Here is a 144,179-nt window from a genome sequence, read left to right as displayed (position 1 = left end):
TCCAAAAAGACAAATTTTAATGTGTTTTTTTCTCTCCAATTTATTCAGAATTAAATATTTACTCTGACTGTTTGGCTAGCGTTAGGCTAATGCCCAACTCTGATTGTATTCAGCTGCTCTCTCAATGTCTCTCTCTCTCTCTCTCTCTCTCTCTCTCTCTCTCTCTCTCTCTCTCACTCCCCCCTCTCTCTCTCTCTCAATGGCTCTCTCTCTCTCACACTCCCCCTCTCTCTCTCAATGGCTCTCTCTCTCTCAATTGCGCTCTCTCTCTCTCTCTCTCTCTCTCTCTCTCTCAATGTCTCTCTCTCTCTCACTCCCCCTCTCATTCTCTCAATGGCTCTCTCTCTCACTCCTCCCCTCTCTCTCAATGGCTCTCTCTCTCTCACTCCCCCCCTCTCTCTCAATGGCTCTCTCTCTCTCAATGGCTCTCTCTCTCTCATCCCCCCTCTCTCTCTCTCTCTCTCTCTCTCTCTCTCTCTCTCTCTCTCTCTCTCTCTCAATGGCTCTCTCTCTCACTCCCCCCCTCTCACTCTCACTCCCCCCCTCTCCTCTCTCTCTCTCTCTCTCTCTCTCTCTCTCTCTCTCTCTCTCTCTCTCTCTCTCTCTCTCTCTCTCTCAGGCCTGATCTGTTTTCACACCTTTGACTCTGTTTTCACACCTTTGACTCTGTTTTCACACCTTTTACCCTGTTTTCACACATTTCACTAAAAGATGGAGGAGAGGATGGAGAGGTTGGATGAGATGCACTGTAAAAACAACAACTACGCTTTATTCAGTAGAGTTAGTATTCTGAATTGTTCAGACAGGAGGAATCAGAGGAATGGAATGGACCCCAATAAGTTCTAAACATACAATTGTGAATAAACTGAAATTGCAATTCGTTGTTGGCACATCTGGTTCGTTGGTATAACAGCAGCGCATGCGCACAAGGCAGCTCAGACCTCAACGCATTTTTTGATTGGCCGCTTGGCCACAACTGATTTGCATATTAGTGGCCCCAAAGGATTATGGCTGGGCAAATTCTATGTAAGTTTTATGGGTTAAACCGTAGATGTGTCATACAGGGGGAAGTATGGGGTAGTTCGAGTTCCAGGGGATATACCAAGCTATGACTGTGCCTCGAATTGTGACTGTGTCAGTGTTTGATGGCGTGCAATGGTCAATAAAAGCTTGGAACAACAAATTCAAAATTCTTAGTGCATAAGGTTGCCTTGAATTTTTTAATATTCTCAACTAATCTTTTTTAGAGTGTGGAGGATGAATAGGACGCAAGAGGATGAGAAAAAGATGGAGGAGAGGAGGGAAGAGGATGAGAAGAAGATGGTGGAGAGGATGGTAGAGGATCTGAAGAAGATGGTGGAGAGGATGGTAGAGGATGAGAAGAAGGAAGAGGAGAGGGAGGAAGAGGATGAGAAGAAGGAAGAGGAGATGGAGGAAGAAGATGAGAAAAAGATGGAGGAGAGGAGGGAAGAGGATGAGAAAAAGATGGAGGAGAGGAGGGAAGAGGATGTTTTTTATTTATTTATTTTTTTATTTTTTTATTCAACCAGAGTGTGGAGGATGAATAGGACGCAAGAGGATGAAGAGGGAAGAGGATGTTTTATTATTATTATTATTATTATTATTTTTCTTTATTTAGAGTGTAAAGTCAGAGTGTGGAGGATGGAAGAGGATGAGAAGAAGGAAGATGAGAGGGAGGAAGAGGATGAGAAAAGGGAGGAGGAGAGGAGGGAAGAGGATGAGAAAAAGATGGAGGAGAGGACGGAAGAGGATGAGAAAAAGATGGAGGAGAGGATGGAAGAGGATGAGGAGAAGATGGAGGAGAGGGAGGAAGAGGATGAGAAAAAGAAGATGGGGAGGATGGAGGAAATTATTTAAAAGATGCAGGAAGAGAAGATAAGAAGGATGGAAGAGTTAGAGAATTTGATTTGATTTGATTTATAATATATATAGTAAGGGCATTTTACCAGATATTTGACCAATCTGCGAAGTAAATCGTTACCAAGAAATGTCTTTCATCGAATTTATTCAATGCTTCCACCTCTACTACCACCTCCACTACCACCCCCACTACCACCTCCACTACCACCTCCACTACCACCCCCACTACCACCTCCACTACCACCTCCACTACCACCTCCACTACCACCTCTACTACCACCTCTACTACCACCTCCACTACCTACCACCCCCACTACCACCTCCACTACCACCTCCACTACCACCTCCACTACCACCTCCACTACCACCTCCACTACCACCTCCACTACCACCTCTACTACCACCTCTACTACCACCTCCACTACCTACCACCCCCACTACCACCTCCACTACCACCTCCACTACCACCTCCACTACCACCTCCACTACCACCTCCACTACCACCTCTACTACCACCTCTACTACCACCTCTACTACCACCTCTACTACCATCTCCACTACCACCTCTACTACCACCTCTACTACCACCTCTACTACCACCTCTACTACCACCTCTACTACCACCTCTACTACCACCTCTACTACCACCTCTACTACCACCTCCACTACCACCTCTACTACCACCTCTACTACCACCTCTACTACCACCTCTACTACCACCTCTACTACCACCTCCACTACCTACCACCCCCACTACCACCTCCACTACCACCTCCACTACCACCTCCACTACCACCTCCACTACCACCTCCACTACCACCTCCACTACCACCTCTACTACCACCTCTACTACCACCCCCACTACCACCTCTACTACCACCTCTACTACCACCTCCACTACCACCTCCACTACCACCTCCACTACCACCCCCACTACCACCTCTACTACCACCTCCACTACCACCTCCACTACCACCTCCACTACCACCTCCACTACCTACCATCTCCACTACCACCTCTACTACCACCTCTACTACCACCTCCACTACCACCTCCACTACCACCTCCACTACCACCTCCACTACCACCTCCACTACCACCTCCACTACCACCTCTACTACCACCTCCACTACCACCTCCACTACCACCTCCACTACCACCCCCACTACCACCTCAGCTACCACCTCCACTACCACCTCCACTACCACCTCCACTACCACCTCCACTACCACCTCCACTACCACCTCCACTACCACCTCCACTACCACCTCCACTACCACCTCCACTACCACCTCCACTACCACCTCTACTACCACCTCTACTACCACCTCCACTACCACCTCCACTACCACCTCCACTACCACCCCCACTACCACCTCCACTACCACCTCCACTACCACCTCCACTACCACCTCCACTACCACCTCCACTACCTACCATCTCCACTACCACCTCCACTACCACCCCCACTACCACCTCCACTACCACCTCCACTACCACCCCCACTACCACCTCCACTACCACCTCTACTACCACCTCTACTACCACCTCTAATACCACCTCCACTACCACCTCCACTACCACCTCCACTACCACCTCTACTACCACCTCCACTACCACCTCTACTACCACCCCCACTACCACCTCCACTACCACCTCTACTACCACCTCCACTACCACCTCCACTACCACCTCCACTACCACCTCCACTACCACCTCTACTACCACCTCCACTACCACCTCCACTACCACCTCTACTACCACCTCCACTACCACCTCCACTACCACCTCTACTACCACCTCTACTACCACCCCCACTACCATCTCCACTACCACCTCTACTACCACTCCCACTACCACCCCCACTACCACCTCTACTACCACCTCTACTACCACCTCTACTACCACCTCCACTACCATCTCCACTACCACCTCCACTACCACCTCCACTACCACCTCCACTACCACCTCTACTACCACCTCTACTACCACCTCTACTACCACCTCCACTACCTACCACCTCCACTACCACCTCCACTACCTACCTTTTGTGGATGACCTTCTGGGTCATCCAAGTTAGTGTTTGCACTGTATATCCATTTATTTATGTGGTGCTGTAGTTGATTGTTGATAAGCTCATCTATATTTCATGTTAGTCAATGTGTATGTAGTTCATTGCACATTTGTTACATTACATGTACAATGTGAAACAAGAGAAGGATACTGTTCCATGAATATGTATGAAAGTCAATTGTAAATAAAATGTGTTCTAGTACTGTACTTCTGTGTAAATAAACCTCTAATGAATGTTCTTCCTTGAGAAAGGGCTTCTAATAAAAACACTATTATCAAATATCCCTTGAGAAGTCTTGAATTGCTCTATCAGTAGTTGGTTCTGGGTGAGTGTTTTCTTAAATAATGATGTATCTTGCAGACCATTTGTGAATGAATAGGTAAATATGTAATTGTAAGCCGGGCTTATAGTATAATATTCTTCTGCCAACCGAAAACACTGTTACTTTCTTCACTCCCACCTATATTAAAGATTGCACTCCTTTGCAGTGTCCTGGATAATCCTAATTTCACAAGCCTTACTGGGGTCAAATTTAAAAAGTGAGTTTCTATTAATAGAAATATCTGGTAAATGTCTATCTTGGACTAGAAACTCTTCACTGTATACGCTGTTGGATCATTTTGGCATACTCTACTTTTAAAAAGGGATGCATTTGTAATGGCAGGAAAGTATCTTTAACATTACTTATGAAATACAGTACATTGCATTGACAGCACAATATCCTTTCCAGGATCTTTATAGAATCCATGTAAATTAGTCCTCACCTCATGCCCATATCATGTTGGCATGTAGCCAGTGAATGTACCAAAGAGTGACATTGTTCATATGAATATGCATAGTTGATTGATTGAGTTGTTCCTCTTAGTGAACACTTTGTTGTTTAATGTCACATTCAAGTCATTATCTATGAATCACTCAGTTTATACAAGGCAATTCGGATGTTGACCTACAGATACTGTGTTGATACTATCTTATACTCTTGGAATATGTATGTTTTCGTGTATGTCACTTTACATGACATATCCCCCAACATCTGTTGTTGTTGATGATACAATATAACTGTCCGCTCGTCTAGTCATGCCTGTAGAGACATCTGTGATCATTCAGTCTGTTGTTATGGCTCAGTGCTGATGGTAGAGGGAAATGGAGGGTTCAGCAGAGAGTCACATTACTCATAAATCAGCAGCAGGATTCAGTATACAGTATACCTATTCATCACACATGTAAGTGTGCCACAGGTATGCATGTAGACCTACTGCATAGTGTACTCACCAAACATGATCAATTGTTCACAAAGGCTTGGTGTTATGTGAGGGATCTTAATTCATATATTGGCTCAGCACTCCTCATGAAGGGAGGTGTTGGATGGATTTTCAAAGAAAGAAAGAGAGCCACACACTCTTGCTCTGATGCTAATTATTTATTGGACCAACATTTTGGCAGCAAGCTGCCTTCTTCAGCGTTTCAATCGATGATGGCATTTCAAAACCTCAGATTAATAATCAAGTCAAATATGTCAGGAAGAATGAGGAATTTATTGTATTATTGTATGTACATATCAAGTTGATGATTTGCCTTTGGGTGTTGTCTGTGGCTTCATCAGGAAAAAGGAAAGACAACATTGCAATAAGAGCTCTGAATATAGTGGGACCTTACAGAAAACAAACCACAGCGAGACCTTATCAGTTCTTTAAAGTGTCCTAAGCAATACACACTATCAACAATATTATACACTGTCATTATCATGGTCAGAATGATCATGGAGCTCATCCGTAATCGCAGCTTTACCCTCACCACCGGTTGCGGACAGCTAAGCAGGCTTCGACGCCTCAAGAACGGTGTCCCTCAGGGATCGGTCCTGGCCCCCCTCCTCTATAATATCTACACCTATGACCTGGCCAACACACTCTCGCGGAAGTACGCCTATGCAGACGACCTCGCAGTGGTGTACTCTGCTGGAAATTGGCAGTCTGTGGAGGGGATTCTGAGCCAGGACATGCAGACACTAGTGGCATATTTCCGGAAATGGAGATTGAAGCTTAGCGAGGCAAAGGCGGTGTCGGCTGCCTTCCACCTTAACAACAGGGAGGCTAAACTCTGGAACTCTGGAACTCTCCTGCCAAGTTCCGCTGAGCCAGTCTATCTCGGCGTGACATTGGACAGGAGTGGAGCGACCCAAAACTGTGCACGTTTTGGCAGCGGTGGCCCCTCTCTCCTTCACAATTATTTGTGCTAGTTTCCTGCAATTTTACATGTTGTTCATAATAAACCAGCACAAGAAATAAAAATAATTGGAACATTTGATAAAACAAGACAAATTCAGACAATATATCATATTTATGTAAGTCTTAATAAACAAATACAGTAGCCTACAGAGTCTAAAAGAAAATTGGGCCCCATCAACAGGACTCAGCCCCTTGGTCAGCAGCAGAAAATCTTATACAGTGCATTGCTCATCATGTTATACAGGACATACCAGGGTTTTTCCTGGGTCCGAATGAGGCCTTTGGGAAGGATGTTAGCGGCAAAAAAATTTTTTGGAGGGACCCCCAATTGTTGTATTTGTATTGTACATTGTAATTAATAATAATGATAATAATAATAATAACAAATACAACAATTGGGGGTCCCTCAAAAAAACATAGTGTTAATGTTACAGTAGAGAAAGAAAAAACAGTTACCAAAACTGTAAAGTTGCAAAGTAGGCCTATCATCTCACCCAAATTAAGTGAGTAGGCCTATTTAAGAAACGGTAGTGTCTCTGAGATAAAGGATACAATCCGTTTTCACAGTCGTGTTGAATAACAGAAGATTAATGGAGGTGGGGAAAACATGAGTGTGAGGACGGAGGATGATGAGCAAAGTCCCATCATGGATTTTATCTGGAATTACACTGACAATCTCTCCTCCATCACCACCCCGAAAAAGAGAACAGAGGATGAAACAACTTGCGATTTGAAAGTACCAGTAGGCTACCAGATACATATGTGACAGGGTTTCATTAAAAGGTCCCCATCTCGGCAATTGTGAAACCTCGCAATCGAGCCAAACAAGTCTTGTTGTGAAAAAAAATGTTTTCCGCTTTTTGGCATAGGACGACAAACGAAGCGATGAAGAACCCACTCGATGTCATATCCAACAGTTTTACATTCACTAAATACCTACATTTAGTTAGCAAAGTCGGGTGGGGGGTATTATTCGTATTATTGTGGCAGTGTGTGTAGCCACGCCCACTTCAGCTGAATTTAAGTAGCCATCTGGACCTGTTGACAAATTTACAAGACGGATGCGGATGCTCTAGCTAATGCTAGAAACCGAATTTATGAAGCCGCTAGAAATATCGACAGTGGGCAATTAATGAACTCCTTCATATTGGACTATACATAACGGGAACTCCGAACTCCGAATCTGATGATGACAAGAAGACAACAGGATTTCAGACATTGATCTCCACATCAGTTCACTTTCATGGGACAGTCGTCTGCAGACAGACCTTCTGCTGTGTTCTTGGGTAAGTTTTAGTGAGTTACATGTGTTGTATACTAGGATTTTGTGTTGTTTACTTAAGGGCTCTGCACACAGCGTGCGATTTCTGTTGCGCGTCAACATTCCATTTTGAAGTTTGAATGGAAGTCTATGAGAACATCGCATTTCAACACACACGGCCCCGATTTTAATCGCATGGCGAAAATTCGATTCCATTCAATTTGAATGGGAAAAAGCACAAATTTGACAGTGCGACAAAACTCGCACGCCGTGTGCTTTGTCCCATTCAAAATGAATGGAATCGAATTTTCGCCGTGCGATTCAAATCGGGGCCGTGTGTTGAAATGCGATGTTCTCATAGACTTCCATTCAAACTTCAAAATGGAATGTTGACGTGCAACAGAAATCGCACGCTGTGTGCAGAGCCCTTTAGGATAGCCAAACAGTTATTTGTTGTTTTGTGAGTATGAATGAATGGAATGAATGGTCTTTATTGTCATTGCTACAGTACAGGTACCAAACAACGAAATTTAGGAGGGGTACCGTAGTAAGGTACCGTAGATAGCGCCGTTGTTAGCATCAGTTATCAGACCACTGAAACTGCTCACCACAATGATGCCACCCCTCTACAAAACTAATGAGATGGTGGGAGGAAGAAATAGGTTGTCAAAGATAAAACATAATGAATAAATACATTTGTTGCAGACCTACTAAACATGCAACATACTGTACAGTATGAGTATGTTTCATGCACCATTTTAGTGTGTTTGTGTGTACCAGCTAGCCAAACAAGTGTTAGCTTGTTAGCTAGATAGGTAGCTTTGTTAGAGATGTAATAGATTATAGAAAAAGTAAATGCTTTTGTAATGAACGCTAATCAGGGTTTTTCCTGCATAGAGAATTTTGAGGCGGCCGCCTCCGTCATATTTCTAGCCGCCTCCAGCTCTCGACAAAACTCTGACGGTTGTATTTTCTACGGTGGATTTCTGTCATTTCTAACTGCAATTGCGGCACTGAGCCGACGTGGTGGCGGGGGCGCTGTTTCGCAAATAAGTTGAAAGTACAGAATGCCTGAGAGCCTTATATTGCATTATATTACATTATATTTTGATTGGTCATCTGGTGCCTGAATATTGTGTTTTCCTTTACATAAATAATGACATTTCCACCATAAGTTGATGCAGAAAGGTCACAAATTGGTGCATATCAATTCACCAGAATGCAAGAAATTAACTGTTTGATGCTCGTTTAAGGACCCCCAGACAGCCCTGCTTCATGGGTCCCCCCCCCCGATGTCAAACACCACTGGTACCACCTCCGCCTCATTTTGAGCCAGGAAAAACCCTGGTAATGTTATGTGGAATCAAAAAGAATGATGAATTCATTGATATGTAGATTTGCTGTAGAATAATACTGTGAATTGAAATGATTTAACTAGCCTACTTCAGTACAAGTACAGTACTCTGAGTCTATGGAAAACCTACACTAGAGAAGTGTCCACACCTCTGACCTGACATTTGTGTTACAGAATGAGGAGGTGAGAGGTTCTGAGAGATGACACCTTGATGAGTCACCAGCACTTCAGGTATTTGTCATTGTCCTTGTATAAAACCTGGTGAGCACGGTGAGCTGCCTAAACGACTACCGCCCGGTGGCACTCACACCAATCATCATGAAGTGCTTCGAGAAACTAGTCCGGGCCCACATACTCACACGCCTCCCGCCCAACCTGGATCCATACCAGTTCGCCTACAGAGCCCACAGGTCCACAGAGGACGCCATAGCGACGACTCTCCACGCCACTCTATCCCACCTGGAGAGGGGAAACAGCTACGCGAGACTGCTCTTCGTGGACTTCAGCTCCGCCTTCAACACCATCCTTCCAGACAGGCTAGTGACCAAACTACTAGACCTGGGTCTATCACTCTCTATATGTGCGTGGATCAAGGACTTCCTGACCGACCGCCCCCAGAGGGTGCGGGTGGGCCCCCACACCTCCACAGCCCTCAGCCTCAGCACTGGGTCCCCCCAGGGCTGCGTGCTAAGCCCCATCCTCTACAACCTCTACACCCACGACTTCACCCCCGTCCACCCCAGCAACTACATCGTAAAGTTTGCAGACGACACCACCGTGGTGGGATGTATCTCGGGGGGGGACGAGACGGCGTACAGGGATGAGGTAGAGCAACTGAGCAAGCTGTGCAAGGTTAACAACCTGCTGCTAAACAAGTCAAAGACCCAGGAATTCATCGTAGACTTCAGGAGGAAAAAGTCAGAGATCCAGCCCCTGCTCATCAACGGAGAGAGCGTGGAGAGAGTCTCAACCCTCCGATTCCTGGGACATCACATGCGGGATGACCTGGCCTGGAAGGACAACACAAAAGGCACCATCAAGAGGGCACAACAGCGGCTATACACCCTGAGATGCCTCAGGAAAGAACACAACAAGCAGGAGATACTGGTGGCCTTCTACCGCGGCGCAGTGGAGAGCATCCTCACCTACGGCATCTGCAACTGGTTCCACAGCTGCACAACAGCGGAGAGAAACGCGCTTCAGAGAGTCGTGAGAACAGCACAGAAGATCACCGGCGCCCCCCTCCCCGCTGTACAACACACGCTGTCTCAGGAAGGCCTCCAAGATCTCCAGGGACCCGACCCACCCTGGGCACGTACACTTTATCAGGCTGCCCTCGAAAAGGAGGTACAGGACCCCGGCCGCTAAGACAAACAGACTGAAGAACTGCTTCTACCACAGGGCCGTCAAGGCCCTGAACACAGCAAAGGCCTAAGTTCTGGGCCCAGGACAGTCCGGACGGATTGTATGGCAGCTAGTGCTGAGGCACAAACATGTACATTTCAAGCCTGCAAACTGTGACACTTTAAAATAACGTGAAAAAATACTTTTGTGCAATATGACAACCCTAGTTGACTATCTGTGCAGTATAGTACAGCGGATTGTGTACATAGCCTTTATTTATGTAAACCAGCTCCTTACCTTCTTGTGATTTTATTATTTTTCTAAATGTGTTTTTTTTCCCCTTTCCTAACACCAGGGGAGCCACCCCTCCTAAATTTCGTTGTTTGGTACCTGTACTGTAGCATTGACAAATAAAGTCCATTCCATTCCATTCCATAAGCAATTCTATTTTATGAAGATAGTAGTAGGCTATTTCGTAAAAGTGGTGTTGGTAACAGTGGGCAATCATTTGAAATGTACTGTCTTCTTTTTTTATTACAGCTTTGATGCCCAGATGGGATGGGAAGGAACTACGCCGAAGTCCCACTAGATTCTTTATGGACTATAATGATAAATGCATGCACACGGACAACATTATTATTTTTTACCATTCTATTATTGTATTGCTCAATTGTATCTTGCCTAATTTTTTCCATTGCCATGAAATCTACTCTCTTGTACTTGTAATGGGACGTAATAAACGTTTGGCACACATGGCAATAAAATGATGATGAATCATGAATCTTGAATTATTATTATTATTATTATTATTATTATTATTATTATTTAGCTATTTAAACGTGTCAGCCCTGCAATTTTGCTTCCTGAGGGTTAGCTGACAACCCCACTGACAGATGACAGGTAGGTAATGACAGGTAGTGTAATGGGGGAGTGGTTGTCTTGAGGGTGTGGTTGTCTTGAGGGAGTGATTAGGGTGGAGTTAACCAGCTATTGTTCCCACCCATTACCTCTGTGAAAAACGTCTCTGAAGAAGTTTGAGGCTAGATATCTCAGTACGGTGGTTCAGGGAGTATCATCATTAAACTATCCATGACTTCTTCAACTTGTTTCAGATTTCAATGTATGACACATCATTTTAAAGCTTACAATCTACCCTTTCATAATCCGGAAAAAACAGAAAAAAGATTTTGCCCTAGTTGAGGACTTTTTAACCATGCCCTGTCACATATCATATGCACATATTTTGCTACCAGGGTTGCCAGACGGAATTGACCATTTCCAGCCCAACCAGTCTAAAAGCTGCCGAATCCACCCGTCCAGTGTGACCAAAAGTAGCCCAATCTGGCAACACTGCTTGCTCCGACTTTCCATGCAGCTCGCGTGAAGCTGTATTGGTTCAAAACGCGACGCATCTTACCAACGGACAAAAACTGGAGAGACCACGAACTGAGAACTCTCTGAACTGAAACTGAACTGAGACTGAAAAAGTGAGTTTTCCATAATATCACCCCTTTATATCTTAGCGATGTTTTCTCTTTAGCTCCTAGCTAGTTACTAGCCTTTATAATTCAGATTTTTTTCTACGATTCTGTGCGATTCAAAGAGGTGTGTTGCTGTGGGAACAAGTCAGTAAGTGTCTTAAGTGTCCGTTGGAAAAGTGGTTCAATGCAAAACAACCGACTAAACCTGCAAATAAACGTATTCATTGCTTATAATTTAGCTACTATTAACGTTACTCGTAGCTGGCAAGCCCATGGTTTATGGAGCAGTTTGGTTTTGTTTGTCAAGTAGCTAGCTAGATAGCCCCATGGTTAAAGCTTGGTGTCAGTTCTGGGGCTAGTAGCTAGCTAACACTGTAACGGTGCGGTTAACTACTTCACTGGTTAAAACTGCTAATCAATATACTTTTCTCCACATTATATTCCTCCAACATACGTTTTCAGCAGAAGAAAATGTCGTTTATCTCTCATATCTTCCGACGCTAGGTGTAGCTGTTTCGGCTGTCATGTTTTTTCAAGTGTCTTATTTGACCGAGAAAGCATTGCGTGACAGGCTATTTAAGTTGCCAAAAGTCGCCAAGTTGGCAACACTGCCTGTAGCCTAACCACAATTGTGTCTGTAAGCATATATCTCACAGTTTAACTGGTCTGAAGAAAGAGTATGAAAACTGAACCTCTGTCTCACCCTTCAGGGCTTCAGTACAAACTGACACGTTAGACAACAATGAACCTCCCCCTTTTCTCTCCTCCCTGAGTTTTCTCTTCCTCTCCTCCATTTTTCTCTCCTCCTCCACCCTTCCCTCTCCCTCCCTCCCTCCTTCTCCACTCCTCCCTCCCTCTCCACCCTTCCCTCTCCCTCCCTCCCTCCTTCTCCACTCCTCCCTCCCTCTCCACCCTTGCCTCCCTCCCTCCCCTTCCCTCCCTCTCCACCATTCCCTCACCCTCCCTCCCTCCTTCTCCACCCTTCCCTCCCTCTCCACCCTTGCCTCCCTCCCTCCCTCTCCACCCTTCCCTCCCTCCCTCCCTCTCCACCCTTCCCTCCCTCTCCACCCTTGCCTCCCCCCCTCCCTCTCCACCCTTCACTCCCTCTCCACCCTTGCCCCCCTCCCTCCCTCTCCACACTCCCTCCTGCCTAGGATTTCATTAAACTCATTCAATACAGTATACCCCCCCCCCCCTTGACAATATTGTATTTGAGAAGGAGATGGATGGGGGAAGTGAGGGAGAGAGAGAGAGAGAGAGAGAGAGAGGGAGAGAGAGAGAGAAAAGAGAGAGAGAGAGATAATAATGATAATAATAATAACTTTATTTGTATAGCGCTTTTCCTGCAAACGTTGCAGCTCAAAGTGCTTTAATCATTATATAATCTTAATTTAATTATTTTGTAACTTAAATGCGATATTAAAAGGATGGGTTCTTATAATCTTAATTTAATTATTTAGTCATTTGAACGCAATATTAAAAAGATGGGTTTTTAGTCTTGACATGAACATAATATGTGCTGAGGTTGCATCCCTAATGTAAACTGGCAGTGCATTCCATAAAATGAGAATGCAGCCTCACCAAATCTTTTCTTTTGTACATGTGGTACACAGAGAAAACCAGCGTCAGAAGACCTGAGAGCTCTATTGGGCTGATATGCTAGCAAAAGGTCTTTCAAATATTCTGGTGCTATGCCAGTGAGAGCTTTATAAACAAGCAGAAGGATCTTGAAATCTATGCAGATGCAGTGAGAGAGAGGGAAACATGGAGAGGTAGAGAGAGAGAGATGGAGAAAGATGGAGAGTGAGTGAGAGGAGGAGAGAGATTTCACCCCTTCTGGCAGTTACATCACCCTTGTTAGATAAGACACTGGAAATGGAAATTCCAAAAAGACAAATTTTAATGTGTTTTTTTCTCTCCAATTTATTCAGAATTAAATATTTACTCTGACTGTTTGGCTAGCGTTAGGCTAATGCCCAACTCTGATTGTATTCAGCTGCTCTCTCAATGTCTCTCTCTCTCTCTCTCTCTCTCTCTCTCACTCCCCCCTCTCTCTCTCTCTCAATGGCTCTCTCTCTCTCACACTCCCCCTCTCTCTCAATGGCTCTCTCTCTCTCAATGGCGCTCTCTCTCTCTCTCTCTCTCTCAATGTCTCTCTCTCTCTCACTCCCCCTCTCATTCTCTCAATGGCTCTCTCTCTCACTCCTCCCCTCTCTCTCAATGGCTCTCTCTCTCTCACTCCCCCCCTCTCTCTCAATGGCTCTCTCTCTCTCAATGGCTCTCTCTCTCTCATCCCCCCTCTCTCTCTCTCTCTCTCTCTCTCTCTCTCAATGGCTCTCTCTCTCACTCCCCCCCTCTCACTCTCACTCCCCCCCTCTCTCTCTCTCTCTCTCTCTCTCTCTCTCTCTCTCTCTCTCTCTCTCTCTCTCAGGCCTGATCTGTTTTCACACCTTTGACTCTGTTTTCACACCTTTGACTCTGTTTTCACACCTTTTACCCTGTTTTCACACATTTCACTAAAAGATGGAGGAGAGGATGGAGAGGTTGGATGAGATGCACTGTAAAAACAACAACTACGCTTTATTCAGTAGAGTTAGTATTCTGAATTGTTCAGACAGGAGGAATCAGAGGAATGGAATGGACCCCAATAAGTTCTAAACATACAATTGTGAATAAACTGAAATTGCAATTCGTTGTTGGCACATCTGGTTCGTTGGTATAACAGCAGCGCATGCGCACAAGGCAGCTCAGACCTCAACGCATTTTTTGATTGGCCGCTTGGCCACAACTGATTTGCATATTAGTGGCCCCAAAGGATTATGGCTGGGCAAATTCTATGTAAGTTTTATGGGTTAAACCGTAGATGTGTCATACAGGGGGAAGTATGGGGTAGTTCGAGTTCCAGGGGATATACCAAGCTATGACTGTGCCTCGAATTGTGACTGTGTCAGTGTTTGATGGCGTGCAATGGTCAATAAAAGCTTGGAACAACAAATTCAAAATTCTTAGTGCATAAGGTTGCCTTGAATTTTTTAATATTCTCAACTAATCTTTTTTAGAGTGTGGAGGATGAATAGGACGCAAGAGGATGAGAAAAAGATGGAGGAGAGGAGGGAAGAGGATGAGAAGAAGATGGTGGAGAGGATGGTAGAGGATGAGAAGAAGGAAGAGGAGAGGGAGGAAGAGGATGAGAAGAAGGAAGAGGAGAGGGAGGAAGAAGATGAGAAAAAGGAAGAGGAGAGGGAGGAAGAGGATGAGAAAAAGGAAGAGGAGAGGGAGGAAGAGGATGAGGAGAAGATGGAGGAGAGGATGGAAGAGGATGAGGAGAAGATGGAGGAGAGGAGGGAAGAGGATGAGGAGAAGATGGAGGAGAGGAGGAAAGAGGATGAGGAGAAGATGGAGGAGAGGAGGGAAGAAGATGAGAAAAAGGAGGAGGAGAGGATGGAAGAGGATGAGGAGAAGATGGAGGAGAGGAGGGAAGAGGATGAGGAGAAGATGGAGGAGAGGAGGAAAGAGGATGAGAAAAAGGAAGAGGAGAGGAGGGAAGAGGATTTATTTTAATTTTTAAATTTATTTAACCAGAGTGTGGAGGATGAATAGGACGCAAGAGGATGAAGAGGGAAGAGGATGTTTTATTATTATTATTATTTTTCTTTCTTTAACCACCTCTACTACCACCTCTACTACCACCCCCACTACCACCTTTACTACCACCTCTACTACCACCTCCACTACCACCTCCACTACCACCTCCACTACCACCTCCACTACCACCTCTACTACCACCTCTACTACCACCTCCACTACCACCTCCACTACCACCTCTACTACCACCTCTACTACCACCTCCACTACCACCTCCACTACCACTTCCACTACCTACCACCTCTACTACCACCTCCACTACCACCTCTACTACCACCTCCACTACCACCTCTACTACCACCTCTACTACCACCTCCACTACCACCTCCACTACCACCTCTACTACCACCTCTACTACCACCTCCACTACCACCTCCACTACCACCTTTACTACCTAACACCTCCACTACCACCTCTACTACCACCTCCACTACCACCTCTAATACCATCTCCACTACCACCTCTAATACCACCTCCACTACCACCTTTACTACCTAACACCTCCACTACCACCTCCACTACCACCTCTACTACCACCTCTACTACCACCTCCACTAACACCTCCACTAACACCTCCACTACCTACCACCTCCACTACCACCTCCACTACCACCTCCACTACCACCTCCACTACCACCTCTACTACCACCCCCACTACCACCTCCACTACCACCTCCACTACCACCTCCACTACCACCTCCGCTACCACCTCCACTACCACCTACACTACCACCTCTACTACCACCTCCACTACCACCTCCACTACCACCTCTACTACCACCTCTACTACCACCCCCACTACCACCTCCACTACCACCTCCACTACCTACCACCTCCACTACCACCTCCACTACCACCTCCACTACCACCTCCACTACCACCTCCACTACCACCTCCACTACCACCTCCACTACCACCTCCACTACCACCTCCACTACCACCTCCACTACCACCTCCACTACCACCCCCACTACCACCTCCACTACCACCTCTACTACCACCCCCACTACCTACCACCTCCACTACCACCTCCACTACCACCTCCACTACCACCTCCACTACCACCTCCACTACCTACCACCTCCACTACCTACCACCTCCACTACCACCTCCACTACCACCTCCACTCCGAGTATTATGCAGCTAATTTAAATAAATGTATATGTAAATTGAAAAAAAGGGCGTGGCAGTTTCTCTACCAGGAAGTGGTCTTGGTGACAAATAAATGCTTGCAATCAACTCAGAATCATGAAAAATGCCTAGTTTGACCCCTCAAAAGTTACTCAAGTCCAATTTAAGCATTTTCGAATTTTCGAAAATCGGTTATCGGTACCCCAACTTTGAGCAGTTTTTTATGAGGTTTCCCACAGGAGTTGAATTTCAACCTTTTAGTACATGTTATTACACACCTTTAGAAACACATTGGTGAAGAACATTTTTGGTAACGATTTACTTCGCAGATTTTCATATGTTTCCCTTACTATTATTAATAATAAAGTGTTCCATTTAATTGGCAACCATTGTTTTTTTCGTTTTTATTTCCAATTGAATATTCTTAGATGATACTGTAGTGGAGGTGCAGTCTATAGTGACTAGTCTGTAGGCCACATTCTGTCCATTACAGCCAAATGACTTAAATATGACGATGTCCCGCATATTTAATTTTGATTGGCTAAAACACTTTTCTAAAATCAGATTTATCCAATGGCTGTGGAGAAAGCAGGGAAGGCTATCATCACGGGGCCAGTGTCCATCTAAGCGCCGCAACAAAGCACCGCAACAAAGCACCGCAACCAAGCGCAGCGATTTGACATGTTCAGTTGCAGCAGAACGTCCAGATTCTATGGAACGTCTTCAGCCTATCAGGAAACAGCATTAATGTTCCCATGGCAACGGACATTGCCCCACGTGGACATAGGGAGCTGGCTGAATGTGCGAACCACCCGCTGACTCAAAGGGGTCGTAAAGTGAAACTTATTGTGTCAACAATATCTAGTTTTTTTTTCTCACAACACCAACTTGAAGTTTTAAAGTACCCACTCGATATAATAAACAATAGTTTAACTATCACTAAATACTTATAATTTCGGATTGGATTCACTGTTCTCGTTTGCCGTAGGCTACTGCCAGTGACCACTTTCGTTTTAGGACGTGTTCAAAAGCAAGGACTACAGTGTTCAGTGGCGGACTCAGGCTGTTTGAAGGGCAGGGGCGAAAAGAAAAAAAGGGCATCTACTGCACAACATGGGACCCCATCAGTGCACATGGTCAAGTTTAGACCATTGGAAGGGCAGCCAATAGGGCACATCCTCTAATTTTGCCACTCAAAAGGGCACTTAAGTGTGACGTTTTTCAACCGTGGGGGCACATGGTCAAGTTTAGACCATTGGAGGGGCACCAATAGGGCACATCCTCTCGTTTTTGCCACTCAAAAGGGCGTTTTTGCCACTCAAAAGGGCACTTAAGCTAGATGTTTCTCAACCGTGGGGGCACCAGGAGGGGCGGTCGCCCCCCCCCATCTGAGTCCGCCAGTGACAGTGTTCATCTATGTTTGTGTTTTCAGCATGTTCATGTTCTATCAGCATGTTGTGTGATGTTATAAAAACGTAGTTAGACGTTCGTAGCGATGTACCACTGTTAGCCGCTAGCTGTTAACAGCATTTGTTGCTGCAGCAGAGTGATTTTTCTCCCAGTCTCTGTCTGAGGTGTACCAACATTCAAATACTCGTGTCGTCTTCAATTCTTTTCCAATTTCAATGTATGACACATCATTTGAAAGCTTACAATCTGTAGTTTCAGGCTATCTAAAACTGAAAAATGACTTGGGCAATTGGTTTATCCTTTGACTAGCTGTTATCACTGTCATTGTGTGTTGTTTTCGTTGTTGTTTTCGTCTAGTGTCATAGTGACACCTATGTCAATGCATTTGTGTTGCAAATGGGACGCAGGTTAGCTAGCTAGATAGCATACATACTCAATCATCTACAGGCCTAACACTGTCATGCTACTTTTCTTTATTAATATACTAAATTAATACTGCACTTTGACCTCACTTTCTGCTCCATGCAGATACTTGTGAGGTTCACATTCAAATAAGATATATTTGTTTTTATCTGCATAGTCTATTGGATGCTACTGAATAAACCAAACAGAATAGGAAACAGAATGGAAATGCACATATATAAAAATAAAAATAAAGTTTGATAGACATAGCTCTCTCGGCGGGGGGGGGGATGCTACCAGGGGCACCTAAAGTTCGATCCAGGCCTGTTGAGAGGGTGTCCCACATTGTCTCACACAAACATACTCCTTGTCGCACATTTGGTTTGTTGGGACCTGGTCACCCTAGGTGAGAGAGTGAGAGAGAGTTATAGTACTACCACGAGCAGGTGATGCACTCAGGAGTAAGAGACACCAGTGTTTCCCCTACCATTGCCTTGGGGGGGGCGGCCCCCCCAAGAAAGAGGAATTATTACAGACGTAGACACCAAACATCTGACAAGTAGGCTAAAATATCCGCTTTTTAAAAATGCACCCAACCCGAATCTGGCGAGTGGCAAGCCCACGGGCTCGTTGGTAACGTCAGTCCGCCAGTAGTCTCGCATAGCCAAACCTATCTCCACACTTCACATAGCCAGACCTATCTCCACACTTCACATAGCCAGACCTATCTCCACACTTCACATAGCCAGACCTATCTCCACACTTCGCTTCGCGCTGGACACACTCGCGTACAAGATTGTGTGCGTGCGCGACGCGAGAGGTTTTGCAGGGTGAGATGTCTGCAGATGGAAAGTAAGCAAGTTGAAACGTTAGCAAATATAATTGCCGAGTGTTCTAACAGAGCAAGTTGGTTCAAATTGGTCGTTATTATTGTGACTAGAAAGTGTCTGATTTTAGTTCCATGGTGTGTAAAATAGTGTCAAAGAACTAGCAAGCTAGCTAGCTAGCTCAGAGGTGATTAGATGAGCTAGTCTGCTGCACACATGCCAGCTAAAGAGCTAACTGGATGCACTTTATTATTTTACTTAAAGTAGATATACTATCTTTCTTATTCTGCTAGAATTGGGCTTCATGTTAATACCATAATGGTATATTTACAGTACATGGACAGTGGATTGAAGGCACACAAAGATATATTTTCACACCTAACTTGCTAACGCTATTTAAAGACTTTGTTAATTTATTCATGGAGAACTTTGATATTGCCTTTCGTGAGATACCAGGTATTCCTTATGTGTCCCATTTCCCTTGTCAGTCGATCGCTTGCTCTCAGTGTGAGAATGATCTCGTTCATTTTGATCTGCACCGCACCTGGGTTCAACATCTTTATAACGCAACAGAAACATATAAATTCATAACTAACTAGTGTGTAGTGTATAAGATAACACGTTCTCTAAAGAACATTGACAGTCTCTGCTGGTGTCCTACTGTGTCTGGGAACTCTGGAGGTAGAATATCTTTTTCACCCTGTTCTCCTCACCCTGGACCTGTGAGTCAATTTCCAAATATCAATACATTGTTGGTTTCAAAGGGGTTGGAAGCAAGTGCAAGAGTGTATTGCTGCAGCCTCGAGCCGGGCCATTTAACCACATTTCAACCAGATCCCAATTGTAGCTAATTATAAAAGCTTTCAGCCGTTGCTACCGATGGCGCACCGTCAATGCAAGGAAGACGCGCAAGATTCGCCGGGCTCCTCCAACAGAGCGGCACTGACTGTCCAACACAGGTGGGTAACATTATTGCTAGCTAACTATTATGTTATTTAGATATGTTATTTAGATGGCTTCCGTTTACGTCATCTGTTTACGTTAGATGGCTACGTCATCTGTAGTGGCAGGACCCCGCCACTACTTCTGTACCCGCACTCCTTCAGTACCTACACCGGCTGTCTGTTTACTTTAGTTTCCGGTAACCCAACCCTCATGTACGCATGCTGGTTTTTTCAAGTGTTAAGAAAGTGTAAGCAAATGTAAACACAGATATCGGATATGGGTGTTTTTTTAAAAGTAGATGTAAGCAGGCGTTCAGATATAGACAAAAAAAATCTGAAATAGGCATTACGACCTGCAGTGTAAATGCGGCCTTATAGAAGCGCTTCAAAATAGAATGATGATACTTTGCTTTGTGACAACCTTGATTTCATCCATGCATCTTCTTACTAGAAAATGCTGATGCTAAGGTTTATTAACTGATGGGAGCCCCCGTTGTGACTAGTTTGTAATAAGCAGCCCTCTTAGCCATGAGCTCCTCATGAGTCCCCTTCTCTATGACAGAGCCCTGAGCCATGACAGCTATGACGTCAGCCGTCTGGATGGTAGACAATCTGTGGGCAATGACAATGCAGGTGCGTCCTCGTCTGGCTTCATCCAGAGCAGCCTGAACTGTCTGTAGAAGGACAGACAACGCAATGTCAGAAATAAACACCTCAAGAGCTGAGAGTCTGTCAAAATCACTCACTATTCTAGCTATTCTAGTCAATTATTACGAATGGTACCTTTTCACTCTCTGTGTCTAGAGCAGAGGTAGCTTCATCCAGTAGCAGGATCTTGGGGTTCCTGACGATCGCCCGAGCGATGGCAATGCGTTGTTTCTGTCCCCTGGATAGCTGGGAGCCCTGGGCACCAACCTGAGTCTCATATTTCTGTCAGAAAGAAAAGCAATGGTTTAAAATAGGGGGCGGCGGTAGCCTAGAGTTTAAAGAGGCTGGGTAGCAATTGGAAGGTCACTGGTTCGATCCCTGCCTCAAGAGCAAGGCACTTAACCCCTAAAGGCTCCAGGGGCACCGAATATGGCTGACCCTGTGCGTAGAGCAAAAATAAAAAATTCCAACAATTGCCTGATAAGTTCATTGCATGGCAATAAATTAGTAAAATGTGCAAGGAATGTTACTAGAAAGTAAGCCAGACATTCGAGTATGATTTCAGTTAAACTATGAGAATGATTTCAGTTACTGTACTCACATCTGGCAGAGTCATCACAAAGTCATGGAGATAAGCCTTCTTCGCGGCCTCAACTATCTCCTCCATGGTCATGTTTCTAGTGTTATCGCCATACTGGATATTCTCAGAGATGCTACAGTCAAACAGCACTGGCTCCTGGGACACAATGCCAATCTGAGCCCTCAGGAAGGGCACGTTGACATTATGGGATGGATGGCCATCGATTAACTAGAATGAGATGGGAATAAAGACATGATAGTGAATATATTGACTTTAAAAGGCTACTACAGTCATAAAACGGCATGTTCACTTGAGTTACACCAATGATTACATCTAATAGTAGAAAGTTGACTGAATGGAAGAGCTGTAATGTAATGGTTATGGTTGTGGGTGTGTGGGGACTCACAACTCTGCCTGCATCTGGGTCATAGAATCTCTCCAGCAGCTGCACACTCGTACTCTTTCCACAGCCACTGCTGCCTACGAAGGCCAGAGTCTGGCCAGGTTTCACCGACACCATCAGCCCGTTCAACACCTGGGTATCTGGCCGTGTCGGGTAGGTGAATTTACAGTTGATGAACTCTACCTCTCCTTTGAAATTGTCCTGGAGAGAAAGGGGACATGGCGCAATCAGACCAATGTCAAAATGAAATCAAGTTTGTTCATTGTCACAATGTGAGATTTAATATAAGGGACAGATGAACAGATTTTCCCTCACCCATTTCTCTCCCTCTATCTGACTCATGCTGATTGTAGGGACGCGGTCCAGTAGTTTGAAGAATTGAGCAGCTGCAGTCTTGGCTTTAGCGTAATCTGGGGTGAATGATGAGGCTTTTCCCAGTGCTGTCCCACTGATCACAATGGCTGAGATCACTCTGGAGGACAATGGCATTAGGTTTAACAGGTTGTTGGTTAATATCAGCAAACATGATATTGACCCAGTATTGTGATACATTGTTTTGTGTAACAAATTGCCTCAACTGAAATTGTATTTCCAGACATCACAACCAAACAGTATCATAAAGACATGTAACAACTATATTCACCAAAACAAATAAACAAACCTGAAAACCACAATGTAATGTAACCCCTCCGAGCTGACCAGATGACCTCCATATCTAAATGAGGCTGCGTAGGCCATAAAGATAACACACTGGGCAAAGGCAAAACAAATTCCATAGATGTTGGCCTTCTTCTTGGCCGATTTGTACGGAGCTTCCAACTGTTGTTCATATGAAGCCACAAATGTACTCTCCTTGGCCAGCCCTGCGATGGTACGGATGTTGGCTAGAGCCTCACTTGACACCTGCAGAAGAGGAGACAAATGGTGAAGTCCTTCATTTAAAGTACCGTACCAAAATACAATAACCCTCTTTAGACACTTCTTAGAGGCTCCTTAAACATAGCAGAATGTTCGACAAACTTGTCCCGGGACTTTCATTGAAACACAAGTGTTATGTTTGGCTTACTTGTCCTGCTCCCTCCATTGCCTTTGTGTCCTCGTTTGCGAAACCTGTCAGCATTTTGGCTTGGAAGGCCCCCGCCAATCCAATCAGTGGTAAGAAACACATGATAACCAAGCTTAACTTCCAGCTGAAGTAGAATGCTATGATGAAAGACGCTCCAATGTTGGTCAGGGAGTTGACAATCATCCCGATCTGAGCTCCCGTTGCCTGTTGGTGTTAGATCATATTGTTTGTATTGTATTTATTGTCTATATTGTTTAGTATTGTTTGTGTTGTGAAGCACTTTACGACATGGAAAAAGTGCTATACAAATACATTTGATTGATTGATTGGCTGATTCATTGACTATTGAATGAACACAGAATCTGACACTCACCCCCTGGACCATGGAAGCGTCACTGGCCAGCCTGGTGGTCAGAGCTCCTGGACTGTTCCTGGGGTCGTCAAACCAGCCCACCTCCTGTTTCAACATGGCCTGGAAGCCCACCTTCCTGAGTCTGCGTGTCAGCAGCTCCCCAGACTTCCCAAAGGCATAGCCCTGAAACATACAGCAACAAAAGTGTTTATGCACATCACTAAAGGGGCCTCTCGGTATAAACATGTTTGCTTCTCAGTATGGCCTGTAACAGCACAATTCATCTAATTCATACCTGTATGAACTGAGCGAAGAAACTTATCACAGCCACAATGCAAAACAAGACACATATTCCATTGATCTGCTTCCTCTGTTCATCCAGGTCACGCATAGAAAATGTCTGCAAGTCACATTACGCGAGTATGAGAGAGTAAAATTCTTAGACTTTGGTTCCTGACATTAACAGTTCCTGCAGATCAAAACAATCTTACAAATTCCATTGAACAACACAAATTACAAATCTAATAACAAACCAGATAACAAACAGTGTACTAAACTATACAGAATGGATAAATAAATACATATCTTTTTTATTATTATTATTATTATTATTATTATTGTCTTGCACCCCAAGAATCTGGCTGAAGAGGATAGCGTAGATAGGGTTGACAGAGCCGTTGATGGCGGCTCCCAGCGAGCCCACGAGCATGTAGGGCCACTCGGGTTTGTTGTATTTCAGAATGCGAGCCACAGGCGCTGGTTCTGTATGTTCCTTGGCCTCATCCTTTGATTTCTGTCGAAAAATATGTGGGCTATTTAATTTCTCTTTTAGGCACCACAGAGGGAACATTAGAATGAGATGTAGTCCTATAAATTATAATGCAAGATTACGATAGAACGACCTCCATACCGTTGAAGATTCCATCTGACTGTCCATAATGGTTCTGAATTGGTCTGATTTCATTTTGAGACTGGCAGATATAGCATCAGGGACAGATTGAATTGACAGTTGGCTTTGAGATCGCAGCCGGAGAGATCGCCTTCAAGAAAAAAAGGATAAATGTTTGACCAGTATTTTACCATTAGCTTTGCTGAGCAAGTAAGTGTTTTGTTTTGTAGGTCTTATCATAAGCAATGCCACAAACTCATCTTCTCAGGGTTATTCGATTTACCTCAACCCAGATTCATAGCTGGCCCGACTGAAACTCTGCACTCGCTGATGGAATTCTTCTTCAATGGTTTCATTGTCAGCACCTGTGGTAGAAAATAATGTATTTTTTCCCATACAGACTCTTTCAACACTATGGAATCAGTATGACAGGGCTCGGAATCCTACCCTTGGTTGCGTCGTCATTTCCTTGATTCTGAAGGGTGACCAGGGTAAAATAAACACCCTTCTTCTCTAGCAGCTCATTATGAGTTCCCCTCTCCACAGCCTGTCCATGCTCAAAGCCAACTATCATATTAGCATTTCGAATGGTGGAGAGGCGGTGGGCGATGCTAATGGTTGTCCTACCCATGCGAGCCTAGAGATGGACAGACATGGATTCAACCACAGGTCCATTAGGTAATCTAGATTAATAAATGTCCACTCTTATGGTTGTGTAACACTGTAATAATTGTAGTTACAACCCTCTAACATGCTATTACATAGTATTAGTTCATTGTTATAGAGTTGAGGTTTTAGTTATTACACGTTATTACAAGTTCCTACTTCTAGTTGTGTAAATAAAAAACAGCTCCAGTCTTATTATTATGTCTTGACAAGTGTATTGCTAGATAGACAGACTATGTGCTTCGAGTCACCCACCTTATCAAGGGCTTCTTGTACAACAGCCTCACTCTCATTGTCCAGAGCAGAAGTAGCCATGTCCAGCAGCAGGATCCTGGGGTTGCGAATCAGAGCTCGGGCAATAGCAATCCTCTGCTTCTGCCCTCCACTCATCTGACCTCCGCCCTCACCCACCAGGGTGTCAAATCTCTGAATCAACACAGGCCAACACTTTCTCTCACTGATGTTTCATGAGGTAGTATGCTATTATTCAATTAATCTGCATAATATATATATGCTTTATTGTATGACATTCCATTAGATTATTCATTACATTAGATTATACACTGTGGATAATACACATACAATAGTAGTATGCTATTATGCTTTATTGTATGAAATTCCATAAGGTTATAGGCCTAATGTTGCTCTGTGAATAAATGATCTGCCGTACCTGTGGCAGGTCCATGATGAAGTTGTAAGCGTTGGCCTCTTTAGTGGCCTGTATGATGTCTTCCATGGTGACCCCAGGTCGACCATACCGAATGTTCTCAGCGATGGTTGTGGAAAACAGTACAGGCTCCTGCTCCACAATACCTATCAGAGAGCGAAGCCACTGGATGTTCAGGCTGCGGATATCATGGCCATCCAAAGTCACCTGTGAGTGAGAAAGATTATATATCATCATCACAATCACTTCAATAACATTAGCTTCTGGTCTTGAGCTTTGACATCCTATGGGTAAAACCAAAAACACAAGTGTTTGTCCCTGTCGAGATATATAAAGTTAGGGTTAGGGTTAGTCACAGTTTCCCTAGCATACATGGAAATGCCTAATGAGTGTTACAGTACTGTACCATTCCTTCCTTGGGGTTGTAGAATCTCTGGATGAGTTGGATAGTGGTGCTCTTTCCTGATCCACTTGGGCCAACGAAAGCAGTGGTTTCACCTGCTTTGATCAGCATGCTCAAATCATCTAAAATCTGAACAAACAGATGGAATTACATTTTGGAGGAAATTAAGAATAACATGGAAAACATTTAAAAAGTAAGCGAACTGGATTACCTTCACTTCTGGTCGGGAGGGGTAATTGAATGTCACATCATGGAATTCAATGTCACCTTTGACCTTGTCTAATTTGTGACCCTCCTCTGAGAAACAATCGATTTCTGGCTCCTGGAAGTCAACCGATGTTTATTGTAAGACTTTTTTCAATTTGAGATTGTATTGCTCTTTAGTTTGTATATTCACTGAAACTCTGGCCTTACTCTGTCAATGGTATCGAAGATAGTCTTTGCTGCAGCTCGACCAGAGGCAAATGCTTCAAGGCAGGGTGAAGCCTGGCCCAGGTGCATAGCTGCCATCAGAACACCAAAGAATACCTGGAGACACACATGGCTTTTACCTCTTTTATGAGGACATTTTGGGCACATACTGTATTTTACAATGAGTTTTCATACCTGAATCAGAGTGCCTGGGGAGAGCTCCTTAGTGTCAATGACCAGTCGAGATCCATACCAGAATGCCAAAGCATAGCAGAGAAAGATGATACACCACAGGTACCCTTGGAACAGACCAATGATCATTCCCTTCTTCACACCCCAGGTCTGTGCCTCGATAAGGTTTTTGTCATACCTGTAATTGGTTTAGATTAGGTTAGATTCAACTTTACTGTCATTGACAGAGTACAACAGTACTAAGGCAACGAAATGTAGTTTGGCATCTAAACTACATTTTGTTGTCTTAGTACTTGTACTCTGTTAATAAACATTTAAAAACTTTAATCTAATCTAATGCATATTATATCATGCATTTTTCATTCAACATATTTAAAATGCCAGTCAGCCAGCAGTAGGATGGAACATGTCAATCAAATGTATCAATCATCAGTATAACATTTCCAAATACCTTTCGGCCTCTTTGTCCTCCCCTCCAAAGGCTGCCACAGTTCTGATGGATGACAGCACCTCATCAGCCACGGCCCCTGCCTTAGCATAGGCCCTCAGTTCCCGACCCGTCAGTCGAGCTACTGCCTAGGGGGGGAATGAGAGGAGAGGGCTGAACAAGGCTCTCACACTCAGATCAAACCAAACTTCAACTAGTGCATTTCACAAGTCCCATCACCCTTCACGAATCAATTAAGGAAGGAATAAGGAATTATTGACCATAAAGTGTTTGATTCAAGTTGTGAATTCCCCTTGATATCAAACTCATCTCTGAATCACAGTTCAAGAAAGCAAAACATGTATGTACTGTACAGTGTGTAATTGCTCTTACCATGGCCATTAGTCCAGCAGCTAGCCCAATAAGAGGGCTCACAGCGACAACCACCAGAGTCAGTTTCCATCCACCAATGAAGCCCACCATGAAGCCAAAAACAAAGGTAGAGAGCCTCTCTATGAAGATGGATACCTGATCAGCTATGGCGTTGTTGATCTTGTTGATATCACTGAGGGGGAGGTTCAAATAGCATGATTAGAATGACCTCACCTGTTGCCTAATAGTCCCATTGTCTCTAAAAAAAAATGCCATAGAAAAACGGCTGAAGGATTACAGACATACTCTGATATCCTTGTGTTTAGTTCACCAACAGAATTACAGTCAAACCAGCCTATCTCCATGCACATGATCTTCCTAAAATATGTCTTCCTGATTCTCTGTATCTGTCTGGCAGCAGTCGACACCCAGAGGGCAATCTACAGAGAGCACAAAGAGCAGGTTTGGATAGATGTACATAGCATGTCCTGTCCACAGCAAGACAATAATATTGTGTGTATATACTATATAACAATAAATAATTATATATATAATGTATATAATAATATTTATTTATTATGATCAACTTTGGATGGAATAATGACCCATTATGTGGGTGACCATTACCTTACTTTCATAGCAGAAGCACTGTTTAACTGTTCAGTACGTCTTAGACTGTTAATGTTATGAAAATGGTCACAAGTCTGTTTTCCATCATCATTGATTAAGATAGGTTTGGGTAATTCTTATGACAAAGATATATCGACACTTTTAGTATCAACCCACTTACTTGAAAGTAACTAACAATCAGAACTACTAATCCAATACCAACATAGTAATATGCAAACATAGTCATCTGTGCCGCGATATCCACCCTGTAAAAAATAAAATACACATATAGCACACCTATTATATAAACAAGTTATCCATGAACATATTCCATTTTAATCAGAACCATCAATGGACCATGGCTTCAACTCACCCACAAAAGACAGTTGTGTTCTCTGCTGTTTCAAATATTGATCCGTTGGTCCAGGTGATAGTGTTATTCACACAGATTTTATTGGGGTCTGCCAGTTCTTGAACCTCCAGCTCGTATGCTACGAAAGTGTTGGTCATCATTCCATAGACCAGGAGCATGAGGGGGGAGGCTGCTCCATGGACCAGAGCACACAAGCCCCCCACCACCATCATCAACATGTCCTTGCTAGTGGCAAATCGAAACTGGGTAACAGAGGAACAGTGCATTACAATGCTGAAGAATGAACTGATGTGTTTGTTTGGATATTAAATTATTAATTTTCTCTCATCCTTGTGTAGCTAATCATAACATACAGTAATTAATTGTTATTGCCAACAGGTCAGACAGTAAGGCAATTACCAGTTGAAAGTATCCAACCCCCAATGGGTTTTCTTTTTTCTTTTCATCTCTGCAAAAACAATCATGAAAGAGAAATGCCGTTGTCTTCTTTGATGATGAGTAAATCTGTATGATAGATACTGTCTGTAATAGGATGATTCTGTTATTTCAATCCCAATCAAAAACAATGACTTACCCTTTTTCAATCTCTGTTCAAAAAAGAGAGGTTGAAATTAGAATAGAATATAAAATACGACTTGATTGACTTGAACATGACGATGATTTTGACTTTTAACAATGCAAAGTTATTATGGTATTTGTGGGCTTAAAGAAAGAAATGATTCACTTACTTATATCTTCTGGTTTTGTACCCAAATATTCTTTGCCCGTGTCCTCTTGCAGAGTCACCTTTTTAAGGTAAACAGGCTCCTTCATTGTTGTGGCTCAACCCTGATTGGCAGTATTCACTAGGCCTTGAGAAAGGAAAATAATACTTACACATGTATGATTCTTCACAAAATAGGTATCGGTATTGTACTGTAGATAAGTCTGTAAAGCATAGATGCCTTCCCAATATTTAAAACATAGAAATCTCTGTAATCCTCCTGGTCATAACCATGATGTACCTTGGGACTTGATTATAAGTCAGTAACCTTGACGATACTAAAAGAGCCATGTGTGCGCCATTACATAATACAAAACATTTGATTATTGAAACTTCAAAAATGTCAATGGATTCCATCTATGCATTTTATGAGGAGCTACCCTCACCAACTGTTGAAACATATTTGCCATATTCATATTTTCAAACATATGAATACAATAGATAATTGGAAACATAATGGTCAAAGATGCGCGCACACACACACACAAACACACACACACACACTGTTCTGATTCTTTGTTGTAATAAAGAATATATTAATGTAGCATAATACACACACACAAATTACATAATAAGACTATAGAAACTGAAATATCCAGTAGACCATCAAGATCCACCACAGAGACAGAGAGTAGTAATGATTTCTCATGTAAACTTTCCTCACAATCTTATAATGAAACGAGTAGCAACTGTACTGTACCTGTTTTGTTCCCATCTCAAGGACTGTCTGCTCTGCTTAAAGCTTTTGGTCACCACCAATAAACAAAGAATCCCTCCTACCAGAAGAAATTACTTATCTTTTTCTCAAGTGGACGCCCCTTCATTATCTCTCCCTCTATTAGACTGATAACAGTTCTGTCCACATTATGACTTTAACTGGAATGCCTTTGTGAGGCAAAGGTCTGCGTTTTAGGAATCCTTTACTTGTGTGTCAGCAGAGCAAGTCCATGCTCTGGATCCAGCAGAGTGGTCTGAACCAAGAACTGAGTTTTACATCAGCTCCTGTAGTATTTTATCTCTTTGTCTTATACTAAATAATGTTAGCATCAGTCACCATCAATAGGTGGAGTAAAACCAGTTACAAAGTATTGACCTAATTGGTCTGTTTCCAAACAGTCTATGTTGGTATTTTCGGGAATTGGGTGTGGGAGCTAAACTATGCAGTGACCCAGCCCTACCACTGTCTGAGACAATACGTACGGTGAATTTGGATAATGTGGGACACTGGATAATGTGGGACACCTGTATTTATTTCCTGTTCTAACAAAATCTAGTCAACAGGACTTTTACTGTACAGTGTTGTGGTTTAACATGGATGTCTTGTGACTGAAAACACAACACTTCATGGGGGTAATGTCACAGAAAGGGATTGGAGCTTAGGTGTCCCACATTACCCAATGTCCCAGGTTACCTGAATTCACCCTATGTTTTAGGTATTTTGAGAAAAATGTAAAAAGCTAATGTTCAATTTTACGTCTACATGTCCTTGTTATGTTTCCCTCCCTTCTGTTCTCCTCTCTATCATTATACATTCCGGTGTCCGTCAAATCAGACGGCTGCCCATCTGCCAATCAGAGGGCTGTCCGTCTGTTAAAATGTTCCTTATTGTTCCTCATTGTCAGGTTTTGTCCGGCTTGTTTTGTGTTTGGTTGTTTTGTTTGTTGTCGACTCTTAGGCCCAATCCGTTTCCCTTCCTTACCCCTACAGCTCGTTTTGGAGTGCCACTCACTTTCTTTGGAGCCAAGGCCTCTGAACAGAGCCACAAGGTGTAGTGGTTGTACTATTCCCCCATGAAATGGGACAACCCTTCAAGACCCTGATACGTCATCATTAGTGTCATAGAAAAACGCAGACACTCGCGATTCATTCACAACTTGTGTTTCACCCAACCATCAATCAAACACGTCATCAAATAAAAAGAACAATGCTTCATTACCAGGCCAGTTCATGACAGAATAACAGTGTTCTGTAAGCTAGAAACCGGTGCTCCTACCCTGCCAGTCTGCACTGATATAGGACAACAGGGGACAACAACTTCATGGCTGAACTTAAGTTACATTTTGGGCGTCATATGCCATCAAAGGGGGTAAATGCGACATGGAAATATGTCTAAATGCATGACTATCATGCACAAATCAGCCTTAAAATATGTAACGTTAGATTGATAATGCTAGTAGACACAGAGCACAGTTTTGGTTTAATAAGTACCACAGCTAGAGTCATATGCCATCAATGGGGGGAAATGCAACATGAAATATGTTAAAATGCACCACTATCATGCACAGATCAGCCTTAAAACATGTAATGTTAGATAGATAACGTTAGCCATCTGCACAGATTTATTTTTATGGCGTTATGATATCCGATGTGACAGGAACGCTGGAGAAACAGCCATTGTCCACGGCGTTAGTCCGCTACATGATAAACCCCATCACTGCTATCATGCACCGAGTCTGGTGTCGCTCACTGCTCACATCCAGTCTCCATAATTTTTTATTTCTCTGAGTTGACACCGCTCATAGTCTACTTGTTGTCCTATGGCTTGTGTAATATAACCTCACAACTATTATTGGTAATAAATGATTGCACTTTAGTTCTGTTGGTTGTGACTCTGTTGGTTGAGTTTTCCCCCACAGTAAGCTGGGGTACATGCACCTTTTTGTTTCAGCTCCCCCTAGATGTAGAGCAATAAGATCTGGGAGTCGTAACATGAATAGGAAAATATAAATGCAAAGGTTAATGCTGTGTCAATAAAAACTAATGCTGATAATACATAAGAACCTCTCCCTTTTCGGTGATACATGTAGGTGTGTGCATCACCTGGGTACCTCCATTGTAAAATAGGTGCAATGACCTGAAGGGCATTAGTCTGATCAGCTAATTCACACAGACACAATAACATCGCATTATGGATTGAGTAATTAGTAATTGAGTGCAATGACCTTGTGGCCATGCCAGTTCCTGACATAAGACAATAGGCATAATTCAAGAAAAAAAAAAGTGACAGCAGTACAGGACATAACTGACAAAAAATTATAAGACAGGACATGACATGACATGACAAAATTAAACAAGGTGACAAGAAACTTGGAGGAGTATCAACCTATGGTGCTGAAGTGCCACAGGACATGTTATCATGATATTTGTCACTTTAATCTAATCTAAAATGATGAAAAGAAAACTGAGTAAATAAATGAATAAATAAACAAGTTACTACATAAACAATCAGGCCTGTTTAACAAGTGTAACAAGTTTGTTAAACATATTGAGTTTCTGGGGAGAGAGAGAGAGAGAGAGAGAGAGAGAGAGAGAGAGAGAGAGAGAGAGAGAGAGAGAGAGAGAGAGAGAGAGAGAGAGAGAGAGAGAGAGAGAGAGAGAGAGAGAGAGAGAGAGAGAGAGAGAGAGAGAGAGAGTGTTCTATTCTCTTATTTTATTAAACCATGGGAATAGGAATGGCGTCAGTAAATATCAATTGTGGGATTAATTGAATTAGATGGTTTGAGGTCAATGCCTGCCGGGACAACTGTGTGGTTGCGCAGGAATTTGTACCTCTTTTACAGCCGGTTATTAATCACCACATGCAACTAATGACATAATGACGTGTGCACGCTTAAGACACCCTCGTAAGATTTACACTATTGGGAAACAGGCAAATCAGGCCATTCAAGTTTCAGTAGGCTAGAACACCGTGTAATAAGAACAGAACAACAATGGAGATATAACCTTATAATTCTAACGTCACGAAGTCATAATACGATCATTTTTTTCTGGGATATCGTATTAAAACAGAGAGTAAGCATCAGATCGTATAAGTATAAGATCATATCTCCGTGTGTAGGAACGTTTATCGTTGATCATTTCAAATGTGTTATGAAGGTCAAGAATAAGAACTTGATCAAGTAGGGTGTTTTGACTGAGTAGTGGGCAGTGGCAGTGGTCATCATCTAATTTTCTAAAATATTTAGGCGTTTACGTCATCTAGGCTATCATATTCAAACAGAGAGTAAGTAAGCCTAGTAGGCTATCATTCTTATAAGATCGTAGCCTATCTAAGTATGTAGGAGAGGGTTTGTCGTTGATAATTTCAACTTTGTCATGATGAACAAGTTCTCATTGTGATGTTAATAAATACAAGCTCTCACAGTGGACCCACACAGATACTGTATCATTGCAAAATTGTGAAAACACAAGACCGGTTTCACAAGACGTAAGAACGCAAGAACGCAGTAGCCTAGTCTAATTGGAATGCAATGCCCAGCAGATGGAGCAGGGGGGTATTCCATCAACGTCGCTAAAAGACAATCCAGGTTTATGTTGATAGATCTCGCGAGAGTTACCAAAAAACCCAGCCTTATTCTGATAACTCTCGCGAGATTTATCAAAATAAGCCTGGATTTTTCCTTTATCAACGTTGATGGAGTATCCTCCAGGCTACGTTGAAATAATGAAACACACCTTGTCCCAAACCACCCCCTAGGTTGGCCTCACGCCTATGCACTCCTAGTAGAATCTGAGAGGTTTCGACAGGTGTAAGCATTGGTTATAGCTTCAAGTCGCCCTCATATCTTATTGGATCGGTGAAATTGCAGCCATGTTACTAACACCGGTCCAATCCTTTCAGATCGCTAAAAGTACACAGGGCTAGAGCTGGTTTCGGACGCGAGTGACACGAAACTGGGAGGAGAGGAGGGCTCGATTCCGAACCGGAAGGTGGAAAAAACAACAAACACTTAACTTGTTAACACTACTGTCAGGTAACTACCAGTTTCTCAAGGAAGCCTGCGCTAGTGGAACACTTTTATTGTAAGGCAAGTAAGTAATTCCGCGTAATGTTTATTATATATTGAGTAAAGGATATCCAATTAGAAACATTAGACAGCGTTAATTGTCATCAGATGCACGTGTATGCTTAATGACAGGTGACTTCATTAAGCTTTGATTAAGTTGCTCCTTCCTTCGTGTATTTAATTTTTTTTGCGTTAAACTTAAAGTAGTTTTTCTCCGGAATCACCTGACAATAGATTGGTCGTAAGTGGGTCACGTAGACCCAACACAGATCGACCATTGTGTTCAAAGATCACTAGATTACATTATTAAGGAAAAGGCCAATGAAGAGCGCAAAGCAGCCTAAATTAATTCCAAAAATAATGACCTACAAGGGGAGTTTGCAGTAAGTAACAGGGACTCTGAATTTTGGGACGGATGTAAATGTATGCTCATTAAACAAGAAACATTCTTTATTCATTAATTAGGCTACATATCCAAAATAACAACTCCGGCTTCAGCAGTGTTAAGGAATCTACTCTGTATTTAACTAAAAATACCAATTACTTTACAAGGGAACTTGAGTTGAAGTTGAACTACACTAAAGCTACCATTGAGAGAAATATAGTTTGGCAAACTCGTTTGAAAAAGTAATTCATTTCGTCCAGTCGCGAGACCAGTGCTCTGGAATCACTGATAAAAAAAGACCGTGTTTGAGAGGCTCACTTTGAGCACTTGCCGACCAGCCTTTCAATACCTGCATGATGGAGATACAATCTGTCGGTTCGGTTCACACGTGTGAAGACTGGTAGGATATCAATCATAATGGAATTTGAGAGATCTAGGCCTGTTGATTGCACATAAGTTCAGTTAGTTGTGTTATGTGGTGATTATTCAAAGAGAATTCTTAGGACGTTTTTATTGAGGATTTCATTGTCGCCACCATTTTTTCAAGCCGTGCTGTCAGAATTGCACTTACGTATCCAACTTGAACTGCACAGACACACTGCCCCCACCTGTTCGGCTAGTCTCACCTGAATTCTAGGTTCTATTTTCAAGTCAAGTAGCCTAAACCCCAAAACAGGTGAGGTGGATGAGACAGTAAGCAGCGAGGGGACGATGCAGTAGAAGATCAAAGGCAGGAATAAGAGTTAAATTCCTTTTTTGTGTGTTTTGGGGGGAGACTATTGTGACAAAACAGTAATTGACTTACTGGAAACACTACTAAGATGGAAATGTAGTTGAACAAAAAACAAAATGTAGTTAAACTAGTTGAGCTACATTGTGGAACGTACTCCCCAACAATGGGCTTTTTCTGATCATTTGAACATTTGGAGTTCAGTGGGTTGAAACCCTCAAAGTTGGATAAACTGATGCGGGGACAGGCCAAAATGAGCCATGCATTTATTTAATTATCCAAATGCATTCCAAATATAGACTTTTCGAGGACATTCTCAAAATGACAGACATATTTCTATTCAGGTCCAGCCTGGGGATAATAGCCAGTTTGTGGAGGTATTCGATCTAAACTCATGACTTACACATCAAAGTAGAAGTTGTCTCTTTCTCTTTATTATTATCCATAAACTACTCAAGATTTGCTCAGTACATGACGAGATTTAAAAAATATTCCATAGCACTGATTTTCTTAGTAGAAATGGCTCCCCAGTCTGATTTGGTTGAGATCCCTGACAGTTTGACGATTAAACAGCATATCTCACCATAATGTTATTATTATTACAGCTATTTGTTTTGTTCTTTGGTCTTAGAAATGTTCCTGTATATCCTTGGACTGGTGGTCTTATGGTTTCTGTACCGCTGGGTTAAGGAACTCAAAAGAGTTCCTGATAAATCAGAGAAGCACGTCTTCATCACTGGCTGTGACACTGGGTTTGGGAACCTTCTGGCGAGGCACCTGGACAAGCTGGGGTTCTGTGTGATTGCAGCCTGTTACACTGACAAGGGGGAGGATGAGCTGAAGAAGGTCTGCTCTACAAGGCTAAAAACCGTCCATCTAGATGTCATCAACACTGACAGTGTTAAAAAGGCAACAGAATTTATAAAGACTTTGGTTGGAGAGAAGGGTGAGAAGTCCAATTCAGCTGAATGTAGATATGCCACATTCACAATGTTATTCCCTGTGTTTGATGAGTTCACTTATCATGTCTATCAATTACTCTGTGGGAGAAATGAATTGTTATGAATTGTTTATGTAAGAAAACAAAAAGCAAGGATTTGGAATGAGAAAGTATTAAAACAAAAGGAATTAGCCAGTATGACTTCTGACCCACTCCTGCTGGTGTATTCTACATTGCCAACAGCTATTGAATTTTGAACCTTTTTAGTTCAATGTCAAGTAATAACACAAGCCTAATTAAACACACCTACTACGCCTATTGAAAGTAAGCTAATCACCATGTGTAAGTCACCGGCATGTAAGCACTTGTAGTTGTGGAATGTTACCCTCCCTTCTTGGAGAGACCTGTTGTTTGTTTGTTCTGATGGGGGATGTCATCTTTCAGGTCTGTGGGCTGTGGTGAACAATGCTGGAGTCTCCGTTCCTTCCGCTCCCTGTGACTGGCTCACTGTAGATGACTACAAGTCCATGCTGGAGGTCAATCTGAATGGGGTTATCAGTGTGACCCTGAGTGTCCTGCCTCTCATCAAGAAAGCTAGAGGCAGGGTAGTGAACATTGCCAGTGTGTTTGGAAGGATAAGTCCATTTGGTGGACCCTACTGTGTGTCTAAATATGGAGTTGAGGCCTTTAATGACAGCCTGCGGTGAGAGGCCCTGCTTTGTGTTTAATTATCCATGAGTGCTTTGTCATCTATTGAATAGTGATATTTGCAGAGATTCGTCATATGTTTGTTGTGGCTAATTTTGCTGTTGATTTTCAGGTTGAACATGAGACCATTTGGAGTTAAAGTCCTGTGTATCGAACCAGGATTTTTCAAGACAAGTGTGACTGATGTAGATATCTTGAAAAGTCAAACGAAGAAATTGTGGGCAAAATTGCCCGAGGATGTCAAAGATGCCTATGGAAGCGATTACCCAGGCAAAGGTACGTTTATAAAAAAGATAGGAATTAATATTCCTCAGTCAGAATTACAAAGTATTTTCCATGCAAAATGACATGCTTACAAGAGACAAATCTGGTATAATGATGTGAGCACAGTAACTTGAATTACAATGTAAAGGGGTTTCATTTTGATGCAAGATGTGAGTCAGAATTACCTCATTGATAGAGGCATACTTCTCTTCCAGTGGATTTGTTGTTTCGAGACAGGTTTTCAAAGATGTTGGATGGAGACCTGATGAAGGTAGTGAATTGCATGGAGCACGCCGTCTCTGCTGTCCATCCTCGTACCCGCTACTCTCCTGGATGGGATGCCAAGTTCTTCTGGCTGCCAGTGTCCTATTTGCCAAGTTGCATTGCTGACCCACTACTCTCAAGAGAAGTTGTCGTACCAGAGGTTCCCCACGTGTAGAAGGAAGGTCTTTAAATCGTACAGGTTGAGTAAGATCAAGAAACATGATAGACGGTGCCTTTTTCACTCTAGTAAAGATGCCTTGTGTTGTAATTCAATGTATACATTACAATGACTACACATTTGTGTACAAACCTGTATTTTCTGTCACATTCACTGTTGTTTAATGGTTCTTAGCCAGAAATGAGTGTATTTTCTACTGTACTATATGTCCTACATTGTTCTGTTCATGCAAGCACTCATTGAACTCTGATGCATAATTTCAAATAAACACAAGTAATCTCTTTAACCTAATAGTATTGTGGTAGAAAAACCCCATGTCTGTTCATCATATTTCTGTCAATTCTCTTATGTAAATGATGAAACATGTATCCATTTATTGTCGAGCATTGAGAAAACACCATCCCAGCACAAAAACATTTCAAAGTCCATCTTCCACATATTAGACTACAGTATCAATAAATTACACAGGTGTGGCCCACTCCATGGTATATTACAATGAGAATCAATCTTCAGCCTTGTGACAAACCAGACCTATGAAAATGTAAAAACTCCAGGTTTTTGCCATCAATAAATACCTGTACCGTATCTGACAACTCTGGTCTCTGTGGATCCTTGAATTTAACGACAGTATCTTTAACTACAGTATCTTTATTTAGAATTTAAGAAATACAGTAGGTCTATGCTCAGTGTCTGAATACAAAACACACGACAGGTATCAACGCCATTCACCACAGTCTAAGACCATCCATTCTGCATACAGTGGGGCGGCTGTGGCGCCCTGTGGCGCAGGAGGTAGAGCCGCGGTCTAATGATCACAAGGTTGGTAGCTCGGCGGTTCGAGCCCCGGCTGGCCACATGTCGAAGTGTCCTTGGGCAAGACACTGAACCCCACATTGCTCCCAGTGAGCGGGCCAGCGCCTTGCATGGCAGCTTGCCGCCATTGGTGTGTGAATGTGTGTGTGAATGGGTGAATGAGAGGCTGTTGTAAAGCGCTTTGGAGCAGCAAAAAAGGCGCTATATAAGTGCAGTCCATTTACCATTTTACCATTTATACAGTGGCAGCAACCCCATCTCATGTAAAGCTAGTCAAAAGGAATACAAATCAAAATGTGATAGTCTACCCATAATGCAGGGCTAATGGCTGAGATTACAGACCTGTAGGGTGTATTCTACCTGCACCAGTTCTCTGCCTGTCATTTATTGTTGTTCGCACAACTCTGTTCTTTGGTCTAAGACTTCATAACAGAGTGCAGCACGAAAAGGCTAGGACTTGACTTACTTGACTTATGCCGTTGAATCTCTTGCAGAGCAAAGGCCATCAACGACTCTTCTCCATCCATCACGGCTCTGGGCTTTCTTTTCCACCTCTCCCCAGCTGGTACCCTGCCTCTTCAACTCCGCCTCAGAGTCCCGCCTCCAGCTGTTTCTGGGCCTTCCTCTTTTCCGCTTTCCCTGTGGGTTCCATGTCAGGGCCTGTCGTGTGATGGTAGCTGCTGGTTTGCGCAGGGTGTGATCCATCCCCACTTCCGTCTCCTGATCTGGCTCTCTACTGGCTCCTGGCTAACTCTCTGCCACAGTTCCTTATTACTGATTTTATCTGGCCACCTGATTTTGAAGATGCGCCTCAGACAGATGTTGATGAAAGTCTGGATTTTCTGCAATGTTTTCTTTGTCATTCTCCATGTTTCTGAGCCATAGAGAAGGACACTTTTGACATTAGAGTTAAAGATGCGCACCTTCGTTGGAGTAACTATTTCCCTTGAGGCCCAGATGTTCTTCAGGATGATAAAGGCTGCTCTGGCTTTGCCTACCCTAGCAGTGACATCACTGTCTGTGCCACCCTGCTTGTCAATGACGCTGCCAAGGTAGGTGAAGGAGTCGACTTCTCTGATGGGTCTGTCGTCTATGATGACGGGGGTGGTGTTCGGGGTGTTAATCCTCATCAGTTTGGTCTTTTCCTTGTTCATCCTGAGGCCTGCTGCAAGGGATGTGATTGAAAGCTGGGTGGTCTTGTCCTGCATGTGGTTATAGCTGTGTGACAGGAGTGCCAGGTCGTCAGCAAAATCAAGGTCATCAAGCTGTGACCAGAGGGTCCACTGTATGCCTTCCTTCTTGCCCGCTGTGATGGTCTTCATTATCCAGGCTATTACCAGGAGGAACAAGAAGGGTGACAGTAGACATACGAAAAGGCTAGGGGTCTCGTTTAAATCTCTTTATGATAAACAGACTTGGTAGAAAGAAAGGGTGGCATTGCTCTAGAAGCATTTAGGGTTATCTAATCCTTCGGATGTCCAGGTTACACAATCAACTGCTTAGTTGGGAAATGTTTATATACATAATCAGTATCCAGAAGACCTTTGGCCAACCTGCAGCCACATAGTTAACTGTCAGTAGAACATGCACGTTTGATTTGCGAATAATCCAACTGCTTTACTCCATTTTTATCCTAGATGAGAAGGAAACCAGCAATTAGTTATGGTAGGTTCAATTTATAATCCATGTTGATACAGTAGATATAGACAGTAACAATAAATAATGGTTCACCTCTTTAATGCAACTTAATTAGTGAGCTGACTACTTCAATGAAACATTTCCTTAAAGCATTTGTGTATTCATATATATATGTATCTGTAGTCACATTACAATACAATAGCAATACATAATTGACTTTTCCCTTGTTTACAGTATGGACTCAATCCACAATTATTTTTCATTAAGTGTGTTTATACATTTGGGAGATGCCAAGATGCCATCTGGTGGCCAGGAAAACACTGTCACTGTGGTTTGCCCTGAGAATGTACTGGTGTCGTGAACAAAATATTCTTGATAAAAAGATTTCTATTATCATTGGATACGTAACTTGCCGTTTATTCTAGCCAAGAAATCTGAATAGCTTTTTTTCTGTTTAATTATGATGTGGGCCCATTGAGTTCCACAGTATGTAGAGCAGGCATGCTAAGATGCAGTGCCCAGCAGATGGAGCAGGGGGGTATTCCATCAACGTCGCTAAAAGACAATCCAGGTTTATGTTGATAGATCTCGCGAGAGTTACCAAAAACCCAGCCTTATTCTGATAACTCTCGCGAGATTTATCAAAATAAGCCTGGATTTTTCCTTTATCAACGTTGATGGAATATCCTCCAGGCTACGTTGAAATATGCAACACACCTTGTCCCAAACCCACCCCCTAGGTTGGCCTCACGCCTATGCACTCCTAGTAGAATCTGAGAGGCTTCGACAGGTGTAAGTAAGCATTGTGGTTATAGCTTCAAGTCGCCCTCTAATTGGATCGGTGAAATTGCAGCCATGATGTTACTAACACCGGTCCAATCCTTTCAGATCGCTAAAAGTACATAGGGCTACTCAGGGGCGCCGCTAGGGGGTAGTAAGTTAGGACGATTCTAAGGGCCCAGCACTGACAGGGGCCCATGAGAATCTTTTTTTAAAATACATTATATTTATAAATATTATTATTATTATTATTATCATAAGGACGTTAATGTAGCCGACTTCAAATTATAATTCTATGTATTAAAAAAAGTCACAAAAGAAACAAACTGGAGTTTTGTTTCTCTATGTTTAACAAAATTGAGCCTTATTATTTACCCCTCTATTTATTCATTGCATGGTTCAGTCCACCGCGCGCGAGCTGCTAGACTAGAGGAACGTTACCGCAAATAGTCTAACAAGGAGAGAGACGATGTCGTGAAAGCCAAAGCCAAAGTCAGGGTCTCAAAAGAGAAAAGTAAAAGTAAAGAACGAGGAGAGTGACAAAAAAGGGCGACAGCTAGTCACAAAGTGAAAAAAAAGAAGAAGAAGAAGGGTATTCATTCACAGACCTTCTTTTGGGGCCCATAACATGTAGGCTATCTAGACAACAGTGGTTTAGTGATCTAATCACTGCGTGGATGATCTAGTTAGCTCGCTATAGCTAATTAACATTAACTTCAAGTAAAGTTAACTTACAGTGCACTGTCAGTATAATTTCAGTTAAATGTATGAGATGAGGGCAATTTTGGTCCAAATATAGATTATTAGAGCTCAGTGAATTTGTATCCAGCAGCTATGCACTCTTGCTATAGCTAGCTAGCTAGTATAATGTTACATGCTAATCACGTCATGCACAGATGCAGCTCCAGGATCAGGACTCCTTCCCTCAGCCCACCTCCCAGTTGAAGGAGAAGGAGGTGAGCAGTAGGATTTTGGGGTTAACATTAAGATTTTGAATATTTTAATGTATGCTGCATTACCATGCAAGCATTGAATACAACTTTAGCTAATATTCATATTTAGTTAATAGTTCTTCCAGTAATTGCAATAACATTGACCACTGGCATCTTAATAATATTGTTAGCTAGCTAGATAACATTTAAGTTAGCTAATCTGGTGTAATGTATGTATTACTATGTTAATACTATTATAGGACATAATGTACATAATTATGTACCTATGGATACTCCATGCCAGAGCCCTCTTCAAGCAAGGCAGCCAGAGAGGAGAGCAGAGGTAAAGAGGCAGAAGAAGAAGAGCAAGAAGTAACAAAGGACAATGACAGCCGCACAGCAAGTTGGCTTTATCACTAGATTTCAAGGATCTTATTGAAGATTTTGCTACTAAGAAGGCCCAGCGTTTAGCTTTGATTTGATCTCTTTACTCCTATCTTGAATCGTTGTGCATTACTCTAGATATAGTTTTTAGCTCTCCAGGTATACTATTCCACAGTACTGCCGCAGTGTAAAAATGACATTTCTCCCATTTCACATTCAATTTCGCTGGCACCATGTCTGTGTTGCTCCCTCTTGTATAAGATACGTTTGTCTTTGTGTGAAACAAGCAATGCTGAGTCAGTAAATATCTCTCTGCTGTAATTCTTCATTGATCTAATCCTGACAGTATTATGGCCAACTGATCTTTACAAGATCTACATTTATTTAGACACAATACCACCCCATTAAAATTATATTTTTACTTTTTGTGTGATTTATACTTTTATAATTGGGTTCAAATCTTCATTTAATTATACTTTAGTCCTTGTGTTGTTCAAGTCTTAATTTAATAAGTTAAAGAATGTTGAGATTTCTTTGCTGAATTGTTGATTCCTGTATTAACTGTAATTTTAAATTACATTTACAAAATATGTCCATCATTGGATTTCTTGCAGTACATCAATAGTTCATCAACTTCAACTGGGTTTAGGTTGATGGGTGGTTTAGGTGGGGGGGCCCAAAACGATATTCTGTCATGGGGCCCAGAATCTCTAGCGGCGCCCCTGGGGCTACTAGAGCTGGTTTCGGACGCGAGTGACACGAAACTGGGAGGAGAGGAGGGCTCGATTCCGAACCGGAATGTGGAAAAAACAATTAACACTACTGTCAGGTTACCAGTTTCTCAAGGAAGCCTGCGCTAGTGGAACACTTTTGTTGTAAGGCAAGTAAGTAATTCCGCATAATGTTTATATATTGAGTAAAGAAGGATATCCAATAGAAACATTAGACAGCGTAATTGTCATCAGGTGCACGTGTATGCTAATGACAGGTGACTGACTTCACGGTAGCTTTGATTAAGTTGCTCCTTCCTTCGTGTGTTTAATTTTTTTTGCGTTAAACTTAAGTAGTTTTTCTCCGGAATCACCTGACAATAGATTGGTCGTAAGTAAGTGGGTCACGTAGACCCAACACAGATCGACCATTGTGTTCAAAGATCACTAGATTACATTATTAAGGAAAAGGCCAATGAAGAGCGCAAAGCAGCCTAAATTAATGCCAAAAATAATTACCTACAAGGGGAGTTTGCAGTAAGTAACAAGGGACTCTGAATTTTGGGACGGATGTAAATGTATGCTCATTAAACAAGAAACATTCTTTATTCATTAATTAGGCTACATATCCAAAATAACAACTCCGGCTTCAGCAGTGTTAAGGAATCTACTCTGTATTTAACTCAAAATACCAATTACTTTACAAGGGAACTTGAACTCGAGTTGAAGTTGAACTGCACTAAAGCTACCATTGAGAGAAATATAGTTTGGCAAACTCGTTTGAAAAAGTAATTCATTTCGTCCAGTCGCGAGACCAGTGCTCTGGAATCACTGATAAAAAAAAGACCGTGTTTGAGAGGCTCCCTTTGAGCACTTGCCGACCAGCCTTTCAATACCTGCATGATGGAGATCAAATCTGTCGCTTTAAGTACATCACGCCTCACACATGTGTGAAGACTGCTAGGATATCAATCATAATGGAATGTGAGAGATCTAGGCCTATTGATTGTACATAAGTTCAGTTAGTTGTGTTATGTGGTGATTATTCAAAGATAATTCTTAGGACGTTTTATTGAGGATTTCATTATGGTGTCGCCACCATTTGTTCAAGCCGTGCTGTCAGAAATGCAGAATATCCAACATGAACTGCACAGACACACTGCCCCCGCCTGTTCGGCTGGTCTCACCTGAATTCTAGGTTCTATTTTCAAGTCAAGTAGCCTAAACCCCAAAAACCCTGCAGTAAGCAGTGAGGGGACGATGCAGAAGAAGATCAAAGGCAGGAATAATAGTTAAATTCCTTTTTTGTGTGTTTTGGGGGGAGACTATTGTGACAAAACAGTAATTGACTACTGGAAACACTACTAAGATGGAAATGTAGTTTAACAAAAAAACAAAATGTAGTTCAACTAGTTGAGCTACATTGTGGAACTACTCCCCAACAATGGGCTTTTTTTCTGATCATTTGAACATTTAGAGTTCAGTGGGTTGAAACCCTCAAAGTTGGATAAACTGATGTGGGGACAGGCCAAAATGGGCCATGCATTTATTTAATTATCCAAATGCATTCCAAATATAGACTTTTCGAGGACATTCTCAAAATGACAGACATATTTCTATTCAGGTCCAGCCTGGGGATAATAGCCAGTTTGTGGAGGTATTCGATCTAAACTCATGACTTACACATCAAAGTAGAAGTTGTCTCTTTCTCTTTATTATTATCCATAAACTACTCAAGATTTGCTCAGTACATGACGAGATTTAAAAAAATATTCCATAGCATTGATTTTCTTAGTGGAAATGGCTCCCCAGTCTGATTTGGTTGAGATCCCTGACAGTTTGACGATTAAACAGCATATCTCACCATAATGTTATTACAGCTATTTGTTTTGTTCTTTGGTCTTAGAAATGTTCCTGTATATCCTTGGACTGGTGGTCTTATGGTTTCTGTACCGCTGGGTTAAGGAACTCAGAAGAGTTCCTGATAAATCAGAGAAGCATGTCTTCATCACTGGCTGTGACACTGGGTTTGGGAACCTTCTGGCGAGGCACCTGGACAAGCTGGGGTTCTGTGTGATTGCAGCCTGTTACACTGACAAGGGGGAGGATGAGCTGAAGAAGGTCTGCTCTACAAGGCTAAAAACCGTCCATCTAGATGTCATCAACACTGACAGTGTTAAAAAGGCAACAGAATTTATAAAGACTTTGGTTGGAGAGAAGGGTGAGAAGTCCAATTCAGCTGAATGTAGATATGCCACATTCACAATGTCATTCCCTGTGTTTGATGAGTTCACTTATCATGTCTATCAATTACTCTGTGGGAGAAATGAATTGTTATGAATTGTTTATGTAAGAAAACAAAAAGCAAGGATTTGGAATGAGAAAGTATTCAAACAAAAGGAATTAGCCAGAATGACTTCTGACCCACTCCTGCTGGTGTATTCTACATTGCCAACAGCTATTGAATTTTGAACCTTTAAGTTCAATGTCAAGTAATAACACAAGCCTAATTAAACACACCTACTACGCCTATTGAAACTAAGCTAATCACCATGTGTAAGTCACCGGCATGTAAGCACTTGTAGTTGTGGAATGTTACCCTCCCTTCTTGGAGAGACCTGTTGTTTGTTTGTTCTGATGGGGGATGTCATCTTTCAGGTCTGTGGGCTGTGGTGAACAATGCTGGAGTCTCCTTTCCTTCTGCTCCCTGTGACTGGCTCACTGTAGATGACTACAAGTCCATGCTGGAGGTCAATCTGAATGGGGTTATCAGTGTGACCCTGAGTGTCCTGCCTCTCATCAAGAAAGCTAGAGGCAGGGTAGTGAACATTGCCAGTGTGTTGGGAAGGATAAGTCCATTTGGTGGACCCTACTGTGTGTCTAAATATGGAGTTGAGGCCTTTAATGACAGCCTGCGGTGAGAGGCCCTGCTTTGTGTTTAATTATACATGAGTGCTTTGTCATCTATTGAATAGTGATATTTGCAGAGATTCGTCATATGTTTGTTGTGGCTAATTTTGCTGTTGATTTTCAGGTTGAACATGAGACCATTTGGAGTTAAAGTCCTGTGTATCGAACCAGGATTTTTCAAGACAAGGATGAGTGATGTAGATATCTTGAAAAGTCAAACGAAGAAATTGTGGGCAAAATTGCCCGAGGATGTCAAAGATGCCTATGGAAGCGATTACCCAGGCAAAGGTAAGTTTATAAAAAAAGATAGGAATTAATTTTCCTCTGTCAGAATTACAAAGTATTTTCCATGCAAAATGACATGCTTACAAGAGACAAATCTGGTATAATGATGTGAGCACAGTAACTTGAATTACAATGTAAAGGGGTTTCATTTTGATGCAAGATGTGAGTCAGAATTACCTCATTGATAGAGGCATACTTCTCTTCCAGTGGATTTGTTGATTCGAGACAGGGGTTCAAAGATGTTGGATGGAGACCTGATGAAGGTAGTGAATTGCATGGAGCACGCCGTCTCTGCTGTCCATCCTCGTACCCGCTACTCTCCTGGATGGGATGCCAAGTTCTTCTGGCTGCCAGTGTCCTATTTGCCAAGTTGCATTGCTGACCCACTACTCTCAAGAGAAGTTTTCGTACCAAAGGTTCCCCACGTGTAGAAGGAAGGTCTTTAAATCGTACAGGTTGAGTAAGATCAAGAAACATGATAGACGGTGCCTTTTTCACTCTAGTAAAGATGCCTTGTGTTGTAATTCAATGTATACATTACAATGAATACACATTTGTGTACAAACCTGTATTTTCTGTCACATTCACTGTTGTTAATGGTTCTTAGCCAGAAATGAGTGTATTTTCTACTGTACTATATGTCCTACATTGTTCTGTTCATGCAAGCACTCATTGAACTCTGATGCATAATTTCAAATAAACACAAGTAATCTCTTTAACCTAATAGTATTGTGGTATTGTTCATCATATTTCTGTCAATTCTCTTATGTAAATGATGAAACATGTATCAGTTTATTGTCGAGCATTGAGAAAACACCATCCCAGCACAAAAACATTTCAACGTCCATCTTCCACGTATTAGACTACAGTATCAATAAATTACACAGGTGTGGCCCACTCCATGGAATATTACAATGATTCAGCATACAGTATATCTCAAAAGTGAGTACACCCTTTAGATTTTTGCAAATATTCTGTCATATCCTTTCAGGGGATAACACTATCTTAATGAAACTTTGATATAACTTAAAGTAGTCAGTGTGCTGCTTGAATAACAGTATAGATTTATTGTCCATTGAAAATTACTCAGTACACAGCTGTTAATGTCTAAATAGCTGGCAACAAAAGTGAATACACCCCATAGTGAACATAGATAAATTGTGCCCAAAGTGTCAATATTTTGTGTGACCACCATTGTTATCTAGCACTGCTTTAACCCTCCTGGCCATGGAATTCACCAGAGCTGCACAGGTTGCTCCTGGAATCTTCTTCCACTCCTCCATGACGACATCACGGAGCCCACGGATGTTGGACACCTTGCACTCCTCCACCTTCCTCTTGAGGATGCCCCACATGTGCTCAATTGGGTTTACACCTCGTTCCAAATTATTATGCAAATTATATTTTTCTCAGATTTTCCTAAATAGTCGATGCAAATGACAATCAGTATAATTTTCAAGTCATCAACCGTTAGAGTATAATTCAAATTTTATTGAACAAACCTCCCAATGATAACAGTATTTTTTTTTATTATAAAAAACTCAAAATGCACTGTTCCAAATTATTATGCACAACAGAGTTTCAAAACATTTTATATGTTGTAAAGAACTAAAAATGGTAATTTTATGAATTTAGGGTTAGGAGGTCATATTTACTGAAATCAAAAGCTATTTCAAACAAAAACATCTTAACAGGTCAAGTTACATGTTAACATAGGACCCCTTCTTTGATATCACCTTCACAATTCTTGCATCCATTGAACTTGTGAGTTTTTGGACAGTTTCTGCTTGAATTTCTTTGCAGGATGCCAGAATAGCCTCCCAGAGCTGCTGTTTTGATGTGAACTGCCTCCCACCCTCATATATATATATTGCTTGAGGATGCTCCAAAGGTTCTCAATAGGGTTGAGGTCAGGGGAAGATGGGGGCCACACCATGAGTTTCTCTCCTTTTATGCCTATAGCAGCCAATGACACAGAGGTATTCTTTGCAGCATGACATGGTGCATTGTCATGCATGAAGATGATTTTGCTACGGAAGGCACGGTTCTTCTTTTTGTACCACGGAAGAAAGTGGTCAGTCAGAAACTCTACATACTTTGCCGAGGTCATTTTCACACCTTCAGGGACCTTAAAAGGGCCTACCAGCTCTCTCCCCATGATTCCGGCCCAAAACATGACTCCGCCACCTCCTTGCTGACGTCGCAGCCTTGTTGGGACATGGTGGCCATCCACCAACCATCCACTACTCCATCCATCTGGACCATCCAGGGTTGCACGGCACTCATCAGTAAACAAGACTGTTTGGAAATTAGTCTTCATGTATTTCTGAGCCCACTGTCATGCTGCAAAGAATACCTCTGTGTCATTGGCTGCTATAGGCATAAAAGGAGAGAAACTCATGGTGTGGCCCCCATCTTCCCCTGACCTCAACCCTAATGAGAACCTTTGGAGCATCCTCAAGCAAAATATATATGAGGGTGGGAGGCAGTTCACATCAAAACAGCAGCTCTGGGAGGCTATTCTGGCATCCTGCAAAGAAATTCAAGCAGAAACTGTCCAAAAACTCACAAGTTCAATGGATGCAAGAATTGTGAAGGTGATATCAAAAAAGGGGTCCTATGTTAACATGTAACTTAACCTGTTAAGATGTTTTTGTTTGAAATAGCTTTTGATTTCAGTAAATATGACCTCCTAATATGACCTCCTAACCCTAAATTCATCAAATTACCATTTTTTGTTCTTTACAACCTATAAAATGTTTTGAAACTCTGTTGTGCATAATAATTTGGAACAGTGCATTTTGAGTTTTTTATAATAAAAAAAAATACTGTTATCATTGGGAGGTTTGTTCAATACAATTTGAATTATACTCTAACGGTTGATGACTTGAAAATTATACTGATTGTCATTTGCATCAACTATTTAGGAAAATCTGAGAAAAATATAATTTGCATAATAATTTGGAACGAGGTGTAGGTCTGGAGACATACTTGGCCAGTCCATCACCTTAACCCTCAGCTTCTTCAGCAAGGCCGTTGTCATCTTGGAGGTGTGTTTAGGGTCATTATCATGTTGGAAAACTGCCCTACGGCCCAGTTTCCGAAGAGAGGGGATCATGCTCTGCTGCAGGATGTCACAGTATATATTGGAATTCATGTGTCCCTCAATGAAATGCAGCTCCCCAGTGCCGGCAGCACTCATGCAGCCCCAGACCATGATTGACCAAGACCTGCTACCACCATGCTTGACTGTAGGCAAAACACATTTGTCTTAGTACTCCTCACCAGGGTGCCGCCACACACGCCGGACACCATCTGACCCAAACAGGTTTATTTTGGTCTCATCAGACCACAGGACATGGTTCCAGTAACTCATGTTCTTGGATTCATTGTCTTCAGCAAACTGTTTGCGGGCTTTCTTATGCATCGATTTCAGAAGAGGCTTCTGTCTGGGGCGACGGCCATACAAACCGATTTGATGCAGTGTGCGGCGTATGGTCTGGGCACTGACAGGCTGACATCCCACTTCTGCAACCTCTGCAGCAATGCTGGAAGCACTCGCACGTCTATTTTTGGAAACCAACCTCTGGATATGACGCTGAGCACGTGGACTCAACTTCTTTGGTCGACCCTGGCGAGGCCTGTTCCGAGTGGAACCTGTCCTGAAAAACCGCTGTATGATCTTAGCCACTGTGCTGCAACTCATTTTCAGGGTGTTGGCAATCTTCTTATAGCCAAGGCCATATTTGTGAAGCGCAATAATCATTTTTTTCAGCCGCTCAGAGAGTTCCTTGCCATGAGGTGCCATGTTGTCCAGCATTCAGAGAGAATTGTGCCCAAAACACCAAATTTAACAGCCCTGCTTATCTTTTACACCTGAATCCTTGTAACACTAACGAGTCACATGACACCAGGGCGGGAACACAACATCATTGGGCACAATTAGGACATGTTCACTATGGGGTGTACTCACTTTTGTTGCCAGCTGTTTAGACATTAACAGCTGTGTACTGAGTAATTTTCAAAGGACAATGAATCTATACTGTTATTCAAGCAGCACACTGACTACTTTAAGTTATATCAAAGTTTCAGTAGGATAATGTTATCCCCTGAAATGATATAACAGAATATTTGCAAAAATCTAAAGGGTGTACTCACTTTTGAGATATACTGTGATGATGACCCCTCACCTGAAGAGAATCAATCTTCACTTCAGCCTTGTGACAAACCAGACCTCCTATGAAAATGTAAAAACTCCAGGTTTTTGCCATCAATAAATACCTGTACCGTATCTGACAACTCTGGTCTCTGTGGATCCTTGAATTTAACGACAGTATCTTTAACTACAGTATCTTTATTTAGAATTTAAGAAATACAGTAGGTCTATGCTCAGTGTCTGAATACAAAACACACGACAGGTATCAACGCCATTCACCACAGTCTAAGACCATCCATTCTGCATACAGTGGGGCGGCTGTGGCGCCCTGTGGCGCAGGAGGTAGAGCCGCCGTCTAATGATCACAAGGTTGGTAGCTCGGCGGTTCGAGCCCCGGCTGGCCACATGTCGAAGTGTCCTTGGGCAAGACACGGAACCCCACATTGCTCCCAGTGAGCGGGCCAGCGCCTTGCATGGCAGCTTGCCGCCATTGGTGTGTGAATGTGTGTGTGAATGGGTGAATGAGAGGCCGTTGTAAAGCGCTTTGGAGCAGCTTTGGAGCAGCAAAAAAGGCGCTATATAAGTGCAGTCCATTTACCATTTTACCATTTATACAGTGGCAGCAACCCCATCTCATGTAAAGCTAGTCAAAAGGAATACAAATCAAAATGTGATAGTCTGTCTACCCATAATGCAGGGCTAATGGCTGAGATTACAGACCTGTAGTAGGGTGTATTCTACCTGCACCAGTTCTCTGCCTGTCATTTATTGTTGTTCGCACAACTCTGTTCTTTGGTCTAAGACTTCATAACAGAGTGCAGCACGAAAAGGCTAGGGGTCTCGTTTAAATCTCTTTATGATAAACAGACTTGGTAGAAAGAAAGGGTGGCATCGCTCTAGAAGCATTTAGGGTTATCTAATCCTTCGGATGTCCAGGTTACACAATCAACTGCTTAGTTGGGAAATGTTTATATACATAATCAGTATCCAAAAGACCTTTGGCCAACCTGCAGCCACAGAGTTAACTGTCAGTAGAACATGCAAGTTTGACGTGCGAATAATCCAACTGCTTCACTCCATTTTTATCCTAGATGAGAAGGAAACCAGCAATTAGTTATGGTAGGTTAAATTTATAATCCATGTTGATACAGTAGATATATTAGACAGTAGGCTAACAATAAATAATGGTTCACCTCTTTAATGCAACTTAATTAGTGAGCTGACTACTTCAATGAAACATTTCCTTAAAGCATTTGTGTATTCATATATATATGTATCTGTAGTCACATTACAATACAATAGCAATACATAATTGACTTTTCCCTTGTTTACAGTATGGACTCAATCCACAATTATTTTCATTAAGTGTGTTTATACATTTGGGAGATGCCAAGATGCCATCTGGTGGCCAGGAAAACACTGTCACTGTGGTTTGCCCTGAGAATGTACTGGTGTCGTGAACAAAATATTCTTGATAAAAAGATTTCTATTATCATTGGATACGTAACTTGCCGTTTATTCTAGCCAAGAAATCTGAATAGCTTTTTTTCTGTTTAATTATGATGTGGGCCCATTGAGTTCCACAGTATGTAGAGCAGGCATGCTAAGTAAGTGTTCCTGTAGGCTGATGCGTTGATGTGATTATGACAAAGTAATATTATAATCCACTTGGTGTGTAGACAAGATAAGGAATAGGATAATGGGGTTTGAAGTGGAAGTGGAGGACACAAACAATTACAGTAGGCTATAGGAATCAGATTATTTATTTACTATACATGTTTATAGTTTTTTATGTGAATTAGGAGAAGGGGAAAGTTACAGTAGGCCAGTTTGTGTGTATGTTTTCATATTGGTTAAAACATAATGACTCAATGGACAAAGACAGAATGTTCCCGTGTGTAAGTTCTAAAGCTTTGAGGACAACAACGAAGAGTAGCCTAATATCTGTATACTTTATAGCTTTATAGGTTGTATTGAACTGTTACTCACAATATGTTATTCTCCAGGTATCTAACGATAGCATCCTCGAAGATCTTTCTGAGGTGAGATCAATAGGCTATGGCTATTTTCTTGTGTAACATCTGGATCACATCACAAGTCAGATTATGGATTGTTTTGGCCTGAAATGTATAACGTAGGCTATATTCTTTCTTCTTGTCTGTTTAGGCCATCTTTTCACACTTGGTTCTTACTTTCACACTAATTTCGATCATCGCCCTCACCGTTGCCTGGTTCACCAGAGACTCTTTTAAAGTGGAGAACTTTAACGAGAAGCATGTCTTCATCACAGGCTGTGATAGCGGTTTTGGAAACTTGTTGGCAAGGCAGCTTGATCGACAGGGATTTCATGTAATAGCGACATGCCTCACGGAGAAAGGTGCCTCGGATCTGATGTCTGCGGCCTCCCCCAGACTGAAGACAGTTCTGCTCAATGTGACTGACAGCGAGAGCATCAGGAGGGCCGTGGAGTTCGTCCGCGCTGAGGTCGGAGATCGAGGTGAGACGGGCAGCAGGTGGATACTGTACAGCTATGAATGAATGAATGAATGAATGAATGAATGAATGAATGAATGAATGGTCTTTATTGTCATTAATATAGTACAGGTACCATACAACGAAATTTGGGAGGGGGGGGGCTCCCCCCTGGTGCTAGGAAAAAAATACTAAAAACAAGAAGGGAAAGGAGCTGGTTTACATAAATAAAGGCTATGTACACTATCCACTATACTATACTATACAAATAAAACACTGTGCTGTACTCTATGCTATGCTATAAATATCCTAACATTTCCTATCTCTGAACCTTATGTGCACGAGGGTTTGTCATATTGCACATAGTGTTATTGCACATTCATTTAAAGTGTCGCAGTTTGCAGGTTTGAAATGTTCTATATAAGGTCCCAGTTAGAGAGTCAAGCACCAGCAGAGATAAAAGGGGAAGGTATGATTGACTACCTCACAACAACCCTCTAAATGAAACATTTATTAGACAATACCTTGAATTGTTCAGTAACAAAGTTAATTCTGTTTCATATGCAGTGACATATTACTGCTTTAATGTCATGTATAAAACAGTTTATAGGCTATCCTCCAATGAAACTGACTTCCAATTGAACATTGAGCCATATTTTAATTCTAAGTAGCCCTATGAAATGTTAAGCAAGATGCACAATGTTATATATTTCTTTGATTTCAGCTACTGACACAGATTATAAAGACAGATGTAAGTGAGTGGTGCATCATATCCTTCATGGATTCAAGCAGATTTGTATCTTTCTGGTTTAAGATACGTTGTCTTTTGACATTCCTAGGATACATAAATGGTTGATTACAATTGTTGATAGGACATGCAGTGTATTTCATTGCGACAGTCACATTAGGCATATTGACTGAGGTGCAGGAAAGTCTTTTTTAAAAGTATCTTCTTATAGTGGAATATATGTTACCCAATGTTATACAGAAAACTTGTATCCTTCTACCCACTTTCCCCATTACAGTATGTTGCCATAGTTCTGTCATACAATATCATACTTCAGTATGGTATAAGAGAGGTCTTTCCCTTTTAAAAACACCCCTACCCCCATAAACTTCACAGATGGCTATTGGGAGACATAGTGACAATGTTTCGGCATACTGTATGACACCTTCCTTATTGCCACTGTCTTCCTCTGTCTTTCCTTTAGGTCTTTGGGGGCTTGTGAACAACGCTGGGAGGTCCACACCCATCGGCCCCACAGAGTGGATGCAGTTGGATGACTTTAAGAAGGTTCTGGATGTGAATCTAATTGGTTTGATTGACGTGACCCTTCAGTTCCTCCCACTGTTGAAAAAGGCCCACGGCAGGGTGGTCAATGTGGCCAGTATCCTGGGGAGGCTCGCACTTAATGGAGGAGGCTACTGTCTGTCAAAGGCGGGGGTGGAGGCCTTCTCTGACAGCCTCAGGTATGGAGAGATTAATTGGTGTTCACACTTATTTATTTATTTATTTTTACATAAAACCCACTTATATTTAACTAGTGATTCATGGAACTGTAAAACACTTGTTGGAGAAGTTGATTCCCACATGTTAATAGATTTAGGCCTAAGCATCTTAGTTGATGTCAGTTAATTACATTTAACCCCCAAGAAATCTCTTTCCAGGAAATTAATGGGATTAAGGGGTCTAATACTATGAGCGCCAACATGCCACAGGCAAACATTTCTATACATCTATATTTCCCTTAATGTTGCCCTCCATTGTTGTGCTTAATGTTGTGTGGGTTTATGTGGATGTGTGACGCTGTCCTTTTTACTTAGGTGTTGGTCTGTATGTTTCTATCTCAACTGTGCTGGAAATGCTTGGATGTGTGCCACTGTCTGTCGTGTGTGTTCTTTTGTTTTCTTGTTCCCTGTTTCTTTTTCTACATTTCTTTTAAGCCCCTACCCCCCTCCCCCCAAGAGGCTTGTCTTTTGCCAGGCTGCCAATGTAAATAAGAATTGGTTCTTATTGGCCTGCCTGGTTAAATAAAGGTTACAAAAAAAGAGGTACAAAACCACAGAGATAGATAGATACATAGAAAGATGGGTATTGATCCCAGAGCGGAAATTAAGGAAACAACCTCTCAAACAGGGACTTGATTAAGTCTGATGCTCTACCGTCTGAGCTATCCTGGCTATCTGTTTTATGGAATACCATGACTTACTTAACGCAACTATTTTATTTGACCAGTCTATGTTACTTTTTCACAAACCAAAGGATTTTTCCAAAACTCATATTACATTAGATTAGATATTCATTTTGTTGCATGGTTGCAAAAACACACATACCTAAGACCAATAACAGCACTTTACTGTACCTGTGTATCTCAACCTGTGTACAGGAGGGATATGTATCATTTCGGTGTAAAGGTGAGCATCATTGAGCCTGGCTTCTTCAAGACTGGTGTGACCAGACTGGACCTGATTGACGCAGACTTGAAAAGGCTGTGGAACCGTCTCCCAGAAGAGGTCAAGGACTCATATGGAGACACATACTTTGAGGAATGTGAGTAAATATACTTTGTATGCCCTTGTAATTAGCTACAACTACTATAGATTACAGTCCTGAAACCTTCTTCCCATCCTCCCTCTGGTCTTCTTTGTCCAAGATGTGAAAGCACAGAGCTTCTCCATGGGGATCTTGTGCAGTGCTGATATCTCAAAAGTGACCAACTGCATGCAACATGCCCTGAAGGCCCGCCACCCACGGACCCGCTACGGGGCAGGTTGGGATGCCAAGCTGTTCTGGATTCCTCTCTCGTACTGTCCCTCGTTTGTTGCAGATTTTGTTGTAGCTGTTCTACTTCCGGTACCGAAAGACGCCCGAAAGATCCAGGCAAACCAAGTGGATGTGGCAAACTCATGAGTCACTAAATGTTTCCTGTATCAATCATAACTATGATACTGTAAGGCTAGATGGAAAGAGATAACCACCTGCCAGGGATAAACTGTGTACATTATGCTGTGAAAAGAAAGTGCATAAATGGTGAATAATTCACACATTACATTTTCTTATGGTGCTATCGAAATACACCACTGTTAGGGCTTTCACACCGCCAAGGAACCATGCCCGTTCCTGTTCTGGAACCTCCAAACCTGTCTGGTGAACCAGCCCGCGTTTATACTAGTTTAAGCAGAACCATCAAGATGGCAGCTACTTCACTGGAAATGAGGATAATATCTTCCCCTACTACGGTATCTGAAATAAACACTATTTTGTATGAAAAAAAAACAAAAGACACTTTCTAAACACATTCTCTAAGAATAGAAATGGTTTATGAAGTTCAACAAAATGGAAACAAACACGAACTTTGTGGCTATTTCTATTCTAGTAAGTAACAAGTAGCTGGCTAGTAATGGAACATGTTAAGAAAGTGTCTTTTTTTTTTTCTTCATACAAAATAGTGTTTATTTCAGATACTGTACTGGAAGATATCCTCACGACGTCACGGTTCTACTTTTTGGTTCCTGCTTGAGAATCACTTTTCTGGTTCCCACTGCGAACCAACTTTTCAAGTTCCGAACCAATTTATTTTCAGTCTGAACGTGCCAGCCAGTTCCAGGCGGTGTGAAAGCCCTATGTGTGTGCTACAACAGCAATGCTTTTGTGAATTTTTGTATTTACATTAAATACTCTCTGAGGTTATCATGTCCAATATGTACGTTTATTCAAGTTTATTTAAAATATATTTTCTTTTTTATTTATATATACTGCATGTTTTCAGGACATTTCTGCTTTGTTGGGATAGAGACAGGAAGAATGGGTGAGAGAGAGTGGGGATGTGTCGGAGGATATGTCGATCGAGGATATGTCGATGGCTGGAATCAAACCAGGGACCGGGGGTATGATTCGGGGGCCCTTGGATCCAACAGTAGCCTAGTTGGAGCCGTTTTTCTTGTGCCTGTAGGCAGGTGCATAGCTGTGATTATGACAAACTGATGTTATAATCCTCATGGTGTAGGTCTGTAGACAAGATCAGGATTATGGAGTTGAAAGTGGAGGAAACTGACAAGCAGAGGAATCTGACAGTTAAAACTGTAAAAGCTAATAGTCTTTATGGGAATATTCACTTCATTGTAATCATTTTTCAGTTATCAATCAAGCAAAATATCACTCTCAAACAACCTGAAGCGTAACATTGACATGGTTTAATGAGGAATGGACTGACAAGTACGCATTCATCTTGCCAACATTTCGTAATGCAAAATCTGTATTGTGCCAACAATATCTATTTTTCGTTTTTTTTCATAACACCAACTTGAAATTTTAAAGTACCCACTCGATATAATAAACAACAGTTTAACGATCACTAAATACTTATCATTTGTGGATTGGATTCACTAGACTTGACAACATAGTTTCGTTTTAGGTCGTGTTCAAAAGCAAGAACTGTGTGTTCATCTAGTTGTGTGTATGTGTTTTTATTCAGACTTTTTTTTCTGACTTTTATTCTGAAACTTTTTTTTTCTTACTTTTATTCTGTAATTATTTTTTCAGACTTTTATTCAGAATTATTTTTTTCCGGACTTTTATTCAGAAACTTTTTTTTAGGCCATTTTTTGGTAACATCGGCCAACAACTCAATTGGTGCTTGGGCCTACCTTATTTGAAGAGAAGCTCACATTGCCTTTCTAGGACGCAAACAGGTTAATCACCATGTCATTGAAGTCCGGGGATTTTTGGATGAAGTCCCGCTCAATACGATGTGACAACAATGATTGGAAGATGATGCTAGGAGTTTGGGCTGTAAAAAATCGGCCCATTTAGATATATCCTGAGTTTTGTGTGACTATTCGGTGCTGTTTCTGCTCTAGGTTCCACCAAAATCAATCAGTTCTAAGGTTTAACAATTATTATATATGAATTATATTATTCAACAATTATTGTATTTTAATATTTCTTTAAATACAATATTTAATATTGTATTTAATATTTAATATTAACTTTCTCATATTTATTGTAAAAGATAGGGGGGCTTAGCCCTGCTAGCCCATTCATACCAGCCATCCCTGATGGACAGTATGTGACCACTTAGGCGAGATGAGGAGTCCTGTGCCTCCCCCTCAACCTGAGGTCTAGGGGAATGAGAAAAGGAGTAGGCGTCAGAGAGGGCTGCTGGTGTAGCTGTGTTTTGAGGTGAGATCCAGGTCTCAGTGAGAGCCAGAAAATGTAGGGCCATAAATGACGCATAAGCTGAGATAGCCTCTGCTTTCTGTACCGCTGACTGGCAGCTCCGGAAGGGTTGCGAGGTGGGATGTAGCGTGCGTCTATGTGTCGTCCTGAGTGTTAGACGTACAGGAATAGGGAGAAAGCACATTGTGATGTTAGTGTTAGTCAGTAGAGGGGAAGAGGGTTCATTGACAAACAGAAGTAGGAGTAGCTAAGTGCACTCAAAGTAGACAAGTAATACAAGAGACAAGCACCCCAGGGCGGGGGGGGGGGGGGGGGGACAGTAAATGAAGCATATAGACACGCTTTCAACTATAGTAGAAGTGAAATGTTCACAAGAAAGTTAAACAAAGTGAAATCACTGAAATCACATTTCATTAAAGACATGACTCACTCTTGCTGTTAGAGTTGGGGAGTTGATTACCCTCTGGGTAGAAGCACTAACATTGGCCACTAGAGAGCACTGTTACCACATACAGTATATCCTGCTCAAGCCAGAAAGCAATGTTTTGTTAGAGAACACTACAACAATAGCATATAATAACAACCTTTTTTTGCAAATAGTAATATTGAATCTATCTAATAGTTAATCTTTTAAAGAAAAATCACTCAGTATACCGAGTTCACTAAAACAATGTGTCTATAAACACTGTTATTCACTACATGGACTACAATTACTATTGTCGCTAATTCATATTTTGTTACATCTACATGTTTGCTACTTTTTGCTACATCTATCCATTGAGTTATGTCGTTAAAACCACAACAAGCACCACAGTCCTTTATGCTGCCTCTGTGTTTGTAACATTTTAAACAACCACCACAAGCAGTAGTAAATTGGTCCTTTATGCTGTCTCTGCATCCCAATTCTTCCTTTTCCAGGAAGTGTACACTTGTCCACTCCTGTTAACACTTTTAAATGCATATGATTTTTAAAAAATTTAGTTTTTGTTTAGTTTTTTTCTCTTTCAACTTTTATATATTGCAGCACTTGTTGTTGTTAGTTTGGGGTGGGAATCTTCTGGTTTTGTTTTTCTGTTGATTTGTTGAGATGTATTACAATTGTATGTATTTGATTTGTTGAGTGTATTACAATTTTTAAAAATCAATAATGGTTAATTACCCCCCAAAATGCATATGATTGATGTTACATAATGTGTTTAAATGTGTAGGATGTTGTACAAGGTTACACTTAGGGGAAAAGGATGGAGAATTGGGATGCAGGATCTGTGTCTTCTACTAATGTTTCAGTGGGAGGGGATTAGACTGCAATGATAGTATTCCTTACCAACAGACCCCAGCTCGTCAAATTGGACAACCGCTCCTCCACCCTGACCCTGAACACCGGTGTGCCTCAAGGCTGAGTGCTGAGCCCCCTCCTCTACTCCCTCTTGAATGAATGAATGAATGAATCTTTTTTTATTTCGAACATGATTTAAAATAATAATAAAATAACAAATAACTAATACCCCTATCAGTCACTCTCAAGTGGGAACAAGTATACTTAAATTATATAATCCTGTTAATTAATTCATACATTTCAGTATCAACAGTACTAATCATTTTTCATTCTTAATACTGAAACAACACAAAATGAATAAATAACAAACATCAGTATCCACAATGTAATACAAAAGAAAAATACAAAGAAAACCACATCTTAGTAACCAGAAGATTAACAACCTTTCCTTTCCTAATTTTGGCAGTTAACAAAAATAGTGGTGTAGTGGTGGTCTAGTGGATAGTGAGTTGTGGATAGTGAGTTGGACTTGGGATCGGAAGGTTGTGAGTTCAAATCCTGCCTGAAGCCACACCACTACTAGTGTGCCCTTGGGTAAGGCACTTAGCCCTCAGTTACTCCAGGGGGATTGTCCCTGTAATTCGTAATTGTAAGTCGCTTTGGATAAAAGCGTCTGCTAAATGGCAAAATTAAATTAATTAAAATTAAAATCATTCCTTACACCTTTTTTTTTGAATATAGAGCAATAGAGCACTCCTCTTCACCCACCACTGTGTACCGATGCATGGATGGATCAAAGCATCCATCATCAAGTTCGCAGACGACACCACGGTGATAGGCCTGATAAGCAACAACGACGAGTCGGCCTATAGTCCAGTCAATCTAACTCAAAAAAAGGCCCAACCCAGGAGAAATTGCAATAGTAATGTTTCATAGTTTTTATTGTTCCTAATACCCTCCTGCATCATATACTAAAAGTCTTAATTAATTAATTTATTGGATCATACTTTTTTCAAGGTCAAAAGAGGTTAAACAATGTTTTAGAGTGACGCCATCTGGGTAAAATGGTGTTAATATTGGAGGGCCTATGTATACCTATCCAACATATTTGGTGTCTTTTCCTATGTTTTGGGGGTCAATCTTTCCAATAAAACACTTTTTCAGAGGATATTCTTAAGTCTTATACCTGTATTAGGGGTACAACTACCCCAACACCCACTTATTTGCCAAATGTGACGCCAGACAATGTTTTCATCAATCAGTTGCCAACATACACTTTCAGTTTTTTACATATTCTGAAAATACAGATTGTAAGCTTTCAAATGATGTGTCTCACATTGAAATCGGACAGAAATTGAAGACGACACGAGTATTTGAATGTTGGTGCACCTCAAACACAGAATGGGAGAAAAGTCACTGATGAAACCACAACAAACGCTGCTAACAGTGTTACATCGCTACGAACGTCTAACTGCATTTTTATAAGATCACAACATACTGAGAGAACATCAACATGCTAAAAACACATAACTACATATTTATGAAAATAAATTTTAAAACTTAAAGTTGCGTGTTATGAGATAGAAAAAACGAAACCAAATATTGTTGAGAGAATAAGTTTCACTCTCATTTTCTGGGACTGGTTTAGCGCTAGACTGGCTTTCATCACAAATGTTCCTCATCATGTGTCACGCCCCCCCCCCCCCCCCATCCTGTGAATACAATATATAACACACAACTTGATGCATCATTAATTAATAAAGTGAATGACGTAATTTCAATAAAATTACACAATGAAAACACCACTCCCAGCCTGTCATTGGTAAGTAGTTCAAACAAAGATGTTAGACATTTCTTTAATTCTACCACTCAATACAATAAAACACATTTATAATTGTCATCAATCGTCATTTTTGCTGCATTGAATTACAGGTTACTCTTCGCTAGCGGTTAGCTGACGTTTGCTAGCTAGCCACAGTGTGTGTACAGCTGTCACTGGTAAGTAGCCTAGTTCAAACAAAGGATTAGACATTTCTTTAATTCTACCACTCAATACAATAAAACACATTAGTAGTAGCTGAGAAACTTGAGGTACGTGGACTCACACCTGGGCACTTCATACAATATGTTGCTGATAATGCTGACCATAATATCCGAACAATTGATGGCCATGGAACGTTCCATGGCATGGGAATTATTGCATGCATCACCCCCAAAATTGAACAAGCTTCCATCATTCCACGTATCAAGGTGACAGCAAAGGACCTAACAGATGTCGGACGCATTAACATTGTTCCATATGTACAGAAGTCTGGGGGCCTCAAGAATCTTACCTACAGGGAATGTGAAGAGCACTCTGAAGACGATAGAGAGACGCCTGCTGATAGACTCTGGAAGCTGTCCTTGCTGCTCGGCAAATGCTCAAGGCCTGGATGGTCCGGGATGATGAAAATGCTCAACACTGGAGATCATCCTGGTCAGTCGTCAGTCATCTTCCTACCCATGATTGACATGGATCCAGGAGATCTGACTTGCATTCATTCCACTCTGCAGTTCGTTCATGATCACGCAGCTCGCTACCAGGTCACTCCAATTCTAACCTTTGATCAACCACTATGGTGGAAAGCGATGACAATTATTGAAAGTGAAGCACCTGGCAGTCCATTGAAATCTATCGTTCTCCGACTTGGTGGGTTCCATGTGCTCATGAGTTTCCTTGGCGCAGTTGGCCATTTGATGTCAGGCTCTGGCTTGGAAGAAATCCTTGAATTAGTGTACACACCAAATACGGTGCCCAAAATGCTCGAAGGAAAAGCAGTTGCCAGGGCCATACGAGGTCATTTCCTGGTTGATGGAGCACTGAACACCCTACTGGCAGCGAAAACTTTTCATGTCAAACTGCCTGTCCCAAACAAAGCAAACTATGCTGTGGACTCAGAGGATGTGTCAGAGTTGACTCAAGATGGTACTGTTGGTGATGACAGTGAGGAAACAGTTTCTGATCAGCCAGATGGAGAATCCACAGACCATGCCAAAGTACCAGAAGAACTAGCAGAAGCCTCAGATCTGTATGACAGTGTTATGGCTGCCACTGCAACCAGGACCAATGCAAGTGCACTTCTCCAGATCATAGCTCAGCGTTTGGAGGCAGAGAAGAGAACCATGGTAGATGACCGGACAGCAGCACTCTGGCTACAGTACATGGAGATGATCGACCTAGTCCGTGCATTCATTGGATCGGAGAGAACTGGAAATTGGGATCAGCACCTTGATACCCTGACAGACATGATGCCATTCATGGCTGCCTCCGGACATAACTTGTATGTAAAATCATTGACCATATACCTCCAGAAAATGCGCCAACTAGAAGACACACATCCCCAAGTTTACAAATGATTTCAGGAAGATGGTCTGCAAGTTGTTCGTAGATCAAATGAATACTGGCCCGGACTATTCCCCGACCTTGTAATAGAACAAGCCCTCATGCGAAGTATGAAATCAACCGGAGGACTGACACGGGGAAGGGGTATGTCTGAAACACAACGTTTGGGCTGGGTTCTTTCCAACCCTGCAACATCTGAAATCAACAATGCCATGAAAGAAGTGACAGGGGTAAACTATGAAACTAGTGAACAGCACAAGGACCTTTCTGCATCAAGACAGGCACGAGACAACGCTGACACTATCAAAATACTTCAATTGTTGGAGTCACAAAATCTGTTTGCCGGGTATGAACACCTTCAGCACCTAATCACTGGTGTGACAGCCCATAATGCGGTGAATGTGGACCATTCAAAAGAAGTTGGTAGAAGGGTCTTAAAGGACATGGTAGGGAAAAAGGTGACAGAATATACCTTCAAGAGGAAAGCACATGCAGTCACCATGGATTCCAAATCCACAGTCAAACTGAACAAAGAAGAAGTTGTCCATATTGATTCGCAGCTCTTGTTTCAGAGACTAGTGATTGCTGGGACACAGGCAGACAAGTTAGCTGAAGCCTTCAAGTATGAATTCTGCGGGTATCCACCTGCGCTCTTCGAAACGAAAACAGTGTTTCTCCCAGCGAACAAACCCCAAATTGCAAAAGCAATATGGAACGCAGTCCCTCATGATGATGTGCCAGAAAGAGACATTCTGTACGTTTTAGATGGAGGGGCCCTCCTCCACCGACTACCCTGGGAGATAGGAAAAACATATGGAGCAATAGTGGAAACGTACATAGGTTATGTTCGAAAACATTATGGGCAATCAGTGGTGATTGTGTTTGATGGGTACAGCAACCAGCCATCTACAAAGGATGGTGCCCATAAAAGGAGGAACACAAACACTGGCCGGAAGGTTTCATTCACGTCAACCATGTCACTGAGGTTGAAAAAACAGGAATTTCTGTCAAACAATGAGAACAAACAACGTTTCATAAACCTGTTGGGGGAGGGACTAACACTTGCAGGGTTTGACATTCACAATGCTCAGGGAGACGCCGATGTGCTCATAGTTCAAACTGCAGTGACAGCAGCATTGAAACATCGAACTGTCCTTGTTGGAGACGACACCGACCTCCTCATTCTTCTGTTACACCATTATCAGCAAGGAGAACTGTACTTCATGTCTGAGCCCAAGAAGTCGTCTTCATCAAGTTACAGGTTTTTGAACATTGGGCAAGCAAGAGATGTGTTGGGTGAAGACGTTAGCAACAACATCTTATTCGCGCATGCCATGCTTGGCTGTGATACAACATCCAGACTCTTTGGGGTTGGGAAAGGGGTATCTCTGGGTCTGGTTAGAGAAAGCGACTCATTCAGAGTACAGGCCAGCATTTTTCAGAAACAATCTGCTACCAAGGATGACATTGCTGCTGCAGGGGAAAGGGCAATGATACTAATCTACAAAGGAGCAGAAATGGATTCTCTCAATGACCTCAGGCTGAAAAGTTTTTATACTAAAGTGACTGACAGCAAAACGGCTATCCACCCTCGCAACTTGCCGCCAACATCGTCGTCTGCCATGCTTCACAGCTTCAGAGTGTACCATCAGGTTCAGGAATGGATGGGAAACTCGCTACCACCAGAGGAATGGGGCTGGAGGATCCAAGACTCATGCCTCATTCCCGTCCATTCTGACCAGGACCCTGCTCCTCAATACTTGTTGGAGCTTGTGCGCTGTAATTGCAAGTCAGGTTGTGGCACTATGCGCCGGAAATGCCGTCGTCAAGGACTTGATTGCTCTGTAGCCTGTTCAGAATGCAGAGGTGTGTGCGCGAATATGTCGGCACAACATTGGGATGAGGACATGGAGTGAAGGTTACATGTAGGACTACAGTAAAGGCATATTTCAAGCTTGGTCTAATTTTTTTAATATTGTATTTATAAAGTTGTAATAGGTTTATAGGTTTATGTGGTTTATTTCTCATTGAAGTGTTTAATCTGTATATGATATGCAACATGGTTCATAGAAAAACATTAACATTTCTCTATGTTCCGAAATGTCAATGATAATAAATGTGTTATAAACTAATTTGATTGACTTTGTTTGAATACAATAAAATAAATATATAATTGTGGGTAATGGCCGTTTTCTCAAAAATAGTTTTTTCTCATACTCTGAGCCAGAAATCTCCACTTCAGTGGCACTTACATACACCAAACTTTCCAGTTGTATTCCTATCTACATTCCGAGGTCTGCTATAGAGGGGTTTGTTAATATATCATTCATAGCCTGATTTATGTAACATTTACTCCTAAAAACATGGCAAAGCTTACTTTTTATGGCTGTTGACAGCATTTTTAGATTTATGGAGTGATAAAAAGAGTTATCCAAATTCCCTGTTATAGAGGACCTTGACTCTAATATGACAACAAGATGAAACAAGAATTTTTAACCTGGCTTTATCCAATGTTCAGATTTCTGATCTTGAATGTTATGCAAATTAGCACATATTTCTTTAGATAATGCCTAATTTGCATATTTAAACATAATATTTCAGAAAACTTGTAATACAAAAAATAGTAGTCTTAATGTAAGTGATTAACTGGGGAAGTTTCATGGTGATATCTATTAGTTAATTTTTTTATCCTATTAACTGGCTGTGTTGCGCCTGGCACAAAAACCCACATTTTCGACCCCTGAATTTACCTTGATCCAATAAATATTAAGACTAAGACTTTTAATATGTTATTTGGTTGTCCCTAGGGATCACAAAAAAACTTGAATGATTACTATTGCAATTTCCCCTGGGTTAAACCACAGATTGACTGGACTACTATGGGGAGGAAGTTCACCACCTGGCTGAGTGGTGCTCTGACAACAACCTGGCCCTCAACACCAGCAAAACCACAGAGATCATTGTGGAAAAATTAAAGGAAAAAACTTGACGCTGTTAACGGTCCCCTATCTACATCAATGGGATGGAGGTGGAGCATGTTCTCAGCTTTAAGTTTCTGGGGGTCCACATCTCTTGGACCCTTAACACCTCTTCCTTGGTCAAAACTCAAAAGGTTTCCATCGATTGCAACACAAAGTCCATGGCACAATGACATCCAGGACACAATGAGATAGAGCAACTAATGGCGCCTTCACACCTAGTTTGTTTGCTTCAACTTATTACTTTTTTGCATTTTTTATTTGGTTCGGTTCACATTGGCAAATCTCTAGCGAACCACAAATTGTAAACAAAAGCCATGTGGCCGTGTAGGGGGGGTATTCCATCAACATCGCTAAACGAAAAGTCTCGCGAAATCTATCAAAATAAGCCTGGATTTTCTTCTTAAAGTAGAGACGTTGATGGAATACCCCCCTGGTCGTTAATTTATTGGACAGGAATCTGTGGAGTTGTTCCAAAACAAAGCATGAAGACAATGGGCTTGTTAGACTAGAATTCAGGCGAGGCTAGGTGGGGGCAGTGTATCTGTGCAGTCTCAAATTGGACAAAGTGCAATTCTGAAGGCATGGATTGAAACCATGGCAGAGTCTCCAACTCTAATGCAGGCTAATTTATAGGAATACCGGTATGTATGTTCATATGCAAACATACTCAAACAGCCTGAATGGAATGGAATTAGTAGGCCTTTGTTTGTTGATCAGAGATGATACCTGACAATTGAATGCCATTGAGATTGAGACTCGATAAGTATAGGACTACAGGATAGTTTAGGTCTTTGGGGGCATGTGAACAATTCTGGGAGGTCCACACCCATCAGTCCCACAGATTGGATACAGTTAGATGACTTTAAGAAGGTTCTGGATGCGAATCTAATTGGTCTGATTGACGTGACCCTTCACATCCTCCCACTGTTGAAAAAGGCCCATGGCAGGGTGGTCAATAGTATCCTGGGGAGGCACATCCTGAATGGAGGAGGCTACTGCCTGTCAAAGGTAATGTATACATTATGCTGTAATGCATAGAGACTGCATAAATGTGACTGATTCATAAACATATTGCATTTTCTTATGGTGCCAACAAAATACAGTGTCTGCTACAACAGTTACAGTATGTGAACAACTGTTAATACTTGTGGTAGTAGCTGCCTTGACCATGAATACACGCAGTTCCCGGAGATCTACAAACCCCTGCTCCGCCCACCATGCGGCAAATCAGTAGGTAGGGTTCTCGAAAGTGGTGCTTGGCTTAAATTTTCTTTTGAATAAAGTCCACCTGGACTCCTGTAAACAGGGTTTATTCAGTATAGTATTACACAATTTCACAATGTGTTTCAACTTTTGTTTTGAGTAACAAAAACAGATTGTCGAGATTGTATTACAAAATAAGAAATTTATTCATTTTATGTCTCAGCAGCATCAATTTGTCTCCCACTTTGCTATCTAGAAAAAACATTTGGGCATATTTAGAATGATCATCTACACACAGTCTTTATTTGTCCTTTTCATCATATTACAAAATAATCACTCTAAGAGCACACAATTTATAGTCCATGTTTAAGAAACGACAGTCAGATATTTAATTTACTGACTTATTTACTGACCAATTCTTTACCAGTACGGTAAATATGTGGATATTTTACTCTTGGACTATCAACTCCGGAAAGTTACTGGACTGGAGGTATCATCTTCACGCAATAAAATGATGGGCATGTTCAAGTATTGTTCCAAATACATTTTTAAATATATGCCATTGTTATTCATAAAAGGTTTTACTAAATAATTTCGATTTAAATATACCAAAAACATTTGGGTAAGTGTGTAATAATTTTGATCATGTCCACCACAAGTACCATGTAAGTATGCTTAGCATACTGGTATTTTAGATTTTCCAAATGTCCAAGGTTTTCTTTTTAAACCGTCTATAGATTGACAATATTTAAGGTAAGAGCACAAATATTGGACCAGTCTTAATTTGTTTTGCTTCATTGTTTTTTAGCCCTGAAATGAGGTATATAAACATGCAAGATGAACTGCATACATCTTCAGCTTTGTTCAGTGGCAAAATATATCATTATCCTTTCAAAACATTACCAATGTCCTAAAATGATATCTACATTCACAACGCACTTCACCAGTTATATGTGTTGTCTTGTTTATGAAGCACTGTTAATAAGATCATCTATATAACAGCCAGAGGATATTATCACAAAATCGTACTCTTCAAATTTACAAATATACAACATATTTATAACATTTCTAGGAGCAGCTTCAGTGCAAAGATATACATATAGTACATCACAATAAAAAAAATCATTCAACAAGAATTGGCATAAGAAATATCTGAAGGCATAGTCATAACAGACCTCTTTTTCTGTATTCTACCGAAATGTTCGTCTAATTTCTTTTTTTCTCTCAAAACAATCGTAGTTTTGTACACAGGCTGCATATAAAAATAGATTCTGTGCAAAGGAGAGAGTGAGTGTGTGTTTTTGATTCCCATCTGTCTGTCTGTGAGAAAGGGAGGGGGTGGGGGTGGTTATACGTCACTGTCCTCTTTCACCAGGTTGGCTGTGTCTCGGAAAGTGTCCTCAGTGGGCGAGAAGGTGCTGGGACGTTCCCTCTTGGGTTTGGCAGGGGGGACAAATGGTGGGGGGTCTGTGGAAGAACTGTCCTCCCTGCCTCCCACTGTTTTTTCATTATGCATCTGAGAGACAATGAGATTCTGATAAGCAAAAACAAATTCAAACATTCAAATCTCTATCTAGTAATAAGAAGCAAACATTAGACAATTAAGGACAATCCAACAAACCATACTTGAATAACAAACACAAGAGGTTCCTCAGTGGTATCCTTAGACATGCAACCAGTAGTCTCAGACTGAATGAGAATCGGTTGGCAGTATTGGACTTACCTCTGAGTAGGTAGGGTTCTCGAAAGTGGTGCTTGGCTTCAATTTTCTTTTGAATAAAGTCCACCTGGACTCCTGTAAACAGGGGAAACCATTGGGGTCAGATACTGTACAGCTTAACCACTTTCCTTTAATCAACCGATGTTGCAGATATAGGACAGGAAGTTCACCTGAATAGCCTTAGCATTAGTGGTGGAAATCTGTACAGCACCCACACTGTGCTCTGTCCGGAACACAGGGTTCGCAAAGTTGTTCTCTATCTGGTCACCGCTGACATTAACTGTCACCTATTTGGAGTTAAACAGTGCAGAGTAATTAGTATTGTTATTCATCAGTGTTATGACATTAATTATCCAGTAGCTGCACAGTATGTCATTAGTGCAGTGCATTATGGGCCAAATTCCATCAGTCTTTGTTTACAAGCTTCTGTCAGGGTACAGCCGGCGTCTAATGATCACAAGGTCGGCGGTTTGAACCCTGGCTGGCCATGAGTCGAGGTGTCCTTGGGCAAGACACTGAACCCCAAATTGCTCTCAATGAGCGGGCCGGCGCCTTGGTAGCTTGCCGCCATTGGTGTGTCAATGTGTATGTGAATGGGTGAATGAGAGGCCATTCATTGTAAAGCGCTTTGGAATAAGTACAGTTTTTTTTTTTTTACCCATGTCTTATTCTGAACACTGGGAGTACCTACCTGTGAGGCGTGGATGACAGCAGGATCACTAGATGACCCAGCAGCAGCAGTAGCATACAGAGGATTCTCAAATGTGATTGGATGCCTCCCCGCCTCAACTGCAAAGTTCTCATCCTAAGAGGGACATACAGTATACTTCAAGTTTGTCAAAGGTGGCTTGAGATTAACCAAAAGTACCATACACATTTTGAAAACATACAGGCTTGGTTAGTGGCACTGCAATCTTCATCTACCCTATATGTTAACTGTACATAGCTGTTGTAGGCCTATATACCTCTACCTACCGTACTTGCTATACTGTACTTACTGTACTTACTCACTTATCATTATCATGTTTTGCACTTCTGGTTAGATGCTTAACTGTATTTCGTACTTTCAATAAAGTTGAATCTAATCTAATCTAAACATGTTTCTCAAACACTAACTAAACCCTCAGTGACCTGCAGTTTGTGCTTCACTTCAGGAATCACTGACTGCAAAGCACAGCAACCCTAGCAGATGGTTCATAATCATTTGACATTTATTAACAGAACTAATAGATTTCAGAGGTCCAAAGGATAAGGATTAAATTGCTGATGGTGCAGGTAGACCGGACAGTAACACCACTAAGTGCTAAAAGGACATCATCTAGTTCCTACCAGCTGCATGGCCCTGTCAATGAATGACACCCCAATAGACGGAGGTCCCAGATCCATGGTGACATTATCACCCGAGCGGAACGTCACCCCGTTCCCTGTGTCACCAGACTTCACCAGGCTGCTCAGGCTGGAAGAGAAGAGGACTCTCATTAGAGCTGCTTTTTACACTACCAATGGCTCCTCATATAGAGATGTTAACAGTGTATTAATTTCAATATGAGGTTCTCATTTGAGAAAGGCAATCAGAGATGGATGAAATCAGGTCAAAGACGAAAAGTACCTGGGTAGCTTGGGCAAGGAAGGGATGAAGGAGCCAGTGCGTTTGTAGTTAAGGAAGACCCCAACCGCCAATGCTCCGGTAACCAGGATGATAATCACTGTTAACAGCACGGCAATTGCTGATGACAAAGATGCCAGACATATCATTAGTTCCAGAAAATGTTTACCTACGTGTATATATAATATATCGGGTCCAAAGAAAAACATCATCACTACTGTTAAATGACATGCAGGTGAGCCATTAGTTTACTGAAATAACGCTAGAAATTAACGTGTTATGATAATTATTTACTGGGGAGAAAAACTGCTTTAGTATTTGCTGAGCCATAAGAAATGCAGAGGTCGCAGTCTAATGACTTGTGAGACAACAACAGTGTGAGGACAAACTCTGTTACATATTACTATCTCAACCTGGATAATGATATAGAAAAACTGTGTCATTAACTGGTAAAACAAAAAGGACTGATACTGTAGTTAAGCGATCTGGAGAGCAGTAACATATTGCAGTGCAGACTTTCCAATAAGCTTGTTCTTTACCTGTTCCTGCAGGGGCGCCCCTCGACTTCCCCATCTCACAGTAACTGCCTGCGTAGCCATACGGACACCTGTATAATAGGCACAAAACCTCATGTTTTTCCCTGGTGGAGCCAAAAATCAGCATGGCTTGCGGCTGGAGTGGTCAATGATATACAGACATGATAACGCGTCGACTTCCTGACAGCTGTGGAACTCACTTGCACTTGGGTAGACCCCCCTCGTCAGAGTAGCACGACCCTCCGTTCATGCATCTGCATGCAAGGGGCATTAAGACTGGAGCCTCGATGGCTGCAGGAGTGAAAGCCATGTACACACCAATGTCAACACAACGTCAACACAATGTCAACACAACGTCAACACAATGTCAACACAACATCAACACGACACCACACGACAACACTGGAGCAGCCATGCATATGGATATATGATTCATATGATATCTGGGTTGTGAGACAGTTAGCAGCCGACATGGGAGTGATGAATGATGTAATTCACCATACCTGCGTCACATTCGTTGGGGTTAAAGCCAACCAGGGAGGAGCCTTGAGGGCAGGTGCAGGTGTATCCTCCCGGTCGAAGCAGACAAAGGTGGCTGCACACATCCTTACAAGGGTTGGGCACTGTGATAGGGACAAGAGTGGACCTGTCAATACCAAATAAGCACTAGATACAAGAAAACTAAATGTCCAATCCCGAATTGACAACTCTTGCTCCTGTCCTTTGACGATGGGATTTGTCATTTTCACCATGTTGCTCACACCTCTCAGATCTTCCCAGGTACATAGGCGATGGAGGAGGGTGGTTGATTTGGGATTGGGTGAAAGTGTTATATCACACTGATATATCACACTGACCTGAGTGGTTGTGTCTGTGCTCCTGGTAGATGCGAACTTGAGTCAGCCAAGGGTTGATGGTCAGCACCTTCACTTTGTCCCCCTTCCCAAACTTATCAGTCTTCCACACTTCACCTCGCTCCTTGGTTGTCCAGTACACATGCCCCTCAAAGACATCCAGGCTGTAGGGATTACCAATATCTGAAACAGACAATGACACATTCAGTAAGGCTCCATATGATACAAGGGTTTGAAAATGCATATTGTATGACATCTTACTATTTAGGTAGTTAATAAGTTACAATGGATATTCATCAGCATTTAGCAGCATCTAATAAACACATCAGTGTGAGACCTCCAGATATGACGATCTTCCTCTCTGTGCCGTCTGGTCTCATGGACTCGATGATGTTCTCTTTAGAGTCACACCAGTAGATCCTGTCTCCGTTCAGGTAGTCCAGAGCCAGGCCTGTGGGCCAGCCCAGGTCCTCGTCCAGCAGAACCTGCCTGTGCTGCCCATCCATCCAGGCCGACTCGATCCTGGGTCTCCTGCCCCAGTCAGTCCAGTACATGGTTCTGGGAAATACAATAAGCACAGAGGCAGGACAAAGGGTTTTAGTCTTTGTTTGTATCGGAACGTTTATACAGACCATTCAAGGCTACGCAGACAGTGAGTATTCTTCTTGGCTGTTATTACATTTTATTTCCTGGAAATCATTCCACAATATCCTGTTACAGTTGAGACTGTATCAGGGTTTCCGTTAGAAAAATTTGGTGCCGGTCAACGTGTCCGGGAAGATTTCAATTTGTCGGACAAACGGGAAAAATTCCGGTCATCATATTAGAATATAATATAGGTGTTTGTCGCGGTGATTAGCTGTTGTGTAGCCTATATAGGCCATTTAATGTCCATTTCTCATCCGATACGATTAGATCGCGAACTATATAATAATATAGGCTTTCATGATTCGCATGCGCTATGGCATAATATGTCCAGGGCTGCACGCGCGCCACACTGGGCAGCCTAGTCACCTTTGCTACTTTGAATTACGACTGTATGCTACTTTAAGATGTTTATTTCAATTGCATTAATGGGATTTGAGTATGTAATTGGTAATTTTAAGTATGCCTAGTTTAGCTTTTGATGGCTATTTGAACGGACTGCGTCGATCGATCAATGAACGGACATTACGTTAACTGAAGTGTGTTAAATAGTTTCACGACAGTAATGTAAGTTTTTTATATTCTCTTTCCAGTTTTACCCTTTTTATCAATAAAACTACGTAATTTCTATAACCACGTCTCGCTGATTGGGAAGGCATTAAGTCTAGCTGCCTGTCAAATCATACTTTCTCGGACTCGGGAGTATGAGAATGGGGAGGATGTATCGGGGGGGATACACACCCGTGGACTATTTCACCTTAGTGGCACAAATTAAACTCTAACACTATAGATAGACTAAAATGATGGACACCGACTGAATAACTGAGTGGGGGAAGACAGGTCTCAAATGTGAAACAATTATAACATTTAATACATAAAGATAAAACATACACAAATATATAACATTGATATCCCTAAACTCAAATGTAGTGTGGTATTGTCAACCTAATCTAATCAATCCTAATCTAATGGTACCAGTAGCCCAGGTTGTCGATAGTAGCGCACTACTCCCGTAGTACTTCTCCCGACTCAGGGCTGGAACGGGCACGGCAGGCTCAATCAATGAACGGGGTTGAGATGGCCGCTAGCGTCCTTTACTAGACGCATCTCACGGCCCTCGGTGGTCATTCACTGTGCTCTAGCACATCCAAAACACGCAGAACAATAACCTTGACTCCGGTCACTGCAGTGGTTTTATTTAGACTAGATCAAACTAAATTACGGTAACTGACTAAACTACGGTACTCGCGCCGTTGAGAGACAGGGTTGCCAGATGGGGCGGGTTACCGCCGAATGGGCTACTGTGTTTAGCGGTTATTTTCACCGGACAATATGACCGAAGAGGTTTAAATATGTCGGACTTCAACAGATTTTATCGGACAAAGACCGGTAATTACCGGTTAACGGAAACCCTGGACTGTATATACCTCAAGTGTTCTTTTTAGCAAATAACATGTCTCCATATTACTGTAGTTGATAAGTCTCATACCCGAGTGCTGGGTTGACGACAATAGCAGCTGGCTGGTCAAGGTCAGCGTGGATCAACCACTTCCTGTAACGGCCATCTAGCTTGGCCACTTCAATTCGATTGGTCCCAGCATCTGTCCAGTAAATGTGACTGGAAAACAAAAGGAAAAAAGGTGTAAGAATACAACTAGGAAGCATATTCAAAAACTAAATGACAATAAGCAAGGTGGTGTAAAGTACCCTCCAATCCAGTCCACGGCAATGCCGTCAGGATTGGCGATGTATCTCAAGTTCAGATCCACCTCTTTCACCGGGTTGTTGCCGTTGTCATTGAATGTGGTCATGTAGGCCCGTTTAATGGCTCCAAACTGAGAGCCTCGACCCAGAACCGTCCAGTACACAATACCTAAGATCACAAGAGGACAATAAAGTCATATATAGCTTCTATTAGTGATCTTCCCAATCATTATATCCCTCCAGAATGCTAGCTTCACAAAAGCCAAACAGTGAGAGTGAACGAGTAGAGTAGTCTTACTGAGACCGTTGTCCTCTGGATCCCACAGGTAGTCCAGAGCCTGGATGTGCTCTGCATTGTCTACGTAGTCAGAGTACTGCTCAGTAGACAGGTTGAAACGGCGGATACGCACATTGTCAGGCAGGAGCAGCACTGGTGGGTTGCCTAAAGTGGAGATAGAGACCATCAACATGATGAAACGTAGCGGCTAGGAGAGTGAGTTGGACTGGTGATCAGAAGGTCATGAGTTCAAATCCCACCTGGGAACACCACCACTAGTGTGCCCTTGAGTAAGGCACTCAGCCCTAAGTTACTCCAGGGAGACTGCCCCTGTAATCTTTATCCCTATCTTTGGATAAAAGCGTCTGCTAAATGGTAAAAATGTATAACGTACAAAGTAGTGTATGAAGAAATGGCATGTTTAGAGATGGTGTGCAACCAACTCAAGAACAGATGAGAGACAGGCAGATGCATAAAAAATCTTAGTGATTCATCTCCCACAGTGACACTCGGCTCTTACCCTCAGCAGCACACTCCATGCCGTGCTGCTCACTGACAGATCTGAAGCCCTGGGCACAGAAACACTCGTAGCTTCCCTTGGAGTTCTTACACTCTTGTGGACACGTCCCATACACCTCACACTCATTCACGTCTGATGATAAACACACAGCCGAAGGAAAAAGAGAGATTGAGAGAAAGAGAGAAAGAGAAAGAGAAAGAGAGAGAGACAGAGAGACAGAGAGAGAGAGAGAGGCAGATTATAACATACAGCAAGCAGAGAAACTATAGCAACACTTCTAGCATAGCGCATAAGAATCAGCCTGGTGATTCGACAAGATCTGTTTGATGTGTGTGATGTTCTAGCATCTATTGACTGTACTGTACCTTGACAGGTGTTCCTGTCAGTCTCAATGGGTTTGTACCCCGGCCTGCAGGAACACAGGAACCCTCCTCCCTCGGCCAGGTCTGTACAGTTGTGTTCACAGATGTTCTCACTGCAAGTGCGTCCACTGCCATGGTCTGAGGAGAGCAGGTGGAATATACAGTACACTATATGATGATATACTAAATGGTAAATGGACTGCACTTATATAGCGCCTTATTCCAAAGCGCTTTACAATGGCCTCTCATTCACCCATTCACACACACACTCACACACCAATGGCAGCAAGCTACCATGCAAGGTGCCGGCCCGCTCATTGGGAGCAATTTGGGGTTCAGTGTCTTGCCCAAGGACACCTCGACACGTGGACAGGAGGAGCTGGCGATCGAACCGCCGACTTTGTGACCTTGCGAGCATTAGATGCCAGCTCTACCTCCTGAGCCACAGCCGCCCCTATTATACTGTTTTTGACAATATTGACATGAATCTTCACTGACTTACTGTATGTTACTTGGAGTACTATACAAAGATCTGCTTGGCTTAGCCTTACAGAAAGGTTTATGATTGAGTGAAGACTGAGGTGGTCGGGGTACTTACTGCAGCCCAGCTCATCAGAGTGGTCTCCACAGTCGTCATAGTCGTCACAGGCATATTGCAGAGGGATACACTGGCTGTTGCTGCATTTGAACTCATCAGCTGAGCAGGGACCGTGTGTGGGAGTCTGGCCTGTAACAGACAAAAATGTCAATTCAAAGGAAGTTACAGGGGTCAATATTGTCAGAGAGAAGGATACTTCAATTATAATATATATTTATAGAATAGTGACAGTAAATTGCTAATGAGCTACTGTAATATAAATACAATGACGGCCTATATTTGTACTATTGTCTAGTCTCAATACAACACCTCAGCACTTGCGATTGGCCCACACTCACAATGCTCCTGTCTCTCATCAGTACCGTCACCACAGTCGTCCACAGAGTTGCACAGCTCATGGCTGTAGATGCAGCGGTTGTTGTCACAGCGGAAACGGAACGGAGGATCACACGGGATGTCCACTGAGGAGAGAAGACGGAGATGTATCCAGGCAGATCCATCAGACGATGGCAATATGTGACCGAAGGATAAAGACTACGACCTTCATCCATGTAAATGGTGTAACTATTATGAAATGTTCCTGATTTATATAGTATTTGGGTTCAAATGTGAGTTTGGTATAGGAAGAGGGATCTGTGCCAGGGGTCTTACAGCAGAGGTGGAGCTCCTCATCTGAGTCGTCTCCACAGTCGTCGTCCCCGTCACACTTCCAGTAGGGCTGTACACACACATGGTTCCTACACTCAAACTGGAGCGGAGGGCAGTAAGTCCCATTGGGGTAGCGGGTTGCTGTGGACAAGAAACATATTGTCCGTTACAAGTCACACTCAAATCTGTTACTATCGTAGGTTGATGATTTCTCTGAAAAATACTGGGGGTTTTTGGACAGAAAGATATGGGTTTATCTTAAAGGAGTATTGTATTGTATAAGGTTCAGAGATAGGAAATGTTAGAATAGATATAGCATAGCATAGAGTACAGCACAGTGTTTTATTTGTATAGTATAGTATAGTGGATAGTGTACATAGCCTTTATTTATGTAAACCAGCTCTTTTCCCTTCTTGTTTTTAGTTTTTTTTTCCTAGCACCAGGGGAGCCCCCCCTCCCAAATTTCGTTGTTTGGTACCTGTACTATATCAATGACAATAAAGACCATTCATCATTCATTCATTTGATGTCAGCTCAACACATAATGAATAGAAGAGATGAGTGACACTCACGACATGATATCTCGTCTGTGTAGTCCAAGCAGTCAGCGTTGCCGTCACATTTGAAGCGGTCGGCTATACAGTGTCCACTACCACACTGGAAGTAGCCAGGGTGACAGGTCCGAAGCTCTGCAACAAAAGACAAGCCAGCACACAATGTATCATCGACATTTAAACATTATAAACATTATAATGGCTCAAAAATGCTTTGTGAAATGCCATCACAACCTAATTTGAATTTCCACACATTTTTATTCATGCCACATAGTGAGGTATCTCAGATTCTGACCTTGTGTTCATGACTACTGTGAGTTAGGGATGGACGGTTTTTCGGTTAAACCGAAAACCGGGGTTTATAAAAATAGAAACGGTTTTTTATCAAAACCGTCTGAAACCGTTTTTTTTTTTATTTTTTATTTTTATTTTTAGAAGAATAAAATAGAATAAGAATAAAACTGGAACATGTCACATGTTTGTCGTGTGTGAAAATAACAATGATACAGTCTGAATCTGCCGCGCAATGAGTGAGAGGTTTGGTCAGTTGTGAAGAATAACTGAGGATTAATATCTAATTGGGATTATATTTAAGGGTAACGAATCACTCTATGGGAAAGATAGTTGCCTTCAGTTATTGGTAGATAGGAAAGGTTTTTTACAATTACTCGCTTACATTTAATAAGATCATTTTCGCTGCTCTCTGTAAAGCGCATTGGGTCACTTTTGTGAGAAATGCGCTATAGAAATAAAATGTGATTTGATTTGATATCAATCAATCAATCAAACTATATTTATGTTCTATAGCACAAATCATGCATTGAATGTAACTCCAAGTGCAGTATTTACTAAACCACAATATAATAAAACAAGAGCTATACGGATCAAGAGTGTTTGTGCACAGCGCCACTGTGTGTGAAGGCGCTACTGAAAGTGATGACAGAACGCATGTCTCAGAAGATACGCGGTCACTTAGTGACGCAAAGGTAGTTCTGTATTTATCTCTATCTGTATTAGTACATTTATTTTGAAAGCTCTATTTTGACAGCTCTACCATGGGCACTTTTATTTTGATGGGGCATTCTTTGTTGATTGACTTACGACAGTTCAGGACGAGTCAGTCTCGCGGCATGTGGTTTTTATGAAAAGCTTTAAGTATGTTCACTGCATAATTCTAAGTCTAATATTTCAGTGATTATTGAGCAGTATTCAAATATTTAAATACATTGAGCAGCAGCTGAAACTTTGTCTAAGAACCAAGATATTGAGAAAGCAGTTCATTCAATGAAGACGCTGTTCCAAGAGATGATCTTCCGTGCAGGCGTGCACCCTGGATCAGCGGAGCTGGTGTGTTAAGTGTTCATGTGTTTTCATGTATGGTGTAGCTTACAAAAGTCTGCCTTTCCACTTATATTTGTGAAACTAAGTAGCCTAAATGTGTTGTGACTGTGCTTACGGTGTTTTAATGGTGTTCGACATGAGTGTATTGTAGCAGTAGGGCTCAATTATTTGAAATTGGCGCTCTTTTTTTTTCTTTTTTTTTTTTCTTTTTTTTTTTTTACTGTATTTTTCGGTTAACCGGAAAACCGCGGTTTTACTCTCTGACGGTTTTTCGGTTTCAATAATTGGAAACCGTCCATCCCTACTGTGAGTAAACATCTACAGTCACCAGAATAGAATAGAATGTATTCTATTTATTCTCTAAAAAGAGGCATTGTAGGGACCACCATATTCTCCAGTAAACTAAATAAATGAATCTTGGTGGTCCTGTCTGTCTATCCAGTGACTCAAAAGGGGACATTTTATTGCTTCTTTGTTTAGCGCTGCCCAACATCACACACAAATAACCACCAGAAGCCACAGCCAAAACAAAGAGCCTCCACTCACCACAGTCCCTTTCATCCGAGTTGTCCTCACAGTCGTTGTCATGGTCACAGACCCAGCGGTCGGGAATGCAGTGCAGATTATCGCAGCGAAACTCGCTCTCGGTGCACACACGCGGGCCTAAGGAGGTATACACACAAAAACAGGATCTTAGGAATTATTACTGCATTAGAGCATATTACGTTATTATTATCATGGTCGTAGTTCACACTATTATGGAGACAGCACTGACAGTGGACACTACAATATAACTGTACTATTTGATATTTGATATATATCAAGATTCCAAAGATACAATGATAGATGATAGATGATAAAACTACAAATCCAAAATATGTCAAAACAAGCAACCGTCCAGCCATTTTTCTGTGGTGAGTTCATGGAATTTGTCCCAGGTTGTTCTGCCTGTGCATTACCAAAGCAGTTACAAGGGGAGTGGCGCTAGGGTTTCATCATACAACATAGTGATTTAGTGAGAGACGTTGGTCCTCCTTTGAAGCACTCCCATTATCCTCATTAGCTGACATGTATCTCAGAGTTGTTTAAATTCTCCAGGGCAGAGGTGGACAGCCTCCCTCACTCCCAGGCCCTGACATGCTGAGGACAGGTCGTTTCTCTACCAGCTGATAAGCCTGCTGCACACTGACACTGAGGCCGAGGAGAGAAGTGTGAAGTCTTTTACAAGAGCACTTTGTTATCTGATAAAACAATAACAGGCCCATTCTTTGCCATCAACGCCCCTATTTCATGTGAATGACTCACTGTGGCACTGCTATAAGAATGGAACGGAATCCGCCACTAGAGATGCCGGGCAGAGACTCATACTGTAAAAAACTGTAACCAACTGTAGAAAGTAGCCAGCCTTCTTAGTTAGGTGTGATTGGAACAGAAGGGGGAGTTTTCACAGGAGGCACAAAAGACCTGTCCTCGTAAGTCCCAGTCTGACCAAGCCACACAAACTAATGTATGGGTCATGTTAGGGTCATGTCCAACAACAGTTTCTGACCCCAGTGTTTCAACCCTGAACTCAGTAATAAAGTGTCTTTATTGGCTTATATGTGACAGCAGCTGGTGAAACCGGGAACACGTCAGCAACCGACAGACCGTTCAGACTGTTATTCTGAAAAGTGTAAATAAATGTCAACGTTGTCGAAAATCAATGGCACACACCTAGTTAGTGTAGAGTAGTGGGGATTACGGTACTCACCGAATCCATTGCATTGCAATGTTTTGGCTCGACTAGCGAGTGTATCATTGATTTTCAACAACGTTGACATTTATTTACATTCTTCAGAATGAAAGTCTGAATATTTTGATTGGTTTGGCAACTTGTTCCCGGTTTCACCAGCTGCTGTCACATAATGGGCTGATATTTATTTAATGTAGGGCAGAACTCACTGCAGCTGCGCTCGTCTGAGTTGTCCCCACAGTCGTTGTCCCCGTCACACCTCCAGCGCAGGGGGATGCACTGGTGGTTGTCACAGCGGAAATCCCCAAGAGGGTTACAGGTCACCTCGTCTGGAACGGGGCAAACACAGCGTTATGACTCACTGTCATAGACAGACAGACAGACAGACAGACACGCACAAACACACCATTTACACTTTTTTTTTTTTTTACACAGCCAGACACGACCAGATTAATGAGAAATTCTTGAACACTGTGCATCACGCTATTTAATATAACAATGATGATAACTAGACCACAGAGCTTTGAAGTGAGGTGGTGCCCCCTGGTTTTTTAATTAAAGCAGAAGTGATCATGTGGAGGGAGTAGAGCAGGGGTCGGCAATTAGGTTTGGCCTCGGGCCATTTTTTTTTTGAGCCACTAGATGGCGGGCCCGAACTTTTTTTTTTTTTTTTTTTTTTTTTTTTCTAACACCAGGGGAGCCACCCCTCCTAAATTTCGTTGTTTGGTACCTGTACTGTAGCAATGACAATAAAGACCATTCATTCATTCCATTAATTCATTCATAAGTAATTGATTGTTAAAAAATGTGACACATTCTAATGCTTTGACTTTTCTTTCGAAAAATGTACACATCGCTAGTCAACTAACACAGCTTGTTTTGTGAGCCTGCTAACAATGTAAAGTAGTGTTGTAGTTAACTAGGTAACAATGTAAAGTAGTGTTGTAGTTAACTAGGTAACAATGTAAAGTAGTGTTCTAGTTAACTAGGTAACAATGTAAAGTAGTGTTGTAGTTAACTAGGTAACAATGTAAAGTAGTGTTGTAGTTAACTAGGTAACAATGTAAAGTAGTGTTCTAGTTAACTAGGTAACAATGTAAAGTAGTGTTCTAGTTAACTAGGTAACAATGTAAAGTAGTGTTCTAGTTAACTAGGTAACAATGTAAAGTAGTGTTGTAGTTAACTAGGTAACAATGTAAAGTAGTGTTGTAGTTAACTAGGTAACAATGTAAAGTAGTGTTGTAGTTAACTAGGTAACAATGTAAAGTAGTGTTGTAGTTAACTAGGTAACAATGTAAAGTAGTGTTGTAGTTAACTAGGTAGCAGTCCAATCCATTACGTTGCAGTATTTTGGCTTGACTAGCAAGTTTGTGTTGTGATTCTCAACAACGTTGAAACGTAGTTTCACCCTTTTCCATAGTTTTGAATAATAAATGTGTGGACTGACGATGTAGCGCAGCCTAGCTTATTCTAATAATTATTTAACATACTTTCATTCTGAATAATTCCCCCCTCCTCCCAGACAAGGTCACATTATTATTGGATTGGTTGTTTGCCTGCCGGGTGAAGTTAGCTAAACATTTAACCTGCTAACTAGCAAGAGAAACATCATGTCACTCTCCAAAGGTGTAAAGAGGAAAGTTGACGGTGAAAACAGGGCATTTAAAGAGGAATGGACAGCGAACTATAATGTTCATCCTACCTGGTTTCATCAACGCAAAGCCGTTGTGAGACTCACATCTTCCGTGCTCACAATGTTCCCTTTCTATACATGCGAGTCGTCCTTTTCCTCAATGAATGTGATAAAGACGCACGAGAGGAATCGATTGATGCAAAAAAAAACTTGAGAACTGCCTGCGGATTAAAGTGACGTCCATATAACCAGATATCAAGCAAATACTGACCGATGGGAGATACCACTTTTCACATTAAGTGAGTACCAAGCCTGTCGTTATTGTATTTAATAACCTAATTGTATTTTGTATATTTTGAATGAATGGCTCATTGTAATTATTATCCCTAATAGCGTGTTTGCTCTGTCGTTTCAGGAGCATAGGCCTATGCACCACCACCCCTCGCATAAGCGGATTACTTTTCTTTCTTTTCTTTTTTTCACCGATTTTGTTGTCAATGTTTTTCAGAATATTAAACTGAATTTGCTTTGTTACTGTTCATATGTGTGTTGCAGTCACATATACGTAAACATTACGTTTGAATTATTTACTGAGCTGGTGTTATTTTTTTCAAACCACACACGGCTATTTCAGCACTACACGTTGTCCACCTACTTATGATTCACTATGAGGGGTTCAGCGTCAGTGCGCTTCGGTGCACCCCGCTGCCTGATTGTCTGTCCCTGTGTCATTCACTCTCAACATGGATAAAAGTACAATAAGCATTATTCAGGTGGAGGTAGATTCTCTATTCGGACATTATAGGCGCTATATGTGGGACTGTCGGTCGGATATTGTAGTAAAAAAAAAAAAAAAAAAAAAAAAAAAAGTGGATTCTCCAAATATTCTGCTGGGCCAAATATTATTGGTGATGGGCCAGCAATGGCCCGCGGGCCGCCTATTGCCGACCCCTGGAGTAGAGTATCAGCATGCCTCGAATGGATGAGCTCTGAGCTATGCCAGGTCTATAGGAGAGGAGAGGTGGAGAGGTGGAGAGGAGGAGAGCTGGGCTGAGCTGTCTCTACCACACAGTGCTGGGGGTTAGAGATAGTACTGGTGCTGGCCCTCCACCTGGCCCGGCCGCTGCATTCTTACAGCCAGATTAGTGTGGATCTCCCCTCCTGCGTGGGGATGGCACTAATGGAGTGAGGGCCTCTGATAAGAGATGGGAGGGCTAGGGCTGGTGTGTGTGTGTGTGTGTGTGTGTGTGTGTGTGTGTGTGTGTATCGAGCACAGCACAAAGAGTGCAGTGTGTGAACCTTGCCCTAAAAACCATTGAGTGTGCGCACACACGCACACACGCACAGCCCATAAATCCTGAGCCTTCTCTCAGGGGTAGGTGAATATGAGGGGGAGTGGTGAGACCCTTTCCATCAGCACCTTCCACTTCCACTCTCAGTAATGTTCCACTGGAGGGTGAGGGTGTTGGCTAATAGCCCCTCATTCACTCTCTCTCAACACACATTGGTCTCTATTACAAACCCTTCTCATTCAGTGCCACGGAGTTGAGCTGGATGATTTACTGTATGTCAGGTGCGCCGGTGTTGTTGTGAACTAGACTCACCGCAGGTCTGCTCGTCACTGTCGTCTCTACAGTCGTCGTGGCCGTTGCACAGAGACCACAGTGGCACACAGCGGTAGTTGGTCTTGCAGTCGAACTCGGTGTGGTTGTCACAGCGGTAAGACGGCCCCACTGTAAGAAGAGCACGGACGTCAACGATAAAAGAAGAATAGCTGAGGAAGCGAGTGTGTGTGTGTGTGTGTGTGTGTGTGTGTGTATGTGTGTGTTTCACTCACTGCACTCCTCCAGCGGCTCGTCAGAGTTGTCGCCACAGTCATCGTCTACGTCACATTTCCAGTTCTGGGGGATACAGCGTCCGTTCCGGCATTTGAACTGGCCGGGTCTGCAGGTCCTGCTGGAGCAGTGGGCGGGCTCCTCGTCAGAACCGTCCCCACAGTCGTCCTCCCCGTCACACTGCCACGACTCTGGGATGCACCTCTTATTGGTGCACTGCCACTGGTGAGTCTCACACTGGTGGGTGGCTGCACAGAGAGAACAGTTGATTAGATCTACGGAACAGCATAAACCTATCCTTGTACTTTAAAAAACTAAGACCAAGGAAAATCAACATGGATGGCATTGGACTGTACTTTTAGTGTATTTCATACAGTAAATACCATTTCAAGTGCTAAAACTCAAATGTGAATGCTAAATTCTAAATGCTCTACCCACCACAGAGCACAGGGTCTTCGTCAGAGCCATCATGGCAGTCCTGGTTGCTGTTGCACAGGAAGTGTGGACTGGTGCAGTTGCCATCGTTGCACTGGAACTGGCCTAGCCGGCAGTGGCGACTGGGGCATGTGGAGGGCTCATCAGAGCCATCTCTGCAGTCCCTCTGGCCATCACACTTCCACCAGATAGGGATGCAACTGTGTGTGTGTGTGTGTGTGGGGGGGTAATACTGTTTAGGGCTCACCAACAACTCATTAACATCACAGCTTATAGGCTATAAAGGCAATGAGTGTACAACTAAACTTTCTCACCGTTCATTGTCCGCACATCTGTACTGAGTGCTGGTGCACATGGGCAGGCAGCGAGCCACGCCCCCCAGCTGGACAGTCAGGAAGTGGTCTGGGCATTCACAGGTGTGACCCCGCCCTCCGTCACGGATCAGACACAGGTGGGAGCAGCCTCCGTTGTTCACGGCACAGGGGTTGGTCACTGTGGGAGAGGGTGGGGGGGGTCAAAGAATCAGTCAAACGACCCCTATTCACTCCAGCGGGGCAAACATACACACAGGCATGGCATTGTTTCACCGCAAGTAAACACTTAAATGGACTTAAGTAGCAGGAAATGCCTGTATGAAGAGGTGATGCCAATCTGAGTGAGGGGAAGGAATATGACACTAAAGAGAGTGCTCTTGAAGACAGGATACTCAGATTACCACTGGCTCTGGGACTCACCAATGGGCTGTCTGTAGGGATGGCACACGTGGATGTCGAAGGGGCGGTGTGTGGTGTTGACCAGAGACTGGCGGCCCGTGCCATCGTACTTGTTTCCTTTCTCCACGGTGCGGGTGTTCCAGTCAGTCCAGTACACTGTCTCCTCAAACACAGTCAGGGCAAATGGATGGGGCAGCACCCCGTCATACACTGTGTGTCTGTGGTATCCCTCCAGGTCAGAGTACCTAAAGGAGCAGAGGAGTAGTAGGGTTACAGGAGTAGAAGGAGTAGTAGCAGTAGTATCAGTAGTAGTAGTTAGTATTATTATTATTATTATTATTATTATTATTATTATTATTATTATTATTATTATTATTATTATTATTATTATTAGTAGTAGTAGTAGTAGTAGTAGTAGTAGTTGTAGTAGTAGTAGTTAGTATTAGTATCAGTAGTAAGTAGGAGTAGCAGTAGTAGTAGTAGTAGTAGTAGTAGTAGTAGCAGTGGTATTAGTAGTAGTAGTAGTAGTAGCAGTGGTATTAGTAGTAGTAGTAGTAGTAGTAGTAGTAGTAGTAGTAGTAGCAGCAGCAGTGGTATTAGTAGTAGTAGTTAGTATTAGTAGTATTAGTAGTAGCAGCAGTAGTAGTAGTAGTAGTAGTAGTAGTAGTAGTAGTAGTAGTAGTAGTAGTAGTAATAGTAGTAGTAGGACAGTAGTAGGAGTAGGAGTGGAAGTAGGGTTAAAGAAGAAGTTGTAGGGTAATAATAATAATAATAATAATAATATATTGGTTTTATATAGAGCCTTTCACAAACCCAAGGACACTTTACAGAATTTACAGACAGAAAGTCAGACAGACAGAGTACAGACAGGGTAGTAGTAGTAATAAAAGTTAAAGGCCAATACATCTAGAGCATTGTAACAGAGCATGATTGTATGTATCTTACTCTATGTAGTTGAGATGTGCGTCAGACCAGTACAGCATGTCGTTAGTGTAGTCAATAGTGATGCCATTGGGCCACTCAATCTTGGTAGTGATGATGGCTGTCTTGTTGTTTCCATCTGTTCCAACACGACCAATAAAGGCTTTGTCCCCCCAGTCTGTCCAGTAGACATACCTGACAAGAACCACAACACAAGTTAAGAATGCTTCAGAAACCTGGCCATATCCAATTAAGTAAGAATCAATTACATCTATCCATAAGAGGTTTGCCTATTCATTTAACAACATAATGATAATTGGAAGGAATCTACTCACCCGTATTTTGGATGAACTACAATGGCCCTGGGGTTTTCAAAACAGTAGGTATTATTCCCGTCCACACAGTGTTCTGCCAGCTTTCTGACAAACCGTCCGTCCAGCTCCGACACTTTGAGGCAGTCCAGGAAGCTGTCCACCCAGTAGAGCTTCCTGGCCACCCAATCAACAGCCAGTCCCTCCCCGTGCAGTATCCCGTTCACCACCGTCTCCCTGTTAGTGCCGTTGTAGAACATCCTTTCGATCACCCTGCGGCTAACATCAATCCAGTACAGGCGCTTCTCCACGCGGTCAAAGTCCATGGCTACCACACTGGTGAGGCCCTGTAGGATGAGTGAGTAGTCCTCACCGTCTGTAGACAGGTTCCTCAGGTAGTAACGGTTGCTGAAGATTAGGTAAGGCGTGATGTTGCTGTTCTGGCGACAAGTACGACCGTCTGGTTCTCGGAGGAACCCGGGGGCGCACTTACACACGTAGGAACCGACAGTGTTCTCACACACCTGGCTGCACACGCTAGGTGTCTCGGCACACTCGTTGACGTCGTCGCACGTCTTGTTGTCGGACATGAGGCGGTAGCCAGGGCGACAGGTGCAGATGAAGCTGGTGGGTGTGTCGGTGCAGTTGTGGTCACAGTGGTGCATGGAGGGGTCTGTGCATTCATTAATACCTGCAGCCAGGACAAATGTTTACAGTGAGAGTTTACAGTTTAGTTGACGATTAACGGGTACACCTAAATAATAACATAGTAGTGAACAGTAAAAAAATACGTTGTTAGTATTGTGTAACACCAAGACTCTTTTCTAACGTGTTCTGAAAATATGCATCTTTTGAGAAGTTGGACACAAAACAATTTAAATGAACAAAAACTAATTTGAGGAACACAACTGACAATTTGTTTCACTTGTCTACTATAAGTGTTTTTTATTATTAATATTATTATTACTATTATTAGTGTTTTATATTATTGTTTTTATTTTTGTCTTACTGAATGGCACATCTTGTAGCTCTTGATTGTAATCACTCACCACAGCCCTTCTCGTCGCTGTTATCAGAGCAGTCGTCAGTCCTGTCACACACGTTGCTCCGGGGGATACAGTGCCCGTTGTCACACCTGAACTGGCCGGGGGCGCAGGTTGGAGCTGCCGTGTGGCACAGGCGGTCCAGCTCGTCAGACTCGTCCCCGCAGTCATTGTCGCCGTCACAGATGAAGTCGTGGGACACACAGCGTCCATTCTGGCAGGTGAACTGGTGCTGCTGGCACGGCTGGTAGGTACATCCCTGCTCATCACTACTGTCACCACAGTCATTACGCCTGTCACACCTGCCACCAAAAACAACATTCACTCAGTGTGCTTCTTTGTACACCGGGGGGCGCTGTAGTGCCAAGATTGACACACGACCTGACAATCTCCAGTACACAACAACGATGAACTGAATTAATCTGACTTGCATAGCTGTCAATCAGTGTGCTTTTCAGTTGAATATTATTTCTACGATGAACGTCACTTTTGTGTTTGTGCTGTTTTTTCCTGGTGAAAGCTACCAGTTCCATGTTCTCATACCTATAAGAGCTGCGTATGCACAGGCCGTTGCTGCAGCTGAACTCATTGATGCCACAGGACCTTCGGGTGCAATTCTGGTGCTCATCCAGCGCATCTGCACAGTCCGCATCACCGTCACACACCCAATCATGAGGGATGCACTTCCGCTGTGGCGGCTGGTTGTTCACACAGGTGAAATCTGTGGCTGAGCATGTACGATTGGCTGCAAACCAGAGGGGACAGAAAATTACACCCAATTACATCTGATGATGCCTCCATAAACCCCCTCACATTTTCTGCATTTCTAGCATTCCTAACTGTATTTCCACGACTTCTAGCCGAGGAGTTTCCTGTCCACCTAATGTGATTGATCCCCATTGTTTGAAGTGAGACTCATGCAGAGGACAGTGGTGTGTCCAGGCCATTTTCTCCTTATTGTTAGCACCACACATTGGTGAGGCATGACATAAGGGTCTTGATCCACCCTGAGCCAGGCAGCCAGGAGGCTGAGACAGGCACAAAGTAACGAGTGAGGCAGGAGGAAATCAGGAATGCGAGCTCCTTAGACTCTGGCTGGAGACCTTCAACAGGAGCCAAAGACGTCAGTCTAGTCTCTCTCTCCCTCTCTCTTTTTCGACCCCCTCTGGCTGGCAGGCATCCTGACGTTTCCTGACGAGGGAGGGGGTGGAGGGGTGGACGGGGGAGGGGGGAGAGGGGGGTAAGAGAGAGAAGACACTCACCACAGTTGTGTCTCTGGTCCTCGTCACTCATGTCTCCACAGTCATTGTCCCCGTCACAGATCCAGGAAGAGCCGATGCACCTGCCGTCGTCACAGCGGAACTGATTTGTGTTGCAGGTTCTCACCAGGGTGGCTGGAGAGAGGAAAGGGCACGTCAACCCAACCATTTATACTGTCCAATCCATAGTGTCAAATAATACTTGAATTCATTTACATTTGGACTTTTTTGGCATATAGCAGACGCCTTTATCCAAAGCGACTTAGAACAAATACATTTGTCTAAGTAAGTCAATCATTTATCCATCAGTAAGAAAAAGTAAGTTATGTTATAATTATACTATTATGCACAACACAAAATACATTGTGTCCTTGCTAATTGGTTTTAAAATGGTCAATGAGAAAAATTAGTGAATGGCTGAACCAAAACAATAGTGATGAGGCGATCAAAATAGTCATGGCAACTCTGGATTCCCATCTGTGGTGATCTATTCAAACAAAAGCTAAAGTCAGCCTCTGTAACTCTCCTGCAACAAAGGAAGGAGGAGGGCCAGTGTTTGTCAGGGAAGACTGGGGGGCGTCACCATGGAGGAATGCTGCAGACAATAGGAGGCCTGACTGACCACATCCCCAACAAAGGCATACACCACTGACTCACACACACACGTCACCCATGCTGCACACACACACACACACACACACACGCAGAAGCATGCACGCATGCACACAAACACACACAAACACAATTTGGTAACACTTCAAAATCTACACATGCTCACACACCAATTCCACCTTTACTAAGAGAGGGGTGTATGTAGTACTCACTGCAGGAGGAGGGCTCATCAGACTCATCAGCACAGTCAGTCCCTCCGTCACAGTACCAGTGGGATGGGATACAGCGACCGCTGGAGCAGCGGAACTCACTCTGGGAACATGTGGAGGTGGCTGCAGGGAGACAGGCTTATGGTCATTTCATATATCAGTCATAAAGAGGGGACCACAGGATCTCTTTCTCTGTCGGAGCATACCCATTGTTGCCCTAGGGGACTCACCACAGTGTGTAGGGCTCTCGTCACTCATGTCCCCACAGTCGTTATCCCCATCACACAGGTATGAGCGTGGGATACAGATGTTGTTGGTATGGCACTTAGTGTGGTCTGGCTGACAGGTCCGCTCCGCTGAGAAGAAGGGTTGAAATATTTGTGTTTTTGACAACAAAGACCTCACATTTCTAAAACTCCCATCTCCCATCTTTCTTTAACATAGACACTCCTCTAACCCATGAACAAATATTTCTGGTTTAAGTGACCAAGTCATGTTGTGAGCAGTAGACTTACGACAGTTTTGCTCGTCCGACGTGCCATTGTCATAGCAGTTGTTGATGCCATTGCAGACGTAGTCCTTGGCGATACAGCGACCGTTGTTGCAGGTGAACTCAGAGTTGGGGTCGCAGGGCCGGAACAAACACCCTACCTCGTCACTGTTGTCCCCACAGTCATTGTAGTGGTCACAGCGGTAGTGGTAGGGCACACAGCGACCATTCCCACAGGTAAACACAGTGGGCTCGCAGGTGACAAAGGCTGCCAATCAGAACCAAACACCACCAATCAGACCAAGCTCTAGGCAATGGGGTGAGAGATCAGGTGAACGTGAGCAAACTGGTAGATATTGACTTTACCTGACAGGGCAATAAATGATGCCACTTGAGGGACTGCATGCAAGATACAAGTACATTGTTTTATTGGTTAGTATGTGGTTGTTACAAGAGAACAAGCATCACCATGGTTAGATTAGATTAGTGAAAAGCAAGCATACACACCAAAAGGGTTGAAATCATTCTTGGATCCTGAAAAAGAGAGTTGTTGCAGTGAGAAACAGAAACTTGGTTAGAGGCACCATGTTAGTGGCAGAGAGAGAGAGAGAGAGAAAGAGAGAGAGAGAGAGAGAGAGAGAGAGAGAGAGAGAGAGAGAGAAAGAGAGAGAGACAGAGACAGAGTAGATGTACCAATCACTGTACAACAGAGAGAGCCATCACCAAACACAAACCACGGAGGACATATACTAACATCTAAACACATAACTCTGGACTAGGGGCTGATAAAGCACTGACAAAGAGCAAAATCACTGGTAAATCATTAACATTCAGCTATGCATTACATCTAGACATGCAAAATCATCTCATTAGCATGACAAGACATTCCTAGATGAATAAGACAAACAACACATTTCTACGAAAGAGACACAACACAGGTTCTACTAGGCACCATACCACAGACTCTCTCCAGCTCATCACTGCCATCACCGCAATCGTTGTCATTGTCACACTTCCACTGAGCGCGGATACAGCGTCCGTTCATACAGGTGAACTGGCCCGTCTGGCAACGGGTCCCGTTGTCAACTATACAGTGCTTGTTGTCAGACAGGTACCAACGCCCCTCTGACGGACAATGACACTCGGCACCCTGGGGTCCTAGAAAGAGTGACACGGATGGCTGTATGAGAGCTACAAAACATAAACATCCCAAAAATAAAATAACACCATTCGCACAGGTTTACAGGGTTACGCTGCCAGTACCTGGGGTACAGATATGGCTACAGCCTCCGTTAAACTGTTGGCAGGGGCTGTTACACTGCTGCTGCTTGCTGTTGGCCAGCACATGGACGTCCATGGGCCTGGATGGAAGGTTCTGGACCATCACCTTCAGGTCAGAGCCGTCATGCTTGTTAGCACGGTAGATACTGCGAGTGTTCCAGTCAGTCCAATAGATGTACTGGCCGAACATGGTCATGGCAAAGGGGTAGATGGCTGTGCTGACAATGACCTCCCGATTGGCCCCAGTGAGAGAGCAACGCTCAATCTTCTGTCTGGAAACGCAGAAGAAACACACAGTGCATAGCATTAGAATCACCAGAAACTAACCTGGCCTGTGTATGCCAATAAAGCTAAATCTAGCATACATTAAGTACAGTGTTTGATAGAGAACAGATTTTCTATCAAGGTCTGAACTGACAGTTATAGACTTCTGAGTGGAGAGGTATTAGAAAGTCTTACAGGCTGGCGTCTGCCCAGTACAATCTCTGTTCTTCATAGTCCAGGGTCAGTCCATTAGGCCACACAAGGCTGCTGTTCACAAGCTCTGTCCTGAAGTTGCCCCCTAAAGTAGCACGCTCAATCTTCGCATTGGAACCCCAGTCCGTCCAATACATATATCTGTGAAACACAAGGGTATAAATCATCATCCCATTGTCAAATCAACAATGGTATACATGCTACAGTAAATACTTATAGAAGATATTGAGTGAGAGCTTTAGGCGTGGAACTGTTCACATTCTTGTTTCGTTTGCCCAGTCTTACCCCCTACATGGATCCAGCATTATGGCCCTCGGTCTGGGTACACGTGCGATGATGGACCTCTGAGACCCGTCCACAGCCATGGAGTTGATGGTCTGGTTGATATAGTCGCTATAGTAAATCCTTTTATTGATCCAGTCATAGGCAATACCATCAGGAGCCCCTAAATCTGCATAATCACAAACACAACCACACCACTAGTATGAGCCTATATCTTGGGATGAATAGTATTTTTGTGGGCCTGGCTCTTATCTTTTATCTTTTCTATCCCTGAGCATGCATAAAATGGCTAAAACATTAGAAGCCAAATGCAATAGATCATGCTGTTACTGAGAAAATGTATAGATGAATATAGACGTTTGGCTCCTTACCTGAGGCCACTACTGTCGGAGGGGAGGTGGGAGAGGACAGACTGATGTAGCTGATCTTGCTTGTACCAGCCCCTGAGCTCTGAGTGAAGTAGATCCTGTTGTCTGTGCGGTCGAAGTCCAGGGCCACAGAGGTGCGGGGCACGTTGACCACAGGGAAGGGCAGGGCGTGGTCATCAGGGTCCAGCCGCAGGCTCCGCACCGTGCTCTCAGTGGTGTAGATAAGGTAATCGTCCCGCGACACCACACAGCCTGCGTTGTCCGCCCCCAGGTTCCCAAAGGCACAGCCACACTTCCTGGCCTGAGGTCCTGCCCCAGGGATGGCGAAGCAGAAGTGGGCACAGCCCCCGTTAGCCTCGAGACAGGGATTGTGATTGAGCTGCTGGGCAGAGCTGGGCTGGGTGCGCTGGTCGTAGATGGTCACGTCTCTCAGCATGTTGACATTGTCTCTGATCACCGCAGGCTGTTCTGTGCGACCAGGCTCCTTACTGGCCTGGAAGACCTTCTTGAGGTTCCTGTCCACCCAGATAATGCTGCCCTCAAACACTGTGACCCCATAGGGGGTGGGGTAGCGGCTGCCATACCTGATTATCTCTGTCTCTCCCCCCTCTGGGTGGACACGGGCAATCATATCCAGGGAGTCATCCACCCAGTAGACGTAGCCAGTCTGGTAGTCCAGAGCTAGGCCTCGGGGTGTTATGATCCCAGAAGATACCAGTACAGTGCGGTTGGTTCCATCCAAGAGAGCTCGCTCTATCTTGGGGCTCTGGCCATAGTCGGCCCAGAAGAGGTATCTGTTTTTAGGGTCCACCACTATGTGGCGTGGCATGTCCACCTGGGTCTTCAACAGCACACGGCGGAAGGTTGTGTTTAAATGCAACACCTCCACATACGTCTCAGAGAGGAAGGCATTGGTGAAATAGAGGTTCCCTGAAAAGTACAGCCAAGATACAAATATGTCAGCACAACACAGTATACTGCATATTTGAGCAAAGGATTCTACATAGACATTGCCTTAAACAACACTGACCAATTGTGACAGAATGGCTGAGATAAGATAAACACACTGTGTCCCATGGGCATAGCACATCTGCTGCCTGACCTTTACTGTCTTGCTACTGTCTCTTTATTGTCTCTATCTGCTGGCATCATTTAAACCAATTCCTGGAGAGCTGGTGTGTATGGTTGTGTACACAATACCTGCAGCCCAGTCCACGGCAATGCCTCTGATCCCATTGCGTCCAATCCCAGAGGTGACCACTTGGCGGAACCCGGCACCGTCAGGCTTGATCCGGCGTATTCCGTTCTGAGACGCCACCGTGCTGCTGAAGTCACACCAGTAGATGAAACCAGATGCCATGTGGACATCAACGTGCAGAGCATTACGACCTGCAGGGCGTTAGTACAGTAGGTTAGACACAGAAATCAACAGGGCTTTTAATCGGGATCAGAATTAAACTTAATAAACTTTTAATCGGGATCAGAATGAGCTAATTGATTTCCTGTACTACTCAAAATCTATCAGATAGATCTGATCCTGGATAACAAAAAATCTGCATCATTCTGATCTAGGTTGAACGTTTTTGAAATACTGAGCCCAGTTGTTTTACCAATGTATCATCACTGTGTGATGATAAAGATCTACATCTACAGCTACATTTTCCCCTTAACTCTACAATCCACTGCTATCCATCTATCTATCTGATTAAAGTGTCTGAAACCATACAGATATTACCTCTCCTCAGAACTACAGGCTACAGCCGTAGTCTTATCTGACAAACACACACCTCTCCCAGCTACAGGCACCATGGCCTCAGAGTGGTCGTCCCCCTCCAGACTGAAGCCCTTGATAGCAGACAGTGTGGAGATGACCACGTAGGACTGGTACGGCGCGCAGGTTCTGTTGTCAGCGTTCAGCTTAAAGCCTGTGGCACAGGCACAGGTGTACAGGCCTCCAGGACGAGGGAGGCACAGCTGCTCACACACACCCACGTTGTTACTGCAGCCATTGGATGTACCCGCCGAGGCTGTGGAGACAGAGACGTTACAAAGCCAATCTCAAGGCTAGTAATTATCTCCTCTGTTTTCAGGGGGGCAATTATCTGCTCTGTTTTCAAGGCTCTTTCCATACCAAATGTTCTTCCAAGAGGAGGAAGAACTGGTAAACTAATATTCTTGCGACCTTCGTCGTAGTAATTACCCATCAGCTAAAACTTTGAGCTTAACTTTAACGGCAATGTCATAGTCGAGCCATTCTTTATCTATAAAACGAAAGCAAAAAACGAAAGCAAAACAGCCGATGGCTTGATTTCATTCAGAGAACAGTGTAAGGCTTATTCTGTCTTGGCTGTGTACAATACACCCCTTCAGATACTCACTCTCCCTGTAGTGCACCTTCAGCACTCTCAGTCCAGAGACATTGTCACGCAGCACAACCTTGTTGGCCCCGGAGGCCTTGTCGACTCGCTCTATGACCTCAAAGTCCCGGTCGGTAAAGTAGAGGAAGTTCTTGTGAACAGCCACACCCCAGGGATGGGACAAGCCTGTCACAATAGTGATACGATTTGTCCCGTCTGGGTCCCCGCGTTCAATCTGTGGGGACATCAAGACTGCATTCAATTCAATGACATCAAGTCTGCATCAAGCAAGTGAAAAAGGTTGCTTAAACTAAGAAAGGCCTGAAGTTTCCTGACCACATAACCTAAGCAGGAAAAACTCTGGGCCCTAGTTAACAATAGGTATAGAATGTTTGTACTGTATAAGTGTAATATATATATATATATATGCAATTTAGCTGATGCTTTTATCCAAAGCGACTTACATTGCAGTGAGTGCATACATTTGTCAGTATACTATATTGTCCCAGCGGGAATCGAACCCACAACCCATGAAGTGTTGTTAGCGCCATGCTCTACCAACTGAGCCACAGAGGACCACAGTATAGTGTAATATAAGTGTATGTTGATAGTGTCTTCAGCCAGGTAAATATGAATGAATGAATCATGGTGGTTAATAGTGTGACTGAAGACCCACTATTCCGGTGCCTGTGACAGCCCAGTACAGCTTGTTCTCTGTGATGTCCACAGTGAGGAACTCTACATGGTCCAGGTTGTTAGTGAACAGGGTGACAGGATTGGAGCCATCCATGTCGGCAGAGGCCACCTTGGCAGGGATGCCACTCTCTGTGCCCTGGTCCGTCCAGTACAGTTTCCTAACAAAAGAGATACAGCTATGAATACAGTGATCATGTTGTAAGATATAAAACACATCATATGATAACATCTACAGATACTCGTTTCCATAATATCTTTTCAAAAGATGCAGTAGCAATCTTTGTGTCTTGTGCAATACATTTATTGTTACATTTATCTATTTATTGTCCCTAAGGAGGACATTCGCTGGGCTTTTGCACAAATGCTGTATAGACATGGGCGTACGTTTGAGTGTAATTGTGTGTGTGCGGGCACTGTGCCCCCTTCAAATCACATAACAGCACATACTGTAGGAGTAAGTTAAGCCATTATACATTATGAAAGCAGAAGGTGAGCAGCTGATATGTGGCCTGTTGTTTCCCTGGTCCTAGGTTGTTGGAGTGTGTCGTGTTGTGTGGTGTCCACTAACACTGGTTGAGCTCTCTCTGGGGGCAGAGCAGATGGCGGGCAGACCAGGCAGGCAGGCAGGCCGATAGGGCTCAGTGGCTGTGGGGATGAGCGACCGTGCCAGAGCAGTGTTAAATGGGGCTTACCCACGTGCCGGGTCCACAGCGATGCCAACCGGAGAGCCCGCGCCAGTCGGGGAGCCGTTATTGGTGATTAGTGTCTTCCTGTATTGTACCTCCCCTCTCAACCTCAGAACCTGCCCCAAACACACATGCAGCTGGTCAGTTATTTTGTAACGCTGGAATACTGTAATTACAAATGTAAATGTTTTTCTTTTTTGTTTTGTTTATGGAGTAGTCGTGTTTAGTTCAGAGTATAGTAGTTTAGTTACTGTGTACCACTGACAACAGCATATCTCCAAAGTGACACTACTCTACCCTACTGTACATGCAATTGATCAGTCAGCCACCCATCTTAAAAAAAAAAAACAGTACTCTATTTCTGTTCACAGGAGCAATGACAGAGTATGGGATTAATTCTGCTCGCCGGTCTTTCTCACCTCAATAGACTGTGAGGTTGGGTTGGTGTAGTACAGGTTCTCAGTCATCCAATCAAGGGCCAGGCCTACAGGGGAGCCCAGGATGGCTGCAGGGGCAAACTCTGTTCTGTTGGTACCGTCTGACCTCACCCTGTGGATCTCACCCTAGGGAAGAGATGGGTTGCGGTTTAGTCAGAGAGAAGGGGGTTCATCAGACCCAGGGAGAGAATACTGCCATCTCAAGTTGTTGTCTGTTTGTGGAGAATAATCACACTTACCGGGTGCTGCACCCAATAGATGGTCTGTTCGATGTCATCAAAATCGACATCATATCCATTCTGAAGCCCAGCAACAGGGACCATGGCGTCGTTGCTCTTGTCCTCTGGGTTCAAGGAAATGCCATAGATGATACTGTCTCTCACCACCACCAAGAAAGGATCCTCGACTGCAGGAAAACAACGATATCAACAACAATTTAGTGGCACTAATGGAACAAGCCTATATTAGCTTTTTAACATTTATTTTTTTATTCCAAACACTACAGCTCTGAATCATAATGGCTTCTATGAAATTATACATAATTGAACACAATGTGGTATCACCACACTACATCAGTCTTAAGAGCTCCTAATCTTGAAAGAGGAGAGGGCTTCAGATTGGGTGGTGAAAGTTTGTTCCACAATCTGATTCGCTTTGTCATCACAAATTAGAATCAATGGATAGCTGCAGGCATTTTCATTCTTGGGTAATCATTGGCCTCAGGGGAGACTGAGTTCTGCCTTCCTTGAACAAGCTGAAACCTGAGATGGGTTAAGCTGTTGACCTAAAGAGGACTCCCTGGACTTCAGATTAAAGGTCCCTTGTCTTGTTGAAACCTTAGACACACTTTTATGATTCTCAATATTTACCTCTGGAACAGGATTTTACAACAACATTTAAATGGGATACTGTTGACAAGTCCCTAGCCTCGCAAATATGAGTCCAGTGTTCAAGGAGATTTCTCCTTTTGCCAACTGAGAGCTGGATACAGCAAAGAATGTTTGCAAAAGAGCTCTAGTCAGTGAGTAGCATTTACAAAAATACCTCCTCTGCTATAAAAAAACGTATGAATTATGAATATAACAACCTATCTGTTGCATCTGATCTCACTTCCTTTTTAATCAAACTGTGAGTGATGAGTGTTTCCTTCAGACTGGCATGGTGCCTACCTCTGGCACAGGTGATTTGGTCTGCCGCCAGGGTCCAGCCTGAGGGGCAGGCACACGAGTAGAACCTGGGCCCCACCGCTGACAGCAGGCAGATATGAGTACAGGGGCTTCTCAAGCAGTGGTTTTCACCTACACACAGGGCCAATAAAACACACACACACGCACGCACACACGCACGCACATACATACGCACACACACACACACACACACACACACACACACACACACACACACACACAAACACAAACACAAACACAAACACAAACACACACACACACACGTTTAAAGCTGAGTCAAGTCCAAATACAATGGCAATACTATACTAGTTTATGCTTATTTCATCATGCCAGCGATTTATTTTCATTTGGCTAACCATATGATATGTCCTAAAACTTGATTAGCCACAATGCGCCTTTGGCAGGCCAAGAGGCTGATGATATCAGCATGCCAAATGTTTAAGATCAGTTGGCCTATATGGTATCTGATTAACCACATTGTACTATGTACAGTACATAAGACAGGCTAAGAAGCCAATGCTACAAAGGGGTTGGTGCAGCAGGACCCCGTCGTACCTGCAGGCTGCCTGGCCGGGTGTACTGCCACCAGGCCCATGGGCTGAGGGAGGTTGTAGAGCATCACTGTCTGGTTCTCCCCGTGCCACTTATGGGCTCGGATCACACGGTTGATGTATCTGTCGGTCCAATACACAAAATCCTCAAAAATGGTAATTGCGTGGGGATGTTGCAGTACCTTTTTATTGCAAAAGACAAGAAGTGCATTTTATTCACATTATTCGACACAAAATGGTAAGTAAGCAAATTATGCAAACAATTATATATTCAATATGATATATACTCAGTAGAAAACAAGTGTATTTAAATCAATAAATCAATAAATCATTGTTTGAAAATGTTATCTAACATTAAAGTAAAGTAAACATGAATTAGTAATGTGTAAATGCCTCTCATTTCCTCACCAGATCGCTGGCCAGAACTTGTTTCCTGTTTTTGCCATTGTAATCACAGTAGTCAATAAAATCCAGATAGGCATCGGCAAAGTAAAGCAAGTTGTTGGGGTAGTCGATGGTCAGGCCATTGGGCCAGTACAGCTTGTTGCTTATAATTGTGGTCCGCAACTTTCCATCCATACTGGCCTTCTCAATGCGAGGGTTTCTCCCCCAGTCTGTCCAGAACATCAGGTGAGCGCTGCACGATAGAAACATATCTTATTTCAACACTCAGTGGATCTGACAATGAAATACTAACTCTGCCAGTAACCTATTATTTGTATACCAGTAGGCTAAACACTGTGTACACGGCCGTACCTGTCTCTTGGGTCCAGCACCAAGGCTCTGGGGTTGGTCACATTCTCACTGACCAACACAGTCCTATGGGTGCCATCCAGTTTGGACACCTCAATGGTCTCCAGGACATAGTCAGTCCAGTACAGGTTCCTGCCTATCCAGTCTACCGCCAGGCTCTCAGTCACGGTCACTCCACTGTCAAACACCTGTCAATCAAATCAAAGACATGTATTCAAGCAATGAGTTTATTTTTTATTTTATTTTTTAAAAGTGGGATATGAAAAGTCATTCAGGACTCACCACAGTCCTGTCAGTGCCGTTTTTGTGAGCACTCCATATTCTATCTTGGCTGGTGTCGGACCAGAACACACGGTCAGTGACTGAGTCAAAGTCCAGGGCCACGATGTTGCGCCCGTCCCGAACCAGTGAGCGGACCACATTGGGCTGGGCGCTGATGTCATCTGATACAATCTGATTCCGGCTGGCCACTAAGAGCAAAGCCTCGCGCGAACCTGTGAAGACACACCACTTCTCTTGTCACCTGTGCATTATCATTCAAATGAGAACGCTCATCAGCTACCACATGCCGCCTATTGAGGACCTCCAAAACTACACAACACGATAAATAGGGGCTACACAGATATCAGCAGCCACAGCATAAATGCAGCCTTGTTGGATATAATGGCCTATTGAATTACAGGGCTTTTCAAGAGGTTATCTCTGAGGCAGATGGGCTCATGTCAGGCGCACTGCTGATAAACAGGCCTTTGTTGGTGATTATGTCCTAATTACCCCATACGAGAGCCAGTGAGTGACATATATGTTATTTGTCTTATCTAAAGAAATCAGAGCAGAGTGGAGAGAGAATGGAGAAGAGAGACAGTGTGCCGGCCCAGCGGTCTGGGGGCCACAGCTCCCCTTCATTATGCATCATTCCTGTCCGCAGGGAACCTCACGTCTGTGTGGGCCAATCAGATTTACATCCATTCCTGTCTTCTGAGTGAAGGGTCTTATAATCCTGGGAAAGATCATCTTCTCTTTTTCATATTTAGCTGATTATATTTTTGAAGGGGGGGATATAATTGAGTATGTTGAGGACTAAATGGATTGGCTGAAAGAGTATATCCCAGAGCCTCTGAATGTGTCCTCTCTTTGGATGCAGAAAAGGCCTATGACAGGGTAGAGTGGACATTTCTCTCCTCACCTGAGACCTTGCAGGTGCGTTGGTCAGCCTCCAGAGCGTAGCCGTCTTGACAGTGGCAGCGGAAGGAGCCTCTCTCGTTGAAGCAGTGCTGACTGCACAGCCCTGGGGGGTTACACTCATCTATATCCTCACACGTCTTGGAGTCGTTACTTAGCTGGAAGCCCATGGGACATGTGCACTGGGCTCCGAACGGCCCTTGTATGCAGCCATGGGTGCAACCCGCGTTGTTGTCAGAGCAGCTCTCCTGGTCTGGAGGGCAAAGACAGGAGGAGTGACACAATGGAAATCATTCAGTCAAACAACAGTCTGAAAGGAAATAAAATATGTTACTGACAAGGCCGGAAATCTGGATGAATAAATGAATGAATGAAATATATCTAGATGAATGAATCACAGTGCTACAAAAGAGCATCATCAAAGCTGCCACAGCAACTACTGAATGTATTCTGCATTTCAAAACACAATTTGTACATATCTTCTACACATTGCTCATTTATATAGAGAACAATCATAATACTCCCATTGTGTTTGGCACAATTCTACACATATTCCAGTGGTTAGTGTGGATGGCAGTTTTGGGGGAGAATCAAGGCTACATGCGTGAGGTTTGCACCAATGATTGAGGGTTTGTTCCTACCTGGCATGGGCTCGTCTGATAGCAGTGAAGAAGGCAAGAGAGGAGAATCACAGATCACTTTAATGATAACACAGACCAGATCAACACATGCATGATTTGAACACAAGATTCCACACACAACAAAATCCATCGCAAAAAATAAAACACCAGAAACCGCTGCGGTGCACAAAGTACTGGTGTTCGACATAACCATGATGGCGTCAAATCACAATGATGAAACCAAAATGAATGAATGGACAGGTGAAACCTGTGAGTAATTAACTTGTGAGTTTAAATGTTGTGAGAAAAAATATATATCAGAATTTTAAGTGACCAGTGCACACTAAAATTACAAAAGTGATGAACTCATTGGGACAGACAGAAGTGCACTTCATTTGTTACATGATACTGCCTGAGTGGACACTGTAGCTGCCCAGAGGTGGAGGAGACGAGATCAGAGACTTACTGCAGAGCGGGGACTCGTCCGCACCATTGGGGCAGTCCTGGGTGTTGTCGCACACCCTAGTGAGGTTGACACACTCGCTGTGTCCCGGGCACTGCCACTGCCAGCCGGGGCAGCGGAAGGGTGGAGTGGGGCAGTCCCGCTCATCGCTCATATCCCTGCAGTCGTTGTCCCCGTCACAGAGCCAGCCGCGGAACACACAGTTGCCGTTGTCACAGCGGAACAGCGAGGTGGGACAGGTGCGGGGGGGACAGGCATGGTGCTCGTCCGAGCCGTCCTCACAGTCCGGGTGGCCGTCACATTCCCAGGCGGAGGGTACACAACTGCCGTCAGACTGGCACTGGAACTCAGTCTCATGGTGGCACATGCCCGGGGGTCTGGTGGCTGGGGCACAGTTGGAGACGGCAAGGTCAAACATCAACCGGGGAAGCTCGTGAACATAATCACAGAGGTGAAATTACGAAATGTGATGTGATGTGCTGTTACACTGATCAGCTGTATGATTGTCAACTTGATCATGATCCTGACTTACTTACTTATCCCTACTGGCATAAAACAGAGAACTTGAATACTTACGACAGCCAGACTCATCTGAGCGATCACTGCAGTCAAAGACTCCATCACAGCGGTAGTAGGAGTTGATACACTGATGTCCATTGGCACACTTGAACTCATAAGCAGTACAGTTGTAAACTAAAAAAAACAAATGATGATACGGTATGATTAGGCTGATAAACACAAGCACTGATAACCAAGGTCACAGTTTAGAATATGCAAGTAATTATTTGTGTAATAAACAGCTAGAGATGAGATCAATGACATAAGAGGCTTAGACAATTAAAATGCAAATGCCTTTTCACCGTTCATTCCATTAACTTGACACTGTCAAACTGTCATGTCCTCTGAACATAGAGTACTGATATAATAATCTGTTATAATCCAGAGAGACACTCACTGCAGCCCTGTTCATCAGCTCCATCCACACAGTCCCTGTCACCGTCACATACGTAGCTGGGGTCGATACAGCGGTGGTCTGGGCACTGGAACTGGCTTGGGTGGCATGTGCCTGTGAGGTCTGCCAACACAGAGAGAAAAATCAAGCTGGGATGTTGCGCATGACAGGACATGAATTTGGTCAATGACACTTTATCGATGAGTAAACGATGAATGATTTCCATTTATAAAGTACCTTTTTCAAACTCGTTCATTACATTTTAGGTGGGTAATTCACCACATCTACCTCTCAATGTGGAGCACCCACTAAGGTCAAAGTCATGAATTTGCACTGGTAAACGTGTGTGTGTGTGTGTGTGTGTGTGTGAGACACTCACCGCAGTTGGCCTCGTCAGAGCTGTCCCCACAGTCGTTGTCCGTGTCACACAGCCAGGTGTGTGGGATGCAGCGGAGGTTGGCACAGGTGAACTGGTTGGCTGGACAGGTGCCAGGTGTTTGGGTGGGGCAATCCCTCTCATCACTGCCGTCAATGCAGTCGTTTTGCCCATCGCAGCGCCAACCCCTGGGTATACACCGCTGGTTGGCACAGGTGAATGCAGAGGGGTTGCAGGTGGTGTCTGAGAAAGAGGAGGAATTAATTATTATTTTTTTACCACATTTTTGTATCTTCCTCTCTAGAGAGACAATACACTTTAAAATAGTATACAGTGCCTTCTGTAAGTAATCTAACAGTGAAGCACTTTTTCTTCTTTTGGCTCTACACTCCAAACGTTTGGATTTTAAATCAAACAATTGACATACGGTTAAAGTTGAGATTGTCAACTTTTATTTTCTGGAATTTGTGTACATATTGGTTTCACCATTCAGAAATTACAACACTTTTTAGTCCCTCTATTTTAGGGTTTTAAAATCCAAACTTTTAGTGTGTAGAGCCAAAAGAAGAAAAAATGCTTCCATTACATATGCAGGGCACTGTAGATTATTATCGCCCATCCCAAAAACTTTTTTCAGTAATGTACTAATAGTAAGCATACTCCACTAAATTAGCAGCACATAAACATAACACAAATGCATTACTATGAACTCCGCAGCTGACTTCATCGCTGTTGTCATGGCAATTGTCAACACCGTCACATCGGTAGCTGTTAGGGACACATTTCCCGTTGGCACAGGAGAAGGAGTTGGCACCACACTGCAGCGTGGGGGGCTCGTTGGATGGGTCCTCTACACACGTCTGCTGGTTGGGTGCCAGCTTCATGCCATAAGGACAGCCACACACCCTCTGGGAGTCCGGCGCCGGGAAGCAGAAATGGCTGCAGTCCCCATTAGGGTTGGTTTGCCTGTTACAGAAGTTGGAACCTGAGAAGGGAGGTAGAAAAGCATATCATGAATGTCACATTTAACTTATATGGAAACCAGAGCAGGGCAAGTAATTGGAGAGCTGCTTACCAGTCTGGGTATTGGAGTTGAATGATTTGACATGCATGATGTGGCTGATGCCCCTCCTGATGGTGACCATCTCTCCTCCATCAGTCTTGCGAACACGCACAATACCACCCAGGCGCCAGTCAGTGAAGTATGCATAACCTGGACAGGCCCAAGCAAGAATGTTCATGTAAGTGAGACCCCACTGAGAATACCGGGGCACAACCTATGACATAAACTAATCTATCTCTCATCGCCAGCAAACATTATAATGGTTGAGGTGACACAGTAATTGTCCTCTGAAATGATCATCAGTCAAGCAGGAGGGACAACTAGTTAAATTAAAATTAAATTAAATTAAATTCAAATGATTTATCTTATATACCATAACAAGGTGGCCACTACTTATAAAACCATTAGGTCAAAAATGTCAAATGGTTGTAATTCCAATTGCAATTATCTACTTAAAAAGTATGTATTATCCATTATCCTTTAAAAAAAAAAAAATCATGAATGAAGAAATGAATAATGAATCACCTTCAAATATGGTGAGGCCAAAAGGATGTGAAATCTGAGTGATGCGGTCCAGGGATAATCTGTTCTGGCCATCAAAGGTGCTGTGCTCAATCTTATCAAAGAAGGCATCTACCCAGTACAAACGCATGGAGCTGCGGGGGAGACAGGACCAGGGAGACAGCTTTGAGTAAACACTGTTACACAAACATACTGCCAGGAAAAGGATTAGAGACGATCATGACGCTTAATGAGATCTTAGATGGCTGAACAATACAATGATGTCATCACACGTGGCACAATGTGGCACCTCCTCTGTGAAGTCAGATTTGATCTGATTTCTTGCAAATTAAATCACAATTTCTTTCTTCTTCTTTTTTTGTTGTGTTACTGTAAGGGGAAGAATTGTGTTACTGGAAGGGGAAGAATTGTGTTACTGGAAGGGGAAGAATTGTGGTGTATTATGTGACTGTTTCGTAGGAGGCTGGGACATGGGACCTTTGGCTCACCTCCAGTCAATAGCCAGGCCGTTGGGCCAACCAAGAGTAGTGTTTACAATCGACAGGGCATGTGACCCGTCACACCAGGCTCTCATAATCTTCGCTGGACGGTACCAGTCTGTCCAGAAAATATACCTGCCAAACAAACATGAACAATAATAACAAACAAAGTCACATTTTCACAAGGATAAAATATGACAGTGTCAGTTTAACCTCAACCAAAAAACGACTATATATCTCAAAATCTTTCTATAGGAACTTGGAAACGTAGACAGTTTGTTTGAGGGCTCCACAGGGTTTTTCTGTTTAAGCCAAGCTCTTAGTGTTCACTACAATACCAGCCTTCATGCTGAACTAATCTAGGCTATTGGACCCAGAGGCCTTATGACTTTGAAGCTATTGGAAATGTCCCACTAGCACTAAATAAAGACTCCTTTTATCAGGTTTAGCTTTAAAGCGCCAACAATCTATGAATGGGTTGGGCACCTCTCGCATTATGGTAGGTGTGACCAGACACAAGTGGCCAGTTTCCTAATGCTTTTTCATCTTCTTAAGGGGCAGAGATCCAGGATGAAAGCATGGGCCTCTGTGCCCAGAGCTAAAGTGATTATATGAAACTTTCTACCTATGGGGGAGCTCTTGAGCTAGGTGGGTCCCCTAAATAGACCAAAATATTATCAAGAAATTACTGGGTGGGCATACAGGGGCACACTTCCCCACGCCCATGAGCAGCTTATGTTGCAAAAGTGTGTGTGGTCTAATGAGATGAGAAATCGAATAGCATTACATGTTTACGTAAAGAACACATTTTTATGTAAAGAATTAGCAATCAAAGTTCCGTATTGTATCTTTAAATGCTAAATTATCACTAAATGCTGTTCCATGTACAGTTTCAGCCATTTGAGTTTCAGGACAGGAGAATGATTTCTAACACTTATTTTCATTGCAACAGGCAGACTGGTTGTGGTGCACTGCACCCCCTCTCTCTAACCCGTCCCCTCAATCCCTGCTGTACATTTACCCAATCACAGGATGCACCACGATGGACCTGGGGTTGTTCAGGTTGCGTACGATGGCTCTCCTGGACTTGTCAGCCAGCATCATGACTGATATACTCCTGTAACGCGGGTCTGTCCAATAGAGGTTCTTTGAAATCCAGTCATAAGCCAGGTCCTCGACACCGTCCACCCTATTGGCTGCTAGTACCTCCCTGCCTGCACAGATCAAAGTAGTGGCCACCGCCATTTAATACAGAGATGAAAGAGGAACACACTTAAGTCAATAGACTGTCAGCTTGCATTTGCCCCATGTAGACTTGACAGAGAAAACTAGAGCCGGCCGACGCTGTGTTGCTAAAACAACACTACTGATCAGAGCAGATTGTTAGTTTCACTTTTCCTGGAACCTGTTTCTTCATGGATTACCACATTAGTACGGTAACCTCTTAACAAAAATATTGAGTCATAGGTTGGAAGGTAAATATTGAATCTTCTAGAACTATTATAATTCTATGTCCTATAGTTTGTTTTCTGGAACATGACTTTGAGGTGTTAAGAAGTGAAGAGTTTTACTGCTGTCCATACTCCTGCCCACTACCTCCCTCCCCCATAGTACCAGCTGGCCCCATCAGGCACTCCCTTAACTCCCTGTATAAGCCTGCCGGGATCACATGCTTTAGCTCTCTGCTAGAAAGGATATTATCCAGGGATGTAAACATGGTAGGGTATGGAAAACATTTAAAAAAAAATTTGAGTATTGACATTTCATGATGCTAAATGAAAAATGCTAGTGATTCTAAATTCCATGTTCTGTGTAAAGTCAACTTTCTAACAGAAATCTTTCAGTGTTTGAACACTCTCACCTGTCCCGTCGACTTTCTGTTTGTAGATGATGTCTTTGGCTGTGTCTGAGAAGAAGATGGCATCGTCCTCGGCACTGAAATCAACCCCAATGAAGTAGGAGGGGGTTCCAGTGACAGGGAGGATGACGTCCTCCTGGGAGGAGAGATTGAAGGGGATCCCTCTGACAGCCAACTGGCTGGAGAACAGCAGGAACTGTCTCACAGCTGGAGGAGAAGAAGAGACCCACCACCTCCATTAACCTTCAGATAACACGTGCAGTGGCATTACAGTGCCACAACACACAAAAGGATGTAACAGTGGTTAGGGGCGCCTTCTTTCTACTTCACTGATGGTGAGTGTTGATTCTTACCCACACATCTCTTGCCATCAGCATGCATGTCGTAGCCCATACGACACCTGCAGCGGTAGCCCAGCCCTCCGTTGTCTGACCTGTGGCTTAGAACACAGATGTGCTCACAGCCACCCCTGCCTATCCCACAAGGGTTTGACACTGGAAACACACACACACTTTCTTAGTCAAGTCAATTCAAATTTAGAGGTAGTATGATTCCTATACCACTCAAGCACACTGTATTTTCATATTGTATGAATAAATCACAATACCTGTACATGCAACACAAAATACATGAAACTCAACATATTTTCATATATCACCATAAATTACATTTAGACTGTCAGTCACTAACATAACAAATAGAGGTGCGATCATCACTGGAATGTTTGAATAAAAGACAGGCTTACCATAAGGCTGTCTAAGTGGGTGTATAACTGCCACTCCATGAGGGGTTTGGGATGTTGTGTAAACCACCTGAGGGTTGCTGTCAGTAAACTTGTTGGCTTTCATCACCGCCATCTTCGTCCAGTCAGTATAATACACTGTGTGCTCAAATAGGCTGATGGCAAAGGGGTGAGGGATCACCGCACCTCCATGGACCACTGTTTTCCTAAGAGGCAGAACATACAATGATTCTGGAATACATACAGTAATTCAATCATGTTGTGCATCTTTAACAGTTGTCAGTTCCTATGTGGTTTCCTGTCAAATTAGCCCAACAATAATTAGCCCAAATAATAACAATAGTTTATATAGCTCTTATGTTTACCTATGAAGACCGTCATATGTTGTGGTTTCAATGTAGTCAAAGCGACTATCAACCCAGTACACCCGCTTGGCTTCAATGTCCAGTGTGATCCCGGCTGGCCAGCCCAGTTTGGTCCGGATGATGCCATAGCGGTTGGTGCCATCCATGTAGGCTCGCTCCAGTCCTGGTTCCCCATTCAGAGAGTTCCAATCCGAGAAGAACATGAACCTGAGGGAAAAATAAATGTTGACCGTCAGTTAGTTTGGTTCGTTAGTTTGGTTATGTTTAGCTAACACCATGGCTACATGTATACTGTAATGGACTCAATAGCAGCAATGTAGCCATAACATTAGCAATATTGCATCTCAACAAAAGTTGATAAAAAAAAAAAAATCCCCAAAAAAAAATCTAGAGGAGAATGGACATTCGTTCTTCCTTTTCGTATCTTTTTCCCCTTTAATGTATCAAGACGAGAGGATTGAATTGAATTTGAAGTACACGTCCACCACTGCCTTTGAGCCCATCAGATTACAGGTGGCTCACTTAAAATCCCATCAAGGGAGAGCAACTGTGTACATTCTTTATCACATCCCAATGTGCCTGTACCCACCTGGCCCCATCTCCCCGCCTGAACTGTCCTATATTGGATTACAATGAGGGTCATCACGTTCATTACGGCTCACTAATCCCCCCCTCCGGGACAATCTACTAATCTAACACACTCATTATTGCCCACCGATGAAGCACGACACATAGAGGGATAGAGGGATGGAGGGATGAAGGACGACGGAGACCCCCCCCCGTACTTACCCCACAGTAGGATCCACAGCAAGTCCTCTTGGGTTTCCCAAATTCTCTGCAATCAGTGTCACCCGGTTATTTCCGTCAAAGTCCACCATGTCAATTCGGTTGACGCTGGCCTCCACCACATACAGTTTATTGTTCACCCAGTCCACAGCTAGGTTCTCAGGATAGTCAACTGATACATTTAAAACCACCTGCATGTTGGAACCATCCATATCCACAGAAAACACCTGCCCACAAAAGAAAGCATTGTTGTCAAGAGATTAGCTCTTTGGTCTTTAAGCATCCAGAAATACAGTACACAGAGACACAAAGACTAAAATACAGGAATAAGGTGTATGTCACCAAACTGCCCATTATTCCAACCTCTGCCTTAAGTAAAGGACTATTATCAAGACTGAGCTTTGCTTGCGGCTTGTCTGACTTCCATCTTGTCTGACTTCCATCTTGTCTGACTTCCATCTTGTCTGTCTAGTAGTTACATTTTGGTAGAGCCAGTCCGGTAGTCTCCTGAAACTGCTACCCTGTCGACTGATTCCAAGATGGCACTAGTTTCTCAGGCTTGAAACTTTGGCACCGTATATCCAGGGAGGGCATACTGCTCTTTACAGCTCAGGCCCTTTTGAAATGAGATCCAGACGTCTAAAAAGCAGGATTTTCAGATGACCTGTTTAAAGAGAAACTGAAGATGTGGAAGTAGCCTGGTAGTTTAACCTCTCTGGTCCATTCACATGCCCTGTTTGTGGTCCCCCCCACTTCAAATCCCTTGACATCCCGCCATGAAGGTGGCTGATCTGCACAGATACCCCTGCTCCTGGTATGTCCCCGCTTTTCAGTCCCATGGCTGGGGTTCAAACCACGGAGAAGCCAAGAGACTGACTGAACAAAGCCCTTTGAGCTGGCCAAAGAATGCATATAGCTAACAGGGTGGACTCGCTGAAAACAAATACTGCACCGTTACTTTGAACACGATCGGGTTGCAAAAATTGCACGGTTGGTATGTGAACATCATACCAGTATATCAGACACAATTTTCAAAAGATTAGAAAACGTGGATTCCATTCCAGATCTGCTTCCCCTTATTATAATGACCCAGCAGTTTGGAAGCCAACAAGCTCCCCCATTATTACAGTATTAACAGTGACCGTATCATAAAGGATCTGTCAAAGAATTCCCCTCGGCGAGGCAAGTTCCTGTACAACTCAAGCATTTCCTCAAACAATAAGCCTATAAGCCTAATAGGTCTATCCTGTGGAGACTGTAACTAGGGTATATACAGTAGTACCTAGGAGATACACAGGGGGTACTATGCAGCCCTGGTGCCTTCACAGGGGTACAGGAATGCATTGGAGTTGGGGATTGCATGGATGAAAATGCCTCTTGTTACCTTGTTCTGAATAGTATCGGTCCAGAAGATGCGGTTAAGAAGGTAGTGGTAGTCCACCCCCACAGCCACTCCTCTGTTCTGGGAGTGGACCAGTGTACGTTGGCTGTGCCCATGGATGTCCCCTATCAGCAGGTCTCTGCCATTGGAGAAGACGAGGGACGGTACTGCAGCTGTAGCCAAGGGCAAGACATTCAGTAAGACAACATTGAGATTTTGTCTCTGGTTTAACTATCAACGCATTTAATACAAATATAATTTCTCTCTTTTTTTTATTGTATACAGTGATTAAACAAAATCGCTTGTACATAATCTACTCAGTCATGACAGTGGAGAAAAGAAAATACATAAAGTCAGGCAGTTTTGATGCCTGCCTGACTACCTGCAGTAATGCACTAATTTCTATTCATTTTAAATCCAAATCTATCTATTAGGCCTATCCTTTTTATTTGAATATAATCCATCCTATTTCTTTTTCGACATCAAAACCAGTATTGCCGAGATGATTTACTCTGTTTTACTAACACACTCCCTCCTTGCTGCTGGCCTCATGCTCAAAGGCAGAGAGGTCTGTCTCTTGGTCGACATCCATTCTCTGTTCCACATAAGTAAACGACTGGCTGAAACAACATTCAGTGCGCAACAATGCACCAGAAAGCAGAGCAGGCGTTCAGCAGGACAGGGCTTGGCAGACAGGAGACTGGGCTGGGGAGGGATGGGGGGGGGGGGGGGGGGGGGGGGGTCTGCCTGGAGGAGGGTGAGTGGCTGATGTGCTTAAGTAAGACTCAGAGAACCACAGAGACCATAGGCCACTTACATGACGTGTTAACTCTGCAGTGTCTGTGCTGCTCCAGGACATAGCCCTCTCGGCAGCTGCAGCGATGGGTGCCGATCCTGTCCTCACACAGCTGGTCGCAGATGCCCCACATCTGACAGTCGTCAAAGTCTTCACCCAGGAAATCAGAGAAGAATCATAGTGGATATTAGAACAACATGGGTCAACATATCACAGTCCATATATCATTTTCCCCCTCACAGTATCATAAATGACCTAAAGCTGTGTAAATCAGAGAGTGAGTGTACAGTATTTACCGATACAAGAGCGGCTGTCGTTGTTGTTGATGATATATCCAGAGGGACACGAGCAGGTTCCTCCCTCGGGGGACATGTGACAGCGATGCTCACAGCTCAGAGAGGCACACCTCCAGATACCTGCCAGGCATAGACACACATGAACTCCCAACGACCATGCTCAAAATACAGGTAAGCCAAAAAGAAAAAAAAGAAAGGGTGAAATGATTTTTCTTTACATTACTGTCTCTGCAATAAAAAGGTATACATATATGCATGCGTGCATATGGGTATGTACTGTAGAGGTACTGTACTGTAGAGAGGCATATAGGTACTGACTGCAGTTGCGTCCAGCAGTGGTGTTGGTCTCATCCCTGCCCTCTGGGCAGTGGGCCGTCCCATCGCACAGCTGATCCATTGGGATACACAGCCCTGAAGATGGACAGGGCCATTCTCCTGGGTAGCACTCACGTGGTACAGCATCTACACAGAAAACAAAACCATCCTCACTGCCTTGCCTCACACCAGAGAAAGGAAAGCAAAAAACAGGGGGGACCAGCACCGTAAGTTGACACCTCACAATCGTGGGTTTGACAAAAGAGACACAATGTGTACGGTATGCATTCAGAACAGGCAGCCTTATCGTCACAGGAATGCCCAGATGAACTCAAGGACTCACTGTGACTCAGACTTCATTGTCTGGGTAAAACACTGTCACTTTAAATCACAGAGGGGGGGCCAAGCTTTGAGAGGGTCACATGGGGGCTCTGAGGGCTCCTGCAGCCCATCCTCTAAAAACACACACTCTTCACAGCAGCGTGGAGGAATTCTAAAGCTCTTTAGAGGGTTCAACGATCGTGGGCCACAATGAGGCATTTGAATAAGACTCACTTAAAGGAGCACTAGCATAGCGCCTTGCTAGCCCATACGAACCATGGAGACTGGCGTTGAACCCGGTTCACACACACACACACACAAGCATTTCTCACTCGTTGAACTCTACTTCTCTCTTCTTCACCAGCTTAATGTTAGTCTTTTCAGGATTTGAAGGCCAAGTTTTGAGATTTGTGCACTGAGAATTGTATTAGGGAGGAGGGGTTTTCCTCAGTAGCATCCCTACCACAGCCTTTCTCGTCTGCATTGTCTTCACAGTCGTCCTCTCCGTCACAAAGCCAGACTTGGTGAATGCAGCGGCCGCTGGGGCAAGTGAAGTAGCTCCCTCTGCACGTGGGGTAGGCTACAGGGAGGACAGAGAAAAAGGTCATAGCAAGTCCAAGTTAGGGTAACAGCTATCTTAGGTGAAGAGTTCAGATAAGAGCCACAGTCTATGGGTGGAAGATAAAGAGGAGGAGGAGGAGGAGGAGGAGGAGGGGGGGTGGGGTGGTGGGAGGAGGGGAGAGGTACTCACTGCAGTTCTGTTCGTCACTCCTGTCTCCGCAGTCATCGTCATGGTCACAGACGTAGCGTTGTGGGATACATTCTCCATTACCACATTGGAACAGGCCGGTGCTGCAGTGTTGTGCTAAAGACAAACACAACAACACTTCAGTGACAGTGTCAGTTCCTCACCTATTCCACTTGTTCTGAACTTGTTCAGAGTTTACTGGACACTTACTGCAGTTGGCCTCGTCAGAGCCATCCCGGCAGTCCAACACCTGGTCACAGCGTTGGGTGCGGTTGTAACAGGCTCCATTTGAACACCTCTGCTCTGTGCACTCAGGGTAGTCTGAGAGGGAGACAGCATAAGAGGGTCATATTAACCAATCAACACTTACGGTCACATAACAACAAACCACAAGACATATGAATGTAACTTTTCATCTATCTATGTGTATAAGGAAAACATCTATTCCGTTATCACACAAAATATAGATGTTGAATAATTTCAAAATATATTGGCCTAGTTCAACTTCGCAGTTGCTCAAGTACAGTATGCTCTAGTTTGCAGTTACAGTCTGTTCTCTCCAAATCATTATCTTAGCGGCCACATCAGCAGGTCTAACCCACTTTTAATCTCATTAATCGTAAGGACAGAAAGTCTTTGAACCACTTTGTTGCATGTAAAATACACCCTTGGCTGCTCCGCCATGAAGTCATGGCGGCAAGTCACCTCTTAGAGAGGGCCTATTGAACTAACACAGAACAGAATATTCTAGTAGCATCACAAACATTGAAAACATTCCATGGTGGAATAAAGGACTAAACTTCCCTATTAGCACCACCAACAGACTAAGCATTCTTTCGGCCATTGTGAGATTACCAAAGTGTGCAGTGCTGTGAGTCCAACATGTCGGCACAATAATGGAATAGCAGCTGAACTTCAGCTTGACTAATCCACAGAGGAATCCGCAATCAACCTCTGACAACAAGAAGCATATTGTGGCCATTCTGTCAGTCAACGAGCCTCTTAATCTGAACAAATTGATTAAAATGCCACAGGAGCCTGAGGCAGAGAAGGTAAGCCACACAGGGGAGTGGGGGGACTTACGGCAGTCTGTCTCGTCAGCCCCATCGAAGCAGTCGGGCAGTCGGTCACACCTGTACTCCCCTGGGATGCAGGCCCCGTTTGTGCAACTGAACTGCCCACTGGTGCACGTCCTACCAGCTGGATCGAGAGATTAACAAGAAATTGAGTCACAAGTGCAAGGGATTTCTTTACCCCACTGTCTTTTGTCATTGGCTTTGTGTTAATGTAAAACAATTTGTGAAAGTTTCAAGTTTCAAGTTCAATTGTTACATCACATTACACAAGTGTAAGAGAGTAACATTCTTAGTCTTCGGTTCCTGACATTGCAGCACAAGGCAATAAGGCAATAGGCATAATTCCAGATAAAAAAGTGACAATAGTACAGGATGTAAGTGACAAATAATACAGGATAGTTCAAGTAGTAAAGTGGCTGTGAGCTTAAGGTTAAGGTAGTCCATATGCATGGGGTGTGCTTGGGGATGACAGTCAATTGTCTACAGTGGGCCTGTTCATGAGCCTGATCGCCTGGGGGAAGTATCTGTTGGTTAGTGTCTGAGTTTTGGCCCTGAAACTACGGAAGAGGCTTCGCCTTTTGGACGGCATCGGTTCAAACAGACTGTGATTGAAATGTCATGCATTCATTCCTAATACTGTATGCTACATGCTGTATTAGTGTGTTGTTTTCCTGTTTTGTGTACAGTGCAGGGGGAGTTTTGGGGAGAACTTACGACAGTGGTGCCTCTCGTCTGAGCCATCCTCACAATCCTCCTCATCGTCACACACCCAGACATCTGGGATACATTCGCCGTCACTCAAACACTGGAAATGACTTTCGTCACACGTTACATGAGCTGAGGACACACACAGAAGATCCCTGATTAATCTCCACACTATTGGCAACAGTCAGGGAGTGGATGATGGTGAAATCACAGCATCACTACTAAGGCAATTATCAGGGAATAAAATGTGTAAGAAGATCAGTGACGCACAATTCTTGGAGACAGGACACTATTGCCACTCTCAACACAATTAAAAAGGCAGGAGAGCGGGACATAATGAGCTCCAATGTGACATGATAGGATACTCACGGCAGTCGTTCTCATCGGAGTTATCCACACAGTCGGACGTTCCATCACAGTGCCATTCTTCAGGAATACACCGACCTGTCCCACAGCGGAACTGTCCCACCTCACATCCTGAATACAAGACACATACACATGACAATGTCAATATTGTTCCCTTAACCCTGTATCCTGAAACGATCAGATGTTATTTTGATATTCCCTAACCCTGTTATACCTCTAGTGCATTATTATCCATTCTCAAATCAGTTACATTGACATTTTTACCATTGAGCAGACACTTTTATCCAAAGCGACTTACAATTAGAGGTAGGGACAGTCTCCCTGAAGTAACTTTGGGCTCAGTGCCTTACTCAAGGGCACACTAGTGGTGGTGTTCCCAGGTGGGTTTGAGCTCATGACTTTCTGATAACTAGTCCAACTCACTATCGCCTAGACCACCACTACTCAAGGAGGCCACCATTACCCCAGGTAGTTGATTATTACAATGCATATTCATAACATAGGTAGGAAATATGGAAATATGCACATATAAACCTTCCCTCTCTACTGTCCATGTAAAAGAAAACTGAAGGAGCTTTGTGATTCTTATCAAAACATCTTTATAGTCCTGAGTGTGTTTGGGGATGTCTCGATTGATGAAGCATGCTGTTAACGGCATTGACAAGCCTCGGAGATGAGCGTGCCAGCCATCCTCCAGACAGTTACACAACTCTAACCCACTCATCCCAAGCCTCCTTTTGATGTTCTCACTGAGTGGCATCTGAGGAGATAACGTACCACCACTCCACCTTCACTGACGTTTTCCAGGAGATATCGACGGAGGCAGCATAGTTCAGTGGCAGAGCCCTCCGTCAGGCCTGTCCGAATTGGAATGCGCAATTCTGATTGTCTCCCTCTGACAACCTGATTTATGGTGCATGCTGTTCCTTGTCAGAAATGTAATTGGGATAAATAGTGGTACCGGGTGGTACCGCAACCCCCAAACCCAAATTCTTCTCTGAGGGAGATGTAAGGTGCTGGTGGTTGGTGGTGCATGTCTGGGGTTGGTGGTCGACAGTGTCTTATCGACTACCTTTAAACACACTCCCTGCTTGGTCAAATATGTGCTGCAGAGAAAAGGTTTGAAATTTAATCAACACCTCAGATTCAAAACAAACAGAAGACATTGACAGAATAACAAAACACACTATAGTCTTCATTAAAGGCTCAGTAACACAAATAGAAACATCAACAATGTTTTTTTTAAACAATCCATTAACCCTGACCCTAACTACTGCCATTCCTCCAGTACAATTACACAATATATAGAATATCTGCCTCCACCAATTCATGACTAATTTCCACATCAAAGAAATGAATCAATGGTTAAAGGGGGGATATCCCCGCATACAGCATACTTATGACTCAAAGCAACTATGTAAGTAATCTTTTCTTCCTTTTTTTTTTTTTTTGCACCAACTAGCTGTGCCATCACCAATCAGCATGTGCAGTGGATTTCTATTAGCTGAGAGCACAAGCTCTCCCCCACTGCAGTTATCTACAACATTACTTCAAATTCCACGGGAATAGGAGCATCTTACATGATAAAGATATGCAAAACAAGGAAAACAGTGGTCAGTTGCAGGCAGAAATATATAGCCCTAGGTAACAATTATCTGTATGATAACCCAAACCACTCCATTCAATGACTATGCAATTTCAAATTCAATTCGAATGTACTGTAGCAGCATGTTAATACAATGACGTTAATAAGCTAACTAGCCTATCAGGGCTGCAGCACAAGTAGGCTATAGGACCACCTTAATTTTATCTAAATTCTGACCGAAAACAAAACACTATACAATACAACTTAAATACCACTACTGGTCAATTTTGTGAAAAAAGCTTGGCAGAGCATTCTGTCTCATAAAAAAATGAGGTCAAAAGATAAAAAGAGGTCAAAAAAGCACTTCAATCATGACAAAAACGCTGAAGGCATAGGAAAACACTTCTGTCTTCCTCTTCAAACACACATAAAATGTAATAAATTGACTGCAAAATCTCAGCCCATTCAGTTGACAAATGTTGTGTGAGCAGACAGTTTATTATACTAGAGTCAGTAGTTTATCATCTCCTTTATGTAATGTGCTCTTTAAAGATGGATCACTTCCACTTGAGTTGTGGGGTCAGTGCCCATGCTACTGCACTAAAAGCCTTGTGAAGGGCTTCTCATATCATGAGGTCTCGTCTCAGATTAATTAGCCGACACCACCAACCTGCTTTTAAACTACGCCAGCCAAATAGGCTTCATATTTAACTCCTTCAGCAGCCAATTGGGAAGCAAGCCTTTTTCCTGCTCAGTTTACTAATGATAAAATTGCTCCCCCATCAGCTCAAAGGCAGCCTTTGTTGCAAGGCAATGATCCCGGAGGTTTCAGCATCATCTGTAACATGGCAGGTAAGACAAACGGTGCATACAGTATCAGAGCAGCGGAGCAAATGCGCTCAACGACACCAATACAAAACATTTGGTTTTCACTATGTACCCCCTTCCCAAATACAGTAGTACAGACAGTAGTCCCAAATACAAAAATGTGTTTATACTAACATTCTTTAAATTGATGTGTGCGAATTGTGTCTTCCTATGATTTCTTCGTTAAACCTAATATGACATGATAACCATAACAAGCAACAGAAAACGTTTTATGTGACCACTATTCAACCCACTAGAATTGTTGTCCACACACTGGACACAGTGAGCTCAAATCATCATCGATTTCATGGGGGATCAACAAAACAAACTCAACATATTGAAAGGAAAGATTTGGGGGAGAGAAAAGACTGGACCCCAAGTTCAAAGTAAGGGCACTGCTGAGACCTCCTAGCAACATTGGAGATGTTCATAATCCCTGTCTGCTATACATTAGGGTTAACAGCTTTAAACAACCTATGCCAAAAGGAAACCAATCTTCTGAGACCTTCAAATGCAGCCAGTGTTTCCTGACAGTATCAATTCTGCGAAAGGTGACTGGCAGTCTAAAGTAGACTTTGTAACAGTACTATCTTGTGTTGCTCTGTTCTTACATTCAGCAAAATAGTTTAAGTCATCCAATTCACTATTCCTTAAGCCCTAATAAGTCCTTAAATTGTTTTTGTTTTTTAAACGGAGATAAAAATAGATGCAATTTGACTGTGTCAATCACCATTAAGAAAAAGTTAGAAGAAGAGAGGCTTAAATGATGCAAATCTGCTGTTAAGAATGAGGTGTCTAAGGACTAGTACTTTTTTCGTTAGTGTCTTTGTTTCGTCGGTTTTGTTTAGTTTGGTGTTTTCTTTTCCCCCCTCTCTCTAACCATGTCTTTTCTAATTAGCCAACTTAAACCCACAGCAGGCGAGAACCCCACACTAGCCATGGAGGAAGATAAGGACGCCCTACTACTGACAAACAAAGAGGAGCAGCGGAGGAATTTTCATTAGAATGAAGCCTCCCAATGCCTCAGACCCCACTGTGAAATCACAATGGCACAATAGAGGAGCCAGCAGGGCTGCAACCTCATAACTGGAAGTGTCACCACGCCAAAGCCACTGGGGAGATGGACAGCAGAATGCAGAATACAGTATAGCTTCCTGCTAAAACAACAAACGTCGAACAGAGGTCCCTTGCGCACCCCCGCCAAAAAACTCTTGTCCCCCTACCCCAAAACATCTCTTTCCAATCATGTGGGGGCCCCTGTGAAAGAGGTGCTCCCTCTTTCATCAATACCGCCTTGTTTTGGTGTGTCCCCTTCGCACTCTCTGAATGTGTGTGGAGAAAACGGCTGGCAGCATGGAGCGCTGGATCCGTCCATGCTGTCAGAGCGAAGTGCTGCTGCCCATTTCATATGGAAATCAATGCAACAGAATGCAGTCAATTGCTAAACAACTGACTTTGGCTCTTTCTGCTACTAACCAAAACAGAGAAAGCCCAAGGGAGTTTGGCAGTGGTATATAGGCACAAAAGGAGGGGAGAATAAAGTGATAAATGAAGCCTTACTCATAAGTGCTAACTAAGTTTTAATTAATGTGTTTTAATAAGTGTATGAAACTAAATGTTATTCAGATTTCACCGAGGAAAGAATTATAAATTGAGACGTCACAGTACACTAATACAGTGACATCATTTTTTGTGCACACTGCTCCTCATGACAAACTGCCACTCCAATACACTATGAGCATTGAATTAGCCTAAGCTATATGCTTCCTATGCACCATAGAATAGTTTGGGACCTAGGCTGAGGGTGCTGTATAAAAGGAAAGGATTAGTCCTTTATTTGTGTCAACTGTGCTAACTTCTGTTCCCATTTCTAATACAGTGTTACTGTTGCTCAAGGATTTACACCGGAAAGGCCCACAGCATGTGTGAGGTTTAACATGCACGTGCTGGCGAGGGATTTTTGAGCCTTGACCAATTTCAACATCAATACACAAGTGTTGTTGTTGTGTGGTGCCGAATCTTTACAAACTTGAACTAATAATAGATTAGATTATTTTAAGGAACTGTAGCAGGGAAATGTTAGGCCAAGACCATACATCCCCCATCAGTTTACACAAGACCATCAATGATAAAAGCTGTTCCTGACAAAATAGGTCTAACAGACACTTAACTTTTAACAGACACTTATTCTGACAATTAACCAGCAAAAACATGTTTTGAACAGCCACTATCCTAAAATCGACCGGTAAGCAAGAGATGGTCAACTAGCCATGACTGAGATGACTCATCCATTAGCTCTAGTTCCTTTATTGTGTATTACCTATTAACATCAAATCACCCCAAGTGTGTCACATCACCCATTTGTGCCAACGCAGGCATTCTACTACAACATGCTCAAAGCCTCTGGATAATGGGCACAAAAGGTGGTCACACATTAAACAATCACCAAGCTGAACCACATTATCTTAAGAAAAACTTTGACTGGGCAAAAAAAAAAATGTGTGAACCCTATCCCTGGAGGACCCAGTGGAAATTAAGCTCAAGGATTTTGGAAATTAAGCTCAATGGATTAGAGAAAGTAACCTGTCCTAACCTGTCAGGGCTCTTTTGGTCATTTCCTCTCAAACACATGCTGAATAAATCTGGATTAAATCAACCATTCCTGCCTCACATTTCTAAGGAGATCAACAAGTGCCATGTCTTTAGGTTTGATGCAAACTCAACTGTACCAGATGCAACAAGTGCAGGGGGCTTTGTTGCTGACAGCGAAACCGCATCTGAAACCTATCCTGAAATCCACAACTTTAATCATCTGTTGGCTTAATCTGAACCTACTAGGTCACAGCTCATGTTTTGGTACATCACTGTTAATTGTTAAAGGAAAACTAATTAATTAACTAACTACTTATTAACATGTACAGCACATGCTGACTAAGCCCTGAGTTGATTGAAAATTGTGATTCATTCAGGCCAAGACAAACCTCAAATGATCAGCCTTTCCATGGGACTATATCAATCAGACTTCTGATAAATGAAAACAAAATGTCACTAGAACATTTTTAAATGTTACATTTTCATGAAAACAACATGTAGGTTTTCTTTTGTATTAGACCTACATTGTCTTGGAATGCTAAGATATGCAGCTGGTAAATAAAGAGGAAGGAAGAAAAACTATACAGCCATCTGAGGTTGGAGGAACTTTCCTCTTGTTGTTTACATGCACTGTTTTGCCGTTGTTCCTTCGGTAGAAATGGTTGCTTTCAGCAGCAGCTGCAGCGTAATTAGTTGCTTGATTCACACTAAGGAGCTTACATACTAAGGGTTGAGCAAAAAGAAAGCAGATTACAATTTGAGCAGTCGGGTCTGGGCTAGACCAATATACTAGACACAAACACAAGACTATTTCTATCTATAAGGCAGGGTATCTGAATATTATTTTTTTTTAAAGGGGAAAGGTCCTTAAATTGAAGAGCACATCAAATGATTTTCCCATCTTTGTGGGCTTTGCACTGGGCAAGCCGATGAGTTCCTCTGAATAAGATTTGTACCAGTAGCTTGCAGTCCACACAGATTGTCTGGAAGTCACATGCTCTCTTCTGTTACCTAGCAACGGCAAAGCTCAGGCAAAAGTTCTCCAAGAGAACTTCAAATCTGTCTGAGGAAGGCTTTGTGCTCAACCTTTAATAATACTCTATAGTAGGATATTTTTCTAAAGAATTAAAATGTTTTAGACAATGTTAAATTGACCATTATATCTACTGGTTGCATTATTAATTATTTGCTAGCCAGTAAATTTGACTGACAAAGAGTTTGTTGGTTAACTTGCAAGAATAATTTAAGAAATTGTTGTCATTATAAAAAACAATTCGATTAGATAAAGTAGCATAATTGCAATAAATTATCCTATAGCATCGCACAGACATGCAAGTCCACCTGCTTGTTCACTTGAATTAGGTTATTGTTCACCAATCTACACGGAAGGAAAACAACATCTTGACTAAAATAAAGCACTGTGACTATAATAGCTAACGGGACACTTGTCTCTACCTCATACGTTGTCTATTTGAAGGGCAACAAGTGATGATTAACATGTTGGAATCTACAGGGGTAAACACACAACCTCTCTATGGAGGTTCACAGTGAATCATTCATAGGCTGTATACAAATAAGTGTTTGTCAAGTCAACTTACCTTGAGAATGACATCGGAATGTACAAAAAATCAATAATACAATAAGTTTTGCAAACAGTGCTCTCCACATTCTGCTGCTTGGTCCCGGCTGGTCCGTCCAGCTCCGCATGAAGCCGGGCAGATGGAGGTGCTCTGGGGACTAGTGGGATGCTGCTGCTTGCCTCTCTCTTTCTTGTCCCGCTAGTTGATGGAAAGGGGCGTAGACAAAGCCAGAGACGGGACGCGAATTTGCGAAACCTAGGATGGTAGGGGGAGGCAGGGCAATACCGCTACCTGATTGGTTGGCGAAGCACTCCCTCATCTTATAGCAAGGAGTCTGGCTTTAGATGGTAGACTCGCCAGCCAATGAGGGGGCAATGAGGGAGTGCTTCGCCAACCAATCAGGTAGCGGTATTGCCCTGACTTCCCCTACCATCCTAGGTTTCGCAAATTCGCAGACGGGACGCTCCCCCAGCCACGGCGCTCTGGAGAAAACCCTTACCGCGCACCCTGGAATCTGCATAAGTCCATTTCCCGGGCTGTCTCACATGCGCGTGATTTGACATGGCATTATCCATCATTTAGACAGATGATAGTTATTTGGCATCTACGGGGAATAATACAATGGAAAAGTAGGTCTCTAGTAGGCTATCTAATCACTGACAACACGACCTATCTTGCAATGTAAAACCAGAAAATGATTTGCGTTAACGTGCCCAAATTCCCAAGGAAATTGTTCCTCTAGTCTAGGCTAATCGAACTGATCAGAGGGCAATGTCAATGATCTGCACTTCAAAAGCAAGGAGCAGACAAAGAGCGGCACTAAATGGTGAGAATAAAGGAAAATAACTTCATAGCAAGACAGTATAGGCTAAATGTCAATTAATTATTTACAGTAGCTTACTAAATATGCTTTTGTTTAAATGAATGGTCTTTGCAATTATATTACTCTACCAAAAGAGAACATTTCTGTACGGAGATTGAAAACGTAACCTTTTACAGTTTATTTAAAAAGTGAATCAATAAAACAACATATATATATGTTTTCTTCTTGATGTAGGCATTTTATATCCAAGTATCTTTCATTGTATAATAATATGAAAATAATATATAATTTAATGAGACTGACAAACAAATATAGGCCTACATTGTTGCCACACTTTCTAGAGGTTCATTTTGTTGCTTTGTTCAGGCTGAAAGTTATTCAGCTTCAGGGTGACCTTGGTGCGTTGGTACGGGCCTGCACCGGGGTCAAGACTCAATTAGCCTACATTGAGGGCATGACCAGAATTTAAAGGCCAGGATAAATGCCCCAAAAAAGAATTCAACAACTAATCATAACAATGAATCGGTTGATTTGAACTGGATCGTGTAATTCTGCTAATAATAGCATTTATGACTTGTGAGTAACTTTAGATAGATGGTCATCACATTTCAATATTCTGTTGGCAAAAAACAGCTTGGAAAGAAATTGATGAGAAGAGCAGTAGCACCATCTTGTGGTTTAGAGTAAAAATAGCACTTTCTGCCAAACCTCCAACTGCGCTTTATAATAATGTCTCTTCTGGAATAATCAGCTCGAGCTGTAATATAGGACTTGAGCACAGACCATGTGAATGTGTCGTGAGTAAGCAAGTTTGTATAAACAACAAGCCAAACATTAAACAAAAAAATGTCTGCATAAGCACATTTTTATTGTAGATGTTGTCAACATTCTGTAAAAAGAAAGTTTTGGAAAGCCAAAGGCGGGGCTTTGCGCGAGGTGGCAAATGACAGTTGCCAGTGACAACAGCAGAAACTTAGTGGCTCTCGAGATCAAGTCAAGGAGGCGTTGAAGGAGTAGCTAGCCAAGTAGCAGGGTAAACAGATTTAGCAGCCCAAAGCTGGATTAAAAAAAAAACGATTTCCTACGACATGGCGTCACCACAAGATCTTCGGAAGATAAAAAACACCAAACAGGTAAGAAGTTTAAGTTTAATTTGGCAAGCTAGCTATAACGTTGAGAGTTCTTACTACTTATCTGGAACTAGTTACATGTGGCTGTGTGGAGTCATTCTCAGTCCCTGAAGACCCTAGTTCATACCTGTCAACATTGGGATTTGAAAATAAGGGATATTTTGCAAAAAAATAAATAAGGGTGGAACATTACGTGAGGGTGGAACATTGTTATCAACGAATTTCACCTATAGCCTACTTATACTTGGTGGCAAATCAATGTAATAAAAATGTAGCTGACACTGTAACGTGCGTGCTATTATTAAAGTATGTGTTTTTTTTAATATGCAATTTCATAATTATTTCCAGGACATGGACGATGCTGTCCACAGAGCATTGGAGAAACTGCGCAGTCTTTCCCAGGATGAGAGAGCGGATGCAGGGATGCTGCGCTCCAGGATAGACGAACAGTCCAGTTTGATCTGCATGTTGAAACAGAGATCAGATGACATGCTTCTTCGTAGTCAAGCGCTGGAGCGTATTAACTCACAGCTAGAACACCATAAAGTAGACGCACAGACAGAGCTGAATAATGAAAGGAAGAGATCCACGCAATTACAGCAAAGATTTATGTCTCTGGCAGCTAACCACCAGTTAATGATTAATTTCAAGGACGAGTACAAACTAAAGAACGCCAGTCTCGAAGAGGAGAATAAACTACTTCGGGAGGAGAACGAGAAGCTTTTCTCCAAAGAATTACAAAAGAAAGAGGAGACGATTCAGACACTAACGCAAGAATTAAAAGATCTTACTGAGCAACGGACAAGTCTAGAAAATGTGTATCAGTAAGATTAAAAATACATATTTTCACTTAAATGATGTGCACTAGTCGTGAATGCTGATTGACTCAAACTGACTGTTGTAGGCTAATATATTTTCTTCACAACAGGGAAAAAACGACTGGATTTCAGACAAAACTTGAAGAACAAATGTGTCTCCATCAAACCAAAGAGGCATCTTTGCAAGATGAATTGCATGGCACTCAAAGACAGTTTATGGATGCAGTAGAGATGTGCACAGGTGAGTTTGCCAAGAGGATTTGTTGCATTGACACTAAGCAAAGAATAACATTACAATTCCAACAAATAGTTGACTTGTAAAATCATTTCAAATGAGAAATTAACCTTCAACATTAATGGTGAATTTCTCTTGACCAGGTCTGAATCAACAGCTTCAGAATGCAAGAGAGAATGACTCATCAAAAGAGTTAAAAAAGATTGAATTGCAAGAAAAACTTGAGACCTTGACCAAGGAGAAAGACACATTTTTGAATCTATCCATGCAAAGAGGGAAACTAATACAAGTACTGCAATATTCATCCATTTTCTGAACAGAATGTCAGTCATAATTGTTCACAAAACACGTGGCAGTGTTCAGCAGAAATCATAAGAGTTCTCTCTTTGCAGGACAAACAGGTTGAAATCCAGCAGTTGGAGGCAAAAAGACAAGAGGTGGAAAAGGCCAGGGCTGCAGCAGAAGACAGGTTTGAATATCATGGTTAGTAACCATATTAATATTGGCAAAGATATGAAAGGCCTGTATACCCAAAATGTCTCTGCTTTAGGTTTGAGAGGGAAGCAGTGCTGGTAAACACACATTTTAAAGTGAGAGACCTCCAGGATGCTCTTGAAGAGTCTGTGAAGACATGCAACAAGCTCAAGAGGGTTTGTATATAACTGATATTAAGATCTTGGAAAAGTCACTACAGAAGTGATCATATGTATACAGCCTACTCAACAGTATTCAATTATTTCATAGGATTTTGAAGCCTACAAAACACACAGCAACGGCCTGCTTGCAAAGGAAAAGGAGTTAAATTCCAGGCTGCGCCATGTGACCGACTAGGACTACCATCCCATTCATGCATTTATAGATAGTTCATGTTGTTTTTACTAAATAAAAGTAATTGATGTACCCAAGGCAATGGTTTTCTGCTCTTCACCTAAGGGAGCAACCCATTATGATTTGAAAGTAGGTCTAAACAAGCAAAACTAGTGAGTGTCTCACTATGGGAACGCCTCCTGCGTGACCTCATCAGAAGCTCAATATCACTGCGCCAGCCCTTATTGGCTGGTCCAGATGACGCTTATGTCAGGAGTGGAGGGACCCTCCTCCCTTTATAAGGAGTAGACATAGCGTCTATTGTCATTCAAACAAGCACACCTCTTCTCGCTTCCGTAGCAAGGAGGGTGATCTGGTGAGACACTCACTCGTACTACTCAGAGAACCGGGGTTATGTAAATAAAGCGTTATCTGGACCAGCCAGTAAGGGCTGGAGCAGTGATATTGAGCTTCTGATGAGGTCACGCAAGAGGTGTTCCCATAGTGAGACACAAAATGAGTACCTGAGTCAGATTGACAATACATTGGGAAACATAAAATGCCAATACAGATTATAACAAGATACTTTTATTCCATCATCTTCCCAGTAAAAATGGAAATATAATTGAAGACATACTTTTTTTTCTTTCTTCTTAAATTCTACTATACAAATGCTTTTCTTATAAAACCATTCCCCAACCCTCCAATTGTCAATCATGAAGCGAGCTCTTCAGCCATTCTTGCAGCCTTCTGGACAACTTCTTCAATGGGGCCTACCATGTAGAAAGCCTGCTCCGGCAGGCCATCATATTCACCTAAGAAAATATAAAAGAAACGTTAGCAACACCCTCTCATACCTCACAAGCTACTTTTGATAAAAGCATATGGTTCCTCAAATGTAACAACATTGGAAGCCTAATGCTAGTGTAGTTAGTTTAAGCATAGTGTCCTACCTCCAAGAATACTCTGGAAACCTGAAATTGTTTCCTTGAGGGGCACCAGCTTGCCCATGTGGCCAGTGAAGACCTCAGCTACCTGGAAGGGCTGAGATAGGAAACGCTGGATCTTGCGGGCACGAGACACAATCAGCTTGTCTTCCTCAGACAACTCATCCATACCCAGGATAGCAATGATATCCTGAAGGGACTTGTAGTCCTAAAAGAGAGTTAAAATAATAAGTTCCGTTTAAATAGTTCCATTGAAAAGGTTGTTAGGATTTATTTTTATGGTGTATGGCACAGCTATGTAGGTAGATATTACATGTGAAAACAAACGATTACCTGTAGAATCTTCTGTACACCACGAGCAACATCGTGGTGCTCAGATCCAACAATGTTGGGGTCCATGATACGGGAGGTGGAGTCCAGAGGGTCCACGGCAGGGTAGATACCCAGCTCAGCGATGGCACGGGACAGCACAGTGGTGGCGTCCAAGTGAGCGAAGGTAGTGGCAGGGGCAGGGGCAGGGTCAGTCAAGTCAAGTCATCAGCAGGCACATAGATGGCCTATAATCAAATAACAAAAAGACGAAAAGAGTCACCTGAAAGGCAAGGAAAGGATGGAATTCAGAGGAGGGTGGGGATTAGGGTTGGGCGGTTTTCCAGTTGAACCGAAAACCATGGTACTGAAAAATAGCAGTGTTTTTTGTCAATACCGTCATAAAACTGTCATAAATTGCTATATATAATAAACGCCTTAATAAAACTGGCCATGTAGACAGCATTTTACACAATAATAAACTATATGTGCTATCGAAAGAATTCCAATGGTTCCTGAGAGCAGAGAAGCTGCGCTTATTACGATAATTCAAAGCACAAAGCTGTGGAGAGCTGAGGACATTTGAAGAGAGAAGCGGCATGACGAGCGCTCACAAACTTTCTTGAACATGCTAAATATTTTGTTTATGTGAAATCACACTTTCCACTTTACTGGATGAATCTATTTACTTCATTATTACCGTAATTAAAAGCACAAAGCTCAGGGTATGTAGCTACTAAGCTAACTAGGTAACGTCAGCTTCTAATTTGCAGTTTGCATGTTGTTGTAACTTTTTGATCAACATCTAGCACAAAAATCGCAAAAAATGTTGTCAATACCATCATAAATTGCTATATTTCATAAACGCTGAGTGTTTGCCCAACCCCACTGTCTGTGTGGTTGAAGATGCTATGAAAATGATGAAAGAACTTTTTGTAAACAATGTAATTTGGCAAATAAATAACCTGTCAAAAAGATGTGTCACGTGACTTGTCTCCTCAGAACGGAGAATTAGAAAAAGATATGGCAAGCGCAAGCAAGTTCATTCTTAACAAAAAAGCAGAAGGTGAAACAGGTGAAAGAGGAGCGAGCACAATCAGAGACGACTGCCTATTGTCGAGAGCTTGTGATTGACGGAGACAAAGGTTTTCCATTTTCTGGTGGAAATCAAATGGATGGCCCGAAAGTACTTTTTCAGCACAGCAGGCAAGTCAAAAACCTAGAATAGGCTTGAAGAATAGCCAAACGTTGTGGTCTGTAGGATAGGCTACGGTTTTATGGCCATTTTGGTATTATTTGATAAGCCTACTCCAAGCCTACTTCTGCCATACATTTGTGGTTAATTTCTGCCAAGGTTATACCGAAAACCCTGGTTAAATCTGTGGATGGTTTAACGGTTTATAAAATTGGAAACCGCCCAACTCTAGTGGGGATGTCTTCCATTCCCTGAGGTACTTACCTGTACTGAGGTGATGGACCCCTTTTTGGTGGTGGTGATTCTCTCCTGCATGGTACCCATGTCTGTGGCCAGGGTGGGCTGATAGCCTACAGCAGAGGGGATACGACCCAAAAGGGCAGACACCTGAGGAGGAGAGAGGGTCTCATTATGAATAGGACTATTGCATCAGACTTGGCTATATGTTGCCCTCTGGAGCAACAAACAGTATGCAAAATATTTTTTTAGCTCTGATAAAGGGCAAACATTGGTCATGCTGCATTCCTGACCTCTGATCCAGCCTGGGTGAATCTGAAGATGTTGTCAATGAAGAGCAACACATCCTGTCCCTCCTGATCACGGAAATACTCTGCAACAGTCAGCCCAGTCAGAGCAACTCTGGCACGGGCACCAGGGGGCTCGTTCATCTGACCGTACACCAGCGCTACCTGAGGACATGGGAAAAATAAAGGCCATTCAAATCAGATGCAAGATAAGAGTCCTCTTAGGAATTTCCCCAAAAAACAACAACGAAGCATCATATAGAGATTGTCACCTTGGAGGTGGTGTCCTTCAGGTTGATGACACCAGACTCAATCATTTCATCTTATGAAGTCATTTCCCTCACGAGTGCGCTCTCCCACTCCGGCGAACACTGAGTAACCACCATGGGCCTTGGCTACGTTGTTGATCAGCTCCATAATAATTGCCCACACCAGCACCACCGAACAGACCTGAAGACAAATAAAATGTATTATTTTATATTTCTAATAATTCATAAGCACTATGAATAATGATCCAAGTCAAACATTAATAGTTTGAAAATTCAGTAGGAAAGGAGATTTTTCACTTGCCAATCTTTCCACCCTTGGCATAGGGGGGCGAGCAGGATGTCCTGTCACCAGGATCTCCTGCTCCACACTCATGTCTGTGAACTCAGGGGCTTCAGCGTGAATGGGGGCAGTACTGCAAAAAAAAACAGATAACAAATTCATATGAAATAGTTTCTTAGCTTTGAAGTTTAAGTTTCAGTTATTGACATCCCTCCCATGTACATACTGTTTTGTGGTAATTGGTCCCCTCTCATCGATGGGCTCCCCGATAACATTCATGATCCTGCCCAAGGTCTCAGGACCCACAGGGATCCTGATGGGGGCTCCAGTGTCAAGAACCTGCTGTCCTCGAACCAGACCATGGCAATTGTGCGGACAGTGTTCTCACCTGGAAAAGCCAAAATATACTTCAAAGAACAGTACTTGTGGAGAAACATACATTGGAAGAGCAGTTCTTGACTGACAAGATTGTCATAAACTGACATTATAGACTCAAAAGAGGCTCACCCAGATGCTGTGCGACCTCCAGCACCAGCCTGGAGTCACGCCCAGCCACCTCCAGGGCATTGAGAATGGTTGGCAGACCCTCATCGAACTGAACGTCGACAACAGCACCAATGACAGCTACAATGCGGCCATTAGCAATTGCAGCAGCAGCAGCGGGAGCAGCAGAATAGTTTCTGCCTGTGGAAATCATTGTGTTAGCTAGCTAGTACATATGCTAGATCCGTATGACAGTGAGGGTAGAAGGTTTTACTAACCTTCAAAAGCTAATAAGAATGATTGCTGGTGGTACCTACACTATTACCGGTACTACAGCTAAAACAAACATATTTTCGGCAGAAAATTCACCTTTTCTAAGTAATATTTGATATGGCCCGGCGACTGGTTGTCTCACCAACGCAACAGACAGAGCTATTCATTCTACTGTGGGTGCTGCTAACTTTAGCTAACCTACCAAGCTAGCTGGCTGTCACATTAAGCTTAAGGTCACTGCCTTAATAGATACCAAATCAAGACACTATCTTTTGTGACAACACGTTAGCTATAGCATAATAGAGCTGGATAACAAATCCACCGTTGACATCCATATCAGCTGGCTGTCAAATTGAATACAAGCTGAGACTTTAAAGGCCTGTTGTTGTTCCAGCACTCAGGCTCAGATCATCCAGCTAGCAGCATCAATGACTAAGGCTGTGTTCGGAATGGTGTACTAGCATACTGCATACTAGCATACTCAATGAGTATATACTGCATACTGCCTACTAAATTCATAATAAGTATGTGAAAACCAGCCGACCATTTACACACTATGCATACTGCCTCCCAGAATGCATTTCGCCGGGAGCGGCGAATTTAAACCTACATTTGAAACCTCCATTAGCTAAAATATGTAATTTTGGCCTTACAAGTGTAACATGTCATTTTATTAAGTTGTAATATGTTTTCAGGCGAGAAAGTAACCACATATATTCCCAAAATGTGTCCAGTTTACCAAAATAACCCATATATCTGATCTGACGATTTTTTGCGTCTTCTGTTCGCTAGCTGCGTTCGTAAATTCGCCCTGGAAATATGATCAGCACTCATGGAATGCCTCTTGCCCAATCAAATTACCTGGTCCCTTTATGACGTTGCACCCAGTGTATGCTCCGGCGCTCTCAGAGCGATTTTACGAACGCACCCTGCGTTGCTTACCTTCACTTACGGAGTTCGACAGAATTATCGTAACATAATTACAACAATTTGTAAAATGATTTGGGGGGCCAATATCTTTAGCTAGCTCAAGTAACTAGTTTACTATATTGTTGTCTTAGCAGTTGGTAAAAGAACATGATTAAAATAAATATACTCCACCTGTAGGAGTAAAGCACTCCCTACTCTGCTTTGCATATAAGCACTCCGCTCTCTGCTTTCCCTCGCGTACTTTCGAATGTGTGAAAATGTCTTTTTTATTTTTTTCCGATGCCTCAACCCGCTGTTTAATGTGACCAGGGTAAGCATGCTTACAGCCAATCAGAGTAGGTCTTTCATTCCGATAAGAGCTACTGATTGGCTCTTATCACTTTCAAGTTCACTTAACATTTCACCTCTCGCCCGGCAGAATAGCTTATGCCAGCTAGCTCAAACGATCTAAATAATAATAATCAATAAGGATAACTTGCTTGATTTTGTGAATATGGACATTACTGTCAGCGACCTAAAGGGATTTCGTAGACTGGACTGGACTGGAAAAACACAACTACTGGCTAAAGGCCGCCCGGCCGCTCGCTCACCGATGTTCACACTGACCCAGAAAGGGAGAGTCGCCAGCGGCTACAGCAAGCCTGGTATGAGCGGTTTATATGATGTATATGATTCGCGAGGCTGGTGGCGATCTGTGCTTGTTTATATGGTTTGAGTACTTTGAGAGGGAGGGTCTGTGATGTGATGTCAAGTGCCTGTGTGACAAAGTGTGAAAAGAAAGTGTGTTGTGTTTACTATGGAGGATGGAAACGGTGTGTGTCTGTGTTGTGCGTGTGTGCGTGTGCGATGTTGAAACTGGACTTGTAGATGTCAGTAGGTTGGCTACTTGAAAAGATCTTTGAACAATGAGCACCCCTGATATAGTCGAAACTGGCAACTGTTTTTTTTGTTTTTGGTAATCTGATCACAAAGTGACACTACAGTTTATTAGCGGGTTCTAATCTAGGGCATCAAAATTGCATTTCCTTGAAACTGCGTTCACTGATAGCGTGTATGTGTAATTACGTGTATTTCTATATCTTATGCTTACCCAATCTAAAAGCTCACGGCACGTGCCTGCTGCTTACATTACCTCACGTTACCTCACGAGACATCCTGGGTCCAGAGATAGCAGCTGCTGCTTCACTCACCAACCTCAGTGACCATTTACTAATACAACTTTATCCAACGAACATGCCTCTTATCAGACGACGGAGGAAATCAGCTCGTCGTCTGATGTTAATGATTCAGATGTACATGCTTTTTCTTACTTTGATTAGAACAAAGGGGTCTGTAGCACGGAGCTAAGATGAGAGGGGGGGGGGAGATAATGTTTGCTCAATGCAAGGATCAGACCACACTATTCTACCTAGCACAACTCCTTATTTTATTTGACTATTGTGTCATTACTGTCTCTGTTCTCTGTTCTATTCATAACCCATCAGAAGTTTTCTAAAATAATCACAGAAGAAAGACGGCAAATCAAAATGATCAAATCAAATTTTCTTTTTTTGAAAAAACAATTGAATCATATTTATTAACTTCTCCTCTCTCTCCCGACTTTCCCTCTCTCTCTCTCTCTCTCTCTCTCCCCTCTCTTTCTCTCCTCTCCTCACTTGCCCTGCTCTCCATCCACATCCGGAATTCCCGGTCCTTTCTCTCTCCCTCTTCTCTCCTTCTCTCTCCCTCTTCTCTCCTTCTCTCTCCCTCTTCTCTCCTTCTCTCTCCCTCTTCTCTCCTTTCTCTCTCCCTCTTCTCTCCTTTCTCTCTCCCTCTTCTCTCCTTCTCTCTCCCTCTTCTCTCCTTCTCTCTCCCTCTTCTCTCCTTTCTCTCTCCCTCTGCTCCTCTCTCTTCAACGCCTCCCTCTCTCTCCCTCTTCTCTCCTTCTCTCTCCCTCTTCTCTCCTTCTCTCTCCCTCTTCTCTCCTTCTCTCTCCCTCTTCTCTCCTTCTCTCTCCCTCTTCTCTCCTTCTCTCTCCCTCTTCTCTCCTTCTCTCTCCCTCTTCTCTCCTTTCTCTCTCCCTCTGCTCCTCTCTCTTCAATGCCTCCCTCTCTCTTCTCTCTTCCTTCTCCTCTGTCAATCTCTCCCTCTTCTCCTCTCTCTCCAACGCCTCCCTCTCTCTTCTCTCTTCCTTCTCCTCCACTTTCTGCTTCTCCTCTCTAAACAGAGAGACCCACTCCGACTCCCGCTTCCTCTTGGGAGCCGGAGTGGGACCCTCAGCCTCTGGAGGAGAGACCACTGCTGCTGCTGACGTCGACGCCACAGATGAGGAGATGAGGGAATGTGGCGTCGCTGATGGTCTTTGCCCCATCACCTCATCCATGGCATCGAACCACTTCCAGCTAGCAGCAGTGGCCTCTCCTCCCTCAGTGCTGACCCCTGTCCGAGGTGACTTCAGTTCCTACAAAATAACATACACAAGGGTAATCTGATTGATCATTATTTAGTTAAACATTTCATTTTGATACTCCACCCTGCCCTCCAGGCCTGCCCTCCAGGCCATGCTCTCCAGGCCATGCTCCTTGATGAATATCCTATACAACCATAACATTGGTCAGACATTGGCATAAACCTTTGACAGGGGATAAGCACGTATGTGAAAATCTACCAACCACAGATTATAGATTTGTTAAAAATTCACCAGTCACTAAATGGTAAATCAAATCTACCAACGACTTTAGTAAGTAAGTAAAGCTTCATTTATATACCGCCTTTTGTACAGGAAATGCAAACTCAACTCGCTTTAACATTTTACTAGCATATGGCTGATGGCTGGTGCTACTTTTCCACCCGTATGCACATGAAAATGACAACACATAAAACGTGATGTTCTTACTGAAAGCCAATCATGGCAGCATTCCTCTTCCCGGTAAATTTGTCGTCATTCTCCCCCCTCCACCGAATCATGCGCTCGGTGTCTTCATCAGTCCCTTGAAACAACAATACGGCGTTAATAACCACGGCAGGTCAGGTTGTTGTAGCTACAGTAACGTTAGCTAGCTACAGTGTTATTAGCTGTTATCAACTCGATAACCACTAAGCTAATGATTATCATTATGTAGGGCTTGCAGGCAAGTCGAGCGGTAGATACAATTTCAACAACAATAAAGATACGTTCATTATGTTCATTATGAATAATTCATTTTTTTTTTTTTACCACAACTCGTATAGTTTGGTTACTCACATTTATACGCCCGGTCTCCCGCCGCTTCTCTGTCTGCCATGGTTTCAGAGACTGAAGAAAATCGCTCACGGACAATGTTTGTAAATTGATTGATTGATTGAAAACTTTATTAGAAGATTTGCAGAAGTAGGTACATGAAAGTACATATTACATACACGGTCATCTAACAGGATAAAAACCCAAGAAAGCCACTGGCTTATTTCAATTGGGGTCCTTGATTCTCAATTCATCGTTACATGTAAGACCGACAAAACAAACTACCGGTAGTACTATCTACAAGATAATACAGACAAATAACTATTACTATCTACAAGATAAAAATACATCCATCATGGGAAGAACAATACAACAAAACATCAGGTATGTACAGCGGGTAGGACAGGTGGGGACATACACCACAGGTGGGGGCGGGGGACAAAACACAAAGTATGTACAGTGGGTAGTTCGGGTCTTTTAATCTGATTTTTGATTTAGAGGGTCCAGTTACGGATTGCAGCCTCCTGTAAATGTTTTTTGAGAGTGGTTTTGAAGGTGGGCAGTGTTTTGCACTCCTTTAAGATTATAGGAAGGGCGTTCCACATTTTTACTGCATAGTTTGCAAACGAGTTTAACCCCTTGTTTGTGGTGCAACGCGGTTCGTGGAGCTTCCTCTGGTGTTGTATGTGTGGACGTTGTTCACTAAACAACAGCTGTATGACAAGTTTGTATGACGCAGTTTGACGAGGCTGAAAGCGCACAGGGTTGCCAAATGGGATTGACAATTTACAGCCTAAACTTTCTATAACCTCAAAATCAAGTAGCCCATTCGGCGGTAACCCGCCCCATCTGGCAACCCTGGACGCAACTCTGCAACCCTGGACGCGAAATGCATTTTGGGAAATAGGACCCGAGCTAGTGTCCATCGTAACCGACTTCAATTTTCACGGAAGTAACTGCTCGCCTACTAAATTTCTCGCATACTCAAATCTTGCATACTGTACAGTGTGAACGTACTACATACTCAAAATCTACGTCATATCTAGTATGAGTAGTATGCTAGTACGCTATTCCGAACACAGCCTAAGTCGACAGACTTGCCTTCCAAGCAACATTTCAATTGTCCATGTAGACTTACAACCTGCTGGCTGTTTACTGGGTTATGGGGTTAACCCCCGGCTTCAGAGCTTGCAGAGCCCCCTTGCAGCAGCGTCCCACACTACTCAACATGGCTGAAGGTGGAATGGGGCGGTGCGCAGTGGAGCCCCTAGACTATTGGGGGCCCTAAGCAAACAACATTATGGAGGCCCCTGGTAAGGGTCTTAGGCGGGTGACGATGTGGACATTTTAAAATGTATTTATTTCCCTGACACTAAAATATAATACGGTTTTACGAAGTTCGCGCATATGCGCGCGCTCGTGTGTGTAAGTAAAAAAACAGTCTGAAACAAAGGAATTCATTATAAATGTCATAATGTATTAATTAACAGTCACACACACGTCCGAGTATTTGATCAACAAAGGAGCCATGTGTAGTAACATCAAATTGGAGCAATGGTGCTTATTAGTGCTTATTAGAACTCTTAACGGTAATGGTGCTTATTAGAACTCTTAACACACTTACATTCTGAAACTGCTGGTGTTTTCACTTTTCACATTCTGAAACAGCAACATTAATATGTAATATCAAACAGAGCAAGAACAACAAATAAATCAAAAAATCAATAAACAAGTATATTCTGAAAACGCTGGTGTTCTTATTTACATTTTACATGACTCCACTGGGTCTGTCTGTCTGCCTGCCTGCTTGTCTGTCTGTCTGTCTGTCTGCCTGCCTGTCTGTCTGTCTGTCTGTCTGTCTGTCTGTCTGCCTGCCTAAGACATCTTACTTATTTTGCACTCTGCATCTTATTTACATTTTTGCACTCTGCAGCTTCTATCCACTTACCACTATCCTGGTGTCGTTTTTCATTGTCTTCTCGTTTCTTTTTTGGTGACCAGAAATGTGCGATCGCTTCATGATTGCTGCTGACAGTTGAGAGGAGAATGGGGCGGGGCTAGAAGTCAATTTCAAGCCAGAAGGGGGCGGGGCCCCACTAGGGGGGTTTTGGGGCAGCGGCGTGGATACTGCCAATAGTGGTTACGGATATGGATGTCCGTGGTGTTATAGATCATATAATAACGCCGTAATTGCAGGGAATACTTTACCAAACTAGCTATTTCACAATGAAAAGTAGTTAAACTCTTAACTACCCTCATATTGTTTAGCTTGTCAAACTAAAACTGTCCTTGGATGAATGTATGCGCAGCGCGAGCAGACTCAGAGCGACTGAACGCTGAATGCCATGATTTCCATTGAAAATACATTCATCCAAGGACAGTTTTAGTTTGACAAAAAGGCCCTTTTTGTTTGGTGGCCCCAAGCAATTGCCTTGGTTGCCTCTATGGACGGGGCGCCTCTGGCGGTGCGCTGTGTAGTTCAGACGCCCTGGAATTCAGACGCCCTGTGGATCGAACTGAGCATGTGCAACCCTGTCTGAATTCTGGTTGAGTAGTATCTGCGAGAGTCAAAAGGTCAAGGCAAGGGTGTCAACGTTTTGAATAGACTATTGAAAGCAATGGTAAAATACATAGGCCTACAGGCTCAAATACATTTGAGCAAGAGCAAGACCTTATCAATGGCAAGATCAAGACGTCACGGTAAGGGTTCCAGTGTTTTGAATGGCAGTGTGGGGGTGGACTTGAATCGACTCTTTGTGTGCTAGTTTATATCATTTTTCACCTCCCAATATTACCATGGACTTGAGAAGTGTAATTTGACAACTTTCAGGTTGATTGTAACAACTATCTTTTTAGTTCGAGCATAAAGGCTTACGGCATATGTTTCTATAATCTACAATAGGCCTATACACTGTTTAAGATTAAGATACTATAAATACACTGTAAATACTATACAAATTCCTTAATTCTTCCTTCTTCTAGCATTATGACTGCCAGTGGCCCCTGGCCCTAGCATAGATTACCTTTTCTTTTCTTTTTACGTCCGCTAAATGAATTTGCCAGCTCCCCTAGACAAGTCCACCGAAAATACCGTTCACTAGCCTGATTGATAGAACAAGCCAGCCAATGATAGTTGTGCAATAATAGACAGCATCTTATTGGCTGTGGAGATGTAGCCCAGCTGAACGCCCTTCCACCTTTGCAAGTCTGCAACTCTGGCTGTGTTCGAAATGGTATACTAGCATTTCTTGTGAGTCGGCGGGCCGCATGTAGATGAGTCATGTGTCCTACTAAGTGAGTGACATACAGTAGTAGGTAAACATGTTAGACGTTTTGCTATCGCTATGGTTACGTCCAGTGGCGGACTGGCCATCGGGCAAGCCGGGCAAATGCCAGGAGGGCTGCGAGACTCTGAGCCACTCAGAATGTATTATTTAAAAATGTAAAAATAAATAAATAATAATATTTGTAATTTTGTCTCTGGTGGTTTTCATTGAAAATAACTTATTTCAGCAAACCGCGGCCCAACACATTTTATATCGGCCCGGGCCTGCCGAATGTTCTCATGGTCAACTCGTTGCTACGCAACGCTAGATAACTCGAGTAGAAGAAGAAGAAGAATCGAATATAAGAACGAAATGTATCTGGGCAGTAAACGACCAAAGGGTGGGCCAGAGAAAAAGAGGGACAAATCAAAGAAAGCTCTATTGGCGGAGGGGGGGGGGGAATTAACAAATATAACCTATCTGTTTGCGAAGCAAGCAGGTGCTAGCAACAGTCCTCAACTAGCACTAGGACTAACATTAAACTTGTGGTAGAGGGAGACGAAGAGGGAGAGAATGATTGACAGGGTTGTAGTAGAGCAGCGGTTCCCAACCTTTTTGGACTCGAGGCCCACATAAAAATCTCTAAAGTATTCGCGGCCCACACAGGCATTTTACAGACGTGTAAATGTTTTTGTGTGTCTCATCATTATTCTCTTATTCTTATTGAATATTTCATATGCATCATCATACAATCATCATACATACAGTGCAGTAGTGTTATGTTTCTCAATAGGTTCTGGGTGTATACAATAATGTCGGATCCAGGTGCAGTGTAAGTAAAGAATGAGACGGAGATGTAATAAAATAAAGATTCTCTTTACTGAGACGTATGATTCGCAGGTACAAACATAGACTCTTAGAACAACAAAAAGGGGAGCAGTAGGGCTCAGCACGTAGGTAATAATAACTAAGGCACTGCGGTCAATAATAAAGTGCACGAAAACTAAAGTTTGAACAAAGGGCTCCAAAGGAGGTACAAGGTTGCAAACCAGCAAACAAAGTCAAAGTTCAAATTACGTTCCGGGTAACGGATACGTGAAGTGATAATACATACACAGGGTTCTGAAGCATTCCAAACGGGGTAACACAAGTGATCGACTGACAAGGGAACAAGGAAATGGGACACACCATACACTGACAAACACTCACAGGTGACAACAATCATCCGATAATTAGTCCAGGGCTGGAGCACTGTCGCTCTTCGACCAGTAGGGGCGATGGGGAGTCCTCTTCGCTGACCCCCCTTGTAACACAGTAGGTCTAGTAGTAGCACACTGATTATGCATTTTTGAAGGTTTTAAAGAAAAAAATACAGTACTATGCATGTATTTTTTTAATTAAAACGTTTTTGTAAAATATTTTGCCCATGATTTTAATTTTTAAATAATAAAATTAATGATTTGGCGGCCCACTTGCAGTACTCTCACGGACCACCAGAGGGCCGCGGCCCATAGGTTGGGAATCGCTGTAGTAGAGAAAAACAAACTACTTAGTAGTCTGCTAACTACATGAAGGTAAGACACATTTATTATTATATACACTGTGGCTGTGCAGTGCTCTTTTTCTGCTTTGGTGAAGCTAAATGTAATGTGCACTGTGGCTGGTGTATTGTTTAGGCTCATACATGTGATGGTTCATGTAACCGTTTTTTTACATTGTATTTGTGTCAGAGCAGCTTCTCTTAGCTACACCGAGTCTATAGGCTTAACTGGACCTCAATGTTTTCAGCAGGTTCGAGCAGTTCAGTGTTATAGCGTTAGCTAGCTGGCTAGATAAGTTAACTTAGGCTGTGTCCACCAACAAGCTGTATATTTAGCTAAACGGCACCAAGCTAAGGTAAATAGCTAGCTAGTGTTAGCTAGTGCTAACGTTCACCATCTCTGTAGTCAGCTCTGTATCGCCAGTGGACACGCACCTAATGTAATCATTCCGTTTATAACCAGGGCTGCCAAGTTTCACCAAAAGTTTGGAGTGAGATTTTTTGGCGGTGGAGCGACCCAAAACTGTGCACGTTTTGGCGGCAGCGGCCCCTCTCTCCCACCCAATTATTTGTGCTAGTTTCCTGCAATTTTACATGTTGTTCATAATAAACCAGCACAAGAAATGAAAATAATAAACTTTTGGAGGGACCCCCAATTGTTGTATTGTAAATTGCAATTACTATTTATTATTACTATTGTAGGAGCCAGATATGGTCCTGTGATACGTGTTGTAATTCACTGTGTGGGCATGGGGTGGCGCTGTCACAATACCTGAGGCAGGTGTATATCAGGTAGTACATTTGTTGTTGTCGTCAGGTGTTGACCCCGGAAGGGCAAATAGGTTTGACCGCAAGGGCGCTAAGTTTGTTATTGTTATTGTTTGTGTCGTATATTATCTTATTGGTTATGAATCAAAGAACAGTTATTGAGTTTAAGACGATTTAATTAAAGTACAAAACATATACAGATACCAACAGCTGGATCCTATGTCTGGTCTCCTCTGCTGGGCTGGGGTGGTTAACAGAACCCCCCTTTGGCCCCACACCCTTATTTATACACAATATGCAAATACAGTCACAGGCAATGGCCTATCACCTTCACTGTAGAGATGGTCAAGATGTGAGAAGGGGGCAGTCACCTGTGATGTCACTATGGCCTAGTGACTTCCAGGAAGTCATTCCACAGCTGACCATAGAAGGACAGTCAGTGTCCTGAGCATGGTCGTCATACAACCCCCATCTTCAGTAGACCAGGCCCACACCATGTGTGTTTTAAGTACAAATATACTACATTTGTACCAGTGATTAAGCCATTGATGGCACATAGTAACACAATACATGTTTATTATGCAGCAAACCAACGACTACGGATCTTATATAACCAACAGCAACACATCAAACTAGGACGCACGGCGCGTCAACCGGACAATCCGTCGGGTTAGCATCTCAGTAGCAAGTAGTAGACTATGCTCCTTTAACAATTGTTATTAATGTACCTGGTTATGTTACAGTAGAGAAACAAATGCATTTAGTAATGACTTACGCCAAATTGGTGCAACCCAGTCCAGTAGACCAGATACGATGTTGTAATGTATGCACATATTTTGCTACCACGGTTGCCAGACGGAATTGACAATGTCCGGCCCAACCGGTCTAAAAGCTGCCGAATCCACCCGTCCAGTACCAAAAGTAGCCCAATCTGGCAACACTGCTTGCTACGTTCTTGCAGCTCGCGTGAACACAGGTTCTTCCATCAGTGCTCGCCTGCCGCTTCGATTGCAGACTCAAGTTAACGCGCGTGCAGAAAGATGCCACGAAACTCAAGTCCCGTAAAACAAATGGTTATTTCTCGCCGTGAGAAATAGAGATGCGGCGTGAGAGCGTGAGAACTGGTTGAAATGCGTGAGTCTCACGGTGATTGCGTGAGACTTGGTAGCTCTGTTATAACAGCAGTTAACGTTACACTTTCATTTGATGAGAGCGATGCAGTTAATGTGCAACAACTGGATGCAGTGGGAAAGTGTAGTTGGAAGTAGGGATGCACCGAAAGTTCGGCCACCGAATGTATTGGGCCGAAAATAGCACAACAAAGTACATTCGGTGTGAAAAGGCTATTGAAAGAGCTATTGACTGATGACTGCCTACTGACAAGTCATATAATTACAGCAAACATGTCGGTAGTTTGGCATCTGTCCTCTGAACGACAAGGAGAGACACATTCCAACATTGACTTCCGATTTCAAAATAAAAGCGCGAGCTAAGCGTTGTTGAAAATCAATGATAAATCGCTAGTCAACTAACACAGCTTGTTTTGTGAGCCTGCTAACAATGTAAAGTAGTGTTATAGTAACTAGGTAGAGTGGGGATTACTCACCGAATCCAATGCATTGCAATATTTTGGCTAAGATAGATGCCACAGTTCAGGTTAAGTCAGTCACTGTGGATTGTTGTCGGCACTCTGAATTCATCAGTGATTGTAGTGTGTGTCAGTGTGTATTACGTGTTCCAAATGTCTACATTCAATTCTAGTCAGTCTAGTTATCTCAAGCTTTTTATGTTAACAATCCGTGTTGCGTTTGGAAATAGGGCTGTTGTGTCGCAAATGCCAGGGCTGTTTTTTGATCCCAGTCCGCCCCTGGTTACGTCTCTGGCAGATCCCTTAGCCAATAATGCGCGTGACCTATATTGAGGAGTGCATGTCAACACTTTTCATTATTTTAATTCTGTTGAATATTGAACAGAAGCCTGCTATATGGCCGTGACGATGGCGCCCTCCTGTTTATAAATGAGTATTGCAGTGTATCAGATGAGTGCTACGTAAACGCAGTTACAAAGCGTATTATTCATTTAATGTACATTGTTTTGATCTCAATCATTTCAAGGATTTTTTAATAAAAAAATGTTAATAACGTTCATTTTCATATCGTCTTTGTATATTGAATACTGTAGCGAACGGGAGCTAGTAGTGTAACTCGCCCCATGCGGGGGTCGAACCCCGATCTCCCGCATAACCGCCGGCCGCGCTAACCACAACACCAACGGAGTTAACTCCCATGGTGGAGCTGCAAACGGCTGCAAACACAGGTTCGTTACACTATCCTCACCGTTCGGGAGAGCGTGGCCTCACGTGCATACACGTTCCTTAGCAACGTCTCTTAAGCATCAGTCGCCAGGCTGTTGTTGTTAATTAAGTGTTATTAAGTGTTTTTGTTTGAAAAACAGATTCAGATTATTCTCATTCCTCCATCGGATTTCGGGTCGACAGGTGAATTATTGCTCTGTTCTTCCTCCATTTCTCTTTTCATTTCTCTTGTCATCTCAAATTTACTAACGGATCTATACCGGACAAGTTTGGACACAATTAAATAGCAAAATGTAACCCTAACTAACTATTTACTATCAATATATGTTACTGTGACTGAAGGTGGAAATGCGTGTTTAAGACATTTACTGTATAAGAGGCTTTTATGAGAGCATCTTGCTGCTGATTTATTCATTTAATATCCAGAAATTGTTTTTGGCAGATGATTTTCCCATTTGATGGAGTTCATATTTGGAGTTTTGCTAATTCTATCATAGTGTAACGATCCTGTATGAGGCCCCGTTAACAGCTCCTCCAAGGGAGTTAACTCTCTTGGTCTAATGGTTAGCGCGGCGGCCGTCGGTTATGTGGGAGGTCGGGGTTCGACTCCCGCATGGGGCGAGTTACACTAGAAGATTCCCGTTCGCTACACTGGTGTCAGAAAGTTGGGATGGAAGGAAGGCCATCGGAGAGCCGTGTCCCACGTGAGGGACTTGACATAGTGAAGCGTGAGGGCACGCTCTCCCGAACGGTGAAGATAGTGTAACGATCCTGTATGAGGCCCCGTTAACAGCTCCTCCAAGGGAGTTAACTTTCTTGGTCTAATGGTTAGCGCGGCCGTCGGTTATGTGGGAGGTCGGGGTTCGACTCCCGCATGGGGCAAGTTACACTAGAAGATTCCCGTTCGCTACAATATATACTGTTTCCTCCATAAGTAGCCTATTTATTATTCATTGCCTTTAAATGACTAAATAATTAAATTATGATTATAGCTATAATGATTGGAGCACTTTGAGCTGCAACGTTTGCAAGAAAACGTTTTTCACTTTTCAAAAAATGCCGGTCGAGAGAGCACGCTGGCGTTGCTTGTTCGCCGCTTCTCCGCCCGAAATCTAGGTGTAATTGCAGTATACAGAGTAGATTGTCCCACAAAGACATTTAGATTTAGTAATCTAAAAATTAATTAGACCCCTATACTTTCTTTTATCTATTTTTTTGTTTATTTTTATACCCAGCCATCACCTTGTCTTGAGATGTCTTAAGATGTCTCGAGACAAGGTGATGGCTGGGTATGTACTCGATCTTTTCAGTTTGTAAATCGTCTTTGAGTGTCTAGAAAAGCGCTATATAAGTCTAATGTATTTTTATTATTATTATTATTATTATTATTATTAAAAGCTATACAAATAAAGTTATCATTATTATGATTATTCTTATTTTAGCTCTATTCTCCAACAGTTTGGATTTGAAATCAAACAATTACTGTGACGTTGAAGTAGATTCTCAGCTTTAATTCAATGTTTTCTTTTTTCTTGGGTTCACCATTTAGAAAGTGCAATGTTTTTTACATACTCCCCCTATTTCAGTAAAGTAAAAGTATTGGAAAAAACATATAATGTCCACATGAAGTAGGCTGCTCATGTTTAGTATTTGTTCAACAATACTTTTCATTCAATAACTGGCTGAGGTCTGCAACATTGACTCCTCCGGATGCTTGCCTATGCCTCTGTCTGTCTCTCTCTCTCTCTCTCTCTGTCTCCATCACTCTCTCGGTCTCTCTCTCTCTGTCTCTCTCTGTCTGTGTCTCTGAGAGAGGGTTCTATTAGTGTAATATATATATATATATATATATATATATATATATATATATATATATATATATACACACAACTGTGGGTTATTTAAAAAAATAAAAATAATAAAAAAAAATATATATATATATATATATATATAGTATGTTGTTGAATTGTCTACAATTGTCTTTCCTGTTCCTCACATGTTCACCTCTAACAAACTAGCTAGCCAACTATTCTGGCTTTGTCATAACAAACATGCTCAGCTTAGCCTATATACTTGTTTCCAGTATCAATTTAAACCGTTAGGAATTTCTCTGAAATGAGCATGGTCTTCATTGCTTACAAGTGTTTTTCCTTTGCTGTGCTTTGGATATATTTCACATGTTTGTTAATTAGTGTCTGTTTGTTCTTCTGTTTGCAGATCTCAGATAACTGGATTGAAGAAGTGAAACATGACCGTAGTATTGAGGTTACGGGGTCTGAACATTGAGGCCGGTTCTGAAGACATCCGCAAATTCTTCACAGATTTATACATCCGAGAAGGTGGTGTGTATATTATAGGAGGACATCTCGGAGAAGCATTTATTGTCTTCACCACTGAGAAAGATGGGCAGCTTGCAATGCGGCTCTCTGGTTCTCTCCTCAGAGGATCTCGGGTGACTCTTCGTATTAGCAGCTTAGGAGAGATACAACACAAAATGGAGTCAAAGCTAAAGAAGCGAACACTTCCTCCAGCACCCCTCCCTGTGAAGACGCCTCCACCGTCTCCAGTTGTACTGAGGTTACGGGGTCTGAACATTGAGGCCGGTTCTGAAGACATCCGCAAATTCTTCACAGACTTATACATCCGAGAAGGTGGTGTGTATATTATAGGAGGACATCTCGGAGAAGCATTTATTGTCTTCACCACTGAGAAAGATGGGCAGCTTGCAATGCGGCTCTCTGGTTCTCTCCTCAGAGGATCTCGGGTGACTCTTCGTATTAGCAGCTTAGGAGAGATACAACACAAAATGGAGTCAAAGCTAAAGAAGCGAACACTTCCTCCAGCACCCCTCCCTGTGAAGACGCCTCCACCGTCTCCAGTTGTACTGAGGTTACGGGGTCTGAACATTGAGGCCGGTTCTGAAGACATCCGCAAATTCTTCACAGACTTATACATCCGAGAAGGTGGTGTGTATATTATAGGAGGACATCTCGGAGAAGCATTTATTGTCTTCACCACTGAGAAAGATGGGCAGCTTGCAATGCGGCTCTCTGGTTCTCTCCTCAGAGGATCTCGGGTGACTCTTCGTATTAGCAGATTTAGCAGCTTAGGAGAGATACAACACAAAATGGAGTCAAAGCTAAAGAAGCGAACACTTCCTTCAGCACCCCTCCCTGTGAAGACGCCTCCACCGTCTCCAGTTGTACTTTTGCCAGACTCTGCCATGACCCTGTCGCTTGGTCTGGTCGCTGCCCCGGCCAGAAGGCGCTCTGACGACTCACTGTCACAATCACCAAAAAGGTCCCGATCGCGCTCCCCCTCACCTGTTGTGGAGTACTGCATCATGGCCAAAAAGCTACCCAGAAAGATAACAAAAACTGAGCTAAAAGAGTTGTTTGGATGTACAAATATCCCCAATAGCAAAATAATACACCTACAAGACAAGGATAGACAGAGAACGGACACGACATTCATTATATTTGACCAAACAGAGGATTATGTGTATGCTCTGAACGTTAATGGCTGCCACATTGGGTCCCAGGCTATAGACGTCTCCACAATCACCAAGGAGAAGATGGAGGCCATGTTGTCAAAGAGTGAAACATGGTTTCAAAGCAAGGCCCAACAGAGAGGCACAGCAGTGAGAAACCTAAGTTGAGAGTGTTCCCCGCAGCACAGACACAGACAAGTATTGTCTTGTTTTTCTGTCATTGTTATGGAATATTATTGTTTCCAGTTTAAATAAATGCATCCCTTTGAATTTATTTACTTTTTTTCGGAATTCATACTGTTTATCAAGACATCAGTTTCCTACAAGTACTTTAGATATAGTGAGAGGTCATGACACAAGCTAGAGAGCATATGCACCATACTGAAACTGCTTTGGGAATCTTATCCATCCCCACCCCTAAAGCCCCACAAAGAAACATGGACACAATTTTAGTGCTTGCAATAAGCAATCAAAATAATTTTAGTTTTTCTTCTGTAACCCAGGCTTTAGAGGTGATGATGCTGTTGTGGAAATCCACCTGATTACCTCTGGTAAAGGTGAAACTAGGAGTAAAGAATCTTGGATCACAAGAGTTTTTTTTATTATACACTTGCAAGCAGAGAGACTACACTAGACAGAATTCAGTGAGTTCTGAGGCCCACCTCAGAACCATCCTCTTTAAAGAAACGTAGTCAAGGACGAAGATTAGGGGAGTGACGGTGGGAACACATATAATCTCAACAACGGGCACCA

General features: G+C 42.9%; 6 protein-coding genes and 1 pseudogene across 14 annotated transcripts; 4 read left to right on the top strand and 3 right to left on the bottom strand.

Annotated features, from left to right (window-relative positions):
• Window positions 1-20,452: 20,452 nt before the first annotated feature.
• abcb11a (ATP-binding cassette, sub-family B (MDR/TAP), member 11a) lies at window positions 20,453-31,287 on the bottom strand (the record flags this gene model as incomplete). Its single annotated transcript, XM_080536935.1, has 27 exons — window positions 20,453-20,653; window positions 20,763-20,909; window positions 21,229-21,435; window positions 21,614-21,811; window positions 21,926-22,082; window positions 22,272-22,513; window positions 22,677-22,880; window positions 23,050-23,211; window positions 23,324-23,428; window positions 23,657-23,840; window positions 24,201-24,282; window positions 24,365-24,554; window positions 24,839-25,009; window positions 25,254-25,457; window positions 25,657-25,782; window positions 25,865-25,975; window positions 26,068-26,181; window positions 26,260-26,434; window positions 26,708-26,832; window positions 27,077-27,248; window positions 27,362-27,495; window positions 27,846-27,930; window positions 28,038-28,279; window positions 28,437-28,485; window positions 28,612-28,624; window positions 28,787-28,858; window positions 31,275-31,287. The coding sequence occupies 27 exons, from the start codon at window positions 31,285-31,287 to the stop codon at window positions 20,453-20,455; spliced, it is 3,885 nt and encodes a 1,294-aa protein (XP_080393061.1).
• A 2,064-nt stretch (window positions 31,288-33,351) lies between these two features.
• On the top strand, window positions 33,352-37,551 carry LOC308161708 (retinol dehydrogenase 7-like). 4 transcript variants are annotated; one of them, XM_080535766.1, is made up of 5 exons: window positions 33,352-33,554; window positions 35,334-35,648; window positions 36,087-36,345; window positions 36,463-36,626; window positions 36,830-37,551. In XM_080535766.1, the coding sequence occupies exons 2-5, from the start codon at window positions 35,336-35,338 to the stop codon at window positions 37,051-37,053; spliced, it is 960 nt and encodes a 319-aa protein (XP_080391892.1). In that variant the 5' UTR covers window positions 33,352-33,554; window positions 35,334-35,335; the 3' UTR covers window positions 37,054-37,551. The 4 variants fall into 4 exon arrangements, with proteins under 4 accessions (XP_080391892.1, XP_080391891.1, XP_080391890.1 ...); XM_080535765.1 differs by having other exon boundaries at window positions 33,352-33,608; XM_080535764.1 differs by having other exon boundaries at window positions 33,352-33,612.
• A 1,893-nt stretch (window positions 37,552-39,444) lies between these two features.
• On the top strand, window positions 39,445-46,207 carry LOC308161541 (retinol dehydrogenase 7-like). 3 transcript variants are annotated; one of them, XM_080535562.1, is made up of 5 exons: window positions 39,445-39,534; window positions 44,220-44,534; window positions 44,972-45,230; window positions 45,348-45,511; window positions 45,716-46,207. In XM_080535562.1, exons 1-5 carry the CDS (start codon window positions 39,507-39,509, stop codon window positions 45,937-45,939), a joined length of 990 nt encoding a protein of 329 aa, XP_080391688.1. In that variant the 5' UTR covers window positions 39,445-39,506; the 3' UTR covers window positions 45,940-46,207. The 3 variants fall into 3 exon arrangements, with proteins under 3 accessions (XP_080391688.1, XP_080391690.1, XP_080391689.1); XM_080535564.1 differs by lacking the exon at window positions 39,445-39,534 and adding an exon at window positions 42,356-42,483; XM_080535563.1 differs by lacking the exon at window positions 39,445-39,534 and adding an exon at window positions 42,379-42,487.
• Window positions 46,208-50,656: 4,449 nt separating this feature from the next.
• Window positions 50,657-55,827, top strand: rdh1 (retinol dehydrogenase 1). 3 transcript variants are annotated; one of them, XR_013937561.1, is made up of 8 exons: window positions 50,691-50,783; window positions 50,999-51,109; window positions 51,671-51,706; window positions 51,831-52,161; window positions 53,348-53,606; window positions 54,524-54,687; window positions 54,791-55,376; window positions 55,450-55,827. XR_013937561.1 is itself a non-coding variant. In XM_080535855.1 (7 exons), the coding sequence occupies exons 1-7, from the start codon at window positions 50,781-50,783 to the stop codon at window positions 55,045-55,047; spliced, it is 1,161 nt and encodes a 386-aa protein (XP_080391981.1). In that variant the 5' UTR covers window positions 50,691-50,780; the 3' UTR covers window positions 55,048-55,827. The 3 variants fall into 3 exon arrangements, 2 of the variants coding, with proteins under 2 accessions (XP_080391982.1, XP_080391981.1); XM_080535855.1 differs by having other exon boundaries at window positions 54,791-55,827; XM_080535856.1 differs by lacking the exon at window positions 50,999-51,109 and having other exon boundaries at window positions 50,657-50,783; window positions 54,791-55,827.
• Window positions 55,828-67,505: 11,678 nt separating this feature from the next.
• On the bottom strand, window positions 67,506-119,953 carry lrp2a (low density lipoprotein receptor-related protein 2a; the record flags this gene model as incomplete). The annotated part of the gene is made up of 80 exons (XM_080537269.1): window positions 67,506-67,673; window positions 67,881-67,952; window positions 68,048-68,164; window positions 68,569-68,682; window positions 69,207-69,333; window positions 69,487-69,604; window positions 70,023-70,090; window positions 70,220-70,310; window positions 70,523-70,642; window positions 70,877-71,056; window positions 71,211-71,431; window positions 73,008-73,136; window positions 73,226-73,391; window positions 73,521-73,664; window positions 74,020-74,151; window positions 74,385-74,519; window positions 74,980-75,108; window positions 75,318-75,440; window positions 75,631-75,768; window positions 76,200-76,316; window positions 78,069-78,185; window positions 79,464-79,583; window positions 82,492-82,620; window positions 82,725-82,970; window positions 83,161-83,357; window positions 83,472-83,649; window positions 83,892-84,115; window positions 84,816-84,986; window positions 85,127-85,793; window positions 86,152-86,447; window positions 86,689-86,890; window positions 87,408-87,539; window positions 88,229-88,348; window positions 88,456-88,581; window positions 88,741-88,983; window positions 89,082-89,114; window positions 89,661-89,873; window positions 89,979-90,268; window positions 90,456-90,614; window positions 90,759-90,924; window positions 91,127-92,053; window positions 92,324-92,512; window positions 92,911-93,150; window positions 93,502-93,715; window positions 94,157-94,334; window positions 94,869-94,978; window positions 95,282-95,425; window positions 95,539-95,705; window positions 96,469-96,597; window positions 97,042-97,219; window positions 97,446-97,674; window positions 97,794-97,978; window positions 98,073-98,284; window positions 98,977-99,225; window positions 99,614-99,628; window positions 100,059-100,439; window positions 100,632-100,748; window positions 101,011-101,130; window positions 101,387-101,626; window positions 102,087-102,368; window positions 102,459-102,596; window positions 102,972-103,102; window positions 103,457-103,582; window positions 104,469-104,661; window positions 105,309-105,512; window positions 105,659-105,799; window positions 106,051-106,253; window positions 106,413-106,619; window positions 107,202-107,425; window positions 108,583-108,752; window positions 109,397-109,525; window positions 109,672-109,791; window positions 109,990-110,133; window positions 110,771-110,887; window positions 111,059-111,172; window positions 111,266-111,376; window positions 112,139-112,255; window positions 112,846-112,968; window positions 113,206-113,313; window positions 119,845-119,953. The coding sequence occupies 80 exons, from the start codon at window positions 119,951-119,953 to the stop codon at window positions 67,506-67,508; spliced, it is 14,073 nt and encodes a 4,690-aa protein (XP_080393395.1).
• Window positions 119,954-121,737: 1,784 nt separating this feature from the next.
• Window positions 121,738-123,663, top strand: LOC308162793 (coiled-coil domain-containing protein 89; the record flags this gene model as incomplete). Its single annotated transcript, XM_080536934.1, has 7 exons — window positions 121,738-121,782; window positions 122,128-122,603; window positions 122,708-122,838; window positions 122,976-123,121; window positions 123,225-123,301; window positions 123,383-123,482; window positions 123,577-123,663. The coding sequence occupies 7 exons, from the start codon at window positions 121,738-121,740 to the stop codon at window positions 123,661-123,663; spliced, it is 1,062 nt and encodes a 353-aa protein (XP_080393060.1).
• Window positions 123,664-124,353: 690 nt separating this feature from the next.
• On the bottom strand, window positions 124,354-133,278 carry LOC308162792 (ATP synthase subunit beta, mitochondrial-like; annotated as a pseudogene). Its single transcript has 10 exons — window positions 133,205-133,278; window positions 127,671-127,843; window positions 127,390-127,551; window positions 127,185-127,296; window positions 126,887-127,064; window positions 126,621-126,779; window positions 126,355-126,477; window positions 124,920-125,143; window positions 124,593-124,794; window positions 124,354-124,454 (listed from the first exon to the last, which is right to left on the bottom strand). The product of its transcript is annotated as an ATP synthase subunit beta, mitochondrial-like (transcript).
• Window positions 133,279-144,179: the final 10,901 nt, after the last annotated feature.

Source organism: Nansenia antarctica (assembly GCF_963989245.1).
Source record: "Nansenia antarctica genome assembly, chromosome: 7".
Lineage (NCBI taxonomy): Eukaryota > Metazoa > Chordata > Actinopteri > Argentiniformes > Microstomatidae > Nansenia > Nansenia antarctica.
Note: the sequence above shows the minus strand (reverse complement) of the source record. Positions and strands in the feature narration are given on the sequence as shown.

Excerpts from the sequence above, each read along its gene's own strand:
- LOC308161708 (XM_080535766.1), top strand. The coding sequence starts at position 35,336 with ATGTTCCTGTATATCCTTGGACTGGTGGTCTTATGGTTTCTGTACCGC. Across the intron at positions 35,649-36,086 it reads GACTTTGGTTGGAGAGAAGG|GTCTGTGGGCTGTGGTGAAC; the intron begins GTGAGAAGTCCA and ends GTCATCTTTCAG. Across the intron at positions 36,627-36,829 it reads AAGCGATTACCCAGGCAAAG|TGGATTTGTTGTTTCGAGAC; the intron begins GTACGTTTATAA and ends CTTCTCTTCCAG.
- LOC308161541 (XM_080535562.1), top strand. The coding sequence starts at position 39,507 with ATGAGAAGGAAACCAGCAATTAGTTATG. Across the intron at positions 39,535-44,219 it reads GAAACCAGCAATTAGTTATG|AAATGTTCCTGTATATCCTT; the intron begins GTAGGTTCAATT and ends CTTTGGTCTTAG. Across the intron at positions 44,535-44,971 it reads GACTTTGGTTGGAGAGAAGG|GTCTGTGGGCTGTGGTGAAC; the intron begins GTGAGAAGTCCA and ends GTCATCTTTCAG.
- rdh1 (XM_080535855.1), top strand. Across the intron at positions 51,707-51,830 it reads TCCTCGAAGATCTTTCTGAG|GCCATCTTTTCACACTTGGT; the intron begins GTGAGATCAATA and ends TTGTCTGTTTAG. Across the intron at positions 52,162-53,347 it reads CGCTGAGGTCGGAGATCGAG|GTCTTTGGGGGCTTGTGAAC; the intron begins GTGAGACGGGCA and ends TCTTTCCTTTAG.